This window comes from Primulina tabacum, chromosome 2 (genome assembly GCF_025594145.1).
Source record: "Primulina tabacum isolate GXHZ01 chromosome 2, ASM2559414v2, whole genome shotgun sequence".
Lineage (NCBI taxonomy): Eukaryota > Viridiplantae > Streptophyta > Magnoliopsida > Lamiales > Gesneriaceae > Primulina > Primulina tabacum.
The window spans coordinates 11,579,737-11,723,915 of record NC_134551.1 but is presented as its reverse complement, the minus strand read 5'-3'; the positions used below and the strand labels follow the sequence as shown (position 1 = coordinate 11,723,915).

The following is a 144,179-nucleotide window of genomic DNA, read 5'->3' as shown; positions in this document are numbered from 1 at the left end:
TCAAATAAGGCCTGAATTTGTCGAAAGAAAACACTACTGCAAGCATTTCTTTCTCAGTTGTAGTGTAATTTTGTTGTGCAGCATCCATTGTGCGGCTTGCGTAGTAAATTGCCCTAAACATCTTTTCCCTTCTTTGGCCTAAAACAGTGCCCACTGCATAATCACTTGCATCACACATTAGCTCAAAGGGCTGCTTCCAGTCTGGCACTATCATAATAGGTGCAGTCACCAATGCCATTTTGATCTTCTCAAATGCCTGCAAACAATCATCATCAAATATAAAAGTCGACTCTTTTTCAAGTAAATTACATAGGGGTTTAGTGATCTTAGAAAAATCTTTAATAAATCTACGATAAAACCCCCCATGTCCTAAGAAGCTCCTTATTCCCTTGATGCTATTTGGTGGAGGAAGTTTTTCAATGGCAACCACCTTGGCTCTGTCTACCTCTAATCCCCGAGAAGACACTTAATTTCCAAGAACAATGCCCTCTTGGACTATAAAATGGCATTTCTCCCAGATAAGAACTAAGTTCTTTCTTGGCATCTCTGCAAAACAAGGGATAGGTTATGTAAACAATGATCAAATGAAGAGCCAAATACCGAGAAGTTGTCCATGAAGACTTCCATGATCTCCTCCACCATGTCTTTAAATATGGTCATGCACCTCTGGAAAGTGGCAGGTGCATTGCATAGCCCAAACGGCATTCTCCTAAAAGCAAACGTGCCATAGGGACACCTGAAAGTAGTCTTCTCCTGATCTTCTGGCGCTATAGCAATTTGGTTATAACCTGAATAACCATCTAAAAAGCAATAATGACAATAGCCAGCAAGTCTATCAAGCATTTGATCAATAAAAGGCAGTGGAAAATGATCCTTTCGTGTAGCATTGTTTAACTTTCTATAATCAATACATACTCGCCAACCATTTACAGTACGAGTAGATATCAGTTCATCATTTTCGTTTCTAACTACAGTTATTCCACCCTTTTTAGGCACAACTTGTACAAGAGATACCCAACTACTATTAGAAATGGCATAAATTACACCAGCATTTAACAATTTTAGCACCTCACATTTTACAACTTCTTTCATTGCTAGGTTCAACCTCCTCTGGTGATCCACAGAAGGAGTATATGACTCCTCCAATCAAATTTTATGCATGCATATAGTGGGGCTAATTCCCCTAATATCAGAAATCGACCATCCTAAAGCAGTTTTAAATTTCCTCAATACTCTCAATAATTTATCTTTTTCAGTACAAGTAAGAGAGGAAGAGATGATTACCGGATACGTCGACTTTTCACCTAAAAATGCATAGCAAAGGTGACTCGGCAGCTCCTTCAAATCAGGAGAAGGAGGTATTACCTTTGTTTGCTCATGTACCTCCAATTCCTCAAGCGGTGCATCCGTTTTTCTTTCTTTCTATGATGCTTCAAGAGCCAACAACCGCTCTTTCACTTCCCAATTGTCTTCATCAACAGTTCCTGCAGCGCTTATCAAACAGCTCTCCAAAGGATCCCTAGTTCCTGCACTTTCAAGAGACATACATGAGTCTATAATATCAATGCTTTTACAAGTGCTTACCTCATTTGATCCCTTCATGACGTGATAGATAATAAAAATGACTGCTTCTCCGCCAACTCTCAGGGTTCGTTCACCCTTGTGCACATCTATCAATGCCCTTCCAGTCGCCAGGAACGGTCTCCGAAAGATTAATGGAGCATCCTGATCCTCTTCCATATCTAAAATCACAAAGTCAGCAGGAAAAATAAATTTATCCACTTTTACCAGTACATCTTCGACGATCCCACGTGGATACGTGAGACTTCTGTCCGCAAGCTGTAAGGTGATAGTGGTAGGTTTGACTTCTCCAAGCTCCAGATCCCTGTAAATAGAAAATGACATCAAATTAATACTTGCTCCTAAATCACATAAAGCTTTACTACATTTAGAACCACCAATAAAGCAATAAATAGTAAAACTCCCTAGATATTTTAATTTCTGTGGTAGTTTCTTTTGTAGGATGGCGCTACATTCTTCAGTCAGTTTCACAGTCTCAAAATCCTGCAACTTTCTCTTCTTAGACATCACATCTTTAATAAATTTTTCATAATTCGGCATTTGCTCCAAAGCATCAGCAAATGGTATGTTGATGTGTATCTTCTTAAAGATCTCCAAAAATTTTGCAAACTGATCATCCAATTTCTTCTTTTTGAACATCTGTGGATATGGAAGAGTCGGCTGAAATACAGGAGGTTGTTCGACTTCAACTTTGGCATTGGGCTTTTGATTTTTGTCTTCTTTTTCATCCTCAAACTCACCCTCTTCAACTGTCTTCTCCTTGTCCATTCCTTCCTTGGAACTTTGCACCTCTAACTCTTTTCCACTCCTCAAAGTGACTGCCATTGCACTGTTCTTTTGGGTTAACCTCTGTGTTACTAGGAAATTGACCCCTGTTCTGATCTCTCAAAGCGTTGGCCAACTGCTCCGATTTGTGTCTCCAGAGATTTCATTGTGGCCCCCATATTTCCCATGTGAGTCTCCATGTTGTCCAGACGAGACTCAGTTCTTGCCATCCTTTTGCCAGACTCAGCAACAAATGTTCCTACCAAATCCTCAAACGAAGGCTTTCCTTCCCCCTTTGATGTATTGAACCCTGGTGGAGGATTCAACACATTTTTATTATTTGCATAAGAAAAATTTTCATGATTTCTTAATCCTGGATGATAAGTATTAGGGGGAGGGTTACCTCGATATCCTCCGAATCCTCCAAAATTTCTGTTGTTGACGTACTGAGCTTCTTCTTCAGAAATAGATTGTTCTTCAGCAATAGTCAATGGACTCTCAGTTTCTGATGTGCTCACTTTGTTCATAGCTGCGAGTTGTGTGGTCAGTGCGGATACCTGTGCAATGAGTGATGTAATAGGGTCCACAGCATACACTCCGGCTGTCCTTTTTACTCATGCCATTTCAGATGGCCACTGGTAGCTATTTATCGTTATCTATTCAAGCAAGTCATAAGCTTGCTCGGGAGATTTAGCAAAGATCATGCCACCAGCTGCAGCATCCACTGTTCCTCTTGTTTGCCCATTTAGACCGTTGTAGAATAATTCAATTTGCACCCAGTCTTCGAAGCCATGGTTCGGGCACCTTCTTAACAGCTCCTTGTATCTTTCCCATGCCTCATATAATTGCTCAAAATCATTCTGCCTGAACGTGCTAATCTCAATCTTCAACTGTGCAGACTTTGCAGGGGGAATGTATTTTGCCAGAAATTTCGTCGCCAGCTCCTGCCATGTCGTGATACTTCCCAAGGGAAGTGATTGGAGCCATCCTCTAGCTTGATCCCTGAGAGAAAATGGAAACAAACGCAGTCTAATAATATCATCAGGAGCATTATTAATCTTTACCGTATCCGTTATCTCCAAGTAGGTCCTCAAGTGAACGTGAGGATCAGAAGTGGCAGTCCCAGCAAACTGGTTTTGCTGAACCATATTGATTAGAGCAGGCTTCAGCTCGAAATTATTTGCGTTGATGGTCCGTCGGGCAATACCAGAGTAATGATTGTTGATCACTGGTCGGAAGTGATCTCTGATAGGTATAGCCTCTGGCGGGATGTGTCTGTCATTTTCTCTGTGTTCAGCCATTGCTTGGATCTCTTCTCTTCTTGCTTATCTTAATTTTCTCGCAGTTCTTTCGATCTCCGGGTAAAAAATCAGCAAGTCTGAGTTTTGCGATCTTAGCATACACTGTCAAACAGGAAAAAATGAAAAACTCAATCAATATAAAATAAAATAAAAAATAAAAGCTCTAAATTAAAATCTAGACTAATTGGTAACAATACTGATATAAATTCAAATTTGACACTCCTCGGAAACGGCGCCAAAAACTTGTTGCGTGTTTTCTTAATTGCTCGCAAGCGCACGACGTCAAGTTATAGTAAAATGTATTTTTGAGTGCAAGTGTCGATTCCACGAGGAGTGTAAACTAAAATATATATCAATGCTTGTAATTATAATAGTCTCGACTTTATCTAGAAAATTCAGAAAGAATGTTTGGTTTATGTAAATGACTTGATTGCAAGAAAGTAATTAAACTAATCACCGAATGGATAAATATCAATGAGAGAAAATATCCAGATGAATGATTTCACTAAGTTTCTACAATAATTCTTCCTGGTTGTATTTAAATTCCTGAATTCCTATTACTTACTGGCCAAGAACACTTACGTATTTTATTCCCCCTTTCCCAAGTGACGAATAAATTATACCAATCAAACTTCGATTCAATTATTCCTAATAAAATCTACGTTTAATTGGTAAAGGCTAACAATGTTCTTACCTAAGCCTCGCTAAAGTTATACGCCTTCCGAACGATATAAACATTCAACGATGCGTCTCTAATGATCTATAATCCTAGTCCCTCTCCCGAGTTGTAGAATTAATCAGACTACATACAATTTATGGCCAGTAAATTGCACTGAAATAATACATAGAGAACACAATTAAACAAAACGGAATTCAATCATAAAAATATCCACGTCAAATCATCATATAGACAAAGCTACGTCAACCTCTAGAATGGAAATTTAGTTCATCATGAAATCCAACAGAACACAAGACATATTCATAGTTCTAGACATCACTACATTATAAAATAAAGAAGCGAAGGAAAAGATAACAAATCCGAAGTGTCGTCTCCGTCCCCAGATCCGTCGTTCTTCGTATTTGTGATTGTTCTTCGCGCTCCGAATCTTCGTCTCGTGTTTGCTTGTGCGTTTCCTCGTGCTTTTCTCCAATGACGGCTGCTCCCCACTTTTGACCTAAGCTTCACGCTTTTATACATTTCTGTAATGCGGTGCGCGCGGCTGCGCGTGATCGCGCGCGGTTGCGCGTGCGCTGCTGCTCATCTGCTTGTGTGTGCGCGCGCGAGGTCGCGCAAGTTGTGGTGCTGCCGTGCGCGCCTCTCGGGACTTCATGTTCGTCTGCGTGCGCGCGGTCGCGCATGATGTCGCGCGGTGGGGCGCGAGCTACTGGTTCTCACATGTATTGGTGTGCGCGCGCCTGCGCGTGATGTGGCACGGCCGCGCGCAAGTCTCTGGCCGATTCTGTCATGTAAGTGCGCGCGGCTGCGCGTGATCTCGCGCAGCTGCACGCGAGGTTCTGTCCAACAGTGTGTTGGTTGTGCACTTGTTTTCTTGGCTCACTTGGCTTCGTGTCCGCTTTTTCTCCATTCCTGAAAAGACAATCAAAACAAATCAAATACGCATAATTCTGTTCGACAAAAGCATAATTCCAAATGGAATTTAATATAAATCAAGTGCAAATCTTGCACTTATCAAAAAGAGTGGTCAATTAAAAAGTATTCAAGAAATTATTTGTCATATATGTGATACACATGATCATTCTACAAAATATTGTCCAATATCACCTTCGTTTAAAGAATGTCTCCATGAACAAGAAAATTATGTTAACAATTATACAAACCAATATTAGATTCCTTTTTCATAATCATATAATCTTGGATGAAAAAATCATCCTAATTTTAGTTGGGGGAATGATAATAATACACAACCTTCACAACAATATTTTCAAAATAACCTAAATCATCAAGGTTATATTCCTTATGTTACACCTCCAAGAAAAAACTTTGAAGATGTAATTCATGCATTTATCCAAAAGCAGAGTCAATCAATATTCAAAACAGTCAATCTATGAATTTTGGATAATTGTTTTGTTTTGGTTTTGGAAAAAAAACATTTTATGTTCCAAGTTTTTTCTATAAACTTAATTTCAATTTCAAGTATTGTACTGTTTGCTTACTCATTTCAGTTTTTGGATAAATCTATGAATTTATTTTATAAATCAAATATTTTTGGGAATAACACAATGATTGACGGTTTTTCTTCAATTTCTTTTGAAAAATTATAGCTATACCATTATACTTGTTCAAGAGGGTATTAAAAGATGTGTTATAAACAAGGATTCTCCTATATTGTGGTACTGAAGATTGTGACATATCTTCATAGAGAAGATTAAGAGATTAGTAAATGATGGAGTATTTTGTACTTTAGATTTTACTAATGTTGAGATTTGTGTGTAATGCAATAAGAGAAAACATGACAAAAAATCCAAATTGGGTGCCAAGAAGAGTACCAAATTGTTAGAGAACATTTATTCAGATATATGTTGTCCAGACATGGACATGCAATGTCCGAAATATTTCATCTCTTTAATTGATGATTACCCATGATATATATATATATATATATTTATATTTATATTTGCTTCATAATAAACACAAAACACTGGATTTCTTTATGGTTTTTAAGGCTGGAGTGGAAGAACATTGTAAAAAACAAATTAAGATTGTGAGGACTGTTGAAAGAAAAAACCAAACTTTAATGGATGTAGTTAGGAGTATGAGGAACAACTCCAAACTTCTCAAGTCCTTGTGGACTGAATCTCTTAAAACAACGGTGTATATATTAAATTGAGTTCCAACATATTAAATTGAGTTCCTACCATGACTGCCCCAAATATGTCATTTGAATTATGGGATTTGACCATGACTGCCCCAAATACGTCATTTGTCTCATACGTCATATCGAGTATGGGACAAGTTTCTTGATGGGGTTCAAAGAGCATTGGATTTAAATGGTTTTTCAAAACAAAGAAAGACTCATATTGAAACATTGAAAGATGTAAAAAAAGACTTGTTGCTAAGGGATTCACTCAAAGAGAAGAAATCGACTATAAGGAGAGATCTTTTCTCATAATTATCGCATTAGTTGAACATTTTAACCTTGAGTTGCAACAAATAGATATGAAACATTGTTTCTCAATTGTGATCTAGATGAAAATGTTTAAATGAAACAACCAAAATAATTTTTCTTTAGTGATGGTGAGCACTTTGTGTACAAGCTTAAAAAATCTATATAAGGATTGAAATAAGCCCCATGTCAATGATATTTAAAATTTCGTGATATCATCTCTTCATTTGGTTTCATAGAAAACATCATGTATCAATGTAAATATCAGAAGGTCAGTGAAAGTAATATTTTCTTGCTTATTCTACACGTAGAGGATATATTACTTGCAATAAATGATGTTTTGGTATATGAGGTGAAAAAATTTCTATATAAAAACTTTGATATGAAAGATATGGGTGATACATGTTATATCATTGGCATCAGGATACAAAGAGACACAACTCGATGGATCTTAGGATTATCCCAAGAGACCTATATCAAAAAAGTATTAGATAGGTTTTGGATGAATGATTGTTTACCAAGTATGTCTCCCGTTGTGAAGTGTGACAAATTCAATTTGAATCAACTCTAGAAAAACGACAAGGAAAAATGAAAAACATTCATCATGTTTATGTTGTTGGAAGCTTGATGTATGCCCAGGTTTTCACTAAACCCGATATAGCATATATAGTTGGAAGGTCGTGGAGATATCAAAGTAATTCTGGTATGGACCACTGGAAAGCTGCAAAGAAAGTGATGAGGAACCTTCAAGGCACCAAAGACTACATACTTATATTCAAACGAACTAAGAATTTGGAAGTGATTGGCTTCTTTGATTCAGAATACGATGGGTGAACTGATTCAAGAAAATCCACTTCATGATATGTTTTCTTGCTAGCCAACGGAGTTGTATCTTGGAGAAGTGCAAAGCAATCTAGAATGCTACTTCCACTATGGAGGATGAGTTCATATCTTGTTTTGAGGTCACCTCACATTGTGTTTAACGAAAAGTTTCATTTCGGAGCTTAGAATCATGGATTATATTTGTAGGTCATTAATGATGTTTTGTGACAATTCAATTGCATTTTTATGACTAAAAATAACAATAGTAGAAATCGAAGCAAGCACATCGACATTAAGTATTTAGCCATAAGAGAACATGTTAAATATAATATAGTAGTTATCGAACATATTAGCACTGAATTGATGATTGCTGATTTTTTTACTAAAGGAATGCCGCCACAAAAGTTTAAGGATCATGTAGTATGAGACTTGTTTCCTCTCTATATTTTTTGTTGTAATAACAAATTAAGTTATTAATGAAACTTTGTTATGATATTTTTCTTATATTATTTATTTGTGTACACATTCATTGATTTGATAAATATTGCTAAAGTTGAACCTTGAATAAACATAAGATTTATTCATTAAGTTATATCAGTTCGAGAAGCATGATACACTGTGATACATAAAAGATTATACCCACCTTTAGGAGACTTTCGTCGTGATTCATGTATTTTTTTTACTCATTTGGTGATGATGAGATTGATATGGACCTAATGAAAGAATGTTAAAAATATTTATTTAGATATTAAATATTATTCTATCAAGTGGTCCATTTTTAAAAAATTTAACGATGCACAACATTTATATTATCTAGTGGTCATAGATTTGTAAAGATTTAGATGAGCAAAATTCTATCTTGATAATTTTTTCATCTTTTTTAAATATAAAAGATCTCATTACGATAAGTTACTATCAATTCAAACTTACTCGATGATGATACGAGTTGCCTAAAAATAGTGGCATTTGATATCCCTAAGAACACATGCATAAATATATGCAACACCATCTACATTGAGCTTTGGAGTTCTTGGAAGTCTCTCAAACATTCAAAATATATTCAATGAGGTATTCAAAGAGTTCTTCAAATGAATGAGTGGAGCTTCCACATTCACTGTTCATGTAATTAAATTGTATACATTATATTAAATTCTTGTAATACTTACGCTGTGAAACCAACAATTGTATTCCCAAGCATCCATATACCCTCTTAAGTCATAATCACCATCGACATATAAAACTAAAAACATCCAAATCAAGTATTCATGTTCACATCATCAGTTGGTGCCCAATATAACATCCATTTACCAAGATCAAAATAACATCAAATAGAACTAGATACATCATCTACTGGTCGACAAACAACTGATGGTCAACAAGATACATCTTCCACCGGGTAACCAAATCGTATCACGTGGCATCACATATCAAGACAGATAATGAAACATTGAAAGATGGGACAAATACATAAATGTTCAAGTTATCAAAAACACAAGTTTAAAATTAGTATAAATTTTTTTCAAGTGTATCACTATAGTTCAAGCCCAAAGTTTGTGAATATCCTTTTGGCACAAGTTGTTCTTTGTGGCGAGCAATAGATCCATCAAGATTAGTATTGAGTTTAAAACCAATGATAAGAGTATCGGCTTGAGCCTCGACTAAGGATCAAGTTTGATTACACAGTAGAGCTTGGTATTCACAGTGCATAGCTTGACATCACTCCTTAAAAAGCACGTCATTCTTGAAATGTCCAAGTTTCCCGAGGTCTTGAGAAATCTGTCAACAAAGCTTTAGGCGCTGAATTTCATTGCTGGATCGAGAGATCATCGGGTGATGATTCAAAGAGAGAGGGACATAATTTGTACTATCCAAAAGTGAAGAAGAAGGGGGGTGTCATGCCCTGCACCCGTAGCCAATGATAGTTGCATTAAAGCCTCCATATTACATGAATATTAAACTAGTCTTTTCATTCCATGAAACGAAAAATATATAGTTTTTACAACACAAAATCATAGGTGTAAAATAATTATTTGTTTATAATAGAAATAGAATATGCAGCAGTGGAATTAAGCTTAAATTATTGAACAGAAACTTAATCTAAAGAATTGAAATATCATCCGATTTGGTTGTGGCGATTTCACCAAAAACTCGATTTTATCTCTCTTCAATATATATAACAATAATCTTTGACATAAAATAAAATAATTTTTATAGTAGTAATCAGAAAATTCGGTAATCAATAATAACAAAATTATATCTCGCAAGTGCATTGAAATAATTAAGTTTCTCTTGACAAAACTGATCAGTCTCATTTACGCTACTCCTTTAAAGGTGGTAAGACTGAGAATAAGAAGTAAACCATAGTTAGCAGTGTTCTCAATATGCGTTCATATCATTTGGTCCATAATCATCCAATGCAAAAAAATCAATATTCAATAATTTTTTTTTCAAAAAAAGAAACTTTTAAAGTATACATGTAAAAATATTTTGATTTTAACATAAGAGATGCATTTTAAAACAAAAACTCACTTGCCGATTGTAGCACAAACGGAAATCATCGGGATATTGGAATGATAAAGCACTTAGTCAAGTCTTGTATAGAGGAGAAAGATATAAAAGTAGGTCTCCTGTTAGACGGTCTCACGAATATTTATCTGTGAGACAGGTCAACCCTACCGATATTCACGATAAAAAGTAATACTCTTAGCATAAAAAGTAATACTTTTTCATGAATTACTCAAATAAAATATCCGTCTCAAAAAATATGACACATGAGACCGTCTCACACAAGTTTTTGTCAAGATATAATATTGTATAGAATTTGGTGTGGATTTGGGTTGTCTCTAGGAAACTATTTATAAACGTAAAGAGTTGGACTTTTAATTAAATAATAATAATCACATATTAAGGTTCATTGTTTTGAAAATTATGGCTGCATAATGGTGTTTTAAGGTTGTAATGAAAGTGATATCTCGTAAATGGCCATTAAGATTAGGCCCAAATCAGATTTCAGACCCCTGACCCATCTTTAGTCAAGATAGAATGCCCATGATAGGCCCATGTATCTTCCTATAAATACCAGGTTTGAGCGTCCAATTCATTCATTCAATATTTCAGCAGCGACCCTAGCTGCTCTCTCATTTTATTTTCAGTACCTGACTTGAGCGTCAGAGCGGCTACACCGGGACACCCTCTCGGCCCCTTTCTAATGGTCTTTCGTGATTTCAGGCCTAGAGTGAATTCGAGGCCAGTATTTGGGGTAGCATCACCTGCTAGAACCGAACCCTAAATTTTCAGTGAGTATCACTTGGCGCCGTCTGTGCGAAATTTGAGCTGAGATGTAGATATGGTAGGCCGGAGAGGAAGTAGAAGAACTAACTCAGTATCGTCAAGTCCTCGAGACCCAAACAATGTTGGCCTGAGACGAGACATGAACAACCTCGTCCTGAGATGAGAGCTGAACAACCTCGTATTGAGGCGACAGCCGAGCAACCTCATCTCAACGAGAATGTGGGGAACCTGACCCTGGAACAATTAGGCCAATTCATTAACAAGACAATAGACGAGGTCATGAAGAGGAATCAAGAGTCCATGTTTGCCGAAAAACATGCCACTCGCCAGGAACGAGACGAAAATGCTGATGGCCATCAGAGAAGGGTCGAAGAGACGCGAGCTCTCCCAACTGGGGAGAATCCGGAGATGGAGGAGATGTGGAGAGAGATAAGAACGTTGAGGCAACAATTTGGAAACAGAGCTCCAGCGCCCAAGAAAGAGAGTCATTTTTTCCCCACCATTTTGGAGGAAAGACTTCCCCCAATTTTTCTACAATCAAGTGTGGGAGAGTATGATGGGCGTACTGACCCAGAAGAACACTTGGAAATATTTGAGAATGCGGCTTTGTTACATCAGTACTCAGATGGTGTTAAGTGCAGGGCGTTCCTGGGCACATTGGTGAGATAAGCCCAGCAGTGGTTTAATACGTTGCATCTCAACTCTATATGGTTTTTCTAGGATTTTTCCATGGCTTTCTTGCACTGATTTGCTAGCAGCAAGATGTGTTAGAAAAATTACTTAAGCATGTTCGTGATGAAGCAACATGAAACGGAAAATTTGTGAGAATTCATCCAGCGTTTCAACAATGCAGTGCTGGAAATACCAGCGGCTACCCCTGACATTATGATCATTGTATTTACCCAAGGACTGAGAGGAGGTGAGTTCTTCAAATCACTAGTCAAGAAACCTCTGTTAAGATAGATGATCTTTTAGCTCAGGCAAAAAAGTACGTGAATCTGGAGATTGCACAACGGCACAAGAGGATGGAGTAGCGACGTAGGAGAAGTAGGGTCGAGGGAGCGGAGGGAGGAGGTAGGAAGAGAGGTGCGGGTGAGAGAGAAGAGGATAAAGCTAGAGGTAAAGGACAATTCTCATCCCACGTTCCTTTGAATAGGAATCGAGATAAGGTAATAGAGGTGAGGGAGACAGAAGGGAGGTGGGAAAAATCGCAGAGGGTTGAAGATGATGTTAGATTGCCTCTGCCCGATAGACAAGAGGGATCCTCATCCGAGAATCGTCCAAGGTCTCGCCCATCCCCTAGGCGAGGTCATATCCCTCCTTGGATAAACCATAGCGTAATAGAGCCGAGAAAGGAGTGGCCGGGTCAAGATATCCCTCGAGAGCTTGCCGATCCAAGGAGGAGAATGAACGAGGATAACTCTCCTACGGGAGGAATTATTCATATGATCTCAAGAAGTGCTGCCGATGGAGAATCCGAGCGATCTCAGAAAGCACACAGAAGAAGGTTAGGGAACTTTGAGATATCCAGGGATGCAGAACTTACCACAAGATGCCATCATCAGCTTTAGACCGGAAGACCTCCGAGGCATTGTGGCTCCACATAATGATGCCTTGGTGGTGATGGCCATCCTTTGTCAATTACAACGTGGCAAAGATCTTTATTAATAATGGAAGCTTCGTGAATATTTTATTCAAAAGAACATTGGATCATATGAAAGTGGAAGGGTTTGAGTTTGAGTCGGTATTTATCCCTCTATATGGGTTCGCAGGACAAGCCATTCATGTCAAATTGTTCTTCCCTTATCCGTGGGGAGTGATCCTCGGCGGGTAATCAAGATGATAACCTTCACGGTGGTAGACACTTCATCATCATATAATGGAATATTGGGACGGCCAACCCTAAAGGATTTTAGATCCGTAGCTTCCACCTATCATCAAAAGTTTAAGTTTCCCTTGAGAAAAGGAGTTGGAGTCTTGTGTGGGGACCAAAAAGTCGCGTGTCGGTGTTATGAAGGGGTAGTGAAGGAGGAGGGAAAAAGAGCGCGTGTGGAGATTAACATGATTATGAAGGAAATAAGTGGGTGACTTGGTCCTAAGGAAGGTACAAGAAGAGTAGAGAGGAAAATTTAACCCAAAGTGGGAGGATCTTTTCAGAAAGATCGAGAAGATTAATTCTGGAGCTTATTGTTAGGATCGGTTTGAAGGATCTAAGTGTTAAGAAGGGATTTGAATAAACACTTTGAGATTTTGACTCTTTTTCGAAATAATGAATCAGTTTTGTGACAAACTGATTTCAAGAATCTTGCTGTCATTATCAGTCAGTTAACTAGTTTAAGTGAAGTTAACTGAAATAATGAACACAATGATTTTATAGATGTTTAGAGACTTCAAATGTTCCTACGTCACCCCTTCTATCACATGGATGAGATTTCACTAAAAGACTTTGATTGATTACAGAAACTCTAATAACCCACTTCAGTTTGGACTTAAACATAGCCAAACTGAAACTCTTAGTTTCTTACAGCTTATCAGTATACAAACTGATTATTTTTTGTAGCACAACTGATCTTAAAAGACCGAATACAACAATGTAATGTGCTAGTATTTTTAGCTCAAATGATAGCCTGAAAGCTATGAAATATCTTTGAAGTGTGAGTTTCTGTATAAATATCGTAACTGATCATGTATAACTGAATTTCTCAGATGTTTCAAAATCGTGGAATCTCTCTCAACTACTTCACACTGAGTTCGTCAACTATTTATAGTCTTTGCTTCCAACGGTCACATTGAATGCATTAAATGACTCATATCCGTTGATTTGTCCTTTCTGAATGTGTCAACATTCTTCTTACAATAGTACAATGTTGTAGTCTGATATTTTGTGCACATACTGTTAGTTACAGTCTGTTGTGTACGATTTTTCGGTTGTTGAGATAGCTGATGACGTGTCAAACTGATCAGGAGTTCGATTAGTTAGACTTACTATATGGCTGATCAGTTGGACTGACTTAATGCTTCATGTTCAGTTCTAACTGATAGATCAGTTGATTTTACCGATTCAGTTTTCTTTGTTCAGTTCGATTTCATCCGATCATTTAATTTATTAATCTTTAGTTCGGACGACTTCAGTTTGAGTTACTTCAGTTATATGACCTCAGTTTAGTTGGCTTCAGTTCAGCTAATCAGTTCTGCAAATTTGTCGAACTCCGAAACCTTTAATTCTAACAATTTCACCTTTTTTGACGTTTGACAAAACATAAAATCCAAGAACTGATAGAATTCATTGTAGATAAAGTAAAAGAACTCTTTGTAGATAAAATAGTCTTCAAATGTACAGATTCGTACACAATAAGAATGTATGGATTCGTACAAAATAAAATAAGATCTAACTGAAATGACTGCTCTTCACTTCTTAGCTCTTTTGTCAGCAGGTCCTTGATCAGTTGACTGACTAGTTCTTTTCTTTGACTTATCTAATTCCTCTTCTTCCCCCTTTTTGTCAACACCAGCGAGGTTAGAAAGAAGGCGGAATTCAGAGCTAACTTTGGATATAGCATTCAACATCTATTTCTGCATCAAATCCATCCGCTTTGACAAACTTGTGAGCAAGAAGTCAATTCGGTTGACGAGCATGTCCTGAGTTTGGAAAAGTGCCAGAACTGTCACTCTGTCTTTCTTCAGCTGAGCAACAAGGAGAAATAATGCAGTGATATCCTTTGTAACCTGCTTGAGGTTATTCATACTATTTTCCTTGAGGGATTCAAATCTGAGCGTATGCATCAGCTGAGTCGATTTGATTTCATGGACTGTTGCTATCAAATTTTGTAGACTGGACTGAATACCTTCGATCATAATATCACTATCAATGGGTACTTCAGGAGATAAGGCTTTAGAAATTTCAGGAGCCTTGCCTTCTTCCTTCTCACTGAAAGTCACCATGGTTAGGGCTTGGGATGCAGTCTCATCCTGTTGTTCCAATTAAGTAATGAAGTCTTCAACTGCTTTTTGATGAACGTCTGGAACTAAAGTGTTGAGCTGAGGAGAAGTTGAACTGGATGGAACATCAGTTGGCTTTTGCATATCAGCTATTTGTTCAGAATGCAACTGGGACATGTCAATTTGTTGTTCAGTCATGACAACTGACTGAACTTCATCCTCAATATATTTCAACATAGCCTCTAAGGCTATTTGTGAAGAGCTTTGCTCTTCCTCTTACTCAGCTAGTTTTGTTGATTCAAAGTTCCGCTGTATATCTGAGGCAACTGATTTGATTGCCTCATCAACGCTGGCCAAAGCTAATTCAGCGTCTGTATATAGAGATTGTCCAGCTGGAGAAGATCTCATAGAAGCAAATGAAGTTGAGGGTTGGGTATCCTGAGGAACATGATCTATCACTGGCTTAGAGCTTTGTTCAGCAACTTTCTCTTTGACTTGTTCTGACTGAGCTTTAGTTATCTGAGCCTGCTCTACTGATTTTGAACTTTGGGAGTCAATTGGTATGTACAGTATTTGATCCATCTCCCATAGCAGTTATATTAGATCTGATTCCAGCCGCTGAAATACTGTACTGTCATCATAAGCAGTCTGACTGGTTGGATTGTAATTCAATTTCAGTTCTTCAATCACTTCAGCTAGCCTTTTCATCCTCATTAAATCAAAAAATATTATCTTCATTCCAAAACTTGAGTGATTGTGATTGCTTTGATTGTCTTCAAGAACATTGTCTCCAGAGTGATAAATTCCTTCAAAATTGACTTCTTCTTTAGTCATCTGGCAAAGACTACAGTTTGAAATTTTACCCATTCATCAAAGTCCTCCAGCTTGGACTTAGCAAACTCATTTATTTCACTCCATATGAGGTCGATGTGAGTCTGAATTAGGTTGGTTTGCCTGCGCTCTTCAATCACCTTGCCCTTGTCTTTTGGATCAGTCAGGGCATGAGAGATTCTCAGCAGAACAGTTGGTCGAATGACGGTGGTAGGAGGTGTGTGGAAACCAATAGGCTTCAACACTTCACCAGATTCAGTGATGATCTTTGGTGGGTGGTCAGTTGGTTTCTTCAGTTGGAAATTTTCAGTTGATGGTGCAGATGGAACTGATTGAATTGGTTTGGCAGCTATAGGTGTTTCAACTCAAGTTGACATAAAACGATCAACTGGTATGGCTTCATAAATAACTAGCTAGGTCTTCTGCGACCTTGGTTTCTTCAAAATATTTGGAGTTGGTGCTTTCTCCGAATCACTTTCACTGGCAATCATTTTCCTATTTATTGTCAGTTTCTGAGCCACCTCCTTTGCTTTGGCTACCTTAACAGATTTGAGAGCAGCTATCATCCCAATATCCTACTTGATTTTCACAAACATTTCTGGGGAGATGTCCAGCTTTGTTCTGACTGGTTGAACAGTCTTGGCATTGAATACCTTGAACTTTGACATCTTCTTTGCTGATTTGCTGATAAGACCAGAGATTTTCAGCAAATAGCTGAGCTGCAGTGCGAAACCATTCGACTACTTGGTTGATTGAAAAATGTTCTTCAGGATGTTGAACAGAATTGTTGACCACTTCAAGCTTGTGACCTTCATTATTGCAGTCATGGTTTGAAACTTTTCCAGTGTAAGGGCAGTGAATGAGCCTGTTTTGGCGAGAGTTCCTTTTGCAACGATGTCAGCCAGCAACTGGATCTCTCGCTTCAGTTCCTTCTTGGGGTCAAACACCTTAATTTTCTTCCCATCAGTAGATAACAGAGTCTGCATCTCTTCAATGTCAGTTATCGTGACCTCGAAGAAATGAGATAGGCCTTAAGTTGGAAGTTGGAAGAGGGTGCTGAAGAGTTCTTCATCCACAATCAGCATCTGGTTGTTTACGGTCATGAGAATCTTGCCATCATCAAAAATAGTGATGTTGGCATAAAATTCTTGAATCTCATTCGGGTAAATGACTTGGGTTGTCATTCCCAAAAATTTCTTCAGACCAGCAGCTTTGATTTTCAAGAATACGTTACAAACAGATTCGTCATTGAGAATGGATTCGAAATCATGGCCATAGCATTGAGAATGAAAAAAGGAGTTTGGCTTGCCATTTGGGTAGATTCTGCAAAAAAAAAAATTGCTCAGAGTGTTTGAATGCTTGAGTTTAGAACTGAATTTAAGTGGCACAAATATATATGTTTGTGACTGTTCAAATTTGGACACGTGACAGTCCGAGATTAATTTGAATAAATAGCATTCACTTCATATGTAAATATCAAAAGTAAGTTGATTGAACTACTTGTAACCGAATTTTCAATAATATTCAATAAATAATATAATTAATGAAGTAATCTTGCAAGTCCCAAATTTTTTGTGGAAACTTAACTGAATCGATAATCAGTTAACATATATGATAAGATCAATTGGGTCGAGAACTGAATGATCAGTTGAAAATGAAATCAGTTCAGTTCAAGATTAACTGATAATTATCTTATCAGTTAATTAACTATAATTCAACGTTCCCACTAAATTAAGCATTAAGATAAATCAATAAGCCCTAAAATGTTTCTAAAATAAGAAAATTTAGTCTCGAGTAATGGGTTTGTGAAGATATCTGCTGCTTGTTGTTCAGTTGAAATGTATTCCAGTCTAATCTCCTTTTTGAGAGCATGATCTCTGATGAAGTGATGTCTGACATCAATATGTTTCGTCCTAGAGTGAAGAACTGGATTATATGTAATTGCAATTGTGCTAGTGTTGTCACAATAGATTGGTGAATCCTCTGCGATGACACCATAATCTCTCAATTGTTGCTGAATCCAGAGCAGTTGGGCGCAGCATCTTCCAGCAGCTAGATTTCAATTGTGGAAGATGCTATGGATGTTTGCTTCTTGCTGAACCAGGAAATCAGTATGTCTCCCAAAAAATGACATGATCCACTAGTGTTTTTCTATCAAGTTTACATCATGCATAATCTGCATCTGAATAGCCAACTAGATTGAAACATGAGTCCTTAGCATACCATAAGACGAAATTTGTGTGCCTTTAAGATATTTCAATACACGTTTGGCAGCTGAAAAATGCGATTGTTTAGGATCTTCTTGAAATCTAGCATACATATAGACAGCAAACACAATATCAGGACGATTAATAGTTAGGTAAAGTAATGGACATATTAAACCTTTGTGGAATGCCATCTCGTCTGATATTCTCCCTTCATCTTTATCAAATTTAATTGATGAGCTCATGGAAGTATTTGCAGCTGAACATGTTTCCATGCCAAACTTCTTAAGCATTTCCTTCGTATATTTAGTTTGACTGATAAATGTACCAGTTTCCAATTGTTTCACTTTCAGACCATGAAAGAATGTCAGTTTACCCATCATACTCATATCGAATTTATCCTGCATCAACTTAGCAAATTTCTCGCATAATTTGGGGTTAGTTGATTCAAAAATAATGTCATCAACATAAATTTGTACAAGTAAATTATGATCATTCTTTTAAAATTTGAACAGTGTTTTTTCAATTGTTCGAACAGTAAAATCATGATCGGTTAAGAATTTTGATAATGTCTCATATTCATACCAATCTCGGGGAGCTTGTTTGAGGGCATACAATGCTTTGTTGAGATAATAAACATGATCAAGAAATGAGTGATTTACAATAAACTTCTTCATGTAGCTGACCATTTAGGGATGCACTTTTGACATCCATCTAGTAAACTTTAAAGTTATTGAAAGAGGCTTAGGCTAGAAATATTCTTATTGCTTCCAGTCGAGCAACTGGTGCATAAGTTTCATCATAATCAATTCATTCCTCTTGTTTGTATCCTTGTGAAACCAACCTAACTTTTTTGCGCACAACTGAACTATCTTCGTTCAGTTTGTTTCTGTAAACTCATTTTGTACCTATAATTGATTTTGAAAGAGGTCTTGGAACTAAAGTCCAGACATTGTTATGGTTAAACTGATTCAGCTCCTCTTGCATAGCATTTATCCAGTTTGGATCAGTTAGATTTTCATCAGTTTTCTTTAGTTCAAATTGAGAAACAAATGCATAGTGTAATAAATTAAACATTTGATTTCTAGTTCTTACCGGATCAGATGGATTACCTATCACCAAATCTTGTGGATGTGATTTACTCTATCTGTAGTTGGAACTGGTTGGATCAGTTTGTGTCACTATTTCAGTTTGTGACTGAACATTTCTTTCAGTTTCAGTTGAGTCAATTTTAGTTGATATTTGAATATCATCGCATTGTTCCACCAACAGATTGTTAGGAATAGCTTTTATTTAACTGTTTGATCCACTACTTCAGGTTCTGATGTTTGAAAGATATTTCGATTGATGTGAACTTCTTCTTCACTATCATCCTCCAAGCTAATTTTTGTTAAGCGGTCAGTTAGCTCGACTGGATCGGTTGGTTTATCAGTTAATGAATATTCATCAAATACAACATAATTGATTCTTATACATTTAAAGTACGCTTATTAAACACTCTGTAAGCCTTCCTAACTGAAGAGTAACCAAGAAATATTCTTTCATCATATTTAGCATAAAATGTTTTCATGTAATTTTTGTCATTATTGTGAATAAAGCATTTGCAACAAAATATTTTGAAGTAGGACACCACGCTTTTCTGTCCATGCTCAATCTTATACGGTGTTTTCAAATGATTTTTGTTAATCATTGATCTGTTCTAAGTATAACACACAGTGTTTACCACTTCTGCCCCAAATTTCTGAGATATACCGGAATCAACAAGCATTGTTCTAGTTGCTTCTTTAAGAGTTCAATTTCTTCTTTCAGCTACACAATTTTGCTGAGGTGTTCTAGCTGCTGAGAACTCATGCTTAATTCCAGTATTTTCTAAAAATTGAGAAAGATTTTGATTGACAAATTATTTTCCTCGATCAGACCTTATTCTATCAATTCCAACTGATTTTTCATTTAAAAGTCTTTTGAAAAACTTAATCAGTTGTGCAGCAGTTTGATGTTTTGATTTGAGAAAAATGACCCAAGTAAATCTTGAAAAATCATCAACAAATATCAAGGTGTATTTCATTCTCCCTAAACTCATGACTGGTATAGGACCAAACAGATCTATATGCATCAGTTCTAAGCATTTGGAGGAAGATTTACTCCTTTTGTTTTTAAAAGAAGATCTTACTTGTTTACCAAATTGACATGCTTAACAAATTTTATCTTTTAAAAAATCGATTTTTTGCAGACCAGTTACAAGATCATGATTACTCATGTAAGGTCCAGGAATTTTGTAACGTCCGAAAAACCGACCTACGTAAACCGCATGCATGCAAAATTGTTTTAATTGCTTAATTGTTTTACCTAATTGATTTTAAATTCTAGCATGATATTTATTATATGATTGAATGTATGATTGCATGATTAAATGATAATATGACATGATTACATGACATTTAAGGATTTTACCCGAATATTCGATAATAGGCAGGGGAAAGGAGACCGAGGACGAGCAAGACAAGAGTATGTATTTTTCTTTAAATATATGCAAGGCTTCCTAATATGATTAAAAATGATTTAATTTTCCTAAAAATGTTCGACTTCGAATTTATTTTACGAGTCGAGCTCGATTTTTCCCGGAAAGCCGGTTTTGAGCAAATAAGGAGTTTTAAAAGATCAAAAATATTATTTTTGGAAACTAATTTTATAAACTTTTATTATTTAACTAAATAAGAGTTATTGGACCTAATTTAATTATATTAAGTAGGCCCAATTACCCTTAACCTTGCAAGCCCAAAACTCAAGCCCATTAACATGTGATTAAATCTATAAAAAAGTTACCAAGGACTTTTAAACACCAAAAAACACCTTGATTCACCCGAAAAACACACCCACCAGCACTCACAATTTTTGAGAATTTGGGGAAGAAGAAAAGCTTCTGTTCTTCGTCGTCCGGTCGTCCAACTTTGCACCATCGCCGACGATTGAGTATTCGAGTACTTTAAATGCAAAGGCACGTTTTCAACCATTATTTTTGCACCATTCAAATAATAATATGTGTGGCTTCTGTTTTTAAAAGAACAAAATTTTATGGAATGATTTATTTATTGTTTGAACGTTTATTCTAATGTTTCGACGTTTTACGGTCCGTTACGGCAAGCTACGATTCCTAGGGACATCGATGCCATAGGGAGACGTTTAAGGGGTAAGAAAAGAGTCGTTTAACTACGAGTCGATGGATAGATTGAGGTTTAGGGAGTATTCAAGATTAGGAAAGAAAACAAGAAGATGTTCTTTGAGGAACCATGGCCATGAAGGGGTGATGCGTGCGTTGTGTTTGAGGCTAGGGTGCTGAGTGCATGATCTGGGTTTGAACCAGAGGGATCGTGACGGTCTGAGAGGGGGCGAACAGTGAGGGTCTGAGTGGCTAAGGTCTGGTGGTCCGCTGGCCCGAGGGAGAAAGGCACCAAGCATCTCGCGGTGATAAGGGTGATCTGCGCGTAGCTTGGTTTGGTAGAGGGGAAGGCTGGGCATTGCGGGCTGGTCCAGATGGGTTCATACAGTCCTAGGAAGGTAGTCAAGAGGCCAGGAAGGTGTCCAGGGGTGGAAGCCGTAGGTCTTGCTAGGGGCTGCGTGAGAGGTGCAGCCATGGGGTGAGAAGATGCGCCGGTTGCTGGGGCTTCATGCGCAGGGCTCTAGGCTAGGTAATATGGCTCGAGATGGTCCAGTAGCGTTCCTAGGAGGTCTGGTCAGGGTCTGGTCTAGGCTTGGCTGTGGCTGGTTCGAGTTAGACAAAGTACAGATCATGGTTGAGGTGATCTCTTAGGTGGCCGAGAAGTGTTTTGGGGCATATGGGTTTCTGAATTTTGAATGGGTTCACATGGGTTTAGTTTAGGAATTATATGGGTTAGATACGTTTTGGTAAGTCATAGTTCAAATTTGGGAAGATTACGTTAAGTTTTAAATTATTTGAGGATTAAAACGCCTTATGATTTAGCAAGTAAGTTAATAAATAGATAGACTCGGGTTTACGTATAAGAAAAATATTAGAAATCAAATTTAAGCTTATATGATGTTATGGGATAGGCTCGAGTCAATAGAAGTAAGAAAAAAATAAAATCGAGAATTTTTACATATAAGGGCAAAACGATAATTTTACACTTAAGAAAATACGAAATAGCTTGGCAGCGTCCCGAAGGATCATAATGCATGTTAAATGATATTTTATGATTTAAAATGATGATTTTGTTGAAAATATGATATTTTATAATTTATGGTAAAGCTGTGCAATTTTTACTATCTAAAATGCTATTTTTGGAAAGCTGTGTTAATTTTATGATTTAAAAAAAAAGGAAAATATTTTGAGGGTTGTGAATTGACTGTGACAAATGTTATATGATTTTTGGGGATGTCGTGAGGGGAAAAGGCCCCAGAGGGAGCCTATTTACGGGAGAAGGCTCCAGAGGTAGCCCATTTATGATAAAAGGCCCTAGAGGGAGCCTGTTTATGGGAGAGGGCCCCCGAAAGAGCCCTGACGATCGTATTTTCATGGTGGAGCCTAGTTCCCACACCAATGGGCCATGTGGAGCTGAAGACTGATCAGTCGACCGGAGGATAAAAGCTAGTCACTTTCAAGGATCAAACTTCACCCAAAACGATATATGATTGAAAGCTTGTGATTAAAATGATTTTATGATATATGATTTATGCTTAAAGCTTTTTAAATGATTTATTTATGCTTAAATGATTTTAAATGGTTTATTATTGTTCAAAAGCTATTTTAAATAAAAGTATGATTTTTAAATGCATGTGATTGTATATGTATTATTTGCTACCCATGTTTAGAACGTGCTGAGTCATTAGACTCACTAGGTTTGTATGATGCAGAATTTGATGGGAGGCGCTGACGATTTAGTGGATCGAGTGCAGTAGTACACTCCCGAGGGACCTTTATGTTTCCGCACTAGGTTGTTAGATATAAAATTTAAAAGATTATGCTATTAATTTTATTAGAGATATTTATATGCTTTATTTTATTGTTAGTTGATCTTTTTAAAGGTCGATTTAGGACGTTTTGTTAGTTGATGATTTAGGGATTTTATTTTATGCACTTGAGATTTTAGTTGTTAATTTATTATGATTGTTAGAAATGCTGAGTTATTTATTTTAGAATTTTTGAGTTATGATTTATGATTAGGTAAAAAAATCGAGGTCGTTTCAAATTTAATTCACGTAACCTGAATACATGCAATCTAGGATTTTACTTAATTATGTGTTTAATTATTTTTATGCATTTTATGAATAATTATTGCATGATAGAATTTATTTAACTAAATTTTAAAAGTTCATGCACTAGGGTTTCTAGATGCATTTCACGCTCGAATGAGGAATGGAGACCGGGGAAATATCATAAAAATTATTTTTATTACATGATTGATTTTTATTAATTAATATAAGATGTTTTAAATGTATTTTTTTAGAAATGGGCTTTGTTAGGTATTTTTACCTGCCGGAGCATATTTTTAACCTGTATTCGAATTTTATCGAAACGAAGGACTTTTTGAGAGTTCGGATAATATTTTCAAAAACTTACCAAAACAAAATATTTTTCAGGAGTGTGTTTGGGCGTGATGGGCCTATTTTCAAGCTTGATGGGCTCAAGACTCTTTTTAAACTTTTTAAAAGATAATTTAGGGCCCATTATCTTGTAATTAACTATTTAATTATTTCCTAAGCTCCCCTAAACCTAAACTTTAGTCCATCAGCCAACATCCCTCCTTCCTCAGCATCTTTTCATGTGAAGGACAGCAGCCCCCATCGGCCAAGCATTTTTATTGCCAAAAAATTCCTCCGACGTTTCCCCGATGCTTGTCTCTCCGACGTTTTTGTGTAAAATACATCAAGGCACACTTGTATTCTCATTTTTCTCATCACATACGCCATTATTATGATGTAATGTATATATTTGAATGAAAATGTTTCGATCTAACGCTTACTTGCATTTTCAAATAATTTTAACATGAAAAACCTTGCATGGTTTGCTTCCACTCACGTTTTTTCAGTGTTTGTGCAAGGGGCTGCTAATTTCTTGCTGCAAGGGGCTGTACATGTCGTGTGTAAGGGTGACTAAGAAGTGGAGTCTCGGTTTTTTCCAAGCTCGAAGGGGAATTGCTCGGGTTTAGTAGCTATTGTGCGTTTGAGGGAAAGATAAGGAGTTTTGGGTTGACAGCCATGCATGGCTCATTTCTAGCCTTGAAGCCGAACCCCTTGGATTCGTGGAAGGGCTGGAGGGGGCTGGGAACGGCTGGTCACGGTCTAGAATTTGATTGAAGGAGCTTAGGTGGAGTGTGGTCTCGGCCGCGGTTAGGGTTAGGCGTTGTAGGGTGCTCGGGTGTTGTGGCATTTGAGGGCTGAAAGTTTTGATTGGTTGGGGTCCAGTAGGGTCCTAGGTGGTCTAGGTGAGGTCGAGTCATGGCTGGTCCTTGATGGTTCGGTCTAGGAAGGTGAAAACACGAGTTCGGTGCACTAGAGTCCGGTTGGTGAGTTGCTGGATTTTTCCAGCAGCCATTCAGAGATTTGTTTGAGTGTCTAAGGGTCTGGTTTTGAGGTTTTTAGGATCTTTTAGATGTTTATAAGGTGTGGTAAAAAGTTGGGAGAAATTTGGTTAAGTATCGATTAAATTTTGAAACATGCTTGAGTTTACATCTAAGAAATACTTTTAATATGTTTTGGGATGTTTTAAGGAGTTTGGTAAGCTTCGGGTCAAATTTTAGAGGTCCATGGGATAAAACGGTCATTTTGGATTTCCAGGGGCAAAATGGTCATTTTGCATTTGCACCCGATGTGAGATTTTATTCCTGGCAGCGCCCTGAGCACATATTTATCATGTTTTTAAATGTATATGCATCATGTATATGATTTTGATGTAATTATGGAAAATACGGTACATGCTTGGTTTTAAGGGAAAAATTTACGTATATGCATGTTTTTATTGAATGATGATAATGATGACGTTTTTGAAGGATGAGAGATGGTTTTGACTGACGATGTATATGTATACGATGACATGAGATATTATGAGCTGAGGCCAAGGCTTAGTCGACGGATAATGCTGCCGCTGATGTTTCCGCCCCCGAGTACCAGATTTTATAGATGAATCCATCGAATAGAGCTGATACGAATGTCACAACTAATGAACTGAATTCAATTAAAAAAAATGTATACGTATATGATGATATGTTGAGACATGCTTTGACACGTTTGAGTCCATGTTTTTAAGTTCACGAAATATATGTTGAATATCGTATTTTTCACTGATGTGTGCCATGTATATGTACTTGTTATTTTTGGTACAGGTGTGTTGAGTCTTTAGACTCATTAGGCGTGTGTGATGCAGGTGAGCTTGAAGTTGAGAGGACTGGAGGTGCCGAACTCTGAGTAGGCAGACCTGGTGGGGTGACACGACCCGAGGACCGCATGTTTTCTGCATTATGATTTATGAAATTTGAAAGGATCTGAAAATTTTTATGCGTTGATGATTTTAGGATTTTATTTTGTTTATGTTTACATATAATTTTGGATGAGTTTGGTAATTTTAAACTGTACTATTTTTACTGTCAAATATTTAAGATCATTTTTTAATGTTAAATTTTTTCTGTAGAGCGCATGCATGCGAAACTTTTAGATGTTATTTTGAAAATGGGAGCTTTTAAAAAATATTTATTTCCGCACTTTTAAATTAGTAGACATTTCAACTCAGATGAGCGATGGATTTGAAATTCAAGTGGTTCAACCTTTTATACTATAACCAGTTCTTGGATGAATTGGAAGCTACAAAACAAACTGGTTCATTTGGTTGAATAGTTCAACTTACTTTGTAAGTAATACCACATCGATTTCCTATCATGATGATATTGTTGATTGAGTTCTTGACTGTGCATGTATGCTTGTTGAACTGAACTGAAAAATTATTATCACATAACCGACTAATGTTAATCGAGTTGTATTTTAAATTATCAACTAGGAGAATATCATCAATAATAATGTTACCATGTATAAGCTTACTCTTACCCACGGTTCTACCTTTTGAGTTGTGTCCAAACTGATTTTTGGACCAGAATAATTAATCAGTTGTGATAGCAAATCAGCATCTCTTGTCACGTGTCTTGAGCATCCACTGTCCAGATACCAAATTCAATCTTTTGTTGATGTACCTGTCACCTACAATCACACACAATGAATAACTTTGGTACCCACATCTATTTAGGTCCTAAACTGATTAGTCCTTTAGGAACCCAGACTTGGATCAGTCTAACTGACTTTCCAGTTTTTGTGTTCCAGATAGTTTTTCCGGACTTGTGTGTGCTTGATGTGTTGTGTGCAGATGAAACAATATGAGTTTTAACCTTGTGTAACTGGTTGTTCATCCGATATCTTTTCTAAACAGGCTTACTGTTATAATAATTGAAATATCCACTCTTAGAGTTCGGGATTTTATAGCTGAACCATTTAGATTACCAGCTTCACGAATCATTTGAAATCGTAGTGCTGTATCTGATTCCATACTTCTTAGCCTTGTTCTTATTTTCAATCGGTGGCTCAACTGGTTTACTTGGTTCTGAATGCTCTTGTACCGTAGCTGATTTTACAAAGTGAATATACTTCCCTTTGCACATATTCAGCGTTGGTTTAATATCACTGGTAGAAGATTCATCTTGGCTGTTAAATCCTAAACCAGTTTTATCAGTAACTGATTTCTGTAAATCTTGCATTTCAGTCAATGCGACTTATGACTTATTCCAAGCTTGAATCATATCAGTTTGTCTTGAATTTTCAAGTTTTAACTGTTGAATCACATATTGTTTCTCATTCATTTCAGCTTTCAGCCCAACAATCTCCCTTTTAAGACTCAAAAGTTCAATTGTTCATCAGTTTCAGTTTTATTATCTTGGGGATAAGTTTTCTTTGCTTTGGCCTTTTCAAATGAGAGAGCAAGATTGTGATACTCATTGACCATGTCATGTAATGTGGAAATAAGTTATTCCTTTATGAAGTCAGTAAAAACTGAAATCAAATACATGCTCACTATTTGATTCCAGTTCTGTATCATCAGTCATCGAACATTTTACTTCTTCTTCATCACTAGAGCTGCTCGAGCTCTCAGGTTCTGATTCATCACTATCTGTTTCCGCCGACTTGGACTTTCTATCTTCAGCTAATAAAACTTCATGCTTCTTTTTGGATGATCTCTTATCTTCCTTAGTTCTTCTTCTCTACTCATATGACTTCTTTCCTTTCTCTGCTGAACGTCGACTATTCTTCTTTGGTTTAAAACAATCAACAATGAAGTGTCCAGTTCTGCCACAGTTGTAACAGGCATTTGGTTCTTCCTTGGAAATATTCTTGTGAGAATATCTTTGGAATGAGCCATGATTCTTTCTCATGAATCTCCCAAACTTCTTGATAAACAATGAAATGACATCATTGCTCAGCCACTCTACATATTTCTCAGCTGGACCAGTTGATTCAAGTTTCACGGCACTTATAGCCGTTGTAACTGGTGGAGTTGATGGTTCTCCTTTTCTCGTCTACAGTTCAAACTCGTAAGCTTTTAGATCAGCAAATATATCGTGTAGTTCCACCTTATTCAGGTCTTTGGATTCTCTCAATGCCATTGTCTTAACATCCAATTCTTTGGGAAGATCAGGAACAACTTTCAATACAATTTCTTTATTTGAATACACTTTCCCAAACGCATTCAGGTCGTTGATGATACTGTTGACTTGTTCATCATATTCTTTCATGGATTCTCCAATCTTCAACTTGATATTATCAAATTTTTGTACAACGACTAAGAGTTTGTTCTCCTTTGTTTAACTCGTTGCCTTCGCATAATTGAATCAGTTTTTCCGAAATTTCTTTGGTTGTTCCGCACACTTGATTTTGCTGAAGGTGATTTTATCCAGTGTTTTGTATAGAATATCTTTTGCCACATTATCTAGGTTTTCTTTTCTCTTGTCTTCAGCTGTCTATTTCTCATGTGGTTTCTCAAGGCGGTGAGGTGCTCCCTCTGTTATAGCAATAGTTGTATTAGCTTTCGTTATCTTCATGGGTCCGTCAGTTATAACGTACCACATATCGCCATCTTGTGCAGCTAAAGAAGTCTACATTCTTATTTTCCAATCATCAAATTCCTCTCTTGAGAACATAGGGATTTTGTTTAAAAAAGACATGGTGATCAGGCGTATGAATAGAAAGTATTCAGAAACAAGATTGAAACTGCTCTGATACCACTTGTTAGGATCGGTTTGAAGGGTCTAAGTATTTAGAAGAGGGTTGAATAAACAATTTGATATTTTGACTCTTTTTCAAAATAATGAATCAGTTTTGTGACAAACTTATTTCAAGAATCTTGCTTCAATATCAGTCAGTTAACTAGTTTAAGTGCGCAAATAAACTAACTGACAGATAGAATACTTAAAGAATAACTGAAATAATGAACACAAGGATTTTATGGATGTTCAGAGACTTCAAATGCTCCTACGTCACCCCTTCTATCACACGGATAATATTTCACTAAAAGACTTTGATTGATTATAGAAATAGTAATAACCCACTTTAGTTTGAACTTAAACACTGCCAAACTGAAACTCTTAGTTTCTTACAACTTATCAGTATACAAACTGATTATTTTTCTTAGCACAAATGATTTTAAAAGATCGAATACAACAATATAATGTGATAGCATTTTTAGCTCAAATGATAGCCTGAAAGCTATGATCTTTGAAGTGTGAGCTTCTGTATGAATATCGCAACTGATCATGTATAACTGAATTTTTCATATCTTTTCAAAATCGTGGAATCTTTCTCAACTTCTTCACACTGAGTTCGTCAACTATTTATAGACTTTGCTTCCAACGATCACATTGAATGCATTAAATGACTCATATCCATTTATTTGTCCTTTCTGAATGTGTCAACATTCTTCTAACAATAGTACAATGTTGCAGTCTGATATGTGGTGCTCCTACTGTTATTTACAGTCTATTGTGTACGATTTTTTGGTTGTTGAGATAGCTGATGACTTGTCAAACTGATCAGGAGTTAGATTAGTTAAACTGATTATATGACATATCAGTTGGACTCACTTAATGCTTCTTGTTCAGTTCTAACTTATAGATCAGCTGACTTTACTAATTCAGTTATCTTATTCAGTTCGATTTCATCCGATCATTTAATATATTAATCTACCGTTCGAATGACTTCATTTTGAGTTACTTCAGTTATATTACCTCAGTTTAGTTGGCTTCAGTTCAACTAATCAATTATGCAAATTTTTCAAACTCCGAAACCTTTAATTCTAACACTTATTACTTGGAGAATGCTCGAGGAAAGGCTTTTAAAACTCCCAGCAATGCTCACCACCTTAGAGACTATTACTCTTGACTTTATTGTTGATGTATGTTTCTTACATAATCGGTTGAAATTTAAATTATGGTATCAAGTTCATGAATGTCGTTGTATTATGATGATGGCATGAATTAAATTTTACCTACTTGGCTGAGCCTAGTAGAGGAGCAAAGGTGATGAGATTGAAATTAAATTTTACCTACTTGGGCTGAGCCAAGTAGAGGAGCAAAGGTGAGGAGATTGAAATTAAATTTTACCTACTTATGCTAAGCCTAGTAGAAGAGAAGAGGTGAGGAGATAGAAAATTAAATTTTACCTACTTGGGCTGAGCCTAGTAGAGGAGCAGAGGTGAGAAGATTGAAATTAAATTTTACCTATTTAGGCTATGCCTAGTAGAGGAGAAGAGGTGAGGAGATTGAAAATTAAATTTTACCTACTTGGGCTATGCCTAATAGAGGAGAAGAGTTGTAGAGATCGAAATTATTATTTTCCTGCTAATCTATCGCCTAGCAGAGGAGTAATGGGGTTAGGAGGTGGAACTTTTATTATCTAGGCTATGCCTAGTAGAAGAGAAGAGTTGGGAGATCGAAATTTATTATTTTCCTGCTAAGGCATCGCCTAGCAAAGGGTGATGATGTGAAACTTTTATTTTCCTGCTAAAGCATTGCCTAGAAAAGGAGTCATATCAGGTCTATGCCTAGAAGAAGAGTTAGGTCGAGGGTGAGGTCGTAAGGGGTCTTTAATATTTCCTGCTAATGCTATATCAAGCAGAGGAGTTATGTGGGGAGACAATGTGATAAAGATATTTCATTTTTCCTTCTAAGCTCCGGCTTAGCAGAGGAGTTACAAGATGAGGAGGTGAGAGTTTTATTTTCTTACTAAAGCTAAAGCCTAGTTGAGGAGCTTGAGGGGGTGATGATGAAGGTTGGATCCTAGTATATGAGCTTGAGGTGGTGAGAGTGAAGAGCTTGAAATATGGAGGGTGATGATTCATAATTTTCCTACTAAGGTTGGAGTCTAGTAAAGAAGTTTGAGATGGTGAGGGTTAAGGTTAGAGTCTAGTTGATGAGCTTGAGGTGGTGAGAGGGGGATGAACTTGATGTAAGGAGGGTGAGAAGTCTGAAGTGTGGAGAGTGGGGATTCACATTTTTCCTACTATGACTAAATTCTACTATATGATCTTGAAGATGAGGGTAAAAAACTTAAAGTATGGAGGGTGATGGTTGTTGCGTATTTTCACTACCGCAAGTATACGGTGTCAAGTTTTAGTACTGGTATGAGTACGGATATTGATCCCACGAGGAGTAATTATTTAAAATTGTATATTAAGTACCATAATTGACATAGTTCAACTTTGTTTAGAAAAATCAATGAGATAGTTTATAATCAATTCAAAGAAAATAACGATTCATGTAAATCTTAGCGCGTCGTTGAAATTCAGTGATTAAATCAATCTAGAGATATGATTTCGTCTGGTCTCCCCTATGCTAAATTAAAATTGACTAACATACCATTAAATCTTGCCATGTTTATTAACCAGGAACTCGTAATTTTTCTATTCCATTTTTCAATTGATAAATAGAACTGTATTATCTAGTACTGATTTTAATATATCTATTCAAAATAAAGTAACAAATAATATACGCTGACAAGGTGCTTTTTATGGATTCACCGGATTTATACGTCTTTTGCACGTTATAAACATCTGACGATGTGATATCCCCCAATCCTAATTTCAATCCCCTCTCTCGAGTGTTAGATCTTAATTATGTAATCAATCAAATTATGGTCTGTAATCCAAAAGCATTGAAGGCAAGAAATCACAAATAAACACGATAGATTAATTCAAGGAAAATTCACAAATCCAATAACATAGGGTCGACCAAGACTACGTCAATCTCTAGAAAATAAAATTAGTTCATACTCGAATCTAGATCACAACAAAATCTGTTTGTAATCATTAAAAACGTAAAAGTAAAGAACCAAATTGGAAACGTGTTGAAGAGAGATGAAAGTGTGTCTCCGTGTCCGGATTAAGTGTCTTCTGTCTCTGTTCTTCGCGTTCCGTCCTCCGTTTTCTCTGACTTTTTTTCTCTATTTTAATCCTGCTGTGTCGGCCCTTTTTTTTCAATTCTCTCCTCCTTTTAAAGTCCACGACGAAACCTAATTAAATCTGAGATTTGCGCCACGCGCATATGCGCAATACTCTCTGTTTTGTGTGTGGGGAAATTTGTCTTGTGCGCGCACTAGCTCCGCCCATATGCGTGGGGCCCTCTACTTTCCTTCGTGCTTCACTGTGTCTCCCGCACATATGTGCGGGTCTCTCTGGCTGCCAAGCTCACCATTTTCTTCCAAGCGCCATTTTCATTCCTTTTTACGCCCATGTAATACGCCTTATCCAGATTCCTGAATTCTCACCAAAAACAACAAAAACGCATAATTTCGCCCGAGAAAACTGAAAACTAACAATATATACGAATTATAAGGATAATTTAAGTGCACAAATTGCACTTATCAAATCCTCTCAAACTTGAACTTTTGCTAGTCTCGAGCAAAATAAAAGTAGAAGTAGAAATTTAATCAACAAGTAACGAAAATGACTAACAGTCATGGATAGGCAGCCATTGATCATGAGCTCTGGCTAATCCATTTTTTATGTAATCATAATTACTCAAGAGTCACATGCGTATGTGATATGTCAATGTTCATTTACCCAATCAAATTCTCAAATAAATTTACAACACCCACTAGCCTTATAAACTCAAGAGATCTTCAGTTCTGTTCAACCCACACTTCATTACTATACAAATTCCTTTACACAGATCCCAAAGGACTTCATTGGTAATTTTTTGGTTCAATGGGTATTCAACATAAGTTTATCAAACGATGATGTTACACGATGAGATGCTTACATGCAAACGATTAAATTTCATACTTGCTAACCATGTTTCTCAGGTATCCATAGGCTGGACTTGAACAAATTTTCTCCACTAGTATATTGGATAAATGTGACAAGGTTAATCTGTCTTGTAGGCTTGTAACGTTAAGCTATAGCTCATGGCTACAATAAAATGTATGAAAATCAAAATTTGAGAGAAATAATTGAATTTTCATCATTTTCACTCTCATTTTCTTTCACCATCACTTTATTGTTTTATTCCCAATCATATCCTCCATGTCCCATATTGTTCTTTTCCACCACTTTTTTTTATTCATTTCTTTGATCATTTTTCTTCTTTTTGTCTCTTTTGAACTTCTTTTCGCACATTCAATTTTTCTTTTTCTTTTCAAGGAGTATTTGAATCATTACAACACTAATGAACTTATTTCTCTCAAAATTTAGGTAGGACAATAAGTGTATAAGCTTCATTAGGTAGTTGTTGTGCAGTGTAGAATAGATACAAGTGGGGGCTAATTGTATGTCATTGACACACACCACTTGATTTTTAGTAGGCTCAAAATGGGACACTAGAGATATTTCATGTTGATTTGGTAGGCTCAAAGGCTTAAACGATTCCAAAGATTGCCTAATCATTCATATGTCACAAATTATCCGTATTTCGCCTCGAAAAGTGTTCAAACAAGTTCTAGATTTCCGTCAATCCATTAGTCAACTCATACAAACCAATCACATGCATTTTTCAATCAAAATGATATATGAGAAAGATGCACAAAGGAAAGTCAAGCATCTCAATCCACTCGAGGCTCAATGGGCTCACAATGGACAATAAACAATGAAAACAGGCCCAAAGATATTGAGAAAAATTGCCTAGATCATCTCTGTGTTTGCAAAAGTGTCGGTTAATGCCGTGTGAGAATTATTAAAAATCAGATCTCCATTGTCTAATTAGCATCACAGGTGTGCACATTGTATCTAGGCATCGATAGTATCAACAACATGACAGTGCAAAAAAATTGTGACTCTCAAGTTATCATAAACACATGTTATCAGAACCATAACTTCATCCTCATCATCGGCCACACAATGATTTATCCATGACTTTTTTTAACGCCTCTAACATGCAATAAATATTTTTTTCACTATAACGCATCAAAATGTCAAATCACCCCCCAAACTTAAAGTATGCATTGTCCTCAATGTATAAACAGGAAAGAACGGAACAATCATATCTCCCACAACGAGCGTCAGTACTCGCCATCACCATCGTCGCCATCCTCATCCATGTGCTGGTTTGGTGCCTGTTAAGAAGTTCCCGGGTACTGGGGTGGCCATACAGGCGGCTGGGGAAATATCGGATCATCTGGACCTATAGGCGCAATTCCCTGAGCGAGTACGGAAGTGAAATCCATCATATAGCCCATGAAATGGTCAGTGCGGAACTGAAGCAAATCCATCACCTGGCGCTGCTCAACCAGTAACCTCCTCTGGTCCTGCATCTCGGTCTCTAGTCGCCGAAATCTGTCCCCCCTGCTCGATGTGGCTGCTACAGGTGGTGGTGGTGGCGGAAGCTGTGGCTGTGCCCCCTCCTCGTCGCCCGGATACTCATGGGGTATATAAGAGGCGGCTCCAAAGAAGGCAACAATGGGGGCCTTCGGTTTTAGCACTAGTTCATCAGGTGCCCATGACACGCCGGCCTGTCGACATAGCTCGGTAACATTATGAGGACATGGAAGAGCAACCGTGGCTAACCCTACGCCGGCTCTCATAATTGATCCATAAATGATTTTCCCCAAATCAACAGATTTTCACATCAGAATATCAAAGACAAGTGCAGCTTTGTCTTTGGTCACATCATAATAGTGCGAGGACGGTAGAATCCGGGCCAATACGAAGGACGTCAACGCACTTGCATTAGGTCCCATGTTGGATTTCTTCAAAGAGATAGGACCACTCGAGCTCATTTTCCAAGAACCGCCTGCTTGACACACAGTCTAATGACTTCTGTATTATCAACCCCCTCTTCGAGAAATACACTGTACTCGTCACGGTCGAAGCTGAAATATGATAAATCATATTAATCGTGTGAGAGTCAAACGACACCAATTTACCTCTCATCAAAACTTTAGACTCCTCATGACGTATCCGGAGGTTTGCGTAGAATTCTCTCACAACCAAGATAACGGCATCCAAAGGGTGTTGAGCAAACTCAACCCATCCTCGGCATTTCAGTTCCTCCACAATAACACCACGTGGAATTGACAAGTTAAATCCCCGTTCCGGGATGATGGATCTTGTCATAGAACTCTCGTATACTTGTTGAGCCTCCTCATTCCAAAACCTATGAGAATCAAAAATTGAGGAGGAAGAAGCACCCTTTTTGTATTTCTTTTTCGGAGCCATGTAGTTCAGTAATTCAAAGCTCACACCCATACACCAAATTCAAACAATCAAGGAGCCAAAGTCACTGATAATCGCACCCCAACGAGCGTCAGAGCAAATATAATCTCACCACACCAACTAATACAGTTATCAATGTCACGTACAAACCCAGTCACAAAATGCTTTAGTGCAGTGAGAAGCACCCAATTCACAACATCCAAAATTCCCCATATATAGATCGAACACAAATTCTAACTAATCCCAATATTTGAACAAAATCGTGATAAATTCCTTACTTGCACCAGAAAGTGACCGGAAATCGGAGTGTGATCAGAAGTCAGGGCTGTGGTCGAAGCTTCGGCGTTCAGCTCTCAGCGAGGCGCAGCGGCGGTTGGTTTTGGGTTTTCTAAGGAGGGAGGCGGCTATCTGATTTTCTAAAGCAGGGTTCGCGTTTTTTTATATATATCACGTCGCGCGCATATGCGTGACATAAACCAGCGCATATGCGTCGAATTTACTGTCACGAAATTTCTGCCTTGTCATATAGCGCATATGCACGCCTCTATCCGGCGCATATGCGCGAAGTCCTCTATCTGGCGCATGTGTGCAAAAATAAATCGTGCATATGCGCGATGCAATCTGTCTTTTTTTTTTAATAGCTGCAAAAATACAATAATTCAAATCAATACTCGAATGAGGATAATTAAAATTAACAAATAAATGATTAAAATAACATAATCTAAACAAAACGATTGCTAAAGATAATTGTGGGTTGCCTCCCGCACAGCGCTTGGTTTATAGTCATCAGCCTGACTTTCTTTTTTCTACTTCGGTTTTCCAAGGGGAGGTTGTCCATGTGTCGCACTTCACTTCGAAATTAATGCTTGACCCACTGACCATTTACTTTGAATGTCTCACCGTTGTTGCACTTCAGCTCAATTGCCCCATGTGGATACACTGTTTCCACTGTGAATGGTCCAGACCATCGTGATTTTAACTTACCAGGAAACATCCTCAGTCGAGAATTGAACAATAACACTTGTTGTCCTGGTTCGAAATCTCGTTGAAGAATCTGTCTGTCATCCCAATGCTTGGTCTTTTCTTTGTATATCTTTGCATTCTTGTATGCATCATTCCTGAATTCCTCCATCTCGTTCAACTGCAGCAGTCGTTGCTTGCCAGATGCCCCCATATCAAAATTCAATTTTTTCACAGCCCAAAAGGCTCTGTGCTCCAGTTCAAGAGGTAGATGGCAAGCTTTCCCAAAGACCAACCTATAAGGCGACATCCCGATAGATGTCTTGTATGCAGTCCTGTACGCCCATAAGGCATCATCTAGCTTAATCGCCTAATCCTTCCAGTTTGTCTTCACTGTTTTTTATAATATCTGCTTGATCTCCTGGTTGGATATTTCTGCTTGCCCATTAGCTTGCGGGTGGTATGCCAGTGTCACCCTGTGCTTCACATCATACTTAGCCAATAGTGAGTTAAAAACTTTGTTACAGAAATGTGTATCTTCATCACTGATTATGACTCTAGGAGTTCCAAATATCGTAAAGATGTTCCTGTGGACAAACTTAACAACAACCCGAGCATCATTAGTACTTGTGGCAATTGCTTCCACCCATTTGGATACATATTCAACAGCAAGTAAAATATAAGATTGACCAAAAGAGGATGGGAATGGACCCATGAAATCAATACCCCAAACATTAAAAAATTCCACCTCCAAAATATTTTTTAGTGGTAACTCGTGGCGTCTAGAAATATTTCCAACTCTTTGGCATTTATCACACGACTTTACTAAAGTATAATTGTCCTTAAAAAGATTAGGCCAATAGAAACCCGACTGTAATACCTTAGCTGCTGTTTTAGATGCTCCAAAGTGTCAACCATAGGGTGAGGAATTACACTGCTCGAGGATTGTACCTGCTTCTTCCTCTGCTACACACTGTCTAATTATCTGATTAGCGCATCTCTTGAACACGAAGGGATCGTCCCACAGATAAAACTTGGCATCATGAAGAAATTTCTTCTTTTGGTGATGAGTTAAATCTGGTGGTAATTCACCTGCATTAAGAAAATTAGCTATATCTGCAAACCACGGATGCGTAACATTTACCTTGAAGAGTTGTTCGTCTGGGAACGACTCATTGATAGCTCTGCCTTCAATTCTTTCTTCCAGCTCTAGGCATGACAAGTGATCTGCCGCCTGGTTCTCGTAGCTTTTATTTTCTTTGAATTCAAAGTCAAATTCTTGAAGTAGGAATATCCATCGTATCAACCTGGGCCTTGCATCCTTTTGGGCAAACAAGTAACGAAGAGCTGCATGGTCAGTGAAAATAGTTATCTTGGTGCCAATGAGATATGTTCTGAACTTGTCGAATGCAAAAACCACTGCTAGCATTTCTTTCTCAGTGGTTGTGTAATTCTGTTGGGCTGCATTAACTATGCAACTTGCATAATAGATAGCCTTGAACATCTTATCTCGCCTTTGTCCCAAAACTGCTCCCACAGTATAGTCGCTAGCATCGCACATGAGCTCAAAGGGCTCCTTCCAGTCAGACACTATCATGATGGGTGCAGAAATAAGCGTTGTCTTGATCCTATTAAATTCCTGCAAACAATCATCGTCAAAAATAAATGTAGAATCTTTCTCTCGCAAATTGCACAAAGGTCTAGTAATTTTAGAGAAATCTTTAATATAGCGACGATAAAACCCGGCATGTCCCAAGAAACTTCTGATCGATTTCACATTCTTTGGCGGTGGGAGATTTTCAATTGCCACGACTTTGGCTCTGTCCACTTCAATTCCTCTAGCCGAAATCTTGTGCCCAAGCACAATACCTTCTTGAACCATGAAGTCACATTTCTCACAATTCAAAACTAGATTCTTCGCTTGAAATCTCTGCAAAACAAGTGTCGGATTCTGCAAAGAATGATCAAATGATGAACCAAAGACAGATATATAATCCATGAAAACTTCCATGATTTCTTCCACCATGTCAGAAAATATGGCCATCATACACCTCTGAAACGTACCAGGTGCATTGAAAATTCTGAATTGCATTCTCCTGAAAGAAAATGTACCGTAGGGGCAAGTGAAGGTAGTCTTCTCTTGATCCTTTGGTGCTATGACAATTTGATTGTAACCTGAATAACCATCCAGAAAACAATAATAACGATAACCACCTACTCTATCAAGCATCTGGTCAATAAAGAGGAGGGAAAAGTGATCTTTCCTTGTGGCATCATTCAATTTCCTGTAATCTATACACACTCGCCAACCAGTCACTGGACGAGTTGAAATCAATTCATTCCTCTCATTCCTCACCACAGTCATACCCCCCCTTCTTAGGCACTACTTTAACTGGTGAAACCCAAGAACTATCAGATATAGCATAAATAACACCAACATTTAACAATTTTAATATCTCAGCTCTCACCACTTCTTTCATGGCTGGATTAAGCCTCCTTTGATGATCAACATAGGGGGAATAGGATTCCTGCATCAAGATTTTGTGCATACAAACAGTAGGGCTAATCCCCTTAATATAAGAAATTTTCCATCCCAAAGCAGATTTAAACTCTCGCAACACTCTCAACAACCTATCTTTCTCATCAATAGTAAGAGCAGAAGATATAATTATCGGATAGGACGAACTCTCATCTAAGAATGCATGACACAAGTGACTCGGCAATTCCTTCAATTCAGGAGATGCCTTTGGTACCTCTTTACTCGCATCCTCAAGTAACTCTTTGTGTTGAGCATAAACCTTTTCTTTAGGCAGCATATTGAGAGCAAGCAACTCCACTCTCATGTCCCAATCCTCTTCATCCACTGTAGATGCTGATTTAAATAAGCATATCTCTAAGGAGTCTTTTGTCAACCTACCTGCAGCCACTTGAGATACACATGAATCAATGATATCAATACTATTACAAGTACTTACCTCATTTGGTCCTCTGATGGTGTTGTAGATATTGAACACAACTTCATCTCCACCTACTCTCAGTGTGAGCTCACCCTTGTGCACATCAATCAAGGCTTTTCCAGTGGCCAAGAATTGCCTTCCAAATATAAGCGGCATCTCCTGGTCTTCTTTCATATCTAAAATGACAAAATCAGCAGGAAATATGAATTTGTCTACCTCTACCAGCACATCCTCGACTATCCCTCGTGGATATGTAAGTGATCTGTCCGCCAGCTGCAAAGTAATAGAGCTAGGCTTCACCTCATCAAGCTCCAAGGTCCTATAAATAGAAAAAGGCATTAAATTAATATTGGCACCTAAATCACATAAAGCCCTATTTACTCTAGAACCACCAATAACACAAGGAATATTAAAACTCCCCGGATCTTTGAGTTTTTGTGGGAGTTTCCTTTGGAGTATGGCACTGCACTCTTCGGTTAGCTTCACGGTCTTAAATTCTTGAAGTTTCCTCTTCTTAGACATCACATCGTTGATAAACTTAGCGTAATTGGGCATTAGCTCCAATGCATCGGCAAATGGGATGTTAATGTGTATTTTCTTGAAGATTTCCAGGAACTTCGCAAACTGATCATCTAACCCTTTCTTCTTGAACCTCTGTGGATATGGAAGCTTCACTTTCGGTAAAGGCTATTGTTCAAGCATTTTTTGGGTTCCTCTACTTTCTCTTTACCAACACTAACACCCTTTCCATCATCTTCCTCAATAAGAATTTCTACATTCTCTTCAGCAGGCTCTGGGATTTCAATCTCCTTGCCACTCCTCAGTATGACAGCTTTGCATTGCTCCATAGGATTCACCTCCGTATTGCTTGGTAACTGTCCTCTATTATGATCTTTAAAAGCATTGGCTAATTGCCCAATCTGTGTTTCCAAAGATTTCATCGTGTCACCCATATTCCCCATTTGTGTCTCCATGCTATCAAGACGAGACTCAGTTCTAGCCATTCTTTTCCCAGACTCAGCCACAAACGTCTCAACTAGATCCTCAAAAGATGGCTTTCCTTTACTCTTCTGTGTATTGAACCCCGGTGGAGGATTCAACACGTTCTTGTTGTTTGCATAAGAGAAATTCTCGCGATTCCTTAAACCTGGATGATAAGTATTAGGTGGAGGGTTACCTCGATATCCTCCATAGCCATGATTTTTGTTGAGGTACTGAGCTTCCTCCACAACGGGCTCCTCTTCGGCAGTCACCAGTGCAACATCAGATGTAGATTGGCCTGCCTTGTTCATTGCTGCAATCTGTGTGGTCAACGTCGAGACTTGTGCAGTAAGTGATGTGATCGGGTCTACGGCATACACTCTAGCAGGTTTCCTTGATCCAAATCTCTGACTAGGCCACTGGTAACTGTTAACGGTCATCTGTTCAAGCAATTCATAAGCCTCATCAGGTGTTTTGGAGAAAATAGTACCTCCGGCGGCTGCATCCACATTCCCTCTAGTTGGCCCATCCAAACCATTGTAAAATAACTTAATCTAGACCCACTCTGCATATCCATGATTCGGACACTTCCTGAGTACTTCTTTGTATCTCTCCCAAGCCTCATATAACACCTCGAATTTCCTCTGCCTGAAATTGGTGATATCTATTTTCAGCTGAGCAGACTTGACGGGAGGAAAATACTTTGACAGAAACTTCGTAACCAAATCTACCCATGTAGTAATACTCTCCAGAGGTAGAGATTGGAGCCAACTCCTTGCTTGATCCCTGAGAGAAAACAGAAACAGGCGCAATCGAATAATTTCGTCAGAAACACCGTTAATTTTTACCTTGTCCATGTTCTCTAGAAAAGTTCTTAGGTGAAGATGGGGATCTGCAGTGGCTGCTCCGCCAAATTGGTTCTGTTGAACCATGTTGATGAGTGCGGGCTTAAACTCGAATTTATTAGCAGCAATGGTTCCGCGAGCTATTCCAGAGTAGTGAATGTTGATGACTGGGCGGAAGTGTTCTCGGATTGGCACCTCTCTAGGGAGCTCATTTTGATTATCTCTGTTTTCAGTCATTGCTTTAATTTCCTCTCTTCTTGCTTTCCTTAATCTCCTGGCAGTTCTTTCGATTTTCGGATCAAAAATCAGCAAGTCGAGATTTTGATATCATCGCATGTAATGTAAAAAGAAAAGATTCTAAATTAACAAAATAAATAAATAAAACAAAGTCTAAATTAAAGTCAAGACTACTTAGTAACGATATTAATATGCAATTAAATAATTTACTCCCCGGCAACGGCGCCAAAAACTTGTTGCGTATTTTAACTACCGCAAGTGTACGGTGTCAAGTTTTAGAACTTGTATGAGTACAGATATCGATCCCACGAGGAGTGATTATTTAAAATTGCATATTAAGTACCATAATTGACATAGTTTAACTTTATTTAGAAAAATCAATGAGATAGTTTATAATCAATTCAAAGAAAATAACGATTCATGTAAATCTTAGCGCGCATTTGAAATTCAGTTATTAAATCTAGAGATATGATTTCGTCTGGTCTCTCCTATGCTAAATTAAAATTGACTAACACACCATTAAATCTCGTCATATTTATTAACCAAGAACTCGCAATTTTTCTATTCCCTTTTTCAAGTGATAAATAGAACTGTATTATATAGTACTGATTTTAATATATCTATTCAAATCAAGTAACAAATAATATACGCAGACAAGGTGCTTTTTATGGATTCACCAGAGTTATACGTCTTTTGCACGTTATAAACATCTGACGATGTGATTTCCCCCATCCTAATTTCAGTCCCCTCTATCGAGTGTTAGCTCTTAATTATTTAATCAATCAAATTATGGTCATTAATCCAAAAGCATTAAAGGCAAGAAATCACAAATAAACACGATAGATTAATTCAAGGAAAATTCACAAATCCAATAACATAGGGTCGACCAAAACTATGTCAATCTCTAGAAAATAAAATTAGCTCATACTCGAATCTAGATCACAACAAAATCTGTTTGTAATCATTAAAAACGTAAAAATTAAAAACCGAATTGGAAACGTGTTGAAGAGAGATGAAAGTGTGTCTCCGTGTCCGGATTAAGTGTCTTATGTCTCTGTTCTTCGCGTTCCGTCCTCCTTTTTCTCTGACTTTTTTTTCTCCCTTTTAATCCTGCTGTGTCGGGTCTTTTTTTTCAATTCTCTCATCCTTTTAAAGTCCACGACAAAACCTAATTAAATCTGAGATCTGCGCCGCGCGCATATGCGCGCCAAAGACTCGCGCATATGCACGATACTCTCTGTTTTGTGTGTGGAGAAATTTGTCTTGCGCGCATATGAGCGCATATGCACGGGGCCCTCTGCTTTCCTTCGTGCTTCGCTGTGTCTCGCGCACCTCTGACTCGCGCATATGCGCGGGTCTCTCTGCCTGCCAAGCTCACCATTTTTTCCAAGCGCCATTTTCATTCCTTTTTACGCCCATGTAATACGCCTTACCCAGATTCCTGAATCACACAAAAAACAAAAAAAACGCATAATTTTGCCCGAGAAAACTAACAATCTATACGAATTATAAGGATAATTTAAGTGCACAAATTGCACTTATCAATGGTTCATAGGGTTCATAATTTTCCTACTAAGGCTGAAACCTAGTAGAAGAGCTTGAGGTGGTGAGTACGAAGTTTGGACCCTAGGTAGAGGATCTTGAAGTGGGTGCTTGAAGTATGGAGGGTGAGTGAAGTACTCGTTTCCTACCTAAAGCCTAGTAGAGGACCTTGAAGATGGGGGCGAGGAGGGCGAGATGTGACAATTGGCTATGGCGAAGGGGCGACGAGAAAATGGCGGTGATGCACAGGGAGGGTTGAGACTAGAGTGGCGAGGGCTGTGGGGAGACGGAGGGGAAAGGCGAAGGAGCTATGGAGGCGGGGCAAAGGCAAGAGGCGTGGTCGAGACGACTAGGGCGAGGAGGCTGTCGTCAGGGAGAAGGGTTACGGGCAAGGAGGCTGCGAGTAAGGCTATAGGCGAGGAATAGAGAGGAGGCTGGTTGTTAGGAGAAGAGCAGGAGGGCGAGTGGCGAGGGAGAAGAAAAGGGCGAGGGTGAGATTTCGGGCTAGGGCGACTGGCGAGGCGAAGGGGTAAGCGCGGCGTGGAGAGGAGGGGTTGACGGGCGAGGCTAGGCAGGGCAAGCACGCGGGAGGAAGATTTTGGTGAGGGGAGATGTGGGGCAAGAGGAGATGTTGGTGAGGGGCGAGGGGATGCAGTGGAGGTTATGCAGGGCGAGCACGCGAGAGAAAGGTTGGACGAGGGGCGAGAAAGCAAGGCTGCGGGAAGAAGTGAGCGGGAGTGGGCTAGGAGAGGTGATGGCGAGAGGAGGCTGTTGGCAAGGGAGAGTGGCGAGTAAGCGGAAGAAGCGCAGACAAGGGGCGAAGCGCGGGGCATGAAGTATGGACATGGGCGTAGGCGTGGGTGTAGGTGAGCCCAACGCAGATCTGGCCCTTCCAAATGGGCAAGTGATTCAATTTGTTTCCAAATTGATGAAGACTAATGAGCAGCAGAGGAAGAACACACAACTCACATGTTGTAAACTGAGGACAACGCAATTAATCGAACTTCAAACCTACGATTAAGGTTGACTTGGGAGGGGAAGACTGGTTATATTCCATGAATGGACCCATTAAGATTAGGCTCAAACAAAATTTCGGACCCCTGGCCCATCCCTAGACAAGGTAAAAGGCCCATGACAGGCCCATATATCCTCCTATAACTACCAAGTTTCAGAGTCCAATTCATGTATTCAATATATTGATTCTCAGCAGCGACCCTAGCTGCTCTCTCATTTTATTCTCATTACCTGACTTGAGCGTCGGAGGGGCTACGCCGGGATACTCTCCCAGCCCTCTTCTAAGGTCTCCTTCGTGATTTCAGGCCTAGAGTGAATTCGAGGTCTGCATTTGGGCTAGCGTCACCTGCTGGAACCGAACCCTAAATTTTAGTGAGTATCAGAAAGTTATTTTAAATTTTTGAGGGAGTAAGGGTGGTAGATAGGCTTGGATGTTACATCCACAATTCGAATTAATATCTCTTCATATTTGAGATTTTCATTCAATTTTTCTTGGGTCACAAACAACTTTCTTCTATCACATGACTTATATTAACAATGTATCTTCGCAATTGTGATATATGTAATACATTATGAATCTTTGTCAGGTTTGAGGGCAAAGCCTATCGATTAGCTATGTACCCACTTTCTCTAAGATTTCAAATGGTCCCACATAACTTGGACTTAGTTTGCATGGATTGTCAAATCGCATGACACCTTTCATTGATTACACTTTCACATAAACCTTTTCACCAACATCAAATTCGATTGGGCTTATTTTTCATATCCGCCCAATTATTTTGACGATCTTAAGCCACTTATACTTGTTATTCAATAATAGAAACTTTGTCAATAGTGTTTTGAATGAGTATGGGTCCACTGACTATCTTCTCTCCCACTTCATCGCAATATAAGGGCGATTGACACCTTCTTCCACACTGAGGATGACAGCGGGGTAAGTCTAGGATAGGTTTGGCCAAACCAAAGACCTGCCATGCTAAGAAGAAACTGGACTGGGACCTGTCCTGCCCTGCCTCAAAACCCGATGGGTCCAATCCAGGTTGAACGCACCAACCCTCTAATCAACGTAAATTTGTTTTCCTCTTTGCACTTTGATTTGTGGTTGGTTCCACAGTTGGCTTTTGTGTTTAGGATGGATGATATACAAATAATACATCCTCTTAAATTCAAAGTGGAGCAAAAACGAAGACTGAAAAATCAAATTCCAGCTAAAAGTGGAGTGTTCATGTGATGACCCCTTACTTAAAATAATAATACTTTAATATTTGCGGAAGAGTAAAATTGTTATTATTATAATTTAATATAAACATATCTCTTAAAATAAAATAATTGTCACCACACATTTTAAAAAAATTAATAATAAGCTCCAACATTTGAATACCCTTATCATCAAAATCCAAAGTTAATAACTACTAATTTAATATGGAAAAGTCTAACATAACATAATAAGTTTCAACATACTTATCACCAATACTAATGAATAAAATCAGAGTAAATAGTTTTAGAACGTGCATAATTAAAATATCATGATCTGCAAGGTTCTCGGGTTTGCACTGTCACTGGTCCGAGTCTTCTCACTCGTCACCACCTCATGTCTCCTCATCTAAATCATCTGCATCGATCAAGTCTAGTGAGTCCAATGACTCAGCATGCATAAACCGATAAATGAAAGTAATATGTATTAAAAAAAATTCATGCAATTTAAACATAGCTTGTGCATAACATAATATGAGCATAAATATGTATAACACGACTTTCGTGCATAAACATTTTCATAAAATTATATTTTCATGCTCGTTATATGTAATCATAATCGTAAATCATTTTGCGTAGAGTTCTGTTCAATGCAAGTGGCTCATAGCATAAATCGTTTGATCAAACTAACCATAGTAAGGGGTCGGCAAAGATCACCACAGCCCTTGTACTGGATGCTCACTCCCTAACATATAATATAATTCCCCCGAAGAGGTTGGAGAAATCCCCGGACACGTTTCTGGCTTCCAAACCCATAAACATAATTGGCCACAAAACAAATCACATACCTCAAAAATAATTATTTTACACGTCATACATACTTACGAACATCATGGACCTCCTTGGATCGTCCTCGGACATGCTGCCACAACATCCTCAATTAATAACCAAAGCAGCCCCTAAAGATGCATTCAGGCGCGTACGACTCTCGAATTAAATAAAACTACTTAGGACGTACCAATTGACTCGGGACTCGACCCACACATGAACCACATCCTAACCTACTGTCCAAGGCCCTAAACCAGTCTCGAACCATGACCTAACCTCTTAAACCATGTAAATCAATTTATCAAACAAAACCTGCCCAAGAATAATCGATTCCAACTTGAACCAAGCTAATCAATCCCTAGACTCGACCCTTAGACACCACTTAAGACCCTGGTCTGCTCTTTTCTTGTTCAAGACTAACTTTCAAGCACAAAAAGCCCTAACCGTGAGCAGCCCCTGCACGATCCTCCCATGCGCGCTACACCGATTCATTTTTCAGCTACCTTGCTGTCCATCCAGGCCCTAAGCGACCACGACCAGGCTTCCCCTAGAACCCTAAGACCCAGTCTAGACCCTAGCCACAAGCGCTAGTCCAGCCCTTGCACTTAACCAAACGGTCGAAGCCATGACTGCCCCATACGCAGCACTCATGCAGCTCAAGCTTCCCAAGGCTTCTTGCTGTACCAGCAGCCTACCAACCCACCACGTACCACCTAATAACATCTAAAAACACCCCATAACACAACCATACATAGCAGCATGCCATCGGATCGATCCAGCGAAGTTTGCGATCAAGAACTCAAGAAAACATGGAAGTTCATTCATGTTTTGTATAAAAAATGATATCGGCAACTATCTACAATTCATAATATTAAACCAATAAATTTTCATGCATATTTCATAAAAAAAATACTTTATATAACGTAATTGATGCACCAAAGAAGGGTTTAGAACATGCCTTTGTATTTTAAACGCACGAATTATCGAGTACCGACGCGGGGAATACGGGGGCTGATTGGTGAACGATTTGGGCGTTTATCTTGCTTCAAAAGGGACAAAATTATTCAGGAGAGATTAGGGTAAGGTTTCGATGATGGTGGCTGCTAGGAGTGAAGGACAAAACCCTCTTCTACAAGTTTATAAAACCGATGGTTCTTTTGTGTGTTCGGGTGTCTGAGGCGTGAGTTATGTAGTTAATTAGGGTTTTATTCTCCACTTTAATATTTAAAAAAATTAACTAGTTATTTTAAATTAAATCCCAACTTTTATTAACAATTTAAATACTTAACATTTTTTATCACTCGATAGGTTAAACTTAACCATGAAATGCTAAAATTTCATAAACCATTTAAAATAAATAATTTATTGGCGTAAAATAAAAATATAACATTTAATTTTAGCACCTCAATCTTCTTTGATCTTCTTTCTCGGTCTGGCATCGACTATTTGACAGAAAAGCTAAAACTCGAGAAAATATTATAAATTGCATAAAAATAAACATATAGATATTTAAAATAATTTAAACATACATCATGCATCGTGTTGGAACATTTCATGTTCGCAATCTTGATTTTGATGTTAACAAAACTTGTTATTTTGTTTCTAATGAATTTACCTAAGTGCGCAGAAAGCTACCGAGCCAAAACTGAAGCTATCAAGACGTAAACTGAAAGTACCAACTGATTGTCCGAACTGGACCAGTCCGACTAAAATATCAAAGATCAGTTCCACTTATTGTTCAGTTGATAGATGCTTCAGCAGAAGACCTTTAGAAGCTCGTCTAGCTGATGAAGAGTTCAACTGATGAAGAGCCCAACTGACCAGTTCAACTGAATCAGTGAAATCAGTTCAGTTGACGAGCCAACTTATTTCACCACACCATATCAAGACCAGTTCAGAGCATCAGTTAGGAGCCAATCAGTTTGCAGAACACGACAAGCTTATCTGAGTGGAATCCAGTTGTACACAAGGATATAAAAGCAATTGTACGATCAAAGTACAATAGTGAACGTTGCAGCAAAGCTTAAAGCCAAGAACGAATTCAAATTGCAATGAACACATTTATGAGTCTTGGTGTACAGTCACATTGCCTCTATAAATACAAGATCTAGACCATTAACAAAAAAGTGTGTGAAGAGCAGAAAAGAAAAGAAAAATAGGGCATGCCAACTGTTTAGTCTAGAAGAAAAATTCTCATTGTGTGAGAACACTTTCGTGTTGTATTCATAGATCAGTTCTCACACACTCACACACACAATCACTCACACATATAGAAAATTGAGCGTATTGATAAGCCGAGTGAGTCTTGCACAAAGACGTTAAACTCGTGTATGTAGTCTTTAACACACAGACGTTAAACATGTAAGGTCCAGGAATTTAAATCACGTAACTTGAATGCATGCAATCTAGGATTTTATTTTAAAATATGTGTTTAATCATTTTTATGCATTTAATGCATTATTCATTCATGATAGGATTTAATTCATGAAATTTGATAAGTTCATGCATTAGGGTTTCTAGGTGCATTTCACGCTCGAAGGAGGAACGGAGACCGGAGAATTTTCAGGAAAATTATTTTATTAAATGATTAATTTTTACTAACTAATATAAGGTGTTTTTAAGGATATTTTTCAAAAATGAGATTTTATTGGACATTTTTACCCGCATGATTTTATTTTTAACGGTACGTAAATTTTTTCGAATCGGGAGACTTTTTGATAGTTCGGCTAATATTTTCACAAAATTTCCAACACGAAATATTTTTCGGGAGTGTGTTTGGATTTATTGGGCCTAATTTTAAGCTTATTGGTCTTAATTATCTTTTTAAATTTCAATTATCAAATAAAGGCCCTTTAATCTAACTGTAAACTATTTATTTAACACCTACTTACCCCTAAACCTAAATATTACTCCCCACAGCCGACACCCCCCTCCCTTCAGATTTTCTCCTCGGTTTTCCAGCCTCCCACAGCTAGAAGGCTTCGGCCACACCACTTCTTTCAAGAAAAAGATTCTCTCTGCACGCGTTCTTCGATCTCCTCGCTTCTATATCATCTAAAGCACGCATTGTATCATTTTTTTTCACATCACACTCGTTTTATATGCTGATGAATGAGTTTGTGCATGAAAATTTTCGATCCATTTTCATGCATAAGAGATTTCGGGTTTTGTGTGTGTTTTGGCAATCCATGGTTTGTTACTCACGTTTTTTTCACGATTTTTCGCAAGGGACTGCTGTTTTTTCGTTGTTAGGGGACCGAGATATGTCATGAGTTAGGGGAATTGCTGCTGGAGTCGAGACTTACGGAGTTTTGGTTGTAGATCGTGAGTTGTGAACCAGGAGGGGCTCGGTTTGTGCAGATCGGGAGAAAGGAGTGTAGCCGACGATTTGAGGGTCGATCCAAGGCCTGAACCAGACCATATGGGGTCTGAGCTGTGGCTGAGGAAAGGCCTGAGTGCTGCTGCTACCACCCCTGGGGTAGATCGATCGTGTGAAGGAGTAAGGGCTGCGGGTGGGCGCTCTTGGCGTGTCAGCGCGGGAGCGAAATTTCCAGCGTGCGTGGGACTCAATCCTTGGGTTGGTTTAGTCCAATAGGTTCCTAGGGTGATCTAGGAGAGGTGGGTTAAGAGTTGGTTCGCCTGGTTTTAGACTAGGGCCGAAAACGTGGGTAAGCGATGCACAGAGGGTTCGAATAGGTGGGTTAGAAATTTTCCAGCAGCTTGTAAGTGTTGTCCCGGGGGTTTAGGGGCTTAGTATTTGTGGTTTTAGGGTCTTTTAGATGTTTATAAGATGTGGTAAAGAGTTTGAAAAAAATTGGGTAAGTTTTGAGTCGATTCGGGTTAAAACCGGGACCCCGATCCATGTTTTAAAACGAATCGGTTAACTTGTAAAATGGGCTCGATTTTACATCTAGGAATGCTTATAAAAAATTTTTGGGACACTTTAAGGAGTTTGGTAAGCTTCGGGTCAATTTTAGAGGTACAGGGTTAAAACGATAATTTTTGGGTGTCCAGGGGCAAAATGGTCATTTTACACCCGGGGTGAGATTTTGGTTCTGGCATTGCCCTGAGCACAAATTTATCATGTTTTAAAAGTTCATGTATCATGTTCATGACTTTTATTGAATTACGATAAATATGTTGCATGCTTGATTTAAAGGAAAAATTATGTATATGCATGCTTTTATTTAAGTGGTGAATATGATGACACGTTTTGAATGATGGAATTTTGTTGTGACTAACACGATGACACGATGACATGATGACATGTAAGGCCGGGACTCCGTGGGCGGGTAATGCTGTTGCTGATGTCATTGCCGTCGGGTATGCCGGTTACACGTAGATGGATCCATCGAATGACATGATAATACAAAAGTCACAACCGACGAACGGAATTCAAATTAACAAAATGAACATGTATATGTTGATACGATGATACATGCTATGATTATTAACATGTTTTGACATGTCACAATTATGCATATGATTTTACCACAGACATGAAGTGAATGTTGATTACGATATTATTCACTGCTCCTTGTTATGTATATGTATTTTTTATCACGGTACAAGTGTGTTGAGTCTCTAGACTCACTAGGCGTGTGTGATGCAGGTGAGCCCGATGATGAGGATACTGGAGGTGCCGAACTCTGAGTAGACAGAACTAGTGCGGTGACACGACCCAAGTACCGCACATTTTCCGCATTTTGACTTACGAGTTTTGAGAGGAGATGAACATTTTATTACATTGATGAGTTTTATGATTTTTACACATTTATGTTTACGGTTGAGTTTGGATGATTTTGGTTATTTTAAACTGCGCTATTTTGATGGTCAAACAATACGATTATTTTAAATGTCATTTTGAAAAAGTGAGTGTAAAAAAAATATATTTCCGCACTTTTAAAACGAGTAGACGTTTCAAAACAAGTGTTGGCTGGAAGGTTCTGCCTTCAGTCTAGGCTAGGAGTTCAGTTAGGCAGTAGTGTAAGTCCTAAGCTGAGTGCTTTTGTACAAGGTGTTATATAAATCAAAGTCTTCTAGTGGATCCTACCCGAGCTGGTAGAAGGGGTTACATAGGAGCAGTTGAAGTCTCCAAACATCAATAAACATATCTTATGTATATAACTTTTAAATATTGTTTTGAAACTGATTTGATTCGTTCAGATGATGTCAGTTCAGTTCTCATCATAACTGAACTGATACAAGCCCAAAAAGAAACCCCTTACTTCAGTTAATCAGTTGACACAAGCTAAAGGCTTTAAACTGATCAGCTTTCTTAACGAAGGATTATTGAGTATTTTCCGCTTGGATTAAAACCAAACTCGATATAATCCATCGATGTTTACATTCTTAGAACACGAACTATTGCAGTTCATTGAGAATATTATGTTTGATGCACCCTCGCAGGTGTTATAACCGATCCTTCAATTAGTATCAGAGCTAGTTGTTCTAAGAATGACATTTGAAAGCTGATATTTTAAATTTGTTTCAAAATGTTATTTAAAATGGTTCTAAATCCTCTTAAAAAATTTATATGAGTTTACCTTTATCTCGACTCCGTAACTTTGTTGTTTTAGCAGCTTGCAGGGTTTTGAGTCCAAACTGACAGCAGAACGGCTAAACTGCTCAGTGGACAAGATTTAAGTTGCTAGCCTACCAGTTCAGCTGATCAACAGACGAAACCCAACCACCAGCTGAAATGTTGGATGATTAGGAGCTTAATCATAAGTAGTATACCGCCTCTTTATTGCCATATCAGATCAAAATATATTATCAATGCGGTTCTACATCAGTTGAGCCCAGTTTGCATCAATTATGCCAGTTAGCCAGCACAGAGATAAGTCCAAGGCAATTAGCTGCTCTTCTAGTAAATATAACTCAAGATCGATGCAGCATTTCAAAGCATTCAAGGCAACCTGTTATTGGTAAATCCAGTTATATTATTTGTAAACTGGCTGATATTTGATGTTGTTTAAAATTTAATATTTTAGTAGCAATTTCCCTTACACATGTTGGTGTGCTTAAATGTACGATACAAGAGACGCTTATTTGATTAAACAAACATCATGTTTATCCAGTTAGTTTCTATGTAACTGAACTGCTATCTCCAGATTTGTTGCCTAAACTGATTGAATGTTAAATGTTGCTAAAACTTCTTTTTAAATCGCGTAAATGATTATATTTTTAAGGAGGAATTTTGAATTCAGTTCTTGAAGAGGAGCTTTTCTTTATAAAAAAAACTATTTTTAAATATGTTATACCTGTAATCGAAAAATGTTTTAAATTTTTAGATCAGTTCTTGAGAGGGAGTTTTTAACTGTTTTTAAATATGCTATCCCTCGAACTGAAAATTTCTTTTATTCGCTTAAATGTTTTTTATTCTCACAAAGGGGAAGAATTATTAAATTTTTAAATGTTTTATTTTTAAAATCGCTTTAATTGATCAAGTTTTGTGATAATCAAACAAAGGGAGATTGTTGGAACATTTCATGTTTGCAATCTTGATTTTGATATTAATAAAATTTGTTATTTTGTTTCTAATTAATTTACGTAAGTGCGCAGAAAGGTACCGAGCCAAAACTGAAGCTATCAAAACACAAACTGAAAGTACCAATTGATTGTGTGAACTTAACCAGTCCAACTGAAATATCAAAGTCCAGTTCCACTGATTGTTCAGTTAATAGGTGCTTCAGCAAAATACCTTTCAGAAGCCCGGCCAGCTGATAAAGAGTTCAATTGATGAAGAGCACAACTGACCAGTTCAACTGACCAGTTCAGAGCATCAGTTAGGAGCCGATAAGTTTTGTTGGAAACTAAATTCCGGCGTTTGACAAAATATGAACCAACTGATACGCGCAATTATATTCAACAACTGGACTTAACAACTGAAATCAGCTGATCTAATAAAGAAAACTGATCAGTTGGAAACCGATCAGTTGATACATTCAGCCGTATGCTTTTAAGCTAAGCATCCTTCAACTGAACATGTCTCGGGAAAGAACATTCAACCGACAAAGAGACATAGAAGACTGCAACTGAATATGAAACGTCACACCTCAATCAAAACAGCTTAGAACAACGCATTTCGGCTAAAGCAGTTAAGACGCCGCATTACAATAAATGAAGCAAACAATGCCCAAGAAATAATAAAGTGGCAATCAATGGATACAAAGATTCAAATATATCTCAAGTTACCGTTGGAAGGGAAGCTTATAAATATGACAGAAGAACAGCTGAATGAAAAAAGAAGATCACTCTATTAAAAGCTTGCTGTTACTCTGCCAAAATCTTAGCTCACTCTTACTTGGTTTATTCGTAGCAGTCAAGGCTACAATTTGAGCTCACTAGCACTTTGTAATAATCGTTAAATTCGATAGTGCTAAGATCAGTTACGCACTGAGAACATTTTGTAATACTAAGAGTTTCAGCTTTTGGCAGTGATAAGTCCAAACTGAAGTGGGTCAGTACAAATCTTGTATTCGATAAAAGTCTTTTAGTGGAAATCATATCCTTGAGATAGAATGGGTGACGTAGGAGTAATTGAAATCTCCGAACATCCAGAAACAATCCTTGTGTATTTTATTTCAGTTTTGTATTCTATCTTTCAGTCAGTTACTTTCCGCAACTACTTTAGTTTAACTGATTGTCATTGACCAGCAAGATTCCGAGAATCAGTTTGTCACCAAACTGAACTCAAAATTCGAAAAGATCAGTTTTAATTGTGAGTGTTTATTCAACCCCCCTTCTAAACACTCTTGATACGTTAATCGATCCTATCAAGTGGTATCAGAGCGGTTGAATCTTGTTCTTGAATACTTTTGATCTATAAACTTGCTAGCATGACTTCATTCAACAAAATTCCTATGTTCTCCAGAGAAGAATTTGATGATTGGAAAATCAGAATGCCGGCTCATTTAGCTGCACAAGATGATGACATGTGGTATGTCATAACTGATGGACCCATGAAGATTCTAAAAACAAATACAGCAGTTGCCATAACAGAAGGGGCACCACAAAGAATAGAAAAGCCCAGAGATGAATGAACAACTGAAGATAAAAGAAAAGCAAATCTTGATAATGTGGCTAAAGACATTTTGTACAAAACGCTGGACAACGTAACCTTCAGCAAAATAAAGATGTGTAAGACAGCCAAAGAAATTTGGGAAAAGCTGATCCTGCTGTGTGAAGGAAATGATCAAACCAAAGAAAATAAAATTTCTGTTGTTGTTCAAAAGTTTGATAACATCAAAATGAAAGCAGGAGAATCAATGCACGAGTATGATGAAATAGTAAGCAGTATCATCAATGAGTTAAATGCACTTGGAAAAGTGTATACTAACAAAGAGATTGCACTGAAGGTAATGAGAGGTCTTCCCAAGGAATGGGATGTCAAGACCATGGCAATGAGGGAGTCCAAAGATCTGAACCAGATTGAACTTCATGATCTGTTTGCTGATTTAAAGGCTTATGAATTTGAGCTGCAGACCAGAGAAGGAGAACCATCTACCCCTACAGCCACAACTGCTCTAGCTGCTATAAGAACAGAACCAATCAATTCAGTCGAGAAATCTGCTGATCAGTTGAGCAGTGATGCTATGTCATTGTTCATCAAAAAATTTGGAAGGTCCATGAGAAAGAATCAAGGAAACTTCCAGAAGCCATACCAAAAGAACAGCTCCAAAGATGAATCAAATGCTTGTTGCAACTGTGGCAAATCAGGTCACTTTATTGCTGATTGTCCTAAACCCAAGAAGGACAGTCAAGGCTCAACTGATAGAAGAAAGAAATCATATGAACACAAAAGAAGACCCAAGGAAGATAAGAAGTCCTTCAGAAAGAAACATGAGGTACTCTTAGCTGAAGAAAACAAATCTAAATGGGCAGAAACTGACAGTGAGGAGTCAGAACCAGAAAGCTCATGCAGCTCTAGTGATGATGAGGAAGTCAAGTGCTTGATGGCTAATGATGCAGAAGAAGAATCATCTAGCCAACAGGTATTTGATTTCAGCTCAACTGATTTCACACGAGAAGAACTCATTCTAACACTACATGACATGGTAAATGAGTATCAAAAACTTGCATCATCATTTGAAAAAATCAAAGCAAAGCAAACTGATCCCACAGGCAATAAAACCAAAACTGATGAATCAGTTGATGGGTTGAGTCTAAAAAGGGAAATTGCTGAGTTAAAAGCAGAGAGAAACAAAAATCAGTCATTAATCCAGAAGTTGATTCTTGAAAACTCAAAACAGACTGAGCTCATTCAGTCTTGGAACAAGTCATCTACTGCACTGAATGAGATGCAGAATTCACAAAAATCAGTTTCTGATAAAACTGGTTTAGGGTTCAACACTCAAGGAGAAATGTATCCAAATGATACTCAACCAAAGCTAAAAACAGACAAAGGGAAATACATTCACTTTGACAAAACAACAGTGGTACAAGAACAAATTGAGCCCAGTAAACTGATTGAGAAACCTACTGAGAATATTAACAAGGCTAGAAGATATGGGATTGGTTATAGTCAAAAATTCTCAACTGATTCACAAAGTCAGTTATCAAAGAGGTTCCACAAGAACTATTCGAATAGCTATTTCAATTACTATAACTGCAAGCCAGTTCAGAAGAGATATAGACTGAACAATCAGTTGAATAAAGCTAAAACACATATTGTATCATCTGTACACTACACACCAAGCACACAAAAGTCGAGAAAAACCATTTGGAATACAGCTACTGGAAAGTCTGTTAGACTAATCCAAGTGTGGGTTCCTAAGGGACTAATCAGTTCAGGACCCAAATAGATATGGGTACCAAGTTATATTATGTGTGTGATTGCAGGTAACAGGTACAAACAAGAACTCAATATGGTATTTGGACAGGGGATGTTCGCGACATATGACAGGAGATGCAAGTGCGTTATCTCAACTGATCAAATACAGTGGTCCAAACATCAGTTTTGGGGACAATTCCAAAGGTAGAATTGTGGGTAAGGGTAAGCTTATCCATGGTAACTTTACTTTTAAAGATGTTCTATTAGTAGAAAACCTGAAGTATAACTTGATTAGCATCAGTCATTTATGCGACAGTGGATTCTCAGTACAATTTGACAAAAACTCATGTTCAGTCAAAACTTCAACTAATGAATTCATACTAACTGGAAAACGTTGTGGAAACACATATAAAGTCATTTCGAATGATCAAACTTATGCACCAGTTTGTTTTATTGCTTCCAAATCGTCTAAAAACTGGTTGTGGCATAAGAGACTAAATCATTTAAACTTTAAAACTATTGCCTATCTGAGTAAACATGAACTTGTAACTGGTTTGCCCAAAATAGAATTTTCAAAAGAAAAACTTTGCTCAGCATGTCAGTATGGTAAACAAGTACGATCCTCTTTTAAAAACAAGGGCTGTAAATCTTCATCTCGATGCTTAGAACTGTTGCACATGAATCTCTTTGGTCCTATATCAGTCATGAGCTTAGGAGGAATGAAATACACCTTGGTAGTCGTAGATGATTTTTCAAGATTTACTTGGGTTATTTTTCTCAAATCTAAAGACCATACTGCTTCGCAACTAATAAAGCTCTTCAAAAGACTTTTAAATGAAAAATCAGTTGGAATTGATCGAATCAGATCTGATCGAGGAACTGAATTCATCAATCAAACTCTTTCAAATTTCCTAGAAAATGCTGGAATTAAGCATGAGCTCTCAGCAGCCAGAACTCCTCAGCAAAATGGTGTAGCTGAGAGAAGAAATCGGACTCTTAAAGAAGCTGCTAGAACAATGCTTGCTGATTCTGGTATTTCTCAAAGATTTTGGGTAGAGGCAGTAAACACTGCGTGTTACACTCAGAACAGATCAATGATTAATAAGAATCATATGAAAACACCATATGAGATTTAGCATAGAAGAAAAAGTATAATTACTTATTTCAAAAAATTCGGCTGCAGATGTTTTATTCTTGATAATGGTAAAAATTATTTAAAAGTGTTTGATGCTAAATATGCAGAAGGAATATTTCTTGGATACTCATCAGTTAGTATAGCTTATAGAGTCTTCAACAAGAAAACCCTAAATGTTGAAGAATCTGTTCATGTTGATTTCGATGAAACTGAACTAACTGATAAGCTAACTGATCAAGTTGAGCTAGTTGATCGATTTACAGATATCAGTTTGGAAGATGATGACAAAAATGAAAGTCATGGCAATCAAAACATACTTCAAACACCTGAACCAGAAGTACTGGACCAATAAGATGTGCAGGAGTCGTTGCTGATGATCAGTTGATAGAGCATAATGATAACATTCAAATACCAGTTGACGAAGCACCAACTGAGACTGAAAACTGTGTTCAGTTACCAACTGAAGAAATTGCTGATACAACAAATACTGAGTACAGATGGAGAAAATCACATCCACCTGAACTGGTAATAGGAAATCCATCTGATCCAGTAAGAACTCGCAATCAAATGCTAAATTTATTTATCTATTCAGCTTTTGTTTCACAACTAAAACCGAAGAAAACTGATGAAGCTCTTGCTGATCCTAACTGGGTAAATGCAATGCAAGAAGAGCTAAATCAGTTCACTTATAACAATGTCTGGAACTTAGTTCCAAGACCAATTTCAAAAACTATTATAGGTACAAAATGGATATACAGAAATAAACTGAACGAGGATGGTTCAGTTGGACGCAACAAAGCAAGATTAGTGGCACAAGGATATAGGTAAGAAGAAGGAATTGACTATGATGAGACGTATGCTCCAGTTGCAAGACTGGAAGCAATCAGGATTTTTCTTGCTTATGCATCACACAAGAACTTCAAGGTCTATCAGATGGATGTAAAGAGTGCATTCCTGAACGGTCAACTACAAGAAGAAGTATATGTTGAACAACCCCCAGGTTTTGTAAATCACAACTTTCCTGATCATGTATATCATTTGAACAAAGCCTTATATGGTCTTAAACAAGCTCCCAGAGCTTGGTACGAAACTCTTTCAAAATTTCTAACTGATCATGATTTTTCTGTTGGGTCAGTTGATAAGACCTTGTTCAAATTTGCTAAGAATGATCACATTTTATTAGTTCAAATTTATGTTGATGATATATATTTGGGTCAACTAATCCCAAATTATGCTAAAAGTTTGCTAAGCTAATGCAGGATAAGTTTGAAATGAGCATGATGGGTGAACTGACATTCTTTCTTGGACTACAAGTGAAGCAACTGGAGACTGGTATATTCATCAGTCAAACTAAATATACAAAGGAGCTGCTGAAGAAATTTGGCATGGAATCATGTTCAGCTGCAAATACTCTCATGAGCTCATCAGTAAAATTGGACACTGATCAAGGGAGAATATCAGTTGAGGCGACATTATATCAAGGTTTAATAGGTTCATTGTTGTACTTAACTGCCAGTCGTCCTGATATTGTATTTGTTGTCTGTATGTGTGCTATATTTCAAGCAAATCCTAAGCAATCACATTTCTCAGCTGCTAAAAGAATTTTGAAATATCTTAAGGGTACACAAAATGTTGGGTTATGATATTCTAAAGACTCTACTTTCAATTTAGTTGGATATTCAGATGCAGATTATGCAGGATGTAAGCTTGATCGTAAAAGTACAAGTGGGTCTTGTCAGTTTCTAGGAGACAGACTGATCTCTTGGTTCAGCAAAAAGAAGACATTCATAGCTACCTCAACAACTGAAGCAGAATACCTTGCTGCTGGTAGTTGTTGTGCACAACTGATCTGGATCCAGCAACAACTGAGAGATTATGGAGTAATTACGAATGAATCGCCCATATTTTGTGACAATACGAGCACAATTGCCATCACCTATAATTCAGTTCTTCACTCAAGGACCAAGCATATAGATGTCAGGCACCACTTCATTAGAGATCATGCTTTGAAGAAGAACATTAGACTGGAGTATATTTCAACTGAGCAACAAGCAGCTGACATCTTCACCAAACCATTACCCGAGACTAAGTTTTCTTACTTTCGCAATATTCTTGGTTTAATTGACTTGGATTAAAATTATTATTGATGTTGTTTTACTAATAAAATTCTTTGCAGAAAATAAGAACACAACAACAAATTGAAAATGATACTTTATTAAGAATAAAATCGACTCCATCTTACAGAAGATAACTTAGGACCAACTGAATCTTGCCATTCTGTAATCCAATTATTCAACTCATAAATTCGGATTCTAGAAAATGATTCAGTTGAAGAAATCTTCTCAATCACATGCCATTCCTTCCATAGCATTGCTTGTAACAGAACATTGTCATCAACCAGGTCTGTAACATGCCTGACTTCAAAACGATCAATGTATTTTCTTGCTGTTGCTGCTTGAGCACGAGAAGGATCAGCACCACTACTACTTATCATCTGCAAATCATGAATTTTGAACCATGTTGACATCACTTTCGTCAAGACATATTCCTCCATCGTTTTCTTCAACTCTTCTAAATAAGGACTTAATTGTTCAGTAACTTGAATATGCGTACTGCTGCATGCATCAGAATTACTTGAATCCGACATATTGAACTGTTATTGTCTCACATTTTATCTCTCTCGTCTTATTTATAGACAGATGACATTAAATGTTGAAGAAACCAAAGAGTCTCAAGTCAACCAAAGCGTTTTTCTCATTTACCCAGGCTTCTTATTTATCAGTTGTTCATTATCAACTGATATCAGTTTGTCATTTATTACTTAATGCTTAACTGATTTCAGTTCACAGTCAACTTATATAAGTTAGTCTTTCATCAGTTCATCTGTTTAAGTTCATAATTCATATATAACAACTGATGAAATTTATCATTTGCAGGAAAGAGAAAAACAAAATTAAGCTCATATAAATAATTCATTCAACCATAAACGTTTGCACGGATTACATCATCATATTCAACCAAGTGGATAAAGGTGCGGTAGATATCTTCACAAAGCTCTTAGAAACAGCTATGCGCTTAAGGATTTTCAGTTCCTTTCGAAGCATTATGTAACGTCTCGAAAATTTGAAGGTACACGTGAATCACATGCATGCAATTTATTAAATTTCTTTGGTATTTTATTAAATTCTTTTAAAGCATAAAATGCATGATTATTTTATTAAATTGTATTTAATTATTTTTATGCATTTTATGCATTATTATTGCATGATAGGATTTATTTTATGAAATTTTAAAGGTTCATATATTAAAGATTTTTAAATTTGCACTTCACGCTAGAACGAAGAACGGAGATGGAGAAATTTTAAAGAAAATTATTTTTATTACACGATTAGTTTTTATTAATTAATATAAGATGTTTTAAAGTTATTTTTCAAAAATTGGGACTTATTGGATATTTTTACCCGGAAGATTTTAATTTTTAACGGTGCGTAAATTTTATCGAATCGGGGGACTTTTTGAGGGTTCGGCTAATATTTTCAAAAACTTTCCAACATGAAATATTTTTCGGGAGTGTGTTTGGATTTAATGAGACAACTTTTAAGCTCGTTGGACTTAAAACTCTTTTAATCTTTTAATTAAACCATTTAGGGTCATTAGTTATTTGATTAATAATTAATTAAAGATTATAATTGCTACCCTACAACCATTATCACCCACCACCACCTGCCGACACCCCATTTATATATCAGTACTCTCGGTTTCAAAGAAATACACCAGCTGAAGGCCACGGTTGTTGGCTTGTTCTTGCATCCAAGGCTATCCGGCGTCTCCTCCGTCTCGTTTTCGTTCATCAACTATCTAAGGCACGCCATGTACTTTTATTGCTGCATCACACATGTTATATATTGCTGTTAAGTGTGCATATCGTGTAGGAAACTCCCGATCCATCAGGGAGTAGGAAAGGATTTTCGGTTTTGTTTCTTTACCATGCATTCTTTGATTTTTGGAATTCACGTTTTCTGTTTATGTGTGCAAGGGGCTGCTGTATTATGATGGTAAGGGGATGTTTAGATCGTGGTTGGTAAGGTTTAAGTGCTGGAGTTCGCAGCTGGTTGGGTTTTGTTGGAATAGGCGAGTGTCGATCGAGTGTGTGGCTTGTGGAGGGTTCGATCCATTGTTCCTGCTACACCAGCTGAGCGAGGGCCTCCTCCAGCCCTGTACCAGACCCTGGTGGGTCTGAGTCATGGTCTGGAATGGCTCGAACCATGCTGGAAACAACAGAACGAGCAATCGAGATAGGTAGAAACGATTTGGCCTCGGTAGTGTCTTGTTGTAAACGATTCTCGGTTCCTAGCTGTTAGTAAAGTGCATGAGGCCGTTGGCTTGGTTCTAATAGGTGCCTTAGGGTCTGGTCTAGGTCCATGTTAGGCTGGTTCAGGACGGGTGCCGTCGGGGTAGGCTAGGAAGTAAATTTTTGGGAAGATGAGGGTGCTAGAGTGCAAATAAGGAAGGGGCCAAACTTTAGGTGAGTTTCTGGAATTTTCAGCCAAGGGATTGGGGGCCTGAAGTTAATGTTTTAGGATAATTACAGTGTTTTCAAGGTATGGTAAAAAGTTGGGAAAGTTTGGGTTACGTTTCGGGTTGATATGGGTTGAAACCGAGACCCCGGTCCAAGTTTTAAAACAATTCGATTAAGTTATGAAATGAGCTCGAGTTTACGTCTAGGAATGATTATAAATAAGTTTTGGGATATTTTAAGGAGTTTGTTAAGTTTCGGATCAAAATAAAGAGTTTTGGATTTATCCGGGATTTAGTCGTCGCACGAAACGTTAATTAAAGAATTAATTGAAACGCCTAGATTTATGCTTAATAAAATTATGAAAAATTATATTTAAGCTCAAATAATTATTAGAAGTCTAAGTTTTTAATTTGGGAATTTTATGCTAAGGTTTGATTTAATTCGGGATTAAAACGCATTCTGATGTTATATTTAAGGACTAATTTAAAAGTTATCGATTTAAGCCAAATAAAAATATGTGAAAATTCTTATAGGCTTAAATAATTATTTGGGACATGTTATAGTCAATAGAATTAAGAAAAGGTCAGAAACGTGAAATTTTACGCTTAGGGGTGAAACGATAATTTTTGGGTTTCCAGGGGCAAAATGGTCATTTTGCATCTGGGGTGAGATGTTGGTCCTGGCAGCGCCCTGAGCACAAATTTATGATATTTTAAATGTTTATGCATCATGTTTAAAAGTTTTACGCAATTATGATAAATACGGTGCATGCTTGGTTTAAAAGAAAAATTACGTATATGCATGCTTTTATTAAGTGATGAATATGATGACACGTTTTGAAGGAAGTGATTTAGTTGTGACTAACACGATGACACGATGATATGATTGGAGATATCATGAGGGAAAAGGCCCCAGAGGGAGCCCGTTTACGGGAGAAGGCCCCAGAGGGAGCCCGTTTACTGGGAGGAGGCCCCAGAGGGAGCCCGACGATCGTATTTCTATTGACATGATATGATAGGCCCGGGCTCAGTGGGCGGGTAATGCCGTCGCTGATGACCCTCGCCGCCGGGTACCGCGGTTACACGTAGATGGATCCATCGACTGACATGATGACATGATGATACGAAAGTCACAGCTAATGAACGAAATTCAAATTAAGATTTTAACACGTATATGTTGATACGATGATACATGCTATGATTATTATCATGTTTTGAAAGGATACGACACGTTGACGTATATGATAACATGAGATGACATGTTTTGACACGTATATGATGATATGAGATGACATGATTTGACACGACATGATTTTATACGAAATGTTTATGTTCATGTTTTAAAGTTCATGAAAGGTATGTTGGCATTATGATTTTACACAACACGTTTACGTTATGCTTTTAAGTTCATGAAAGATATGTTGAGTATGATATTTTTCACTGCTGCGTGCTATGTATATGTACTTGTTATTCCTGGTACAAGCGTGTTGAGTCTTTAGACTCACTAGGTGTGTGATGCAGGTGATCTAAATGGTGAGGAGATTGGAGGTGCCGAACTCTGAGTAGGCAGACTTGGTGGCGTGACACGACCCGAGGACCACATGTTTTCCGCATTACGATTTATGAGATTGAGAGGAGATGAATATTTTCATATGTTAACGATTTTAAGAATTTTATACGTTTATGTTTACGTATGATCTAGGCAAAAAAATATATATATATTTCCGCGATTTTTCGCAGACGTTTCACATTAGCTGATAGATATGACCATCCTTAAAAATGTCCACCCACACAGCTATGTTCAAGTGCTCCCGCACTCTTTTCAACTCTGCCACCAGTTCGGGAGTGGTAGCCTCTCCAGTATTATACAGAAACTCAAGCTTTTGTAACTTTTCCCAGTAGTGAAGACTCTTATAGAAGACTTCATCTTCTATAACAGCCTTCCTGGTCTCCAGAGCAAACGGCGAAGCACTCGAGCTACTCGTATCTGCCATTCTTTTTGTCTTGAATATTTTCACCAATATGACTGAAACTAACCGTGTTACTTCTATTTATAGTCGAAAATCATGGAAGCTGAAGGGCCGTCAACGTTTCAGCAAACGATAATCTTTCTGACCTTTAAATTTATTTTTATATCGTCACTTTAATTATTCTATGCACCGATTAAGGGAGAATATCAGTTTTTAAGAGGTTAACTGAGAAGACAAATGTTAGTAAACTCTCGACTGAAAGGACACAGTCTTACAACTGATCGTTCAGTTGGGTATTTCACTAATCTTCTCACATAAGTTAACTAATTAATCATATTATATTCCAAATCAAGTGACGTGACTGTCTGCTATCTAATGATGAATCTTATTTTAAAAAACGTGGAAGCATTTGAACCGTTTAAATTGTACACACGCTTACAGCAGACGTTTTTATTCAAAATTTTGATGGACTGACACGTGTCCAAAATTTAAACAGTCACATACATATAAATAATTCCCCGCTTCAATTCAGTTTCTTTCTTACGCGTACATCATCTCTCAGAGCAAATCATACACTCAGAGCTTGAATTTCGCAAAATCTCAGGATTCCTTACTCTCAGCAATGGCAAATCAGATCTCTGCTCATATATTAAATGTTATGGCTATCAACTTTGAATCAGCTTTATCAGTCGAAGAAGTCGATGTGAAAAATGTATTTCTGAAGCTTGAATCAGCTGGGCTGAGGATATTCTTGGGGCAATACTCGCAGGAGATTTACCCAAAAGAACTCCAGGACCTCTACTCAAATGGATATATCAACTCTGATGGAAGCATCATTTCCACTATTAATGGTCAGTTGGTGACCATTTCTGAAGATTCTTTCGGAGAAATCTTTTCATTAACTTCTGATGGACTGGTACACCTTGCTGATGTTAAAGCATCAGATATTGAAGAAATGCAAACTGCACTCTCTGCTGATGGACGAAAAATCAAAGTTTCCGATCCTAAGAAGGAGCTGAAGCATGAGGTTCAGTTGCTGGCTGATATCGTAGCCAAAGGGCTATTGCCTAAGGCAGGATCGTATGCCGCCCTGACTTTGGAAAAGTTTCAAGCTATTACGGTTATTATGGCTGGAAGAAAATTCAACTGGAAGCAACTTATTTTCAGTATCTTGAAGAATATGTTTTCCTCCACCAAGCAATCCAAAGGATTTGTAGTGCTGCTGAGCTATTTGATGAAAGTCAAAGGGTTGGTGGCTGATGATTCGGAGCGATTATCTAAATTCAAAATTTTCAATGGGAAGAATGTTCTGCCACCCAAGACTAAATTAGATATCTCTCCTGATCAGTCCGTGAAGATCAAAAAGGAGATTGGAACACAACAGGCTGCTCCAAAACCAGTTAAACAGACCAAGACATTGGCTCAACTGAAGACAGTTAAAAGAAAACTGATTATCAGTGAATCCGATTCCGAGAAGACGCCCTCTCCAAAAGTTGCCAAGAAACCAAGAAAACAAAGGACAAAATTACCAACCACAGTAGAATCTATTCCTACTGACAGGCTGAAATCTTCGGATGCCCAACAGCCTATCAAAGCAGTTCCTCTGAAGATCATCCCACCAGAAATCTCAGCTGGTGCAACAAAGGAAACAGTTAGGATCAAAGCTCCTCTAATCCATATCAATCATCCTGCTGTTCTAGCACCTGCCAGACCCAAAGGTATAAAGATTATAGAACTGGTGGATACTACTCGTACTGGATTGGAAATTCCACACATCCTCAGTACTGAAAAAGGCAAGGGCAAATTGATTGAAGAGCCCAGGCCATCCAATCCCATTCAAACTCGAACAGGTTAATAATTTTGCAGCATCAAAACTTCAATCCTATGATGCCTGGACCGCTTACAGAACTCAGATTTTTGTTAAGCAGCTGAAAAAGAAATCCCAGCTGAACAAGTTTATCAAACTGGAAGCTATTGTCCTCAAGATGGTCAAAGCTGCCACAATTGTTCAGGCTTTGGAGAGGAAAACCTATTTTTTTGACCAAATTCGAGCTAAGAAACTAGCTCAACTGTTTGAGAAATTGAAGGCAAACTACATTCCCACCAATCCAACTGCTTATAATGATCGAGCTGTGATCACTCAGCTAGATACAGATCTTACTAGCTTGCAAGCTCAGATAAAAGTGTGGGAAATGGATCAGGAGTTAGTTCTTCCTGAGGAAGCCTCTGAAGAAGAAAAAGAAGAACCCTCCTCTCAGCAGAAAGAGCCACCCTCAGAACAAACTATTGTTACAACTGAAGAAACAGTTCAGGATGTGCCACAATCATCTGCTGTGGAACATCAGCTGTACTCTGAAGCCGAGTTGAATTTTGCAAATATTGATGAAATTATTCAAGCAGTGGTGACAGAATCTGTTATTAATGAACCTTTATCAATTGATCACTCCGCTGATCAAGCAGCTGAAGAGAATACCATCTTAACTGAAGAGCCAGTTAAGGCCGCCATTTCTGAACCAAATGATCCAAGAATGATGTCTGCTCAATCACCAGATCACCAAATTGCTGAGAATATGGAGGCTCTATTGCCTACTTCTGACAATCCTCCAACTAAAGAGTCAGCTCGAATCTCAGATGACTATCAAGCATAAGCATCAGTTCATGACTCACTAGCTGAAGATCCTGCAAACTCTCACATTCAGCAGGAAAGCTCAAATGCTGAACAACATCAGTCTTCACCTCATCTGGTCCAAGTGGCAGTAACTGAAACAGATGTTCCAGAACCGAATATTGCTGAAACAATGATATCTGAAAGAACCATGGTGGTTTTTGATCAAATCTCACATGAAGCTGGAGCGTCGGATCAGCCAAATCTTAACTCCGCCAAAGATCTTGATTTTGTTCTTGCAGAAATTCAGGAAATTCAGCATGATATACATAGAGTGATTAATGATCTGTACAAGATTCAGCATACTCAATTAGAACATTCTCTGAAGCTAGAACATTCTGAGGCATTCAACTCAGAGAAACTGAAAGCAATTCAAGAAGCCTTAAAATCTCTGTTTCAATCAATGGAAGCAATTAAGAAGAACAAATGTTTGGCTGAGAGTCTCTCCATCACTCAAGACGTTATCAGCAAACGAGTTGAAAATCTAGAGACGCTTGTAACAAGAAAAATATACTCGTTGAAAAACACAATGCTCTCTATTGTCTCTAGCATATCCACTACTGTCAATGTTTTATCAACAGATGTTCGGAAATTCTCATTGAAGATGTAGTTGTTTGACAAAAAAGGGGAAGAGATCAAAGAGATTCTAGAACAACAAAAGAAATCTTCTCGTTGAAGAAAAATCTCTACAGATTCGTGTAGTCCATTATTTAGTTGATCAATCTCTTATTTTAGATCAAAGAGATTCTAGAACAACAAAAGAAATCTTCTTGTTGAAGAAAAATCTCTACAGATTCGTGTAGTCCATTATTCAGTTGATCAATCTCTTATTTTATCTACAATGAGTTCAGACGTTCAATTATTATTTACTTAGTTTTGTCAAACACCATAAAGGGGGAAATTGTTGGAAACTAAATTCCGGCGTTTGACAAAATATGAACCAACTGATACGCACAATTATATTCAGCAACGGGACTTAACAACTGAAATCAGCTGATCTAATAAAGAAAACTGATCAGTTGGAAATCGATCAGTTGATACATTCAGCCGTATGCTTTTAAGCTAAGCATCCTTCAACTGAACATGTCTCGGAAAAGAACATTCAACCGACAAAGAGACATAGAAGACTGCAACTGAATATGAAACGCCGCACTTCAATCAATACAGCTTAGAACAACGCATTTCGGCTAAAGCAGTTAAGACGCCGCATTACAATAAATGAAGCAAACAATGCCCAAGAAATAATGAAGTGGCAATCAACGGATACAAAGATTCAAATATATCTCAAGTTACCGTTGGAAGGGAAGCTTATAAATATGACAGAAGAACAGCTGAATGAAAAAAGAAGATCACTCTATTAAAAGCTTGCTGTTACTCTGCCAAAATCTTAGCTCACTCTTACTTGGTTTATTCGTAGCAGTCAAGGCTACAATTTGAGCTCACTAGCACTTTGTAATAATCGTTAAATTCGATAGTGCTAAGATCAGTTACGCACAGAGAACATTTTGTAATACTAAGAGTTTCAACTTTTGGCAGTGATAAGTCCAAACTGAAGTGGGTCAGTACAAATCTTGTATTCGATCAAAGTCTTTTAGTGGAAATCCTATCCTTGAGATAGAAGGGGTGACGTAGGAGTAATTGAAATCTCCGAACATCCAGAAACAATCCTTGTGTATTTTATTTCAGTTTTGTATTCTATCTTTCAGTCAGTTACTTTCCGCAACTACTTTATTTTAACTGATTGTCATTGACCAGCAAGATTCCGTGAATCAGTTTGTCACCAAACTGAACTCAAAATTCGAAAAGATCAGTTTTAATTGTGAGTGTTTATTCAACCCCCCTTCTAAACACTCTTGATACGTTAATCGATCCTATCAAGTTTGCAGAACACGACAATCTTATCTAAGTGGAATCCAACTGTGCACAAGGATATAAAAGCAATTGTACGATCAAAGTACAATAGTGAATGTTGCAACAGAGCTTATAGCCAAGAACGAATTCAAATTGCAACGAACATTTTTGATAATTATTAGTGTACGGTCACATTGCCTCTATAAATACAAGATCAAGACCATCAACAAACAAGTGTGTGAAGATCAGAAAAGAAGAGAAAAATAGGGCATGCCAACTGTTTAGTCTAGAAGCAAAATTCGCAATGCGTGAGAACACTTTCGTGTTGTATTCATAGATCAGTTCTCACACACAATCACTCACACATATAGAAAATTGAGCGTATTGATAAGCTGAGTGAGTCTTGCACAAAGACGTTAAACTTGTGTATGTAGTCTTTACCACATAGACGATAAACAAGTGTTGGCTGGAAGGTGCTGTCTTCAGTCTAGGCTAGGAGTTAAGTTAGGTAGTAATGTAAGTCCTAAGCTGCGTGATTTTGTACAAGGTGTTGTATAAATAAAAGTTTTCTAGTGGATCCTACCCGAGGTGGTAGAAGGGGTGACATAGGAGTAGTTGAAGTCTCCAAACATCCATAAACATATCTTGTGTACTTAATTGTTTAACTATTGTTTTAAAACTGATTTGATCAGTTCAGCTGATATCAGTTCAGTTCTCACCATAACTGAACTGATACAAGCCCGAACTGATCCTCCTTACTTCAGTAATCAGTTGACACAAGCTAAAATCTTTAAACTGATCATCTTTCTTAACGAAGGATTATTTCGAGTATTTTTCGCTTGGTTTAAAATCAAACTCGATCTAATCCATCGGTGTTTAAATTCTTAGAACATAAGCTATTGCAGTTCATTAAGAATATTGTGTTTGAAGCACCCTCGCAGGTGTTAGAACCTATCCTTCACATCGCCTAACTCCTTAATTAATTAAATTAACACTTATAATCATGCATGGGGTTTAAGTGTACTGGTTTTTGGACAATAAAGTTCCTCTAGTTTCTTACTGGTTGATTGCTTGTGGATGGCAATTTCTAAGTTTTTCAGCTTTGGCTCTGTTTGGGGATTTATTTTTCAGCATTAATGATAATCACTCAATAATACACTATCAATATATGTATATAGAATATAAGTGGGTTGGCATGGCTGTGAATTCACACCATTGGGAGAGAAAATCATTACCATAAACAATAATTATTATTATGTATATAAGGTGGGTTTATTAAAACGCATTACCCTCCATCCATTATGTTGTTGCTATTAAATACCGTGATTTTTAGTTTTGGATCTTTCAAATAATTCTCGCGCTTCTAGCCCTGTTGACCGGGTTTAGACCCACCCGTAACCTGTTTTACCTGGTTTAAACTTGTCCTAAATAGGGTGGGCTTGATGCGGGGTCAAGTTTAAACCCGATCGATTGTCATCTCTATTTAATAAAGAGCTTCATGTGATGCCATTCATATGCGGTTATGGTACCAATTATTATTGTAGGCGAACTAAATCATACGTAAGAGTTCACTCCAAATCGTGTCACATGCTCAGAGCATATCCTCGAGAGGCTGGATGGTCCTCTCTATATGTCCATCCATTTTTGGATGGTATATCATGTGGAGTGTGACCTTATGCTCATAGGTTGTTGAAGCTCTTCCAAAATATAGATACAAATCTTGGATCCATATATGAAACTGAAAGAATGTTTACTAGTACCTCCATGTAGCCGCACAATGTTGTCCGTATACAAAGTTTTCAATTTTTCAAGGATACAATTAATGTGAATAGGTAAGAAATATGTGGATTTAGTAAGTCTATCCATGATTACCCATTTTTCATCATAACTTTGACGTGTCCTAGGGAGTTCTACCATGAAATCTATGAAAATATGATCTCATTTTCACTTCTGAATTTCCAATGGTTTTACAAGTCCTACAGGCCTTTGATGTTCGACATCCACTAGTTGGCACACTAAACATTTCGAAATGAAGTCAGCCACATTTATATTTGTTTCGTTCCACCAAAGTTTCTGTTCAAGTCTTAATACAATTTGGTGTTTTGGGGATGTACTGAGAATTTGAACTTTTGTGCTTCTGAAAATACTTCCCGCCAGAGGTTTTCAATATCAGGCCCACATAATCGTTCTTTCATCCAAAGTATACTATCATCGTCCACCTAAAATTCAGAAATGTTCCCTTCCTCGACTTGATCTTAAGATTTTCCAAGTTTGGATGATTTATATTGATGATCTCTTGTAGAGAAGGTTGAGTCTTAAGAGTTGCTAACATCCTTTTTTTCATGCTCTTTCGACTCAAGGCATCCGCAACTTTATCATCTTTCCCTTGGTGTTAATTGATTGTGAAATCATAATCTTTCTAGAGCTTTATGCATTGTATTTACCTCGTATTTAATTTCTTCAGCCTAAACAAACACTTGAGGCTATGGTGATTTGTAAGGATTTCACATTTAACTTCGTACAGATAGTACCTCTATATATTTAAGGCAAAAACTACCATGACGAGTTTGAGATTATGAGTATGATAATTTTTCTCACAAGGTCAAAGTTGCTTTGACGCGTATGCAATAACCCAACTTTCTTGCATAAGAACACTATTGAGACCCCCTTTTGACATCATTGTATGTGCTAAAACATTTACCTTCAGTGGGTAATATCAACATTGGGGTGTTGCTAGTTTTTGTTTCAATGTCTAGAAACTTTGTTCCCATTCTGCTCCATTCAAACTTGGAGTTATTTTGTGTGACTTTCGTCAATGGTATAACAATCGAATAAAATCCATCAATAACTTTTTGTAATAGTCTGTCAATCTTAAAAAACTTCGAATGTCAGTTACAGTTTCAACCTTGGCCACCGGCCTTCTAAAAATCGTGCCCAACTAAAAACCTTGCAGAAAAAAAATCCTAATTAAGACTGAAAACCTAAACTCCCATTGTGATATTAGGTTGCGAGGGTTTCAAATCGGGGTTGGGAAATGGGTTTAGAATTAGGGATTTGAGTCTTAATTAGGTTTTCTTCTAAAAGATTTTTAAATGGACACTCTTTTTGGAGGGTCCGTTATAAATGTCCCAATTAACGGTGAGTACCTAAATGGGCAACGTTAAATAAAAAGAAGGAACTAAATTGGCAAGTTGAAAAAATTACGGACTGAATCGAGAAAGAGCTGAAACTATAAGGATGCCATTGATTATATATTGAAGAACGTTAGAGTTGGCTGGACTCTTTTAGCATATTCAGGCGCAAGGTTTACCTTCAATAAAAAGATTCAAATAATTCCTTCAAAAATAAAATAAAATCATATAAACATTTTTACATGAAAAGGAAAAATAAATAATGAATGATTTATACATTTTTGTACAAGTTCTCCATCATCCAATGAAGTGTCCCTAAAAACCCTCCTTGATCAAGATTCCTATAACTTTCCAAATCAATCGCCTGAAACAAGTTAAATGAAGAGAAATCATGCAAAACAAATCTGTAACCTCAAATCAAACATGGGACAAAAAGGAAAATCAAGAAACTGTTCTCAGAAAAACAAAAATCCTAATTGAAAATTAACTCTGGATTCCTCGGCGGGGGCAACGCAAAAGCAGCTAAAGTTGCATTGATGCTGGATATATCGAGTTGGTACCCCCCAGCAAAGATTTAAAACAATTCGAGTGTCATTTTGAGCTTATTCTGTTTCCATTTAGGCAACTTGTAGAAAGCATCCTTAGTCATCTCGAATTTCTCCTTGAATTCTTGTGAGGACAAATATTTCTGTAAAACATGATTTCCAAAGGTGAGGCAAACATTAACCGACATAGGATTGTCAAGTCAATAACTTCATATGCACTTACCTCACGCTTGGTAACGTCAATATCTTCCACAGGATCAGTTGATGTAGTAGTGAGACGCTCATACGGGTATACTGGAAGTTCTTCATCCTCTTCAGCTTCACCCTCCTTCATGTCTTCTAGGATTGTCTCTGGCTTCGCTTTTGGCGAGTCCTTAGAGTTTTCATTGGCATTGATCTCAGATTTTGATTTGGGTAACTCGGGGCTCACTTTAACACAAAACGAAATATTTTGATTAACATATCAAAACATCTGTCTTATCACATATTTTGAAGGCCCTTACATTACTTACTTTTGGATTTAAAAGTGTTTATTCAAATGGAAAGAAAAAACATTCCAGGTTTTTACAAATTTAACAGTGTTTAAAAATTCAAATTAAGAAGCTCAAAAATGTGAATTTATGCCTTCAACTTTACCTTCCCTTAGGAAAATATGAAGAGCATTTTTTAACACTATCCAAACATAAATTTCCTAAACTTTTCTAAAACATTTTACAAAGACAATATTAATAAAGTCTTCTTTAAGCTAGTTGCTTCTATATCCCACCCAACCGAGTAATTGTACCTTTGACAGAGCGTGGAAGGGTGAAGTCTCGAGCAGTTGCTGGTTGTTCAAAACCTGCAGTTATCAAAGCTATAGCTGCTGATCTTGAAGTCGGTTTTGCTGAATCCAGGTTACCGGATTTCGGAAAAAGTCTTGCCACCATTGGAGGAGGAGTTGACATATTTCTTGCATTTGTATTTTCAAAGTTAGCGGCTAGAGCATTAAACGCAGGAGACCTGCCTCTTACACGAACTCTATCAGGGCTAAATGATGACACACTTCTAGAACGCTGAGATTTTTCGGGTGCAGCGAATCTCCCACCATAGGAGATGGCTGTTCTCCGTTTAGACTTCTGTAGCGCGAAACCACAAAAAGTAAAAGAAGGAAACTTAAAAAATATATGAAGCAGTAGTGAAAATAATCCAATGCATAACAAGATTCTGCTCCATGTCTCTTTCTCATCGTGTAAAACATTACATTAACATTTCATACAGATAATATATTGGTCCCTAAAATTTATCTCTAAAACATATATGATCCGCCATTTTAAACGTGAAACAATTTTGGTCGCTGATATTGTGAAAATGGGACACGCTACGTGACATTACACGAAGTTCAGTTCTCAGCGGCAACACTGGCATATGATCATTATGATGCATGAATGAATGTTGTTGGCCTAAAATTGGGGGTTTATATGCTAAAATAAATGAAATTCCCCATGTTTTACAAATAACCAAGCACCCCCTCATCTTAGTTTTGAGAGATATCACTTAAATTAAGTGGAATTGAGGGAAAAAGCTGACCAAGAAATTGATATATAACTATATAAGAAATCAGGGTAAAACCACATATCAAGAGCTCAAAGTCAGGCTAAAGATTATTTTGACACCGTGTTTAGGTCGGGACACTAACTGTTTTCTTTTGACAATAGAATGGATAAATATACATATTCTACGACCAAATTCGTTTAATTGAAAACATTACAGTTTCAAACAGTAAAAAACTTAGGATAAAAAATATAGCCAGAAGTTTAAAATATCTCGAATGGCCTGAGGACTTGAAACATGGTGTATAAATCGACAAAACTGTAAAAACGTTTTCATATATAAAGCAAAACCATTTGCAGCAATGGCTCGTGAAAAAGAAAATTCAAAACAAAAAATAATAAGAAAGCATAACGAACGTAAATAACTTGCACATTAAGAAGAAAAGGAAACTTACAACTGAAATTGCTGAAATGCCATGCAAAAGAACTGAAAGTTTTCTTTGGAAAGAGTCTCCATGCATCTGTAAAAATCACAAGTTACTAAGTTTTCTTCTAAACCTTTCAAATTTCAATAAGTGAACTCACCATGGATTTTGTAGAGTCCCACGAGAAAAAACGAGTAAAAAATGTTGGCTCAGACCCTTCTGTTACTATATATATTGGAGTATGCAGAGATAATTTCTCGAGAAGAAAATCCCGCTCCAAAAATTTCTGTTGAGAAAAATAGCTGTTAATGTTAAATTGTTTTAAAGATAAAGGACCAAGATCCAGACTTGATAAAATAAGTCTGTACCAAATAAAAGAATCATACCTCCCCAATATTTAAGGCATTCATCTTTTTCGTGGACCGCACCTGTTGCCCGACCCAGACATAAATGTCCGAGTGGCAGTGAAGAATGAATATATCCTCAGTCATCAGATCGTCTTGGTTGAAATTGTATACCTCTGTCACCTGAAATAGAGATTATGATTCAAAGTCGTACAGGATTTTCAACTTGTGGAGAATGGAAGGAAACATTGTCAAGGCAAATGACAATTTTGGTGTATACTCTTCATGAAAACATCGATGTCAGATGAGCCGAAAATTACATTATCTTGCCACACATATATATTGTTGGGTACCCAACTATAATGGAGAGTAGATGGATGGTAATAAGGTTCTAATCACATTTTTCTAAAAGATGATAAAGAGATACGAGAGATACACACCTCGAGATCTTCTGAAAATCAGGCGCAAATTCGGCAGAGTAATACAATGAACAAATAAACATGTTAGTTTAATTAATTTGCATTAATAAACAACTTCGAAAACATAAAGTTCAGTAACAGATAGATGCAACACCATTTAATAAAGTACATGAGAACAGATGAGGGTCTGTTTCAGCTTCTCTTGCAATTTTTTGGCTCGAATACTCCAATTTTCCACCTAACAAATCCCAAAACTGCTCGGATTCTGTACCTTCTTTTTGCAGCTTAGGCTGCATATTTGGCTGCAGGTACAAAATGTGACGAATAAAGGACATACAATACAAATTCAACATCGAATTTCAGGGAATGAATGCATGAGCACAGTTACTATCACTGACCTAATATGTGTTGAGATATAGCGTAGAACAGATGTTCAGTTTAACTGCTAACCGACCAGTAGTTAGGTTCTATTATTTTGGCAACTTGTTTTTAATTTGTTTAAAAACCGGTGAGTTTAGTATGGGTGCAGCTATCTTTCTTCAAATCCAAAGCAACCGAATGAAACTTATGGGGAAAAATTTGTTTCCACACATTCGATTCGAAAAGTCGGTTATTGTGGTTATTCTCTATTCTGGTTCTATTAGTTTGGTTTTTTATGAAAGTTGGACTTGTATAGAAGTACAATTCGCTTAGTTTAGTTTCAATAAAAAATTTGGTTGGTTCGATTAATTCGAAAATCAGAGGTTTATTATCAGTCTGCTTAGCTCAAAGAATTAGCTAGGTTTATTTGGTTATTAGAATTTGGTTTGGTCACCCTTCGAATGATACAGAAATTCTACAAACCATCAATAATATTGCTTTTATATCCTCCCAAAAAAGGATGACAGGACTACAAATTAAATCTCATTACTGCAGAAGTTCGATTAAATTTGTGTGCGACACTTAAAATAAAAGATCAATAACTGGTTTTGCCCAGTGTATTTTGTACATACTTTTGGTTTATGAAATTTTTTACTTTATTGATCATTGATTAAAGAAAAAAAGATCAACACAGCTATCAAACCTTTATGAGATCCAACAGCCTCTCGACGAGTTCCTGGTCTTCAGGAGACGTAATACTTCCAGACCAGGTAAAGACCAAGGACCCACTGAGTAGTATGTAACAGTACGACGAGTTCAATGATGATGCCACCTGGATCAAATGAATAACGAATTAATACTCTCTGTTGTATGAATATGTAAAATAAGCAGGTTATAAAAGATTATGGAAAATAAATTCCAGGATATATTTTTTGCATAAATGGGCAGCATACTGGTTCAACTTGAATCGCTTGCATATTATCAGGCCCGCTACCCTGAACTCGAAATAATGCTAGTCCATCCTCTACAAATGTATTATCAGGAAGTTCATTCTTGGCCATGTGATTCTTGAATCCTTCACTAAGACCACCCTGTGACATGACGACAAATTATTTCATTTTCTATGATATAAAACAAAGCAAGAGAAATTTCGTATCTTTTTCATATTTTTATCCTCTCAAACCTTGAAGACAATGAAACTCTGAAAAATGGCGAAGAACTGGATCGGTTCATTTCCTTCATAGATGCAAGCCTAGAAATAAAGAGTAAATATCTGTCAATATAATAATAACCAAGATGTAATTTTGCAATAGAAAAAACTAGAAATGGAGTGATCAAGGAAACCAATGTACCTGAGTGGGTAAAAACTTCAAAGACTCCACCATCTTGCTCGCCTGTAAAGTCGCACCTTCTCTATCTACCTATGTATAGTGAGTAATATTATCAGTAACTCATGAATAATATCAAATGATTTTTTCAAATAGACAACGCATGCCTTCAAAAAAATTACTAAAGATGATAGCTTTGGAAAATCTATTGTGTTATTCTTATCACGGAAGGAAACTACTTTTCAACGTGGAAAATGTAAATGCTGTTGGCTTTTTTAACAGGTAACTTGGGCAACAAATTTTCCAGAATTCCTTGAAAAGCATAAGCTTACAATTTGCAATGAGATTTTCCTTTATTTCTTGTTTTTCTCCACTTCAGGGAGTATATGAGAATTCTCAAGGAAAATAATAGACGAGACTGCATTTTCTTAAGCAAGTTTAGGCTAACTTTCTATATCTCCTCCGAGTTGACTATAAAACTCGCAGAAGAATGACTTTTCCTATATTTTGAATGTACACCTACAGTCGGCTAAATAAACTCTCTCTTTATATTCAAACATCAAGAAAGAAATTAAGACGTCACCTCTACACTTTGCTTCCCAAACCATGTCCCAATGAGATGGTCCTCCTTTCCTTCTCCAGGATAAGAATAGTGATAGATATAGCAATCTCCGCTGTAAAATTTTGACTGATCGGAAGCTGGAAGAAAACTCTTATTTTCACCATTCACACGCCAAACCTAATGTAGGGAATGAGGAAAAAAACCTAATGTTATTCAGTAGTACTTTAAGAGAGAAGACTATCAAACAACAAACAAAATGTATATTTTTCATTCTGCACTAATAATCAAACTTCAATAAATTCAAACACTGCTAAATTGTAGTTTCTGTGATCAATAGTTAGTCCTAAATTATCACGTTTTTAACAAAAAATTAAGGACGCCTGTTTTCTAACCATCTTTCCATTAACAATATTCATTTGCAATTTCACCTAGTATAAGAATATTAAAGTGCACAAAACTAAAAGAGATGCTAATTTTTTACAAACTATATACAGCAACAGATATGCAGCTGTTAGATTATCACCTGTAAATCGCCTGTGCAGTCTATATATAGCCTATTGTCTTCCTTTGGAGATTCTGATTTCAGAAGACCCTTTACATTTACCCCTTGGCGCTTTAAAAGTGCTAAAAACATCAACATAAAGACAATGATTAGACCTTGAAGACAATGCAAAATCAAAATCAGGGTAATTCCAAGGATTTATATATGTGTGTTTGTGTAGTAAATTTAGATTCAAAAGTTAGCACAACAATGCCACGTGCAATACTGACCTGCGACCTTCCCTCTACCTTCCTCAGACACAGATACATTGTTTGAACGGGGCCACGAATCAAATTTCGAGCGGAATAACACTGTCTCAAAGCCCTCAATAACACTGATTATGTGACATTTGGATCTATCAAGACCGCGCAGTACTACTTCCTATAGTAAGTGTTAAGCAACTAATAAGAAGGACAAGTACAATTGGACTAGGATGTTATTTTTACCATTTTATATTTCAAAAACAATGAGAAATGGATTGGTTGGCTTTTCACTTTAAGAAAATACTTATAAAAGCCATCACAAAGTTAAATATAGCATCTAATTACTTCTGCTCAAATTCTCTTTAAAGAATTTTTTTAAAAAAAAAATACTTGCAATTTTTATTTTTAGTTTTTGAATGGAGATACTTACAATTTTGGTTCCTATTGTTCGGACAAAAAATATTTTGGGTCCTTCTTTATGATGTCATGGAAATGACCCCCTATTATATGAAATTTAAACACTTACAGTCACCCCACTAAATGCGCGTGAAAGCTATACTGAAAATTACATCGAGCATCTGTCAGTAGAGATTGTAAGTATTTAGATTTCAAAAGTTAAGAGTACCATTTATGACCCAATTTCATAATTCCTGCTAGGTTTGAAGGTTCTAACAGACGGTGACAATAAGTGATAAAATTTCATTGTTTGAGGATCATTTCTGCCACATCACAAAGAAGGTTGGGCCCAAACAATTGAAATCCAAATTGTGATCATTCCACAACCTTATTTTAATTACTATATTCAAGCACAAAATAATTCCTATATTTTAAAAAGCAAAAGGGTTTTACTTATAATGGGCAGGACTTACATCAACAGCTTTGCTTGCAGCTTTCCTCGCTGCAAGAGACGTATTTCGACCAATCCAAACAAAGGCTTCCGTCCCGCAGTCAACCAAATAGCATTTATATGAGTCCAGTAACTCCCTTGTCAAAGAATCAGCCTCCACATGTACTGCTTCTCCATTCTCAATGCTTGGAATAATAAAGACTAATCAATTGTTTTCATGGGTTTATATATCATAAATATCCATAGCAGTATATAACAAAATTTAATTTATGTTGTCTATGAAATGTGGCGAAATTATACAAATTTGAGAAAATAAATGTTCCTGAATCCTTCTAGTTTAAATTGGACTTTCCGGTTCCAGAAATCCTTAAAATTATTCACTAAATGTTCAACATGTCATACTAATCCGTACATCGAACACGAGATTAAATAGAATACGTGCTGGGTGGAAGATACTACGTACCAGAAAAGCTTAGGAGAAGTCAAATCGGTATTTTTGCACTCATTGGTAGTTGTTTTCCTTGGAAGTGGAGCAAAGCCGCCAAAGAATCCCCAAAATTCTCCACTATCAGCATCTGCCATTAATTTTCCATCTTCTGTGGGTAAAAGAAAAGGCAGCAAAAATTAACAATCATTTGGCCATCAACTTCGCAACACCTAATCAGTAGTAAAAATTACCAATAGCTGCTATTTCACATTTTCCATCGTGACAAGTATCTTTAACATATTGAACAACCTCCAGCGCTTTCGCCCTCTCTTGAATGGATGAGTTGGAACCATTAAATTGAAAAATTTTAGACTCCGTATCAAGAATAAAGATATTGTCATGATTGAGAGAGGCTCGGGCAAAAGGGACCTGTCCAACCATATAAAAAGCTAATAATAAAAATTTCTCTATTAGGATTGTGTATGAGAAGTTTATGAGAAAGAAGAACAAACGTGCCTCTTTTACATGAACGACGTGCTTTCCTTTGCATTCAAACAAACGAGTTTGGTGCGCTTCGGCCACAACATGATTAAAACCTGAGGCAACTCCACCTTCTTGAGGTATTATACATGGCTTAAAAAAAGAAAGGAACTTCTCAGTTTCATGGCCTTGTACTTCACGATATTGAACAGCACGTCCTCCAAGGGCTGCATCTAACTCAACAGTTTTAATAGCTGCAGTACCGGCTTCGTCCTACATAAGGAAAAAATTTAGACAATCAGATAATAAAATCCAAAATCACCATTACTTTAAAAAAGTTGTAGCATGGAGACATACCTGACTGGTATCTTTACCTAGCCAATAATGAATATCATGACGCAGAGCACCATTTTTTGTGGTAGTGGTCTAAAGAAAATAGTTTCAAAGGTTAAAATGCAACAAATACTTCAACATTTTACAGAAAATAATACGATCAATACATCAGCGATATTGGAATGGAATGATACACGGGCATTTGAATATGCAAATTGAACTTTGACGGATACTGCCTGTGTGAACATACTTGGGCAAGGAATCAATAGAATCATAACTAAGTTATGGGTTCTGTCAAACAGAAGTGTGGCAAATGACTCGTAGTGAATACAATAAAATATGTTAATTCCCTTTATTGTACATTACAGGTTTTAAGCAAGTAAAACTCTTGTTTTCTGGAGCATGGCGAGCGCAACACAAATATAAACAGCAGAACAGAGAAGGAGCAATTGAATAACTATAGTTCGGCAACTGCGCAATATTCGCCAAAATATATCAAATGATTGGTCTTTGGTATTCTAGTTCATTAAAAGTTACCGGTTTGTGACCGGTCTCACTGGATTAAACCGATTCCGATTTGTTTTATTGAATCGAAATGGAAATGATAGATGTATTGAGCTTAACAGCTGATTGGTTCAGCCCACCCCATTAAGTATCTTGTATAGCATACTTGTTCCACGATTATCTATAAGCAACTGTCTGAAGAATATCAAGAAGATAGCTACTCGAGACACCTGAAGTTCTAAAGGATATTGATGGAAAAAGTAAATTGAACATGAATGATAAAACAGAAAGTCCATGGATCACAGATAGCAGCTACTATATAACGTGCAGCCAAACACAACCGTATAAAGTACTCCAGAACCCACAATATGCAACCTAGCTTAAAATTCCCAACAAAAAGGCAACAATTAAAAAATGAAACATGTAATATAAGAAGAGCGGATGAAAATAGAAATGCTCCACATTTCCTCTAAAGTTGGCTTATTGTCCTCTACCGCTGAATCAACATAGGTACAGAATGCAACTGTTATAATAGAAAACTCAGAAATTACCTTTAAAATCACATATGAATCTCCAGTGAAAAACTTTCCGTGTGAAGATTTTTGAATTGCAACAGGATTAAAATTTTCAATTCGCCATATCTCGATGCCACTAGAGTAAGTCAAGAAAGCAAACATGTAAAGAATCTTGATAAACAATGAGAAATTGCACATGTAGCATTAATATTACAGCTAAGATTATCTATGTTAGGAATCTAAACCTCTATCGTGTAACATCCTCTACTTAAATCATAATGAAAAGTGAGTTTTTTCAAAAACAATGATGGGACACAATAACAAGTGGACAAGTTTGATATAGTAACATTAGGATACGCCTTCTGTCCTGCCCCTTGGAAAGCTGGATCCAAATCTTTTATTGATACGGACATAATGTTCTCTCCGCTTTTCTCAAACTATCCAAAAAATTGATCTGAAACAAGACAAGGAATATGTTCAGTAGTTATTAACTGAGTACTCACAACCAAAAAGAAAAGACAAAATGGTAAAATAAGCAGAAACATACAGGTTTTGACATATAATACAGGGCATGAGACGGTGTGAATGAAATGTGTGGCGCCATATATATAGGACTTATTGAAGTAAACGTGCGACATAAAATTAGAAGATCGATATACATCCAAAAGAAATCAAGAGCAATAGTCTAGGTCCATATAACCCAATGCAATAATCTGTTCCAAGTTACTAGGATATTCTCTGTTGTTCTCACAGAAATCACCTAGCAACCAAGCAAACTGTTCCGTTGGGACAGATCACAAATTACACAACCTAAAAGGAACTGTTAAAACGAGAAGAGTTTCTAGCCTATGAAAATGGCTGCCCCAAGCAAGGGCTGAAATTCACAGGTAGAAGAAAATCTATTTCGGTCGGGATTTGGTTGTAGATGACCGTAATAATATTGAATGTGCCATATGTATGTCCAATGCAGCAGCATATAAGCCCATTCCATATGTAGGAAGAAGACTAAACTACCCATTAGACCACTTCACGCTCTGTGCAGACTGAAAAACTATTACTCCCAATTACAAGTTTGTGCAAACAAAATGTTCCACGTGTATCTACGTAACTCCTGCAACCTTCAATTTTATGTCTTAACAGCTAAATAAAACTCTACAAGACCCAGAAAGTGCAGCCATTTCACATTTTATTTGGGTAAAGGTCAAACTTTCCCAGCTACCAATGATAGACAAACTCATAATGTGATTGTTACAGTGTCCCAACTGTGCGATAAACGGTTTTGATCAAACACCTAAAATGACAATTCCTTAAATTCATGTAGTGACCACAATCGCCTGAAATCCATATTGATCAAGAAGACAGTCAGAGAGACTACATCGACTTTGCACCTATAACTACCTCCTCGCCTACTGGAATGGAGAAAAATCAATAAATTACATGAAATAAAAACTGTGTCCATTTCGTTTCTATTTTGACATCTGATTGTGTAGGCTTTTCGAATCTATCGGAACCAGGCCATTAATCATGAAAACAGAATCTCATCACTTGTACAGATAAAAACAAACAAACTTTTATTGCAATTGCAGGATCCACCAATAAAGGCCATTGCATTTCCACATGCATACACAACAAAACTCAAAAATGTAAGTCCGCAATACATGACCACATTTCCAAAATGAAAAACGGTTTCTTCCCTCGATCAAGATTCAATTTTTTACATATAAAAAGCATCAACACTGACGCAAACACATAACACGGCAAACCATGCGACGCATAAATCAAATTATATATACAGCCAAACACGCATAACAAAGTACAAGCATGGGAATGTCATTGAAACAGTCACCTCTCTATCCTTGAAAGACACCAGTCCTCGAGCCCACTTGAGAATAAATCAAACGGATCCAGTATAATCACACAAAACAAAACACCACCATAAATTTCAAGGAAAAAGAAAAAGTGGATTCCGAAGATATTATGAACAATCGGAAGAATATTAAAAGACGTAAATTCTACGATGTGAGAAAGAGAACGACATACATAGAACCATAATCATGTGTGTTCGTGTTTGTATAACAGAGATGTTGAGCTCCTAGACATGCGTGCCCCTATCACTACCCAGCTAAAAAAGGAATACCTCTACTATTTAAGATTGGACCAAAATTCATTTGTGGAGATTATTAAGATATTATTAAAATTACTTATTTATAATCTCCTCAAAAAATTATTTGATGTGATTCGGGTAAATTGGGTGAGGTGAGTGAGTAATTTGGCACGTAACGTGGTATTCTTTCCCAGTCAGCCCGAGCTGATGATTTGTACACCTGGAAAAATAAAAAAAAACGTTAGTGAGATGCCGGAAAGGTTTTCGCCGTGACCACTCCGACGCTCAAATCAGCCAAGTATTCTCGCAGAGAAAAAGAAAATGTCATATTGTGTGTATATAGTGTATGCTTGTGAAAATGTTCAGTAAATATCCCCTAATGATCGAGTGAACCTGGGTATTTGTAGGAGAAGAGTTAATGATGAAATTGTTTTCGGTGTCCGATCAATTCTCATTATCAGACGTCTGGTCATGCCCTGTCTCCTGACATTGTCACAACAGACAACAAATATTGCCCCTAGCTTTGTCACATCGACCCCAGACCGCATATGCAGATTGACATGCTAAAAATTTCGAGGCACGGTGACCCATATTTCTGAGCCCAGAATCAGTGCTATCCCGAGATGCTCGGGTACTGGCCACGATGTGAGAACATATAGGAGATCTGACCCATGGACAGGGTCTCTGATCGATACTCTTGGTTTTCTTATGTTGCTCGGACTAGGCTAGGAGCCCAAATATGTAGTAGTCTGATTGACGGCCCGAGTGGATGCATGTCCGGAGATGGTTTAAGCAATGTATTCTTTCTTTATCTGAACTGGATTTCACCCGTCTTCTCTTTGCTCCGTGGGAACATCTCTAGGCTCCCGGTCTCTCTCACCCTGCCCGAGTCTAAGGATGACCCGAGCTTTTTCTGAGGTATCATTATTGATTTAGAATTAAATTTGAAGTTGATACATAAATTATTGATGATTATCAGATCAAAGCATAAGTTACTGATAAGTTTATATTTATTATGTACGTAAAGATTTCAGATCCGTGATTTTTTTATTCATTAACTTGTTTTCATAGACAAAATTCTAAGTTAATATCAATAAACAATATATCAAGTGAATCAAGTTTAATGATAACATGGTGGATTTAAATATATTCAAGACGTGTGTTATTAGAAATACATTCTAAATAACATTCATTCGTCTAAATCAATTACATATATCTAAACTCAACCTAAACTAATTGATGATAGGATTTAAACTTGTTAAATTTAATACTTTACATAACATGAATGAAAAATTTTGCATTTGTATTTTACCTACTCAAATTTAAATTTATAAACGCTATTTAGTTTCAATTGTAACTATACATCTATTGAATCAATTTGATAGGTCCAACACCACTTTGCTCAACACAAATCAATAATTTGCATGACCAAGTAAGAACTCATGTATAAAATCATCAATAAAAAACAATAAATATAATCAATTACACTTAATTTCACATTATATTTAATTTTCCGGATTGAACGCATTTGGCTATAAATTAGTGTGAATTTTTTAAAATTATTACATGGTTTTTTGTCTTTATTATTTATGATCGAACTCAAATCTCTTTCAAATGAGAGAGCTTTATATAATTGTATGTGGATTTTGTTCAGGAATTACTATTAATTAAGAGTTTTGGTGATCGATAAAACCAAAACAGCACTTATTTGTTTCAGGAAACAGATGCAATCTCCTGTGTATAACAGTAACCAGTTCAACCGTCTAAACTTACAACCGCCTAGTCTTCAACCGCTTGAATTTCATACCGCCTACCATTCAACCGTTTGAAGCAGAAGAAGTTCAAACTTTTAAAGAAATTCCCAACCTGCTGTTCAAAGACTTTAAATCGAGTCATTAAAGAGCTATTTATTTATCACTTAATGAAAGATATTCTCTGACCGGTTCAGGACATTCAATGGTTTTGCATTGCTACAAGTCAACCATGTCCTACACCAGTCCCGATATTAATCTGCATTTATGTCACTATCCCAGAAAAGAAATATTACTAATATCCTACAAGTTCGGATGGTAAAAACATTTGTCATAAAAAGATACTCAGCAGCAACACTTCAAGGAACGGGATTCAAAGCTATGCTAGCAAAGAAAACATTAAATGCTTTGCTGAAAAACATTTAATGTATTTGCAGCTGATAGCGACACATCATTCCAAGGTTACAAGTTAAAGTTACTCATCTCTTTCCGACTATTGGAATGATATCTTATATAAGAAGAGCTGGAAGTATGCAAGAAACACACACTTAATCGTCAAGCTTTCAACAGTGCAATTACTACAAGCCTGCATACTTAAAGAATCTGAGCACAATCAAAGATCATATACATCATCGCTCATCAAGCACGCACTCAACAGGAAGATATCTGATCATTCACAGATAATATTTGTGCTACTAAAACAGATTGTTTTACTTACATCAATAATTGTTGGTTATTTGATTAATAGCGGTGTCTGGTGAACCGAGAGTTCTTAAAATCCACAAGTGTAAAGTGATTACTAAGAGTTCCAAAAATGACGTAGGAGTCTTCTCTCCGAACATCCATAAAAATTTTGTTTCTTTACTTTTCACAAGCTTTTACATTTTAAACCATATCTTGTTGATTAGACTGCCAACCGGTTGAAACTATCATTAGAAATATTGAACTATTTTCCGCACTTTTCAAGTGGTTCATATTTCTAACTATTTGAGAAAAACTTTCAGCGCCTAAAAACGGTTGAAAACAAATTTTAAAAGCAAATATTTTCAAAGAGTTTATTCAGTCCCCCTTCTAAACTCTTTCTCAATCCAAACAAGTGGAATCAGAGTAGGGTTCTCTCAAACATTGATATCTACAATTTATACATGGCATCTTTCAACAAAATTCCTATGTTTCTAAAGAAGACTATGATCACTGAAGATTCGTATACATGCACATTTAGCAGCCCAAGACAATGACATATGGTATGTCATCACTGACGGACCTATGAAGATTTTGAAACTCAATCCAGCTATGGTTACAACTGAAGGTGCTCCCCAAATGGTGAAAAGCATCAATCCGAATGGACAGCTGAGGACAAGAAGAAGGCGAATCTTGACAACGTTGCAAAAGACATTCTTTATAAAACCCTCGATAAGAACATATTTGTCAAGATTAAAACTAGCTCCACAGCAAAGAAGATATGGGAAAAACTCACACAACTGTGTGAAGGCAACGACCAGACCAAAGAAAACAAATTGACGGTCGCTATCCAGAAATTTGACAATGCAATGATGAAGCCAGGAGAAACTCTCACAGAATTTGATGAACGGTTTAGTGCTATTATTATTGAACTTAATTCACTAGAAAAAGAATACTCTAATCGTGAAATTGCCTTGAAGGTAATGAGAGCTCTTCCCAAAGAATGGGACGTGAAGACAATAGCGATGCAAGAATCTAAAGATTTGAACAAGCTGAAGCTCCATGATCTCTTTGCCGATCTTAAAACGTGCGAGTTCGAGCTTGGAATACGAAGTGAAGAAGAACCATCCATTTCTCAAAAAAAGGTCCTGGCAGCTATCATAGTGATTCTTCCTGTCGAAGAGTCCACAAGTAAGAAATCGGCTGAGCAACTGAGCAATGAAGCCATGTCCCTATTTGTCAAGAAATTTAGTAAATTTATGCGTAAAAATCAATCTCAGATGACTAAATCTTATTTCAAAAAGGATCATACAGATGATGGTCAAACTTGCTTTAATTGTGGAAAGAATAGATATTTTATTACAGAGTGCAATAGGTCGAAGAAAGATGAAAAGAGACCGGTTGATAGGAAACGGTCCAAATATGAAAAAAAGTTCACCAAAAAGAAAAACCAACGAGTTTTTATTGCAGAGGAAGATAAAAGCAAGCGGGTCGACTCAAATTCAGAAAATTCCATCTCCGATATATCTATGAATGAAAGCGACGATGAGACAGTAAAATGTTTCATTGCTGATGAAGACTCAGAATCCACGGATGAAATAGTATTTGACTTCGGCTCTATTGACATGAGAAGACCTTGTCACAGCACTACACGACATGGTGAATGAGTTTAAGAGACTATCGCAGCAATTCGATGAAGCTAAAGCATAAAAACAGGACTTAAAAAACAAGTTAACACTCTCAAGCTGCTCGCAGCAAAAGGAGGTTGACGGTTTGAAAGTGAAGATAAGTATGCTAGCGGCTAAGAATGATGACCTGCGTAGATTGTTTCATGTCACGTTAAAAGAAAATAAATGGTTGATGAACATAATCAACACATGGAACAAGTCTTATGCTTCTCTTGAAAGGATGCATGAGATGCAAAAACTGACTGGAGACAGAATCGGGCTAAGTTATAGAATCAATGAGTGCAACACCTTTGAAGCACAAACTCAACCTGTAACGTTCGAAAAACCAACATACGTAAACCGCATGCATGCAAAATTGTTTTAATTGCTTAATTGTTTTATCTAATAGATTTTAAATGCTAGCATGATATTTATTATATGATTAAATGTATGATTGCATGATTAAATGATAATATGGCATGATTACATGAAATTTAAGTATTTTACCCGAATATTCGATAATAGGCAGGGGAAAGGAGACCGGGACGACCAAGACAAGAATATGTATTTTTCTTTAAATATGTGCAAGGCTCCCTAATATGATTGAAAATTATTTAATTTTCCTAAAAATGTTGGAGTCCGAATTATTTAGTAGTCGAGCTCGATTTTTCCCGAGAAGCCGGTTTTGGGAAAACAAGGAGTTTTAAAATATCAAAAATATTATTTTGGGAAACTAATTTTACAAACTTTTAAGTTTTAATTAAGTAAATATTATTGAGCCCAATTTAATTATTTAAAGTAGGTCCAATTGCTCTTAAGCTTGCAAGCCCAAAACTAAAGCCCATTAGCTTGTTAATAAAATTATAAATATGCAACCTATGTCTTTTAAACACCACAATTCACACCATCATCAGCCGAAATACACCTTCACACACACCTACAATTTTCTAGAATTTGGGAGAAGAGAAAATCTTGTGTTCTTCGTCGTTCGGTCGTCCAAACGTCGCACCCTCGCCAACAATAGTATATTCGAGCGTTATAAACACAAAGGCACGTTCTCTAAACTTTTAAAAAAATCATACAAATCGTAATATGTGTGTTTAATCGATTCTGCATGAAAAAATATAGGTGTTCGATTACTTTACGGTATGATATGTATTTTCAACATTTTTACGATTTTACGCTCGTTGATGAAACGTTATGATTCCTGAGGGTTAAGTTGCCAATATATGATTAAATATGAAGGAAATATGAGAATTTAAAAAGAAAACAAAAGCTGGAAACCGTAGGAATCAATCAAGAAAAGAACTGTGGGTTTGTATGGGTTGTGCAAAATTCAAGGGACTCGCTTGCTATGCATGGTCACTTGGGGCTCGTCCAGGTCTTGAGTAGGGTGCGTATGGGACGTGGGTCAACGTCAGGAAGAGTCCTATCATGGCTAGGACTCCTTGGTCGCAGCTTTGGAGGAGTCCCGTGGAGCATGGACTCCTCGCGCGAGCTTGTGGTGTTGGCAGCAGCCAAGGGGGCTTGCGGCTAGGGAAGAGAGGCTCACGGTGGGTCCTCTAGAGTCTAAGGAAGGTGGTCCAGGGTTGGGGTGGGGGTTGGAGCGGCTGGGTTGGCTGCTGGCTCGAGAAAACGTGAGAAGCACCTTGGGCATGCGCGCAGGCTGTTGTTCACTTGCAGGTGGCTCGTGTGTGGGTTCAAAGGTCTGGGCTGGGCTTAGTTGGGTCTGGGCATGGTCCAGGGTTGGTTAGGGTCAGGTGGACTTGGTGGTGGCTCGGCTGGAAGAGTCCTAGTGTGGCTAGGAGTCCTTGGGCGAGAAAGCTTCAAGAGTGTAGTTCGGGTTCAGGTTCCAGGAGTGTTTGAGCGAGCTAGGGTCTAGTTCTATGGGCTAAGCTTTGTCGGTAGGGTTCCTAGTTGGGTTGGCTCGGGTTTGGCTCGACCATGGCTCGACTAAATTGGAAGGTGGCTCGGTGTGTTCCTTGAAGGGTCAAATTCGAGATTTATAAGAATAAAATTGGAAAAATGGGTCCATGGGTGTGGTTTATGGCTCACAAGGATAGATTAGGTATTAAAAATGTTATGTTTAAAATTTGGAATCAAATTATGAAGTTTTGAATTTATCCGGGATTTAATCACCTCTCGTAACGTTAATTAAAGAATTAATTGAAAAGCTTAGAATCAAGCCGAATAAAATTATGAAAAATTATATTTAAACTTAAATAATTATTTGGAATAAACCATTGTCATTAAAAGCAAGAAAAAGATAAAATCGAGAATTTTTATGTCTAGGGGCAAAACGGTAATTTTACACTTGAAAAATAAGTAAAAGCTTGACAGCGTCCCGAAGGATCATAACGTATGTTAAATGATATTTTATGATTTAAAATGATGATTTTTATGAAAATATAATATTTTATGATTTATGGTAAAGCTATGCAGTTTATACTGTTTAAAAAGCTATTTTTGGAAAGCTATGATATTTTATGATTTTAAAAGAAAAGGAAAAATGTTTTGAGAGATTTGAATTGACTGTGACAAATGATATATGATTTTGTGGGGATGTAGTGATGGGAAAAGGCCCCAGAGGGAGCCCATTTACGGGAGAAGGCTCAAGAGGGAGCCCATTTATGGGAAAAGGCCCAGAGGGAGCCCGTCTATATGAGAAGGTCCCCGAGGGAGCCTCAACGATCGTATTTCCATGATGGAGCCTAGTGCCCCACCCCCATGGACCATGTGGAGCTGAAGACTGATCAGTCGACCAAAGGATAAATGCTAGTCATTTTCAAAGATCAAACTTCATCCAAAATTATAAAGAATTAAAAGCTTTACGAATGATTTATGTGGGGACCCGGACGCTAATCATGTTCTTAATCATCATTGGGACAATTTAATCAATTATAATAAAGAGGTTCTAATTTAAATATTTTTGTTTAAATACATTATTAAATGCAGAACGTAATGGAATACATTCTAAATATACATGTCAGTATTAAAGTACAAGTCTTATACTATATACAATCATTTAAACTAAGGTTTAACAACTAAATATCAAGTGTCCAAACCCTATCTCAAATCAAAGTCTGTAGTCTCCACTCTAATCACGATCTCTCTCTTCATCTCTCGACCCCGATCCTGTCCCACCTGTTGTCATGCACACATACAAACACGACAACAGCCGGATAACTCCGGTGAGAAATACATCCCAGTATAAATCAACGAAACTTGCAATAAACAATGTAAAAGCATGTATCAAATATCAGTAACATGTATCAAAATCTGAAACATAGCCCATATAAAATCGTCACTCAGACTCGTAATTCCACGTCTATGACTAGACTCAATCCTAGTCTAGGGATCCCGGTTTCCAGACGTTGGTATTCCTATATCGAACATCAGTAATAGAAGAAACTCCAATTATATCCACTTCGATATAACCAAACATCCGACGTCTTGACCTATCCGTCACAGACTTTGGCACTTTCGCCAAATCACTATCCTGTGACAATGTGCAATGTGCCAGTGACGATTCCATCACCGTAAAAATCATGAACAATGTGCAATGTGCCAGTGTGCAATGTGCAATGTGCAATGTGCCAGTGACGATTCCATCACCGTAAAAATCATGAACAATGTGCAATGTGCAATGTGCCAGTGACGATTCCATCCCTTTGTTTATTTCGATAATCATCAAATCATGAACATCACACATATCCAAGGAATCCTAATCTAAAATCCTTACCGTAAAATTTCCGTTAATTAATCATATCTATCTAAATCTTTCAATCTTCTGGAAAAATCACGGTAACTTTGTACTTGGTTAACATATTAGTACCGATAATGTAATCACAATCAGATAACCCAAGTACTATATATCATCTAACTCAATCTCATATTTGTCATACTGCAGCATACAAAATCTAATAGATATCACTGATACAAAACCTCTCCCAAACAGAAAAGAGATCAATACTACAACATATAATAGCTTAATACTCAAAGCATATATCAATGCAATTCATTTAAAATTAATCATATGGAATGCATTAGTATCTATCAATACATATGCAAATTAACCATACAGTAAATCAGTACCTGCCACTACCTTGTCAGGTGTGTCCTGGCCTTGGTTGTGATTGAGGAGTCGTCGGTGGTTGGAAAAAGTGAACAACCGGTGATTGTCTATCAGGCGGTGCCACTGGTGCAGATGGTTCTGCTCCCTGAGATCGTCGGGAAGCTCTCAGTGGACATACTCTAGCAAAATGTCCTGGCTGATGACAGACATTGCTACTACCAAATACTCCTCGGCATTGCTCTGTAGAATGTCTTCCTCCACAAGTTCTGCAATAAACTCCTGTATAACTCGGGCTAAAACTACTGGAGCTCGACGAACCACTCCCTAACTTCTTAAACTGTTTCTTGTAAGCTTTCAGGAAATCTTTCTTTCCCCCACTACTACTACCCCTATCAAATCTAGACGGTGATTGCAAGAATTGAGCTGAAGATTGTTGTTTCTGGGGGTGAGCAACATACGACATTCCTCGTTGTTGTATCAAACTTGCCCTCAGCTCTCTTTGCCCTGTTCAAGGCTTCAGCAAAATAATGGGGTCGTTCCACATTCATCAATGCAGATATTTCAGGATTCAATCTGCTGATGAACTGATCAACTCTTTATCATTCCCAGCCACCTGAGGAGCAAAACGTAGTAAAGTAGAAAATTTTGCCACATATTCTTCAATATTCATCTGGCCCTGTGTCAAGTTGGCAAACTCTGTACTCTTATCTTGTCGGTACGATACTGGGAGAAATATTTTATGAAACTCAGCTTTAAAGATTTTCCATGTAATCACGGTACCATGTTGTTCTAATGCTTCTTTGGTTGCGATCCACCAACTCTTTGCGACTTCATATAACTGGTGCTCAATCAATCTAACTCGACGTTCATCTGAGTAATCAAGTGAATCAAACAGCACTTCAATATCATTCAGCCAACTCTCACAATCATCAGACGTCTCAGTACCCCTCAGAATCGGCGGTTGAAATGACTGAAACCTCTTCAACATTGTTTCCATCGGAGTTTCTGACACATCCATCTGATAAACAGAAGTACCACCTGATTCTGGAATTCTTCGAGGAGGTATATCTGATTACCAAAAGAATTAGTAACCAAATACAACAAACCTGTTTCGGTCCTCCTCTGATCATCTTACTGTTGATCAAGAATCGGTTCTGTTTCATTCTCAATAATACACATTACCATATCAAAATCAGATAAAGCAGGTAGACATGTATTAAAGCAGTAAATCATGCTAGCAGTCAAAAGCAAGGAAAGAAAACTCAATCTAGCCCGCTCACTAGCTCCTATCTCATTCTAAAGGATCTATCGCTCTGATACCACCTGTTGTGGTGACCCGGACGCTAATCATGTTCTTAATCATCATTGGGACAATTTAATCAATTATAATAAAGAGGGTCTAATTTAAATTTTTTTAATACAGTATTAAATGTGGAACGTAATGGAATACATTCTAAATATACATGTCAGTATTAAAGTACAAGTCTTGTACTATATACAATCATTTAAACTAAGGTTTAACAACTAAATATCAAGTGTCCAAACCCTATCTCAAATCAAAGTCCGTAGTCTCCACTCTAATCACGATCTCTCTCTTCATCTCCTCGACCCCGATCCTGTCCCACCTGTTGTCATGCACACATACAAACACGACAACAGCCGGATAACTCCGGTGAGAAATACATCCTAGTATAAATCAATGAAACATGCAATCATATAAACAATGTAAAAGCATGTATTAGATATCAGTAACATGTATCAAAATCTGAAACATAACCCATATAAAATCGTCACTCAGACTCATAATTCCACGTCTATGACTAGACTCAATCCTAGTCTAGGGATCTCGGTTTCCAGACGTTGGTATTCCTATATCGAACATCAGTAATAGAAGAAACTCCAATTCTATCCACTTCGATATAACCAAACATCCGATGTCTTGACCTATCCGTCACAGACTTTGGAGATTTCGCCAAATCACTATCCTGTGACAATGTGCAATGTGCCAGTGACGATTCCATCACTACCCGGCACTTATGTCACAAGATTACTCGTCTAATACTCATCTAATACCTGCTTTCTATAAATCCATAGAACCAGCATATCAAATCAAATCAATGTAAATAATAACAATAAGTATGTGATTTAGGGAAACTCAAGTATATCGTACTCGAGTCGTTCTCCCGGTACCACATTGACTTATACCTTTCTCTTCTCGGTCTGACGAAGTCGAAGTCAAATATGTCCATATCAAATCTGAAATGACAATATCGAATAGACTATGTCAATGTACAACTCAATTCAAGACTTGTTCTGATCAATACTCAAATCAAGACATAATCTGATCAATGTCAACGATATAATGATACAATCTCAATCAATAACGAATCTGATTAATATCAATCTACTGATGTTTCGACGGCATAACACTACAATCTCAATAACCCCGTCAATTTCAACATCACAGATATAATAACACGGTTCATAATCGATATCAGTACAACCCATAATCTTAACAATAACAGATCATAATCTCAAATCTGTACCATCTCGCAATACCGGCAATACAATATCAGTATATACGAATCAACAACTCATCTGATCTAAATCTGAATAATATCAATATACCCATCAATACAGTATCAATCAGATATCAATCCCAACATCTCATAATTAGTGACAACACAATTCTAATATCAACTCGGTCTAATCACAATCAAATCAACTTTGAAAATTCATAATAATTTCATACGGTATCTGTTCTTCGATCCGGTTTCGATTATACAATGTCTGATATCGCAAGAACAACATATATGGATCATATCTGATTCTGGGAGTATCATAATTTCAAATCATATCAAAACTTAGTAAAACTTACGTCCAGTTGTAGCCTGCGTAGATAGAAACTCAGTACTGCAGTCAGATTCAAAATCTAACGGACGGATTTCTCGCAACTTGAATTTTTGTATTAAGAATTAAAGCTTTCCCCTGACCTTTGTTTTTCTTTTTGTTCTGAGGAAATGAAGCAATTACATATATATATATATATATATATATATATATATCATCTTGCATGTGATAGCAACGTGTCACGTTCTTCTTCAATTTTGATTGGCGCTCGGACGGTCATGAATTTCCGCACGGGCGCGACGTGCTCGGCCCTCTCATTTTAAACAAAGGCGCTCGGGCGGATAAAAACTTCCGCCCGGGCGCGAGATGTTCGGGTTTCTGGCCTTATTCATTGGCGCTCGGGCGAACAAAACTTCCGCCCGGGCGCAGCACCTTCGATCCAAACTTGTATAATTCCATATGCTTTGCCCAAATCTGATCTCGGAATGGCCCGGCTATAATCACATCAATTCATAATCAATAAACTCATATTAACAGAATCAAAATCTCGGGCATTACAATTTATGTTATATGATTTATGCTTAAAAGCTTTTTAAATAATTTATTTATGCATAAATGATTTTTAAATTATTTTAAATAGTTTATTTATGCTCAAACTATTTTAAATAAAAGCATGATTTTTAAATGTTTGTGATTGTATATGTATTATTTGCTACTCATGTTTAGAACGTGCTGAATCATTAGACTCACTAGGTTTGTGTGATGCAGGATTTGATGATATATGGGAGGCGTTGACGATTGAGTGGATCGAGTGCTGCAGTACACTCCCGAGTGACCTTTATGTTTCCGCACTAGATTGTTAAATATAAGATTTTAAAGGTTTATGCTAATGATTTTATGAGAGATATTTTTATGCTTTAATTTTAAGTTAGTTGATCTTTTTAAAGGTCGACGTAGGATTTATGGTTAATCGATGATTTAGGGAAATTTTGATACACTTGAGGTTTAAATGTTAAATTATTATGATTTATGAAAATGTTAAGTTATTTTAATTATTATTTTCGATTCTATGATTTTTAAAAAAAATTGAGGTCGTTTCACAACCGTTGCTAGAAAAATAAATTTTAAATAAATTAAATTTGTCAGATATAGTACGTTACATGAACATAACGAGCCTGAAGTTCAAAGCAATTAAAACGTAAGACTTGAGAACAATGAAGGCGATATGGTATATGATATGTCAAATTTGAGAATGCTAAATCCAACCGATCGTGGCTTAGATGCATGACAAATCCAACCGTCCATAATGGTTCAGTTTGGTTCCGCAAAAAGCCAAGTTCAACCGGAAATCATTCTGAAATAAGGCCTAACCGATACTACAACAGCCGACCGGTTCAAAAAGATACAGATTGACTAACAATGACAGATGATCAAGACAACATACTGTAAAAGAAAGAACATTGCACACACCACTAGATTATGCAGTTAACTGCATCCATCTTGGGACACACCAAAGAAAATCCCTCAAGATAATCCAGGTGTGGGTCCCTAATGGTCTAATCAGTTCAGGACCCAAATAGGAAAGGGTACTGATAAGTGCAAGATTTGCACATAATTAATATTAGAATCCATTTTGAAATTATGCTTGTTTCGAACAGAATTATGCGTTTTTGGTTAGTTTTTGTTGTCATTTCAGGAATGGAGAAAATAGTGGGCACAAAACCAAGTGGACTAAGAAAACAGAGTAGTGCGCTGTCGAGAGCACACCCACGGACAGAGGTGCGTGCGCGGCCGTGCCACTTCACGCGCAGCCGCATGCACATACACGCAAGTCATCGACCCGAGAGGCGCGCGCAGCAGCGCCACTTCTCGCGCAACCGCGCGCGCAGGAGCATAGGCGAGAAACCAGCAGCTTGCGCGCCACTGCGCCACTTCTCGCGCGATCGCGTGCACAGATACAACATGAAGACCCGAGAGGTGCGCGCCATCGCGCCACTTCACGCGCAGCCGCGCGCTCGCAGCATCAAGCCACACGGCAGAATGGCACGCGCATTCGCGCGAGATCATGCGCAACAGCGGGCGCCGTGCGTCCAGAATATTGTAAATTGCGTGAGTTAGGTCAGAAAGAGAGGAAGCCGCCTTGGGAAAGAAACGCACGAGAGAAACGCCGTTTTGGAGAGAAAAACACACGGGAGAGAGGCGCAGACATGAGACGAAGATCCAGGGTGCGAAGAACGATCACGAATACGAAGAACGACGAATCTGGGACGGAGACGACACTTCGGATTTGTTATCTATTCTCTCGCGTTTATATTTTCTTGTATTTCGATGTCTAAACCTTCGAATATGTGTTGTTTTTATGTAGAATTCATTATGAACTAATTTTCTAGTCTAGAAAATGACGTAACTTTGTGGATACGATGATTTGACGCAGTGGTTTATTTGATTGAATTCCACTCTTGTTTAATTGTGTTCTCTGCGTTTATTTCGCTGCAATTTACTGGCCATAAATTGTTTGTTGTTTGATTAATTCTATAACTCAGGAGAGGGACTAGGATTAAAGATCATTAGAGACACATCATTGAATGTTTATAGCGTTCGAAAGGCGTATAACTTTAGCGAGGCTTAAGTAAGAACATTGTTTGCATTTATCAATTAAACTTAGATTTTATTAGGAATAATTGAATCGAAATTTGATTGATACAATTTATCGTCACTTGGGAAAGGGGAATAAAATAATTAAGTGTTCTTGGTCATTAAATAATTGGAATTCTTGAATATAAATTTAACTGGGAATAATTATCGTGGAAACTTGGTGAAATCATTTCTCTAGATATTTTCTCTCATTGTTATTCCTCAACTTGGTGATTAGATTAATTCTTTGTTTTCAATTAATTCGATTAAGTAAACCAAATCTCTTTTGATTCTTCTAAATAAAGTTGAGACTATTTTAATTACAAGCATTGATATAATTTTAGTTTACACTCCTCGTAGGATCGACACTCGTGCTCAAAATTTTATTTTACTATAACTTGACATCGTGCGCTTGCGAGCAATCAAGAAAACACGCAACAGGTACCAAGTTCCTAATTTAATTATTTTAGGTACTGAAGAAGAAGAACTTGTAAGAATCCATTTGGTTTCTGGACAGCGGTTGCTCCAGACATATGACATGTAACATAAACCTTCTATCAGAAGTTGTCAACTACAAAAGACCAAGAATCACCTTTGGTGATAATTGTGAAGGTAAAACTGTGTGTAAAGGTAAGATTATTCATTGCAAAATTATCATTAAAGATGTGATTTTAGTCAAAAATATGTGTTATAACCTGATTAGCATAAGCCAATTAAGTGACAACAGTATACCGTTGAGTTTCACAAGCACACATGCACTGTTAAATCTGTTGTAGACAATTCTGTGTTGATTGGACTTAAGAGAGCAGAATACATATAAGGTAAAATGGAATGATGATAGTTTAAATGCACATACTTGTTTAATCGCATTAAATGGTAATAAGAATTGCCTTTACCACAAACGACTCAATCATCTTACTTTCAAATCCATTGCCACTCTTAGCAAGCTTAAGTTGATATCTAGTTTACCTAACATCGACTTTGCAAAAGATATAATCTGCAATGCCTGTCAACTAGGTAAACAAGTTCGCTCAACCTTCAAGAATAAAGGAAGAAACTCATCAGCTAGATGCATGGAACTACTCCACATGGATATGTTTGGACCCATATCGGTAATGAGTTTAGGGGGAAAGAAATACACCACTGTGGTAATTGATGACTTCTCCCGGTTCACATGGGTAATATTCCTAAGTTCCACAAACCAAACCCCTGCTCAGCTCATCAAACTTCTTAAGAGACTCCAAAATGAGAAAACTATAGCAGTGGACAGGATCAGGATTGATAGAGGAACTGAATTTCTAAACCAATCCATGTAATACTATCTTGAAGATCACGCCATCAAGCATGAGCTCTCAGCTGCCATATCACCGCAACAGAATGGAGTCGTAGAAAGAAGAAACTGCACTCTCAAGGAAGCAGATAGGACTATGCTAGCAGAATCCAGAATCTCTCAGTGATTTTGGGCGAAGGCTGTCAATACTACTTGTTATAATCAGAACCGGTCCATGATCAATAAGAATAATGAAAAACTCCATATGAGATCTGGACCGGCAAGCAGCCAGAAATTGGATAATTCCTCATATTCAGTTGTAAGTGTTTTATTCATAATAATGGAAAAACACACTCAACTGCAGTTGATGTGAAAACTGATAATGGTGTCTTCCTAGGATATTCAGCAGTGAGCAAAGCATACAAAGTTTACAATCAAAGAACTCTCACTGTTGAAGAATCTGTACACATTGTATTTAATGAATCATCCAACTATCACGACAATAGATTTGAGAAGAACAGGCGAACATATCTCGGAACAAAGTCCAATTGCTCAAGAACAAACTCATCAGATAAATGAACCTGTGAACAGTCATCAACCGGAGATCATTCAAATAGAGGAGGAGACAATGGAACAAGAGGAAACACCCGCGCAAACAACAGAGCCAAATTCATGTGGATCTTGCCTTCGGTGGAAAAAAGATCATCCACTCGATCTGGTCATCGGTAACCCAACCGCTCCTCTTAGAACCAGAAAAAAATGATTAATGAATTTATGCATGTTGCTTTCGTTTCTCAATTAGAACCTAAGAAAATAAGTGATGCATTGAATGATACCAACTGGATAGAGCTATGCAAGAGGAACTTAATCAATTCGAAAGAATCAAAGTTTGGCACTTAGTTCCTCGACCTACTAATCTGAATGTAATTGGCACTAGGTGTGTATTTAGAAACAAGATGGATGAAAATATTTCAATTATTAGAAACAAATCCAGATTAGTGGCACAATGTTATAGACAAGATGAAGGTATTGACTTTGATGAATCATTTGCCCTCGATACTAGACTAGAAGCAATTAGCATATTTCTTGCATTTCAGCATTCAAAGATTTTAAGGTGTATCAAATGGATGTTAAGTCTGGATTCTTAAATGGTTTGCTCAATGAGGAAGTATACGTAGAACAACCACATGGTTTCGTCAGTCATATTCATCCTGATCATGTTTACAAATTAGATAAAGCATTATATGGCCTAAAACATGCATCAAGGGCATGATATTGATACTTTAACCAAATTTTTACTTGATCATGACTTCTTGATTGGAATGGTTGACAAAACATTGTTCAAATTTTCAAAAGATGATCATTATTTATTTTTCAAATTTATGTTGATGATATTATATTTGGATCAACTAATCCTAATATGTGTGAGAGATTCTCCAAGCTAATGCAAGAACAGTTTGGGGAGAATTAAACTACTTTCTAGGACTGCAAGTCAAGTAGTCAGAAAATGACATCTTCATTAACCAAGCTAAATATACAAGAGCCATGCTAAAGAAGTTTGGAAGGAAGAATTGCTCCAAAGCTGCTACCCCAACGAGCTCATCTATCAAATTGGACAAAGATGAAGGGGGAATCTAAGTAGATACAAAAATTTACATAGGATTGATTGGTTCACTACTATATCTGACCGCAGCCGGCCAAACATCATGTTTGCGGTTTGTTTGTGCGCATGGTTTCAAGCTAACCCTATGAAATCTCATTTTAATGGTACAAAACATATCCTTAAATATCTTAAAGGTACTACTAATATGGGTCTTTGGTATCCCAAATATTCAAGTTTTAATCTTGTAGGTTATTCACACGCATATTACGCTGGTTGAAAAATTGACCGGAAAATCACCAGCGCATCATGCCTGTTCTTGGGCGATAGACTAATATCTTGGTTCAGCAAGAAAAAAACGTCTATCGCCACATCAACCGCTGAAGCAAAGTACCTTGCAGCTGGAAGTTGTTATGCTCAAATGCTATTGATACAACAACAACTCAAAGATTATGGAGTTTAAACTGCTGAATCTCCCATCTTCTATGACAAAATTAGTGCAATAGCCATTACGTACAACCCTGTATTGCACTCTCGGACAAAGCATATCGACATTAGACATCATTTTATCCGAGAACATGTCATGAAGAAATAAATTCGTCTTGAATATGTCTCAACAGATCAACAAGCAGCAGACATATTCACCAAATCACTACCAGACGCTAAGTTCTCTTGTTTTCGAAATATTCTCAGTTTAATCGATTTATCTTAGTCATTTATTCAGGTTCATAATAAAGCAATAAAGAGAAAATAGCTGTATAAATAAAAAATTTTGATGAATTCGAGCTTTTACAACGGAAATTTCATCATCAACCGCCCCCCTCCAGAAGGCCAACCAAGTGGTTAACCCTCTGGTGGAGGTCCTCAGAAATTCCTCTGAGAAGGCAATTCTTCTCAGAACCTTCCGCTCCTTGAAGAGCATCAGCAGATAAACACATTCATCTGTGAATATGTGAGCAGTATGAGCGATGCGGAGATGCCGCTGATATTTATTTTTTATTGCCACTCGTTTCCTCACGGCAACAAGTCCTTCCTCATGGAAGGACTGCAGATCCTAGATCTTGTTCCAGGTAGATAGTGTCTTCTCCAAGACGTTATCCTCTATCTTGAGCTTTCTAGCAGCCACTATGGACCGCATGAACTCCTCCACCAAATCTGGTTGCTGAGAACTGCTCGTCTTATCCATATGCTTCTGCTTTGATATTGAAATTTTTAAGTGATTTTGTGACTAACTAGTTTGCTATTATTTATAGATTCGAACCATACGAAGAGTCGCAATCATTATTACTGACAGAAGGATCTGAAGAGATTTATTTCCACCATTCATGGTTCATCTTCCGAGGATAAGCCCATTTAAAGCATATATTTAGGGGGAACTAGCGGTTCAGTCGATAAATTAATGGGTTCAAAGAAACATGTTTTCAACCGCTGAGGTTGACAAATGAAAAATCCATGTTTATTGAGTGACTCAACCGCTTACCCTCTAATCACATTAAAGCAACATGTTAGGATCGGTTGATTGGTTGAAAGGTGTTTAGAAGGGGGGAATGATTGATTAAACACTCACGATTTTTATAACCTTTTCGAATGAAGTGTCAGTTTTGTGATAAACTGAAACTTAGGAATCTTGTCAGTCGATAACAATCAGTTTAACTAATTACAGTTGCGGAAATAAACTGACTGAAAATAGAATAAATGACTGAAGTAATAACACGAAATTTATGGATGTTTGGAGATTGAATAACTCCTACGTCACCCCTTCTATCACAAGGATAAGATAAGCACTAAAAGACTTTGATCAATACAAAACTTGTACAGACCCACTTCAGTTTGGACTTAACACTGCCAAAACTGAAGCTCTTAGCTTACTAAATTTCTCACAGTTCTCGACTGGACTTAGCACAACTGATCTAGCTTAGATCAAATAAATAATACAATGGTTTGTGCTAGTAAGCTCGAAAATTAGCCTCAAATGCTACGAATAATTCTGATAAGTGTGAGCTTTTTGAATCTCAAATTAGAGTAATAAATTCAGCAGGGTAACATCAAGCTTTAAAGAATAGATGAATCATGTTAATGAGTATGTTTCTCAACTGCTCTTCTCTCCTATTTATAGGCTTCTCTTCAATGGTAACATTAAATAATATTTGAATCTTTACATCTGTTGATTTCCACGTCAATATACTTCTTACATTCGTACACTGCAAGTTCTGAAATACGGCGTTCCAATACGAGTTGCAGTCTGATTTATATTGTTGTCGGTTAAATGTCCTTTTCAACTGATGACGTGTTCAGATGAGTGATCAGCTGATATGTAGATGCTGGTAAGCTCACAACTGAATATCTCAACTGATCAGTTTTCAACTGATCAGTCAGTTGACTTTGTAGATTCAGTTCGACTGGTTTCAGTTGCCTTTCATAACCTGCGCATTAATCTTCAGTTAGGCAACTGTTAGTTCGTGATCAGTTAGTTCAATAGACTTAATCTCTTAGTTTTTCAAACCACCAAAATTAAGTTTCCAACCATTTCCCCCTTTTTGGTGTCTGACAAAACTTGTAAGATATGAACTGATCAACTGAACTTAAGATAAATTTCGATTTCATTGTTGATAAAATAATTCTCTGATGTACAGATTTATACAAAGAATAAAGAATCAGGAACTAATCTAAGTACAGATTCGTACAAAGAATAAAGAATCTTCAGATCTTCACCCATTAACTGAAGTCAGTCAGTTGATCTTCATATCTTCTTTTTCCCTTTGTCTTCTTCTGTCTCTCGAATAATTTCCCTCTTTTTGTCAAGCACATCCACTTTCTTTGTTAATATACGGACATCTGCAGCAATATCTGATACGACATTCATCACAATATTCTACAGCATATCAATTCTTTTAGTGACTGTACACTCCAGAAAGTCAAAACGTTTGCCGACTAAGGCTTGAGTTTGGAAGTGGGATTCAGTCGACAGTCTGTCTTTCTTTATTTTTTCCATCCGGAGGTATAGAGAAGTCACACTCTGATTGAGTAGATTCAGTCTGTCCGTAGTAAACTCATTGGTCGAGTTCAGCTTCAAAGTGTGTGCGAGTTAAGTAGACTGTATTGTAGAAATAGCATTCATCATACTGACTAGGTTCGATTGAACGGTTTGAAGTTCTTCAAATAGGGCATCAGTGTCTGAAATTCTAGGAGACATGGCTCCGGAAGTTTCTGGAATCTGTTCCCTTTCTTGTTGAGTAAATACAACCATCACACCGTCAGTTGGTTCTGTTACATGCGCAACTATTTCTGAAGTATCTTCAGTTGTAGGGTCCTGGGGAGGAGACGAGACAGTTAGAAGAGCAGAAGTATTAGAAGGTTCCTCGGTTGGCTCAATAACTGATTCTTCAGTTGGTTGTAGAACTGGCTTTTCAGCTGACATTTTTTCAGTTGAGACTGAATGCAGCTGAGCCTCTTCAGTTGGTTGAGAGATTGCCTGTTCAGTTTGTTCCAAAACTGCTTGTTCAGTCACAGCTGGTGACTGAACTGGTTCTCTAGTTTGTTAAAAAATAGACTCCTCGGCCGGTTCTACAAAATTGACAGCTTGAACAGCTGGTTCTTCAGTCATAACCACATCTTCGACTGATCTAGAATTGTCCAGTTATCTGAGGTTACTGATTGGACGACCTCATCGAGATTGGCCAGAGATAATTCAGCTTCACAATATGGCGTTGGATCAGCAGTTGATGATTGAGGTGCTGAAGATGAAAATGGTTGAGCAACTGATGTGAAAGGTTCAGTTGCCTGTTGAGTAGCTTCAGCAGCTGAGCCTTTGGGTGGCTCTTGAACTAACTGTTCAGCTAGCTCTTATGTACTTGATAAATCTTGTGAAGCCGCTGGAATGATCAGTCCTTGATCCATTTTCCAGTTTTTGATTTGCATCTGCAAACAGAGAAGATCCGAGTCCAGTGGATTAGGAACAGCTGTATCGTTGAATGCTGTTGGACTTGTAGGATCAAAATTCTGTCGCAACTCAGCAACTGTCTTTTGAAGCTTCTTGGCTCTCAACTGATCGAAGAAATAACTCTTGCATTCCAGAGCCTGAACAATTGTAGAAGCTTTGACTCATCTGAGAACAACAGCCTCCAAATTGATAAATTTCTTCAGTTTAGATTTCTTCTGAAGCTGTTTGGCAAAAACTTCTGTTCTCAACTTCACCCATTCATTGTAGGCTTTGAGATTGTCCTCGGCAAATGCATTGATCTCTTGCCATATAAGATCAATGTGAGTTTGAATGGCATTAGTTGGCCTGGGTTCCTCGTGCATTTTGCCTTTGCCCTTTGAGTCAGTCAGGGCATGAGGAAGGCTCAATCCTGAAGTAATTGCATCAATCTTTTCTCTGATCAGTATGTCCTTAGGTCTGGCAGTAGGTAAGGGAGTGTAGTCAGTAATAGTGATCAAAGGAGCCTTGCTTCCATCAAGCTTCTTCTTGTCACTAGATTCAGTGACTTTCTTCCTTGGTAGAATGGTAGATAGAGGTAACTGATCCTCAGTTGAATGTTCAGTTGGAACAGCTTTCAGTGGTATAGCCTTGATAGGTTGTTAAGCTCCTGACTGCAACAATCTTTCAGTTGGGATGGTCCCAACTGCAGCAACTGGCTTGGTATTCAAGGTCCTTGGCTTTTTGACGACCTTGGGAGATGGAGTCCTCTCAGAATCAGTTTTACTGACAATCACTTTGCACTTGATTGTCTTCTTCTGAGTCTCCTTCCGTGCTTTCTTGACTGACTTGGGAGCTCCTTCCATCCCAATCTCCTTCTTTACTTCAATAAACTTCTCAGGAGTCATGTCCAGTTTTTACTTGGGAGGCTGGACATTGTTGGCATTGAAGATCTTTAGTTTTGATGATCTGGTTTGTTTCTTTATGCATGGCACGTTTCTCTACGTCATTACGTAAAAATCACTCAACTCTGTGACTGCTCTATAAGACGTGACGGTTATCTTCCTAAAATTTGAAATAAACCATTATACTGCCGTCTGAAGTTTTTTAAAATTTTAAAATCCTTCCACTGACAGTCCTCCACGTGGACTGATCTGTGGCTCTCCGAACCAGACATACACACATGAACCTTGCATTATCACTTTTATTCTAATACATAAATTTACTATCTTCATACCTGGTTCTTCTGAGACATTTTTCTTGTCAAAGATCGTCCTACAGATTTTATCATCTTATTCACCGCGCAAATGGTTGCATCCATTGCGCACAACACCATCGCTATCAACTTTGCATCTGTGCTCGCCATGACCAATAAGCCAATGCAAGCTACGTTCCGAATACTCGAATCTTCTGGCCTTCGTTCTTTTTTGGGATGCAGTGAGCAATACTCCAAAATCCTATTGAAGGAATTCTTTGATACTGCCTATATGGAAAACGGCGAAATCATCTGTGCTGTTCAAGGAAAGAATCCATATCACCCAGAAGATGTGCGCTGATTTGTTTAAACTACCAGCTGTTGGAATCACCGACTTTACTACTCTTCCAGAGGGCAACATTAAGCTTTGGAGAAGTGACTTCTCTCTCTGACTCCTCTATTTCTTCTCCAGCGTGCCAAAAACGGGATCTGAAGATTGAATTCAGATAGATGGCTGATATAGTGGCGAATGGGATTCTCACCAAGGCCGGTGCATATGACAAGATAACTTTGGAAAAATTTCTTTTCATGGCCACCATCGCATCCAATCTTAAAATCAACTGGTCTGATGTCATGTTCAAGACATTCATTGACATGATAAAGAAAGAGAATCAGTCTTAAGGTTGTTCAAATTTTCATTTGCTAATTCATGAAGGAGTCCAACCGGTGGGTATGGTTGAAGTTGTAAACACCAAGTTATTTAACTGGACAACAGTTGAAAAGTTCATAAAGAAAAATCGTCCAACCGACGAGGAGATAGTTTCTATCAAAATAGAAACTCGAGTTTAATTTGTTAAGCAAAAAAAGACGTATGTGGCTCCCAAAGGCACTAAGATAAATCTGGTTTTGAAATCCAGCTCCGATGACGAATCAAAGGATGATGTACTTGTTTCCCATGTTTTTAAGAAGAAATGGTCAGAAAATCAAAAATCTGCAAAAATCAAGATGATCAAAGCATCTTTCTGCACCGTTGGTTCCTCCTCTGATTCCCGCATTCAAAACAATGAAACTCAAAGAGATCAAGATTGCTGAACCAGAAATCACATCCTCCTTCTCAGGCATTCCTCTCCTTCACCCGACAGAAAAGGGGAAGAAAATTCTGCTCGAGAAGCCACCGCAAAATAATCTCATTCATACTGCCATTGTCCTAACCAGTGAACGAGTCAATGAGATCGTTCGGAAAAAAAATGGAAATGTTTGAAAAATGGGTTGAATTTCGAACGGTCACAACTTTTGATTAACTTCTTCAAACCGGAAAGATCAAAGTAGCTGACAAACTTGAACTTTCCACATTGGAATGGACAAAAACTTTTGATATTTAAACCTCTATGCTTCGTCGAGATTTCGTGGAAATACAGATGAAGAAAAGTGCTCTCCGAGCACTGATTCAATTGAAAAGGAACAATTTTGTTCATAAATGTCTAACCGCAAAAGATGATTCGTCTGTCATTTCTCAACTTGAGATGGACACCCTCTCATTCTCAATGATCGTCGCTCAGAAGCGGCATGAACTTAAAATGTCTGAGGTTGAAGAAAAGGGCAAACTAGACTCAGATCTAAATTTTGATGAAGTGTTGGGTTCTGAGACCTTCAAAGATCCTTACACAACTCAGGATCAACCATCTTCATCCTCTGCTATGCCCACTAATTCTCCACCTTCATAGGTACCGGTTGAAACTGCTATGACTAGTACTGCGGTCAACACCCTGCCACCTGATGAAATCATTATGCCAAATGATGTTCCCACTACTGAGAAATTTTTCCACCAAGATGAACCGGGCTTCTCGCCAGCTTCTCACAAGATTAATGAGGAAGATGCATCTGCTCAACAGACTAAATCCATTGTGCTTCCTCTCTCGGTACATATCGGTCTTTCTAAAGTCCAACCCATTTCTGTCGAAGAAGTTGTGCAATCTCTGTCTGATTTTTATCAGGGCACAATTCACAAGGAAAACTCTTCTTCTCCAAAGTATACTTCGGTTGATAATGCTGCTTACGGCATTATCCGAGAACAGTTACTATCTTCACCTGCTGAGCCAAAGAAAGACGATGTAACTATTGCTTCTCTGCCTCCAGTCTCCCCTGCATCTGAAGCTCCATCAAACGCTCCGGGAGCACAAGAAGCCACAGAAAAAGCAATCCTGTCTCAACTGAAGAATCACAATGATTGATAATTTAGCCTCTGAACTTGATGACCCTCAGCATTCAAAGTCAACTGAAAAAGCATCATCTTCTCAATTGGTCTCATTCAAGGCTAGATTAATTTCTTCATCCGATCTAGTTGAACCCGGAGAAGAAAAATTGATGGAGGAAAACTGCCAGAAGGAGATTTTGGACAGACTTACGACTATGGATCAATCGAGTCTTGCTCTTAACTGGAAGCATTTTGACCTGAAGTAAGCCTTTCAATCGATGAAATCTGACATCTCCAAGGAATTTTCTGCCATGAATACAAGTATTATCCTCTGACAAGACAGTCATAACTCTTCACATCTCAATATGTGCACTGAGCTTTCAGGTCAACTATCTCGTCTTAAAACACATGTTGATCAAGGAACACAACTCACTGAAATAATGCAATTCCTTGTCCATGGTGATGTCAAAAAGGGGAAAAGAGAGCAGCAAAAGGAACTTTTGACAGCAGAAGAATCAGTTAGAAAAAGGGTTACAGAATGTGCCAAAGCAGATGAAGCTAAACAGATTAAATAACAAAAAAAAAGGTCAAGGTTAATGTACTGTATTTTTTAGATGCTTTGATTTCTGCTTTTTATCAACTGGAGTTTGTAATTTCATTCACTCAATGAAAGACAATTTTTCCTTTATTATGATTTTATAATTATCTGTAAACTGTTGTATAGTTTTGCAACTGAGTTTTGTCATCACCAAAAAGAGAGAAATTGTTAAGAAATTACTATTACCTAAGAGTTTTGGTTATCGACAAAATCAAAACAGCACTTAATTGTTTCAGGAAACAGCTGCAATCTTCTGTGTATAATAGAAACCAGTTCAACCTTTTAAACTTACAACCGCCTAGTCTTCAACCGCTTGAATTTCAGACCTCAATCGTTTGAAGTAGAAGAACAAACTTTTAAAGAACTTCCCAACTGGCTGTTCGAAGACTTTAAATCGAATCATTAAAGAGCTATTTATTTCTCACTTAATGAAAGAAATTCTTTGATCGGTTCAGGATATTCAATAGTTTTGCACCGATAAAAGTCAATCATGTCATGCACCAGTCCCGATATTGATCTGCATTTATGTCACTATCCCAGAAAATAAAGATCACTTATATCCTACAAGTTCTGATGGTAAAAACAGTTGCCATAAAAGAATACTTAGCAGCAACACTTCAAGGAACGGGATTCAAAGCTATGCTAGCAAAGAAACATTAAATGCTTTGCTGAAAAACATTTAATGTATTTGCAGCTGATAGCGACACATCATTACAAGGTTACAAGTTAACGTTACTCATCTCTTTCCGACCATTGGAATGTCAACTTAAATAAGAAGAGCTGGAAGTATGCAAGAAACACACACCTAATCGTCAAGCTTTCAACAGTGCATTTATTACAAGCCTGCATACTTAAAGAATCTGAGCACAATCAAAGATCATATACCTCATCGCTCATCAAGCACGCACTCAACAGAAAGATATCTGATCATTCAAAGATCATATTTGTGCTACTAAAACAGATTTTTTTACTTACATCAGTAACCGTTGGTTATTTGATTAATAGTAGTGTCTGGTGAACCGAGAGTTCTTACAAACCAGTGTAAAGTAATCGCTAAGAGTTCCAAAACAGGCAGGAGTGGGCTGTTGCAAAGAGTTTTGTAAAGTCAAAGTCTTTTAGTGGAATCCTTCCTACAGAGGAAGAAGAGGTGATGTTGAAGTTTTATCTCCGAACATCCATAAAAATATTATGTCTTTACTTTTCACAAACTTTTACAATTCAAACCACATCTTATTGATTAGACAGCCAACCGGTTGAAACTATATTTAGAAATATTGAACCATTTTTCGCACTTTTCAAGTAGTTCATATTTCTAATTATTTGAGAAAAACTTTCAACCGCCTAAAAACAGTTGAAAATAAATTTTAAAAGAAAATATTTTCAAAGAGTTTATTCACCCTCCCCCTCTAAACTCTTTACCAATCTTAATAGATTTTTTACTTCCTAACATTTGAGCTTGTCTACGAAGTATGTTAGGATCGATTAGTTGGTAAATCGTTGAGCTACAATAGATCGGTTCTTGAAATTAGAACACCGATGAATTAAATCGAGTTTGGTATTCAAACCAAGCGGAAAACACTCGAAATAATCCTTCGTGGAAGCCGATTAAATATTTTGTAAAGTATTTAAAAATTATGCAAATTGAATGAGTAAAAAAAATATTTTGGTGGAAGCATTTTATCAAACACTTGATATGAATTATTTTGGTATTTGAAGAACACATAAAATGCTTCAACAATACTTATTTAAAAACAATGGAAATGATAAGTAAATGCAATAAATAAATAGACACGAATTTGTTTATGGATGTTCGGAGACTTCAACTGCTCCTACGTCACCCCTTCTTCCCCTTGGGAAGGATTCACTAGAAAACTTTGATTTATACAACACCTTGTACAAACCCATTCAGCTAGGACTTACCCACTGCCTAAACTGAACTCCTAGCACTCAAGATTGTAGGCAGCACCTCACAATCAGCATATTGTTTAATGTCTCATATGCAAAGACTACAAACACATTGTTTTACATCTTTGTGTGAAGACTCACTCAACTAATATTTGAAGTTCAACTCTCTTGTATATGTGTGAGTGATTGTGTGTGAGGAATTTATCCTTTATAGTGTGCATCTCAAATGTATCCTCACACAAGGGCTTGTGCTCTCAACTAGCTGATTTCTTCATGCTAACTGCCCATGCTTTGAATCCTCTTCAAAAGCTCTTGTTTAATTTTCAAGATGTTGTATTTATAAGCCCCAACAATGATATATACATTAGACACAAGAATATGACCGTTTGAATAGTTTTTGTACTATTTCTAAAAAACATTTTGAAAGGGGATCGGTTTTAGGTGTTCTAATGCGCAACGGAAGTTTCAAAATTTTTTTTTCAAGATGAAAAATTCGAACACCTCATACTAGATGTGTAGCAAATACAAAAATACCAAAATATGACATTCATAGTGTGTTTAGAAAATATTTACCTATCAATCTTAAAAGATTGATGATGGCTCCAACTAAGGTGTAAACACCTCTTAGCTCTTGAATGGCAAGACAATCTTCAAGCTTCCCTTTGAGCCCACCTTGCTCAAATATTAAGCCCACCACCAACAAGCTAGAACCACTCTAATTTTGCACTAGAAAAATTAGAGCATTTTTCTTTGAGAAGTGTTTTCTTTCCTCAACTATTAAAGAAGAAAAATGAGAGAAAAACTTGGAGAATCCTCTATGCAAGTTTCAGCCATGCCCCTTCAAAAATAGGAGGAGAGAAGACTAGTCTTGGTTGTGGGAAAAAAAGTGTGAATTCCAAAGGCATGCCATGCCTTGGATGTTGCAAAAGTTGTCTCACAACTTTTCACCTCCCATGCATGCAAATCTTATTTGATTTTTAACAATTAAAAATCCATGGACTTATTTTAATTATCTCAAACATATTTGAGACTAATTAAATATTACTTGAATCCACTCAAGTCACTAGTTGAATAATTATTTCTAATTGGGCTCTACAAGGCCCAATATTGTTTAACTAATCCAACACTTGAATTAATTTAATTATTTGGACTCTACTAGGTCCACTAGTGTTTAATTAATTCAACACTTGAATTAATTTAATTTAGTCCATAATAATGTTTATGAAAATCACAATTTTCAAATACATTATTTATTTGGCCAACTTTTAATCTAGGAACACTTCCACAAATTAAAAGTCACATTTCTCTCATAGAAGTCATACTTCTATTTTATTTATGCTTATAAACTCATTTACAAGCCGTTCAACACATTGAACAATTTTACTTCTCAATGGGATCTAGAAAGCTAGTACTTGTGTGGCCCTCAATGGTTCATTGATACAACTAGCCGTGGGTTCACATCTCCATGTGATTCGGACTAAACATGTCCTTATATGAGCATACCCCAATTGCTCCATTCTTAATTATCAACTCTTTGATAATAAGAACGTCAGAACTCAAGTCTGATAGTACCCAACGAATCATGTTAAACGCCTAGCAGCATCGCTTACATGATTCCCTAAGTATCAAATGATAGTGCCTGCAAGAACCATTCAAATATGATTAGCGTACAGTACGGTCCCTTCAACTCATATATCCCGACCGATTCGACAACCATTGGTTTATCGAGAGTTGTCAATGAATCGATACTATGTGTAAATGATGTAATCTATGAAACACCTTTCATAATTACCACCATACTCTGATCAGAGATTTCAACCTACATACACATGAGAACACATAGGATATCCATACCCGAAGGTAAGCGATGAATCCCCGACTACAATGCATCGACTCCTATATGTTTCGACAGAACACCCAACCTTGCCACCTGATGACCCCATGAGAGTCGGTAAACAAGTCAAAGTGTAATTCTAGCACATAGAGTCTCAATGTTGTCCCGGGTCATAAGGACTAATGGTGTACAACCATAAACTAGGACGTTTCCACTCGATAAGTGAGAACCACTTGGAAAGTCCTTCATGGAGGGTTGTTCAGTGCATTCTACCAGGAGCACCTATCTGCATGCTCGGACATCACAATGTCCCCTACCAATGAAACATGGTACTCACATCGCAGATACTAGTCTCTAACTCGAGCGGCCTATATCCTTCTTAGCTGCGGCTGAATCGACTAGGAACTGTTTAGAATATACAGTATTCCAAATATGAGTTTCATGATACTCATCATATGAGCATCTCATATTCTTTCTACTATTTGTATATCCAATGACTTTATCTATGCAACTAGCATGGGTATACAGATAAAGATGTGCCAAAATAATAGTTTCAAATATTATTAAAATAAAGATTGTTTATACATAGAGTTTCATTGTGAACACTCGGCCAACACTTGGCTCGACGGGCACCTACTCTAACAATTGCAACAGTCAAATTCGTCTTGCTGGGCATTTTCCCGACTGGTCAATTCTGGTCAACTCAACTGGTCGTTCAGTTCAACTGGTCAGCAGCTGGTTCGGTTCAGTTCAGTTGGTCAGCTGCTGGTTTGGTTCAGTTCAGCTGGTTCAGTTTGTCTGGTTACGTTCAACTGGTTCGATTCAGTTCAGTTGGTCTAGTTCAGCTGGTCTGGTTCAGTTCAACTGATCTGGTTCAACTGGTCTTCAGTTGGTTCAGTTAATTCAGTTTCAGCTGGTGTGCTGAAATCAGCTTAGCTGATTTCAGTTTGTGCAAAACCAGTAGCTTCATCGTCATTTATCAGCATCGTAAACTTCGATTAAGACTTTGGCTTCTGAAGATGATTTGTAGATCTTTGTCTTATATTTCCAACGCATACTGAATCACTTCATTTCGATAACTGAGCTGAGAGATATGACCAAAATACCGCAACTGCTCAAACCCAACTGATTGCTGTTTTCGTGTGATCAGTTCGATAATTCAGCGATCATTTAGACCATGATAACATCCGATTTTTCCCAACTGACGTGAAATACAACTTGTTCCAAATTGAGTTTTCTGATCGGTCAAGTTGGCGGATTGTCATTTGGATCATCCAGCTGGGATATATCATCAAAACACCGAAGCTCGCCATAAATTCAGTTTGTGCAGAATTCGGTTTCAGTTTTCTTCTTGTGTTAACAACTTCACACTTGAGTAAATATATTAGAAACACAATAACAAGTTTTGTTAACATAAAAATCAAGATTGCGAACTCAAAAAGTTCCAACAAAGTATATTTTGATATTAAAATTTTTGACATAGGGAAAGGAAAGTGTAGGCTTAATTAGAGAAATGGAATTGGCTGGAATTCCATGATTAAGGCGTTATGTTTTGAAGAATGCTTCTATCTTGTGGGGAGTGAGTGAGATATATGGATAAGCGGCCATTATTCATGCATCAAACGATCAAACTCAAAGTGGCTCTCATTACTTGATCATTAGTAAATCCAAAGATGCAATTTTAAAATCGTGGGGCTCCCATTAACTTATATAGAGGGTCGAACCGAGGCGAATATCAAAAAGAAAATTAGATTTGAACTTGATCAAATTCGAAAAATTTGAGCACATACGGGAGTTATTTGAACTATAATTTGATAAGTAAGACTTAAAATTATGGATGTAAACGAGCCGAACCGTTCGCGAGCTATTCGAAACTCTGCTTGATAAAAATTTTGTTTGAGTTCGTTTGTTAATCATATCAAGTGAAACTCAAGCTCGATTTCGACCTCGACAATTTAATCAAACCAAGCACAAGCCTAAGGATATTCGGCTCGTGAGCGAACAAACATGTTCATTAATAGGCTCGTGAGTTCGAGCTCGGCTTGTTTAGGTGGATCGTAAGCTCGAACTCGGCTCGTTTATATATTTTTAGTTGTTATGTTTGTCGTTTTGATTATTTGTGAATGAATTTAAACTTTTATGTCTAATTTAAAATTAGTTCATAGATATATTTAATTTTTAACAAACTCAAACTCGAGCTCAATAGTATGCTTTACAAGCTCAAAAACGAGCCGAACTCAAGCTTCAAGCTCAAGTCAAGCTTGTTAAACAGATAAACGAGTTATTAATGAACCAAGCACGAATTCGACATGATTAACATGATAAACGAGCTTTTAACGAGCCGAGCTCGAGCTTTTCGCGAGCTTAGTAATTTCAAGACAAATCGAGCTCGAGCTTTTATCAATCTTAAACGAGCCAAGCTCAAGTCTGATACTGTTTGGCTTGGTTTGGATCGTTTATTTCTCTACTTAAAATATATATTATTTAATATATTATTATATTAAAGCTCATGAATGATTCGTCAATTATCATATATATTGAGGATTTGAATTCAGCTCCAAAAAAAATTCCAACATTTTAGGTTTGACTGAAATTTTAATATTCGAGTATGAATCAAGTATTTTTATTTTAATGGTCTTGCATTCTCCCTCTTCAATTTTATTTTTTTAATTTTTAAAAAGAAAAGGGGTTATTTGTTTGGTCGTTGTAGGAATGTGAGATAAGACTTCAATTAGACTAGCGATATTTTGCCCACGTTGCATGCATGTGTGTTATAATTTTAATTTTAACTTAATGATTTCTTATAATAATTTTTATACTAGGAATGATATAGACAATTCCAAATTTAAAAGTTGGTACAATGAAAGAAAATATTTTAGTAGTTTTACAAATTTTTGATAGTGGATATGACAAGTGATAAGAAAATAAACTAAAATATTTTTTTATAATATTTTTAATTAAATTAAAATATATTACTTTATAATTTAAAATGATATTATTGGTATATCCCGTAGTAAGTACAGTATAAATATAAATGTAGTACAATATGTATTTTTAATTATTATTTTTAATGTTCTATTTAAAATTTTATGTAGTTTGATATTTGAATGTTATATTACTTAGGCAGGAAAAAAAAATCCCAAAATCTTGATCACTCCTGTCTCAAATTTTTTCGGACCTGATTTTCTGATCAATGTCAAAAGAAGGATGAGGAAAAAATCTATACCCGATGGGATTTCAATTTCAACCTGAAATAATATTATTAATATAATTATTAACACATGGGCTTTGGCCCACTTGACTAACACAGTGGGCTCTCAATTTTTTCTTTTCTCACTCCAAATTTCTTAAACCTAGAAGAGTTGAGTTTGTGGTCCAGAAAGAAAATTATGTCGATTATTTTAATATTTTTTTAAAAAATATTATAATATTATTAACCTGTCGATTTAGAAAATTTTAATTTTAAATAAAATTATATTGGGTCAAAGCTTATATAGATATTGACTAACACATTTAAAATAGGTTAGCCCATAGATGACGATTTTAGAATTTAAACTAAACGCAAAAACTTTTATGGAACGCTCTCACGAATCAATTTGTATATCTTATTTGGGTCATCAATGAAAAATATTATTTTTTATGCTAAAAATATTACTTATTATTGCAAATATGAACAGGGTTGACTCATCTCAATGATAAAGATATGTGATAGCGTCTCACAAAAGACCTACTATAAATTAAATAGTTAACTAATTCGTCTAGATAAAAAATTCAGATAAATAAATACTATAATAAAAATAAAATTATACAAAATAAAATAGAGTTCATCAAATTTCCCCTTTCACCCTAAACTTAGAAGAGTGAAAGGAAAACATTTTTACTTTTACTCTTATATTTATCGAAATATTCTCTCCCAGTCAGATGAGGTTTTGAATTTTCGGGATATCCTCTCCATATCCGACGGGACCTCGAGCTTTCGAGATCTCGAATATTCCGGTCTCGATGTTGTCGGGTACGTGATTGAGATAAAAAAAAAATTCACAACATTGTCGGGGAAGGAATTGGGTAGGAGGATTATGAGACGGGTTCCGACCCGATCCCACTCCTAGCATACGTAGAATCTTTTGACGTATAAATCATTATTTAAAAATATTTAGCTTAAAAAATATTATACAATAATTTCTATTAGGATCGAGTTAGAGTTTAAAGGGGTGAAAACTTTTTAAAAATTCTTTAAACTTTAAATTGTTCTTAATATTATTTTAAAATGTTAAGAATTATTCTTGAATGACAAGCTTTACTGGATCACTTTAAAATAGAGTAAGCGTGGAAACAATCTAGTTTGGCTAGAGATAAATAAACTATTGGCAGTTTAACAAGAAAAGGTCAGAAAACTTGAAGATCTGAATTAATCTGGTAAGCGTGTGCTTTGATTGAGCATTCTGAAATGTAAGTTGTTAAGTATGCTCAAGCGAATGAAGATATGTAGAATGTAGAATTTGTTAATTCAGCGGCCGAAAGACTTGATTGTTCACAGTTTCTGGTGTTCTTCACTTTGAATGTTCTGCATATTTATAATTGAAAAGCTCCAACTATCAAATTTACAACGATCATATGTATTGATTCTTGATAATATGGACAAATCATTTTCAATCGTCATTTGTATCATTAAATGCCCTTTAATGTTCTTGCTTTTTCCACTTTAAGTCTGTGCTATTTGAAAAGCTGACAGACCATAGACAAAATAAGTAACTTTTTGTCACTTTGAGTATTGGAGGGATATTGTGTGATATTTCTATTTACAACATTTGTCTGAACGACTTGACTTGCAATATACTCCTTGAAATGCTAAAAATTTCCGTTTATAATGCGGTCGGAATAAGACGATTTGAATCTGTGTACTACATTATATTTTTAGACCGGTCAGATTTTTCGGATGATTTTTTTGCAGTTGGAACTCAATAAATACAGTTGTTTGGCTTCTTGACATAATGCCTCGAACTCCTAAACAGCTTGAAATGGCTGGATTTATCAAGTAGTCTGAAAAATATGTTTTACATATATGAGAGTAGTTGGATCCTAAAACAAATCGATATTTTATTTTGTCAATCACCAAAACTTAAGGATAATAGAAATATTCTAACAATTTTTCTATTTTTGGTGATGACAAAATCAAGTTGCAAAACTGTACAAATATTTACAAAAAATATATCATAAATGAGATTTAAGGAAAAAACTAGTTGTATTTTATTAGATAATGAAATGAAAATTTTACAAGTGAGTAAAAATTTAAAAGCCTATTATTCCTACAAGTTCAAAATAAAATCATCTTCTAATGTTCGAATCGTCATTGCCTCCACCCCTTCTCCTCATATTTTCTTCATACCGCCTCTTGCTTTCTTCAAATTTAGCCATTTCAACACGTCTTTTCTGCTCTTCTAACTTTCTTTAATCCATTACTTTCCCCTTTTTTGGCATCACCATGTTGTATATGATAAAGAATTTCTTACAACTATCTGTCAATGGTAGTTTGCAAATGATCGAACCAGGCCTCCATGAGCTGTTGGGATCAAGTTATTTGACTTTATAGAGTTATACCCAAATTTTCAGTATGAAGCTTGGTTTTGGCTAGATCAGTGGTGAGAAGCATGAAGTTCTTGTTCAAATAACATAGATCAGATAGAACATTTCTCCGAAAATTGTCAAAGGCGACATTATGAGAAAATTGCTTGACCTCAACATTGTTGATGGTTGTTAGGAGATTCTTGATTTGCATGTGAACTTGATCTAGTAGCACCTTGGAGTAATTATCATCGAACTTAGAATTAAATTTATATTGTTATCAGACGGATAATCTTCTTCAAGAATAGGATAGCCTAATTGGAGTTGTAGATGATGGAGAAGAGGAATAAAAGAAGCTTTCTTCCTGCGGATCAGAAGTTGAGACAAGGGCTGGAATTTTTGGATCTTCGAGCTGTTGTTCAGCCACCATCTACTTCTATGCCTGGTATGCACTATAAACAACCATTTGGGATCCAGTAAACTTCTCAAGAGAAAGAGTTTGATCTTCTTAAATTTTTGTGCCGGCCGGGAAGTTAGAATTTATTCAATGGTAAGCTCTGGTTCTTTATGAACTCCTTCCATCCCAATGGTTTGCTCTTCAAGAATGGGGGAGGAGGGATCCATTTTGGATTGATCAAGGTCAAATTGTGACAATATCTAACAATTTCATCCATAGAGGCTAGGGGAACCTATGGGAGATCTTGTGAATTTGGATTTGGGGATGAGAACATTGAGATGGATTTGTGACAATTTTTTCCTAATGTTCTAATCAGCAATCAAAATATGCTATTTTATTACAATATCTTCTTCAGCCTGAGCCTCTGAGCCTCCGGATAGAGTTTCTTTGTCAGTCATTTCCACATCATCCTGAGCAACATATTCTCCAGTTGGAACTTCTTCAGCGGTTTGTTTATTACTATTATGTCCTTCTCCGAGTTCAGAAACTGTAGAAATTCTTTCTTCCTCTTCATCTTTAGACGACTCATATTCCCATCGCTTCAAATTTACTTTCATGGATCAACACAATGCATTAATATCAAGTAGGCTTATTATGGTTGCATCATCTTTGGCAGTTGGGTCGAACTGCTGCTAAATCCATGGACAGACAAGAGATAACCTGGCGAACTGAAACAAATAAATTCGCATTTCTTTGTTGAATGTAGAAGTGCAAAAGACTTTCTTTCAGCTCCATCTCGATGAAATCTACATGTTTAAGAGCTTCAGAGATAACTCGAGTCTTTGCCCATTTGAGCATCTTTTGTTCAAGGGAAGCAGCTTACTTAAGCATTTTTACTTCCGGATTACAACAAAATGTACAATGGTACAGAAGTCTACCCAATGGTCAAAACCTATCATTTTCTCTTTGGCATTTTTATTGACATGATCCATAGTTAGGTTGATGCCAATTTGCACATTGAAAAATTTTTGAGATGGCATAAGAAGGATTTCCTTTCATTTTGACTTGGGATCGATCAGAGGTAGCTTAGAAAGAGTAGAAGAGGTATCACTCTCAGAAATTTTGATACCCTTTAACATAGATGAAATAGGAATGCATGGTATTGAGGCAGGATCAAAGGAGTGTTGATATGCATAATTGAATTTATTGTCTTGATTTTGGGCACTATTCGTCCATTTTTTTTATCAGATAAAGCTTGATTAAGAGGAATATTCTCTCTATCATCCTTAGAATCTGAAGAGAGGATCAATTTTTTTTTTATTTCCTTAGCCGTTGTCCTAGCTGGCTTGGAGACTTTCTCTTCTTCTTGTCCTTGCCTATCTCAATCTTGTCTGCCAACAGCACAGTACCTGTTGGCGTATTTTTTACTCGGTACGACTCTATAGAATTCAAGTCCAAAAAATTCACTTTGTGAAGTTTCACAACATCCACCACTTTTACCTTTAATTGTTTCAATACATAGTAGATAGGAACATCAAATCCCAGTGATTGACCGTCATTCTTCACCATAACTGTGATATTCTTGAAAAGGATGCCAGACCAGTTGACAGCCAACTTGGAAATAACGGCGTCCATGTAAATTAATTTCTCTGTTATAACCTTATCAAAAGCTAATGATTTGGCCAACAACGGATTGACCACAATATCTGCCAGCAGCCTATACTCTACCTTCAGATCTTTTTTTTGGCTAATGGGAACAATGAGAGGAGAGCTGGATAGTGATAACTCCTACATCCAATGAGCGGAGTTACCTTCCAAAAGAGTTGATAAAATTGTAATCTCAACTATTGGCAGATCAAACATTTCCGTGAACAAATTCTGGGTAATATAGAGTGAAGTTTCTTGAACTAAGCAGATGATAGATCCATGTTCCATTGTGACTGTAGAGAAAAGTTCATTCAGCATTTTCTCTGAAAATTGTTCATTGCATCCCAGAAACTTTTTTGAGGTCTGAAACCTTGACCATCTTGAACATGGTGACCGTGGGCTCATTCTTCATGGACAATATTGCAACAAAGTTTACTTCTATAGTGTTTTTCAGAAGTTTTCCATTTGATAGATTGAAGGAAAGCGGCTTTAAGTTTTTATGAATGAGTGATTAGAAAACTAGAATGCAACAATGCCAAGAGTTTGATTATGCGAGTGATCGGAAAGAGATAAATTTGCTAAACTTGAATCATATATACAGTCTGATATGATAGACATGACAATCCACGTGTATGAATGTCATTAGGGGATTTTAAGATTTTGAAAAGCCAAAAATTAACTTTTAGGCTGTTCATATATCTGACTAAAAATAAATCATTTTAAAAATTGGATAATAACAGTCAAACATTTAAATACGCAAAATAAAATAATTAAAAAAAATTAACTTTTTTGAAAGCGAAAAATAGGCCATTCAAAAAAGAAATGATTGATATATATTACGAGGAAACAATAAGAACATATGATAATATTAAGTTTCCACAAATTTTAGCCAGAGTAGTTGGAGTTGTGTACTTACTTAAGGCACTGTTATATCAGTTCAACTTTTGTTCCCCCTAAATTCATTCATTAATTTAAATAAAATAAGCCAAGAGTAATACGAAAGTAAGAAAACTTAGAGCCTGGTAACTGCTTAGTAAATATATCAGTGACTTGATTGTCTGTTGAGATGTACTCTAGCCGGATATCCTTATTCATAACAAATAAAATGATGTCTGATGTCAATATGTTTGGTCAGATAATGAAGAAGAGAATTGTAAATGATTGTTATGGCACTTGTGTTATCAAAAAAGATTGGGGATTCAGCAGCTTGAATTCCATAATCTCTAAGTTATTGCTGAATCTAGAGTAATTGTCACAAAAACTCCCTATGGCTAGATATTATGCTTCAGTCGTTGATGTGACAATGAAAGTTTGCTTCTTGTTGAAACAAGATATCAATCTGTCTCCAAAGAATTAACATGAACCGATTGTGGTCTTCTGCTCACTTTGCAACCTGCAGAATCTGCATCTAAATTACAACAAGGTTAAACTTGAGTCTTTGAGATACCAAAGATCCACACAATGAGTGCCTTTAAGATATTTAAGTATGCGTTTGGCTGCAGTGTAATGATATTTCTTAGGATTAGCTTGAAAGCGAGCACACAAACAAACCGCATGTTGGCACAATTTGCAGATTTGACAATGCAAATATGCTTTTGAAACGCAACAAAGTACCCATTATTCTATAACTGACTTACGCTAATCAAATTGTAAAAAAATATTTTCAACTAATAACATGTCCTTAATGATTATCTTGCCATGAATAATTATATTCTTACCAATGGCCTACCCTTGGAATAATTATCAAATATGATTCTAGGTCCTTTGTAATCAATCACTCCTGATAATAGCTTTATTTCATCAGTCATTTGACTCAAACACCCAGTGTACAAGAATAAGATATATTATTTAAGAATCTTCTCCATTTGTATCTTCAACAAGATACCCGGACTACTTAAGGCTTGAACAGATTAACCCTTTCGAGACAAATGAATTATTTGAACAAATTTTTCATTGTGTGTTCCAAGTAGGGTGTGATTGTGTGAATAAGCAGGTGATATGTATCGTGTTATTTCTCTTACTAAATGTTGTTTGGGACATTCACTATTTCCTTCCAATCCGTATCTCTTTTGAACCAGTCAAAAATTGTGGTAACAATTTGATTTTCCCTTCACGATATAATGTCTAATTGTACTTGACTTTTTGCAAGACCATTTCAAGCTGTTGTGTCTAGCTTGATTTTGTCTGCACTTTAGTCATGATTGGTTGGACATAGAATTATTAGGTTCAATGTAACCTAAGCCACAATGCCTGTCTTTGTTCTCAAGATTTATATTCCGATTGATTTGAACTTCAGGCTGATCATGTTTATATATCGTGTTGGATCTTAAAAAATTAATCATTTTTACTTACCCTTATCTAGACATAATTGATTACTTTCCTAATAAATATTGCACTCATTATTGTCAAACCCTAGCCTAGTTCTATCATCGGCTTGTTTTTGTAACTCATGCATCTTCTCTGTGGAAGTAGAAGACTTGTTACAAGAGTTGACTAGAAGTGTCGACCGTTTGTTTTCATTTAAAGTTGATTGGAACACTATCCACATATCATCATTCTCAACCGCTAATAGATTAACTTTTGCTTCAAACAGTCAACCCCATTTAAATGCAAACAACTAGAATTGATTGACTTATCTTTCAATTTTTTCTTTATGTCTTGGCTTCATGGAATAATTGTGAGAGCCTTTTGTTCTCATCTACCATGTCATCCACTGTCATGGCAAGATCTTCATGTGTGAATTAAATTGATTCAAAATTAAATACCATATCATCTGCAGTTTCCAGCTCAACTTCATAAATATCCAGCTCAACATCTGACTGAGACATTGAACCTTCTCATTATCATTTTCATTTGATGAGGTTTTTAAACAAGATTGTTCAGAATCTGAATTGGACCATTTGCTTTTGCTCTCCTCGGCAACAATCACTCTTTGATCTTTCTTCTTCTTAAAAGATATTTTTTTTTCTTTGGACTGTTGTTGCGTATTTTCACTACCGCAAGTGTACGGTGTCAAGTTTTAGTACTGGTTTGAGTACAGATATCGATCCCACGAGAAATAAATATTTAAAACTGTATATCAAGTACCATAAGTAACATAGTTCAACTTTATTTAGAAAAATCAAAGAGATAGTTTATAGTCAATTCACTACAATTAATGAAATCCTAGTAATTCTTAGCACGCAGTTGAGATTCAATGAGTAGATCAATCTAGAGATACGATTCGTCTGGTCTCCCCTATACTAAATTAAAATTGACTAACATATTATTAAATTGCATCATGTTTATTAACCAAGAACTCGCAATTTTTCTATTCCCTTTTTAAAGTGATAAATTGAACTGTACTATCTATTACTGATTTTAATATGTCTATTTAAAATCACGTAACATATAATATATGAAACAAGGTTTTTTTTATGGATTCATCAGAGTTATACGTTTTTTGCACGTTATAAACTTCTGACGATGTAATTTCCCATGTCCTAATTTCAATCCCCTCTCTCGAGTGTTAGATCTTAATTATTTGATCAATCGAATTATGACCAGTAATCCAAAAACATTAACGACAAGAAATCACAAATAAACACGATGAATTAATTCAATGAAAATTCAAAACGTCATTAACTTATGTTCGACCACGACTACGTCAATCTCTAGAAAATAAAATTAGTTCATACTCGAATATAGATCACAACAAAACATGTTTTTAATCATTAAAAACGTAAAGGTAAAGAACCGAATTGGAAACGTGTTGAAGAGAGATGAAAGTGCGTCTCCGTGTCTGGACTAAGCGTCTTCTATCTCCGTTCTTCGTGTTCCGTCCTCCGTTGGCTCTGACTTTTTCGCTCTTTTATGTCTGCTATGTCGGATTTTTTCTTAATTCTAATTTTTCTTCTTTTTAAAGCCCAAGACGAAACCTAAAGAATCTGGAAATCGCGTCGTGCGCATATGCGCTCGCTTCTCTGGTTTGTGCATCTGGACTCTTTCTTGCACACATATGCGCGACCTAGATCTGCGCATATGCGCGGGCCTTTATGTTTTTCTTTGTCTTCGGTAATCTCATGCACATGTGCATGCCTCTGACTCGTGCATATGTGACCGACGATTTCGGTTAGGAATAAATCTAGCAAGCGGACTAGGTCAAGTAATAGTATTTGGAGATGAGTCCAGGTATCGTACCCACAGAGATCGATGTTTAATTACTAGAATATGAATTATTTTTCCTAATTTAGGCTAATAAAGTTCAAATTATGGGAGATAGATTAATCAAAACTAAATTAAACAATTTAAATAAATTAACTAAAGAAAAAAAATCCAAATTATTAAATTAGAAGAAAATTCAAATTATTTAAAAACGACTAAGGCGCACAACGGTACCGAGACAACTTATAATCTACGTGTCAAATTCATATTCATTAAATTAATTATTTAATTCATGACGGAATTCCCAAAATTATTTATTAAACGATTCCTCGAATTAATAAACCTAATTAAATCTAACAGTCCAATTATTCCTAACTGAATTTAATTAGATTCAACCGCATTAGATTGCTGTGAAATTTCAGTTTTTTCAACCTAAAGTCGCACACTGAAATCGAATACTATTTCTAGTCAATTTAACCTGTGTTAATTGATGTGTGAAGTAAATATTAATATATCGCCTTTCGGTTTTAGATTAACCAACAAATATTTTATTTAATTGGCCAGATTAAAAGAACACGTGATAAACGACATCAATCAATGAATAAAATAAATAATCTAATTGAATAAAACTCAAAACATCAAAAATAATCTGTCTCGGCCCTATCGTGGCCTTAGTCTATAAAAATCTACTCCATAAACTTAAAATAAAAGTCAAAATCAGTGTTTAAAGTCAATGGAGAAAACATAGTTAAGAAGGAAAGAAAGAGATTCTCTGTAATTTGTAGCATGTGTGAGGAATTCCTCCTGCTTCTGCTCTTCTTCCGCGTTGGTGCTACTTCACAGTAGCTTTTTGTTCTGATCTTCCTCTCCTTCCTTCCGTCTTCAGTGCTTCTGCTCTCCTTCTTTTTTTTCTGTACGTTACGGCGCAGCCCCTTGTACGCTTCTTTTATCCTCCTCCATGGGCCTCTTTCTCCAAATCTTTTTAAAGGCCCATCTCAAATAAAAAGAAGTGGAGATAAGATCTTTATCAATATTTACATAGATTTTTCAAGATTTCAATATCATCAAGGAATAAAAAATATTTTATTTCCTTTTTTTTTGATATTTTTTCTTTTTGAAATCTAGTAAATTTATATTATCTCTCAATTTAAACACTTTTCACTTTTTATTCAAATCTACAATTATTAATTAAATTAAGCACATAATTAGGGATAAAAAGTCTAGATAAGCACAAATAAAATCCCTAAATCTCTATAACATTTGGGCTTATCAATCCCCCCCACAGTTAGCCTTTGTTCGTCCTCGAGCAAATCAAAAGAATAAAAATATTATGAAGGAATATTCAATGATTCACCACACAAAATGACACAATCAACACTTTTCAACATACCAAATTCCGTCACACACAATCAAAAGATCACACTTTGAAAATCGTAAAATTCACTTTCGTTGCAACTTTAAAACTCAAGCATTCACTAGAAAAGATCAAGATAATGAGACGTGTGTAGTGTGGAAGTCAAAACTCATATTCCTCAAAGGTGTTTTAGTTCAAGGAGTGCTCATATTTTCTGAATTTTTTTTATTTTAAGAAACTCTCCATAAGCTTGTCTTTCATACCTTTCTCCACTAAATGTTGGAGGAATATGACCCGGTCAATAGGCCTTTTTAAGCTTATAACATTAGGCCACGGCTCACGGCTACAATAAAGGTAGGGATATTCAAAATGAGAGAAAATAAAAAATTTAATCATATAGCGCACTCTTTCATCTCTTATATTCTCCCCATTGATATTCATCATCCTCCATCAAATTTTTTCATCTTCCCCCATTATTTTTCTCTTTTGCTTCAGTTTTTTTTTTTTCAATCCTTAACGACATTCCCTTTTAGGTTTTTCAATCACCACATCAATATTCCTCCTTCCTTTCTTTTTCATTATGTATCTTTTCATCAATCCCTTTCTCATTCTTCATGAATTTTTTTTTTCAAACTCCTCCAATTTTTCTTATCAATCAGCACACGAGAGTTATTGAAAATTTTAAAGCGCTAAAGAGTTTATTTCTCTCAAAATTAAGGCAGAGGAATACTGGATGAGCTAAAATTGGGTAGTTGATGTGGGATTTTGAAGGAATACGAATGGTGGCTAATTGTATGTCTTTGACACACTCCATTCGATTTATTTGGCTCAAAAGGGGATACTAGGGATATAAATGATGCATTAGGTAGGCTCGAAAGGCTCAAACGGTCCAAGGATCGCCTAAATCATCCCTAAGTCATTCTCCTCCGTATTTTCGCCTCGAAAGATAATCAGACAAGTTCTAGATTATTTCTTTTATTTCTCTTTTTTTTCATGAGCTCACCTCTTGCTAATTCACAATTAATTCATATAAGTATGACTCAAAGTGCATAGATGATGTCTCAAAACATCATACAAAACTAGTTTGTGCTCAAATCCTTCGGCTACAACTACAGCTCATCTCAATCAATTCTACGTGTGATGTAATTTCTTGAGTGCTCAAAAATCTAGAAAGTCAATTAGTGTGTCATGTAATCACAAGTGCAGTTTCTCAAAGAATAACCAGAAAAAAAAATTTCATGCTCGAGGATTACACATTGAAGCACATGCTAAGTGTGGTGACGTGAAACAAACACAAATCAAATCATCCCCCCCCCCCCCCCCCCCCCACACACACACACACACACACTTTAGATTTACACTGTCCTCAGTGTCATGGCATTCAAAAAGGATATAGAATTTGGATGTAGAATAGTAAGAGAACACTTCCCTGGCAGTGTGCTTTAATATCCATGGAGTACAACATGGGGATGGTGGAATTCCTCAATGCTGGAAATCTTTTATTTCAACAGTTTAGCTTTTCCAGAATCTAAATCATATTCCTTTATTCCAATATTCCCTACACACACCAAAATCACAGAGAATTAACCTAATATAATGAAAAAGTAAAAAAATAAAAAAAATAATAAAATGAAACGAAATAAAATAAATCACTGGGTTGCCTCCCAGCAAGCGCTAAATTTTTTGTCTATAGCTTGATCACGGAGAAGCATCCATCAAATAGCGGCTTCCGCCCATAGTAAATATCATACAATATTACATATGGGTCTTGATTATATGTGCCCTCAGGCTTGGCATGATATTGACATTGCACGCTCGTCGCTCCAACAACACTCGGCAAAGACTGATTATTAGGGGAAGAACAATATAATCTATGATAAAGCTCGTAGAGGATGTAATATTCTTGAGTTTGCGTTGATAAAAATAAATAATCTGCTGGTGGAATATATGTTAAGACCATATATGAGTTCAAATCCTTCGACTTGTGTTCTTCTACATCCTCCAACTTCTCTTCTGCCTCATATTCACATAGGAATTCCTCGAAGAATTCTTCTTCCTTCAAAAATAAATATTTTAAATGAGGAGAAAGTGATTTGAGTTGGAGGAATTGGGGTTCTTCTATGGAAGGTTTAAGTGATTTTGGAATATGTCCAAGCTCCCCAATCTTCGAATTCAACGATCTTGGCAAAGGCTTTGATCCCTCCAAATAGTTCATACATTCCTCCACCTCTTCTCTGTCTGATTCCGTGGACTTTGGGTTCACCAAAAGCTTTTCCAATGGGTCTTCAATCAAAATATACTGCACACTACACTCAATAATATCATCAATAGCATCTATTCTATAACAATCAGAAGATCCAAAATATTTCATACTACGAAAAACATTAAAAGTTACCTTCTCATCATTCAACCTCAAAACTAACTCACCTTTTTGCACATCTATGAGAGCTCTTCCAGTAGCTAAGAAAGGACGACCTAAAATTAAAGGGATCTCACGATCCTCCTCCATGTCTAGTACAACAAAGTCAACTGGAAATATAAATTTATCAACCTTAACCAAAACATCCTCTATAACCCCTCTAGGATATTTAATAGATCTATCAGCAAGTTGAAGGGAAATAGTGGTTGGTTTAACTTCTCCAATCCCCAATTTCTCAAAGCAGGAATAAGGCATAAGATTTATGCTAGCACCAAGATCACACAATGCTTTGTTAAAATTAGAATTACCTATAGTGCAAGGAATGGAGAAACTACCTGGATCCTTAAGCTTTGGAGGTAATTTATTTTGCAAAATAGCTGAACATTCCTCAGAAAGCTTAACAGTTTCAAAATCAACAAGTTTCCTCTTTTTAGTCAAAATATCTTTCAAGAATTTAGCATAAGAAGGCATTTTAGCCAAAGCCTCTACAAAAGGAATATTTATGTGCAATTTCTTAAAAACTTCAAGAAATTTCGAAAATTGTTGATCCAATTGTAGTTTCCTTGCTCTTTGAGGAAAAGGAAGTGTATTAATATCAATATTATCATTAGAATCAAATTCCTTACCTTTCTTACCTGTCTTCCGTGTAGTCTGAGTGTTCTGTTCCTTAGCATCTTCCATTTTTGGTTTCATTACTCCATCATTATTTGCCTCTATATCTGTAGAATTCTGCCTCTTTGGTTCCTCTTCCCCGGCCTTGATCACTGTACTCACTGCATTCACTCCTTTCGGATTTTTCTCAGTATCACTTGGTAGTGTTCCAAGGGGTCGATTTGCTAATTGATTGGCTATTTGACCCATTTGAGCATCCAACCTTCGTAAGATAGCATCATGATTCTGCAGTCTCGTCTCCATTCCCACAACATGTTTCATCATAAAATCCTCATAAATTGGTCTTTGATCTTCTTGCTTGAATCCTGGAGGTGCTGCAGGTACCAATAATCCTTGTTGTCTCACTTGTTGAGGAATGGGCAGTGGAGGAATATGTGTTGAATTAAGGAAATTCTCCGTATTCTTTCAAGACAAATTAGGGTGATTCTTCCATTCTGGATTGTATGTGGAACTGTATGGATTGGATTGATGTCTCCATTGATTCCACACAAAATTCACTGCTTCTTCATCAAAGATGGGTTGTTCCTCGATGAATATTCCTTGGACCTGATTTGCTTGATTTGATTTCAGCTGAGAGAATTGATGGGCCAACCCATCAATCTTAGCAGTAAGTGCATTCAACACATCCATTTCAAGAACTCCAGCCTTCTTTTCTCGTTTAATATATGTCCAACCCGCACTATTTTCAGCCATATTTGAAATTATTTCAAGTGCAACTCGTGGAGTCTTCCTGTATAAGCTACCATTGGCTGCCGCATCTAGCATGGAACGCACAGAAGGATCTACTCCATTATAGAAAATCTGAACTTGTTCAGATGAAGAGAAACCATGTTGAGGACACCTCCTCAACATCTTTCTAAATCCTCCCCAAGCTGTATGTAATGTCTCCCCATCCTTTTGGCGAAAAGATGAAATATCCATACGCAGTTGTGCTAGCTTGGTGGGTGGAAAATATTGATTCATGAACATTTCCACCAAACCATTCCATGTAGTAATAGAGCCAGCTGGTAGATCTCTAAGCCATTCTGCTGCTTCACCATGCAAAGAGAAATGGAATAGTCTCAATCTTATGGCATCCGTGCTCACTCCATTGAATTTTATTGTGTCACAGATAGATAGAAATCCCTCCAGATGTGCATTAGGATCCTCGGTCTGCGATCCTCCAAATCTCACTTGATATTGTATCATTTGAATGATGGATGGTTTCAACTCAAAATTATTTGCTTCCACAGTAGGGCGAGTAATGCTAGAACCATAACCTCCAGTGGTTTGTCTAGTGATATCATAGACAGTGCGATCATCCTCCTCGTTCTCCATTGCTTCAATCTCCGCTGTTTCAACTTTCTCCTCTTGTTTTAATTGTTCTTCTACGTCAAAGTCTAAGGATTTCTCCCTTTGTGCTCTACGTCTCCGTCGAAAAGTATTCTCAATCTCTGGATCAAATGGCTCCAATTCTGTCCTTCCTTTAGCACGGCTCATGCACAGTAAGATAATCCCTGAAAATAAATAAACAAACTTTAAACGTACGAATATGCGTAAAATCAACAAAATTAAATAAAAACCTAATCTCAAGAAAATAATAAATCCTAATATTAAACAATTCAATCCCCGGCAACGGCGCCAAAAACTTGACCGACGATTTCGGTTAGGAATAAATCTAGCAAGCGGACTAGGTCAAGTAATAGTATTTGGAGATGAGTCCAGGTATCGTACCCACAGAGATCGATGTTTAATTACTAGAATATGAATTATTTTTCCTAATTTAGGCTAATAAAGTTCAAATTATGGGAGATAGATTAATCAAAACTAAATTAAACAATTTAAATAAATTAACTAAAGCAAAAAAATCCAAATTATTAAATTAGAAGAAAATTCAAATTATTTAAAAACGACTAAGGCGCACAACGGTACCGAGACAACTTATAATCTACGTGTCCAATTCATATTCATTAAATTAATTATTTAATTCACGACGGAATTCCCAAAATTATTTATTAAACGATTCCTCGAATTAATAAACCTAATTAAATCTAACAGTCCAATTATTCCTAACTGAATTTAATTAGATTCAACCGCATTAGATTGCTGTGAAATTCCAGTTTTTCAACCTAAAGTCGCACACTGAAATCGAATACTATTTCTAGTCAATTTAACCATGTGTTAATTGATGTGTGAAGTAAATATTAATCTATCGCCTTCCGGTTTTAGATTAACCAACAAATATTCTATTTAATTGGTTAGATTAAAAGAACACGTGATAAACGACATCAATCAATGAATAAAATAAATAATCTAATTTAATAAAACTCAAAACATCAAAAATAATCTGTCTCGGCCCTATCGTGGCCTTAGTCTATAAAAATCTACTCCATAAACTTAAAATAAAAGTCAAAATCAGTGTTTAAAGTCAATGGAGAAAACATAGTTAAGAAGGAATGAAAGAGATTCTCCGTAATTTGTAGCATGTGTGAGGAATTCCTCCTGCTTCTGCTCTTCTTCCGCGCTGGTGCTACTTCACAGTAGCTTTTTGTTCTGATCTTCCTCTCCTTCCTTCCGTCTTCAGTGCTTCTGCTCTCCTTCTTTTTTTCTGTACGTTACGGCGCAGCCCCTTGTACGCTTCTTTTATCCTCCTCCATGGGCCTCTTTCTCCAAATCTTTTTAAAGGCCCATCTCAAATAAAAAGAAGTGGAGATAAGATCTTTATCAATATTTACATAGATTTTTCAAGATTTCAATATCATCAAGGAATAAAACATATTTTATTTCCTTTTTTTTATATTTTTTCTTTTTGAAATCTAGTAAATTTATATTATCTCTCAATTTAAACACTTTTCACTTTTTATTCAAATCTACAATTATTAATTAAATTAAGCACATAATTAGGGATAAAAAGTCTAGATAAGCACAAATAAAATCCCTAAATCTCTATAACATTTGGGCTTATCAATATGCACGGGTCTTGATGTCTTCAAAGAAGGGCCATTTTCACCATTTTCTTCTAAGCGCCATTTTCGCTCCTTTTTACGCCCATGTAGTAGCTTCACCTAGATTCCTGCAAGCACATCAAAAATAACAAAAGACGCATAATTCCGCCCAAAAAACTAACAATCTATACGAATTATAAGGATAATTTAAGTGCACAAATTGCACTTATCAAATCCCCTCAAACTTGAACTTTTGCTAGTCCCGAGCAAAAATAACAATAAAACTAAGCTTCACGGAAGAATTAACGCTAACAACTAAAGTCATGGATATGCAAAAGTGATGTTGGCCTCCGACTCATCTATTTTTATGTAATTCATGATTACTCAAGAGTCACGTGCGTGTGTGCTATGTCGATGCTCATTTACCCAATCAACTGCTCAAATAGATTCACAACACTTACTAGCCTTATAAACTCAAGAGATTTTCAATTCAGTTTAACTCACCCTTAAATAACATACAGATTTACTTACACAGATCACAAAGGACTTTATTGGTGATTATTTGGTTCATAAGATATTCAACACAAGTATACCAAAGATGAAGTCACACAATGAGATGCTTGCATGCAAATGATTAAAGTCCATACTCGTAAACCATGTTTATCAGGTATCCATAAGCTTGACTTGAACAACTTTTCTCCACTAGTATATTGGATAAATGTGACAAGGTTAATAGGTCTTTGTAGGCTTGTAACGTTAGGCTACAGCTCATAGCTACAATAAATGTATGGAGATCAAAATTTGAGAGAAATATTTGAACTTCATCAATTTCACTCATTTTCATTCTCTTTTCATTCACCATCCACTTATTGTTTTCTTCTCATTCATATTCTTCATTTCCCATATATTTTCTTTTTCCCCACTTTTGACTCACACTTTTTTGTCTCTTTTTTGAACTCCTTTTTTTTTGCACATTCAATTTTCTTTTATTCTTTTCAAGGAGTATTTGAATCATTACAAAACCAATTAACTTATTTCTCTCAAAATTTAGATAGGACACTAAGTGTATAAGCTTCATTAGGTAGTTGTTGTAGGATGTAGAATAGATACAAGTGATGCCTAATTGTATGTCATCGACACACTCCACTTGATTTTTAGCAGGCTCAAAATAGGACACTAGGGATATTTCATGTTGATTTGGTAGGCTCAAAGGCTCAAACGGTTCCAAAGATTGCTTAAATCATTCCTATATCACATATTATCCGTATTTCGCCTCGAAAATTGTTCAAGAAAGTTCTAGATTTTCGTCAATCCATTAGTCAACTCGTGCAAACCAATCACATGCATGTTTCAATAAAACAGATATAAGATATAGGTGCACAAAGAAAAATCATGCATCTCAATCTACTCGAATTTCAATGGGTTAACAAACTATAATAACAATGAAAACAGGTCCAAAGATACTGAGAAAGATTGCCTATGTCATCTCTGTGTTTGCAAATGTGTCATGTAATGTCATGTGAGAAATACTAAAATTCAGATCTCTATTGTCTATTTAGCATCACAAGTATGTAAATTGTCTCTAAGCATTGATAATATCAACAAACATGACCGTGCAAAGATATTTGTGACTCCCAAGTTATCATGAATACATATATGCATTAAAACCACGATTTCATTTTCATCATTGGCCACACAACGACGTATCCATGACTTTTCCTAACAATTCTAGCATGCAATAAAAAAATAAAGCTAGCGTGCAGAAAATAACTAACAACAAATATAACTAACAATGAATTAAAAACTAAAACAATCAAGCAAATTGCCGTCACCATCGTCTTCATCCTCATCCATGTGCTGGGGTGGGGCCTGTGAAGAAGCTCCGGGGTACTGGGGTGGCCATACAGGTGGCTGGGGAAACATCGGGTCCTCTGGACCTATAGGTGGAAACCACTGAGAGAGCACGGAAGTGAAGTCCATCATATATCCCATAAAATGGTCGGTGCGGAACTGAATTGAATCCAGCACCTGGTGCTGCTCAACCAATAACCTCCTCTGGTCTTGCATCTCATTTTCTAGCCGCCGAAATCTGTCTCCCCTACTCTATCTAGCTGCTGCAAGTGGTGGTGGTGGCGGAAGCTGTGGGATCTCCTCTTCGGCCGGAAACTCATGGGGAACATAGGAGGCGGCTCCAAAGAAGGCAACAATGGGGGCCTTCGGCTTTAGCACTGGTTCATCAGGGGCCCATGATACGTCGGCCTGTCGGCATAGCTCGGTAACGATATGAGGACATGGAAGAGCAACTGTGGCTAACCCTGCGCCGGCTCTCATAATTGATCCATAGATGAATTGATCCATAGATGATTTTCTTCAAATCAACATATCTTCCCATCAGAATAGCATAGACCAGGGCAGCTTTGTCTTTGGTCACATCGTAATATTGCGAGGACGGGAGAATCTGGGCCAATACAAAGGATGTCCAAGCACTTGCGTTAGGGCCCATGTCGGATTTATTTAAAGAAATAGGCCCGCTCGAGCACATTTTCCAGGCAGCGTCGGCTTGACATATGGTCCGAATGACCTTTGTATAATCAACACCCGCTTCGAGAAATTCACTGTACTCATCATGGTCGAGGCTGGGCATCTGACATATCATATTGATCGTTCGAGAGTCGAACGACACCAATTTACCTCGCACCAAGACTTCAGACTCGTCATGACAAATCCGGAGATTTGCATAGAATTCTCATACAACCGAGATAACGGCATCCAAAGGGTGTTGTGCAAATTCAACCCATCCTCTGCGTTCCAGTTCCTCCACAATAACCCCACGTGGAATTGACAAATTAAATCCCCGTTCCGGGATGATGGACCTTGTCATAGAGCTCTCATATACTTGTTGGGCTTCCTCATTCCAAAATCTATGCGAATCAAAACTTGAGGAGGAAGAGGCACCCTTTTTCGATTTCTTTTTCGGCGCCATGGAATACAATAATGCAATACCCACACCCACACACTAAATTCAACCAACCGAAGAGCCAAAATCACAGATAATCGGACCCAAAACTTACGTTAGAGCAAATATAATTTCACCACACCAATTAATCCGGTTAGCAACGCAACGTACAAAACCACTCACAAAATACTTTAGTTTAGAACACCCAATTCATAATCTCACAAAGTCCCCAAAGAGATTGAACACCAATTCTAACCAAACTCGGAAGATTTGAACAAAAGCTGAAGAAAAAACCTTACTTGCACGAGAAAGTGACCAGAAATCGGAGTGTGATCGGAAGTTGTGGAAGTGATCGACGGCGGCGTTCTGCTTTCAGATGACGGAGTTGGCTGTCGGTGAGAAGGGAGGCGGCTGTGCTTTGTTCTGAGAGAGGGGAGGCTGCTGTGTTTTCTGAAGAGGGTTCTCGCTTTTTTGTTCTTAAATTAGGTCGCGCGCATAAGTGGCGCATATGCGCGAAGGTTACTGTCTAGCATTTGTCATCATATCGCGCATATGCACGAAGGTCTCTGCCATCCGAGTGTATGCGCCTTGTCTTATCGTGCATATGCGCGCCCTGAGTGGCACATATGCGCGGCATCCTCTGCCTTCCGAGTTGGGCTTCGCGCATGTGCGCGAAAATAAATCGCGCATATGCGCGAAGCACACTGTCCATCAATTTTTCAATTTTTTTTTAAACCTACATGCAAAAATAAAACACTTCAAATCAATACTTGAATAAAAAAAATTAAAATTAACAAATAACGTATTAAAATAAAATAAAAATAAAAAACGAATGCTAAAGATAATTATGGGTTGCCTCCCACACAGCACTTGGTTTATAGTCATCAGCCTGACTTTCTCCTTTCTAATTTGGTTCTCCAAGTGGAATGTTGTCTATGTGTCTCACTTCACTTCCAAAGTAATGCTTGACCCTTTGACCATTTACTTTAAATGTCTGACCGTTGTTGCATTTCAGCTCAATTGCCCCATATGGATGCACTGTTTCCACTGTGAATGGTCCAGACCATCGTGATTTTGACTTACCAGGAAACAACCTCACTCGAGAATTGAACAATAAGACTTGTTGTCCTGGCTCGAAGTCTCGTCGAAGAATCTGTTTGTCATGTCATCTCTTGGTCTTCTCTTTGTATATATTTTCATTCTCGTATGCATCATTCCTGGATTCTTCCATCTCGTTCAATTGCAACAGTCGTTGCTCGCCAGATGCCCCCATATCAAAATTCAGCTTTTTTACAGCCCAAAAGGCCCTGTGCTCCAGTTCCAAGGGTAGATAACAATCTTTCCCAAAGACCAACCTATAAGGCGACATCCTGATAGGTTTTTTTTATGCAGTCTTGTACGCCCATAAATCATCATCTAGGTTAATCGTCCAATCCTTCTTGTTTGTCTTCACTGTTTTTTCTAAGATCTGTTTGATCTCCTGGTTGGATATTTCTGCTTGCCCATTAGCTTGTGGGTGGTATGCCAGTGTTACCCTGTGCTTCACATCATACTTAGCCAACAGCGAGTTAAAAATTTTGTTACAGAAATGTGTACCTTCATCACTGATTATGGTTCTAGGCATTCCAAATCTTGTAAAGATGTTCATGTGGACAAACTTAACAACAACTCGAGCATCATTAGTACTGGTGGCAATTGCTTCCACCCATTTAGAAACATAGTCAACAGCAAGTAAAATATAAGATTGACCAAAAGAGGATGGGAATGGACCCATAAAATCAATACCCCAGACATCAAAAAGTTCCACTTCCAAAATATTTGTTATTGGTAACTCGTGGCGTCTAGAAATATTGCCAACTCTTTGGCATTTATCACATGACTTGACTAAAGTATAAATGTCTTTAAACAGATTAGGCCAATAGAAACCTGACTGTAATATCTTAGCTACTGTTCTACATGCTCCAAAGTGTCCACCGTAGGGTGAGGAATGACACTGCTCTAGGATCGTACCTGCTTCTTCCTCTGCTACACATCGTTTAATTATCTTTTCAACGCATCTCTTGAACACGAAGGGATCGTCCCACAGATAAAAACTTGGCATCATGAAGGAATTTCTTCTTTTGGTGATAAGTTAAATCTCGTGGTAATTCACCTGCAGCAAGAAAATTAGCTATATCTGCAAACCAAGGATGTGTAACATGTACCTTGAAGAGTTGTTCGTCTGGGAACGACTCATTGATAGCTCCGCCTTCAGTTCTCTCTTCCAGCTCTAGGCATGACAAGTGATCTGCCACCTGGTTCTCACAGCCTTTCTTGTCCTTGACTTTAAAGTCAAATTCTTGAAGGAGGAGTATCCATCGTATCAACCTAGGCTTTGCATCCCTTTTGGCAAACAAGAAACGAAGAGATGCATGGTCAGTGAAAACAGTTACATTAGTGCCAATGAGATATGTTCTGAACTTGTTGAATGCAAACACCACTGCTAGCATCTCTTTCTCAGTGGTTGTGTAATTCTGTTGGGCTGCATTAAGTGTGCGACTTGCATAGTAGATAGCTTTGAACATCTTATCTCGCCTTTGTCCCAATACTGCTCCCACAACATAGTCGCTAGCATCGCACATGAGCTCGAAGGGCTCCTTCCAGTCTGGCACTATCATGATGGGTGCAGAAATCAGCGCGGTCTTGATCCTGTTAAATTCCTACAAACAATCATCGTCAAAAATAAATGTAGAATCTTTCCCTAACAAATTACATAAAGGTCTAGTAATTTTAGAGAAATCTTTAATATAGCGACGATAAAACTCGGCATATCCAAAGAAACTTCTGATCACTTTCACATTATTCTGCGGTGGGAGATTTTCAATTGCCACGAATTTGGCTATGGCCACTTCCATTCCTCTAGCCGAAATCTTGTGCCCAAGCACAATACCTTCATGGACCATGAAGTGACATTTCTCCCAATTCAAAACCAGATTCTTTGCCTGACATCTATGCAAAACAAGGGTCAGATTCTGCAAACAGTGATCAAATGATGAACCAAATACAGATATATCATCCATGAAAACTTCCATGATTTCCTCCACCATATCAGAAAATATGGCCATCACACACCTCTGAAACGTAGTAGGTGCATTGCAAAGTCCAAATGGCATTCTCCTGAAAGCAAATGTACCGTAGGGGCAAGTGAAGGTAGTCTTCTCTTGATCCTCAGGTGCTATGAAAATTTGATTGTAACCTGAATAACCATCTAGAAAGCAATAATAATGATAACCACCTACCCTATCAAGCATCTGGTCAATAAAGGGGAGGGAAAGTGATCTTTCCTCGTTGCTTCATTCAATTTCCTGTAATCTATGCACACTCGCCAACCAGTCACTGGACGAGTTGAAATTAATTCATTCCTCTCATTCCTCACCACAGTCATACCCCCTTTCTTAGGCACTACTTGCACTGGTGAAACCCAAGAACTATTAGATATAGCATAAATAACACCAGCATTTAACAATTTTAATACCTCAGCTCTCACCACTTCTTTCATGGCTGGATTAAGCCTCCTCTGATGATCAACATAAGGAGAATATGATTCTTGCATCAAGATTTTATGCATACAAATAGTAGGGCTAATCCCCTTTATATCAGAAATTGTCCATCCCAAAGCAGATTTAAACTCACACAACACTCTCAACAGCCTATCTTTCTCATCAATAGTAAGAGCAGAAGATATAATTACCGGATAGGATGAACTCTCGTCTAAGAATGCATAGCACAAGTGACTCGGTAATTCCTTCAATTCAGGAGATGCTTTTGGTACCTCTTTACTCGTATCTTCAAGTAACTCTTCGTGCTGGGCATCAACCTTTACTTTAGGCAGCACATTGAGAGCAAGTAACTCTTATCGTATATCTCAGTCGTCTTCACCCACAGTAGAAGCTGATTGCAATAAGCATCTCTCCAAGGAGTCTTTCGTCATCCTACCTGCACTAACATGAGATACACATGAATCAATGATATCAATACTATTACAAGTACTTATCTCATTTGGTCCTCTGACTGTGTTGTAGATGTTGAACACCACTTCATCTCCACCTACTCTCAGTGTGAGATCACCTTTGTGCACAAAAATCAAGGCTTTTCCGGTGGCAAAGAACGGCCTTCCAAAGATAAGCGGAGTCTCCTGGTCCTCTTCCATATCTAGAATAACAAAATCAGCAGGAAATATGAATTTGTCTACCTTTACCAGCACATCCTCTACTATCCCTCGTGGATATGTAAGTGATCTGTCCGCTAGCTGCAAAGTAATAGTGCTAGGCTTCACCTCGCCAAGCTCCAAGGTCCTGTAAATAGAAAAAGGCATTAAATTAATATTGACACCTAAATCACATAAAGCTCTATTTACTCTAGAACCACCAATAACACAAGGAATAGTAAAACTCCCTGGATCTTTGAGTTTTTGTGGTAACTTCCTTTGAAGTATGGCACTGCACTCTTCGGTCAGCTTCACAGTCTCAAATTCCCGAAGTTTCCTCTTCTTGGACATCATATCCTTGATGAACTTAGCGTAATTGGGCATTTGTTAAAATACATCGGCAAATGGGATGTTAATGTGTATTTTCTTGAATATCGCTAGGAACTTTGCAAACTAATCATCTAACCCTTTCTTCTTGAACCTCTGTGGATATGGAAGATTTACCTTTGGTAAAGGCTGCTGTTCAAGCAATTTCTTGGGTTTCTCTACTTTCTCTTTCCCGACACTTACACCCTTTTCATCATCTTCTTCAACATGAATCTCTACATTCTCTTCAGTAGGGTCTGGGACTCCAATTTCCTTGCCACTCCTCAGTGTGACAGCTTTGCATTGCTCCCTAGGATTTACCTCTGTATTGCTTGGGAACTGTCCTCTATTCTGATCTTTCAAAGCATTCGCTAGTTGCCCAATCTGTGTTTCCAAAGATTTCATTGTGGCACCCATATTTCCCATGTGTGTCTCCATGCTATCAAGACGAGACTCAGTTCTAGTCATTATTTTCCCAGACTCAGCCACAAACGTCCCAACTAGATCCTCAAAAGACGGCTTCCCTTCACCCTTCTGTGTATTGAACCCCGGTGGAGGGTTCAAGACGTTCTTGTTGTTCGCATAAGAGAAATTCTCATGATTCCTCAAACCTGGATGATAAGTATTAAGGGGAGGGTTACCTCGATATCCTCCATAGCCACAATTGTTATTGATGTATTGAGCTTCCTCCACAACAGGCTCTTCTTCGGCAGTCACCAGTGCTACATCAGAGGTAGATTGGCCTGCCTTGTTCATCGCTGCAATATGTGTGGTCAATGCCGAGACCTGTGCAGTAAGTGATGTGATCGGGTCTACGGCATACACTCCAGCAGGTTTCCTTGATCCAGATCTCTTACTTGGCCACTCGTAATTGTTAATGGTCATCTATTCAAGCAATTCATAGGCCTCATCAGGTGTTTTGGAGAAAATAGTACCTCCGGCAGCTGCATCCACATTCACTCTAGTTGGCCCATCTAAACCATTGTAAAACAACTCAATCTGCACACAATCTGCATATCCATGATTCAGACACTTCCTGAGTAATTCTTTCTATCGCTCCCAAGCCTCATATAACACCTCGAGTTCCCTCTGCCTAAAATTGGTGATCTCTATTTTCGGCTGAGCAGATTTGGCAGGAGTAAAATACTTTGACAGAAACTTCGTAACCAAATCTGCCCATGTAGTAATACTTCCCAGACGTAGAGATTGGAGCACACTTCTTGCTTGATCCCTGAGAGAAAACAAAAACAGACGCCGTCTAATAATTTCGTCAGAAATACCGTTAATTTTTACCGTGTTCGTGATCTCCAGAAAAGTTCTGAGGTGAATATGGGGATCCGTAGTGGCTGCTCCTCCAAACTGGTTCTGTTGAACCATGTTGATGAGTGCGGACTTTAGCTCGAAGTTATTAGCAGCAATGGTTCCGCGAGCTATTCCAAAATAGTGAGCATTGATGACTAGGCGAAAATGTTCTCGGATTGGCACTTCTCTCGGGAGTTCGTTCTGATTATCTATGTTCTCAGCCATTGCTTTAATTTCCTCTCTTCTTGCTTTCCTTAATCTCCTGGCAGTTCTTTCGATTTCTGGATCAAAAATCAGCAAGTCGGGAGTTTGATATTTTCGCATGCACTGCAAAACAGAAAAGATTATAAATTAACAAATAAATAAATAAAATAAATTCTAAATTAAAGTCAAGACTACTTAGTAACGATATTAATATGAAATTAAATAATTTACTCCCCGGCAACGCCGTCAAAAATTTGTTGCGTATTTTTACTATCGCAAAGTTATGGTGTCATTAGTACTGGTTTGAGTACAGATATCGATCACACGAGAAATAAATATTTAAAACTGTATATCAAGTACCATAAGTGACATAGTTCAACTTTATTTAGAAAAATCAAAGAGATAGTTCATAGTCAATTCACTACAATTAACGAATCCTAGTAATTCTTAGCACACGCAGTTGAAATTCAATGAGCAGATCAATCTAGAAATATGATTTCGTCTGGTCTCCCCTATACTAAATTAAAATTGACTAACATATTATTAAATTGCATCATGTTTATTAACCAAGAACTCACAATTTTTTTATTTTCTTTTTCAAGTGATAAATAGAACTGTACTATCTATTACTGATTTTAATATGTCTATTTAAAATCACGTAACATATAATATATGCAAACAAGGTTCTTTTTATGGATTCATCAGAGTTATATGTCTGTTGCACGTTATAAACTCCTGACGATGTAATTTCCCATGTCCTAATTTCAATCCCCTCTCTCGAGTGTTAGATCTTAATTATTTGATCAATCGAATTATGGCCAGTAGTCCAAAAGCATTAACGACAAGAAATCACAAATAAACACGATGAATTAATTCAATGAAAATTCAAAACGTCAATAACATAGGTTCGACCACGACTACGTCAATCTCTGGAAAATAAAATTAGTTCATACTCGAATCTAGATTACACAAAACTTGTTTGTAATAATTAAAAACGTAAAGGTAAAGAATCGAATTGGAAACGTGTTGAAGAGAGATGAAAGTGCGTCTCCTTGTCCGGACTAAGCATCTTCTATCTCCGTTCTTCGCGTTCTGTCCTCCGTTGGCTCTGACTTTTTCACTCTTTTATGTCTGCTATGTCGGCTTTTTTTCTTAATTCTCCTTTTTCATCTTTTTAAAGCCCACGACGAAACCTAAAGAATCTGGAAAACGCGTCGCGCGCATATGCGTGCCCTTGCTCCGCGAATGCGCGGGTCAGTCTGTGTGTGCATCTGAAATTCCTTCGCGCCGCGCATATGCGCGCCCGTGACTGGCGCATATGCGCGCGCTTCTCTGGTTTGTGCATCTGGACTCTTTCTTGCACGCATATGCGCGACCTAGACCGACGCATATGCGCGGGCCTTTCTGTTTTGCTTTGTCTTTGGTAATCTCGCGCGCATATGCGCGCCTCTGACTCGCGCATATGAGCGGGTCTTGCTGTCTTCAGAGAAGGGCCATTTTCACCATTTTCTTCTAAGCGCCATTTTCACTCCGTTTTACGCCCATATAGTAGCTTCACCTAGATTCCAGGAAGCACATAAAAAATAACAAAAGACGCATAATTCCGCCCAAGAAACTAACAATCTATACGAATTATAAGGATAATTTAAGTGCACAAATTGCACTTATCAACTGTCGTCTCTCAAATGGTTTTTTTTTTCAACCTTATTTGGTCTATTGTCTATTGCAATATGCAATTAAATGACCTTGTTTCCCACGATTAAAGTAAGCTTAATTTTAATTAACTTAATCTTTTTAACGATAAGAATTGAATTTGGACCGAATCTTTTTCACGAATTTCCCAAATTTCGTAACAAATAAAGAAATAGTCTCATTGCTTTTATGGTCAGCAGTTTTTCTCCTGAAGGCTTCTTCATTAATTGTGGGAGTTGATGTTGTGGTGGTCAGAGCTTTTGAGGGTTGAGGAGTGGATGACTCTTTTTCTGTCCTAATTCCTATCTCAAATTTGTAATTTTAAGGTCAACAAACAAATCATGCAACTCTAGTTTGTTTAGGTCTTTGAATTTCATCATGAGCACTGTATTTGCATCACATTCTTTGGGAAGCGCTCTCATTACTTTCAAAAAAATTTCACGGCTAGAATATTTTTTACCTAAAGAATAAAGTTCAATAATGATAAAGCTAAACCATTCATCAAACTCATTTAGAGTTTTGTTGGACTTCATTTTGGCATTGTAGAACTTCTGGATGACAACAGTTAGCTTTTTCTCCTTGGTCTTGGTCATTGCCCTCACAGAGTTGGGTCAACTTCTCACAAATCTCTTTAGCTCTGGAAAATTTTTTAATTTTGTTAAACATATATTTATCTAAAGTTTTGTACAAGATATATTTGGCCAAATTGTCGAGGTTGGTTTTCTTCTTTTTCTCAGTTGTCTACTCAGACCGATGCTTCTCCACTATCTTTGGAACACCATCAGATACTGCAATGACTACAGTTGCTTTTAAAATATTCATTGGACCGTCTGTGATGATATACTACACGTCATCATCTTGGGTAGCTATATGAGTTAGCATTCGGATTTTTCAGTCGTCATATTCTTCCATCGAAAACATGACAATCTTGTTAAACATTTCATTTGAAAGTGCAGTTATCAGAGTTGAAGAAAAAACTCGCTATGATACCACTTGTTAAGATCAAGTAAGAATTTATATGGATGAGTCAATAAACTCTTTTAATTTTTTTAAAAAAATTTAAATTGTTCTTAACAGTTTTTTTAAGATGTTATGAACTATTCTTGAACGAATTGCTTTACCGAATCACTTTAAAATAGAATAGGTGCAAAAAAAGTCAAGTTTGGCTAGAGATAAAGAGATGGTTGGTATTTAAACAAGAAACAATAAAAAAAAAAACTTGAATCTGGATAAATGTGCATAAGTAAATGAACAATATTTTTATGAATGTTCGGAAATAAAACTCCTATATCATTCCTTCTTCTACTAAGGAAAGTTTTCACTAAAAGACTTTGATTTTAAAATATTTTGTAATAGCTTGCTTCAGTTAGGACTTATCAGACTATCTAAATTAAAACTCTTAGTGATCACTTTACAAAACCTGGATGTTTAAGAACTATTGGTTCACCAGACAACACAATAAGTAACAATGACCCAACTGTCAGCTTTGTTAATGGCTTGACTTGGTTGAAGTAGCACATGTTGAGCTTTGAAGATCTGAATTAATTTGGTAAGCTTGTGCTTTGGTTGAGGAGTCTGCAATTTAAGTTTTTAAGTATGCTCAAACGATTTGAAAATATACATACTGTAGATTTTGTTAATTTAGCGGCCGTTATACTTGAATGTTCAGAGTTTGGGGCGTTCTTCACTTTGAATGTTCTGCTTATTTATAGTTGAAAAGCTTCCACAGTAGGATTTGTTTTTCAACGGTCATCTGTACTACTTCCTGACAATATGGAAAAGATTTTTTCAATCAACGTACATATCATTAAATGCTCTTTAATGTTATTCTTGCTTTTTCCATTTTAAGTCCATGCTATTCCAAATAAGTTACTTTCTGTCACTTCGGGGCTTGGTGGGATACTGTGTGATTTTTTCATTTGCAGCATTTGTTTGAATGACTTGCAACATCCTCATTGAAATGTTCAAAACTTTCCGTTTGTAATATGGTTGGAGTAAGACGGTTTGAATCTTTGTACTACAATTGATTTTTGGACCGACAGTTTTGTTAGATGATCTATTGTAGCTAGAGTTCAATAAGTACGTCGGTTTGATTTTTTGACATAACCGCTTGAACTCCTAAATGGATTGAAATGCCTGAATATATCCAGCAATATAAAAATCTGGTTTACATCAAAGAGATCATATAGATCATGAAACAACTTGATGTTATTTATTTTTCCAATCACTAAAACTTAAAGGTAATAAACATATTCAAACAATTTTTTATTATTTCTAAAATAAAAGCTCTCACAATTGGAAGTAGAAGCCGAAGTGACCAGATTATCGGCACAAATCCTTCTGGTCTACCAAGGGCAGAGGGAGAGTTTGGGTCACCTGGGCTACAGCCCGGGTGGCCCAAAAAATTCAAATTATTTTAATATATAAAATTTGGTCCAAATGTAATTTAGCCCAGTGGCCCATTTAACAAAAATAATAAATATATTCTCACCCCATTAAGAAAATGGGCTTAAAATTTTTTGAAGAGCTTAGGTCTTGCACTCTTGTGGCTTTTTTGCTCTGCCGACTGCCAGTGAAGAGAACGGATTCAATTGTTGAGTGCGGTTGTTTATTTTCAGGTTGCGGTGCTGTTGACTTCAATTGGTGATTACGGCTGCATCGGGAATTCGAAACCTGAGAATTAAGAGGTAACGTTGCGGTTTCGTTGACGAAATAATTCTGAAAATAGCTTCTTCCTTTTTTTTTATGTATTGTTTAAGAACTTCATGAATCATGGGTTCCTAAAGCTACTCAAATTCAAGTTGAATTTGTCATTCTACTGATGAATGTATATTATGTATTGATTGTGCATTTGTAAATGGTGTACTGGTGTTTGCATTTGTAAATGGAATTTGTAAATGGAATAAAATGGTATTTGCTACTATTTACAACTTGAAAGATTTGAAAGTGGCTTCTGAAATGTGTTTGATTATGTTTTACAGATGTGAGCAGGAAATTTAAACCTTGATAATAGTGTGTATGTGAGTGTGTTTATTGGGACTGTGTAAATGAGAGAAGTATTTTTACAACACTAAGAAGCACACGAAAACACACTAAGAAGAAACACACACTCAAAACCACAAAACAAACACAGAATGATATCCCATTACCTAAAATAATGATAATGAATTTATTTGGAACTCAATCATAGTTGTTTAAAAAGTATAGTACGCTTCTTTCGATACATTTTATTATGAAAAAAGGTAAACATTATAGAAGAAAGAGATTTATTGATATTTTAGTGTGATTTATTTGATGCAATTTAAACATATGTGTATATTCATATAGAAGAAAAGAATTTGTTGATATTTATTTTGTACATTTCTATTGCTTCGAACTCTTAATTAATTTATTATATTCAATACCAAATTTTATCATACGTTTATTTTTAAGCCAATAAAATATGAAGTTTCATTATATATTAGTTTGTTTTGGTCTCTATTTTTCACATACAATTTTGGTTCTAATTTCAATTTAGTATTTTTGTTTATATTAGGTTATTTTAATGTCAATTCAAGAAAGAGTGAAGAGAAACAATATTATGTCATTCTTCAAGCCAATAGTCGATAATCTTTCATCACCCGAGAGGACTGAGACTCATGCATCCATTCTTATTGAGGAGCTCGAACCTCCTTCTAAATCTCAAAGAGTTGAATTTGATGAAACTTCCCTTGAACGAGATCCTGGATTGCGTATTTCGATGTGGCAACATCCTGTTAATCATCGTGATGAAATTAGACGATCTTATATCAAAATGGGACCATATCAACCTAAATTGTCGGAATACCCACGGTCTGAATCAGGGAAGCAGCATCGTCGATTTCAATATACATGATTTAAAAAGTTTCCATGGTTAGAGTACTCTCCTTCGAAGGATGCAGTATTTTGTTTTCCGTGCTACCTTTTTGAATTAAGTGAAGCACAACAATCTACATTTACAATTGAAGGGTTTAGAAGTTGGAAACGCGTTAATGATGGAGCCAAGTGTGCCTTTTTGTCTCACATGGGAAGTTCTAACTCGACACACAATAAATCTTCAAAATCTGTTATTGATTTGATGAATGTAACTAGGCATATAGATAAAGTTATGAATCGAGAAACTTTTGAACATATTCAAAAAATCGATTAAGGCTTGCAGCAACAATTGAGAGCGTCCGTTGGCTTAGTTTGCAAGCATGTGGATTGAGAGGTCATGATGAATCTTCATATTCCCAAAATCTTGGTAATTTCATTGAGATGTTAAAACTATTGGGGAAATGAAATGCTAGTATTGGTGATGTTATCTTAGGCAAAGCTCCGAGAAATGCAAGATATACCTCACCAGATGTTCAAAATTTTTTTTGCATATTATTGATAATAGAGTCAGAAATATAATTCGTGATGAAATTGGAGATTCTAAGTTTTGTATTTTGGTGGATGAAGCAAAAGATGTATCTAACAAAGAACAGATGGCTATAATTTTGAGATTTATTGATGCCTATGGTTTTTTGCGGGAGCGTTTTTTCCAAATTGTGCATGTTCATGACAC

The 144,179-nt window shown here is 37.0% G+C and overlaps 1 protein-coding gene and 1 long non-coding RNA gene across 3 annotated transcripts; one reads left to right on the top strand and one right to left on the bottom strand.

Moving 5' to 3' along the window:
• The first annotated feature begins 25,006 nt into the window (after positions 1-25,006).
• LOC142537392 (uncharacterized) lies at positions 25,007-125,363 on the top strand. Its single transcript, XR_012818541.1, has 3 exons — positions 25,007-25,079; positions 61,696-61,746; positions 125,352-125,363. It is a non-coding gene; the product is annotated as an uncharacterized LOC142537392 (long non-coding RNA).
• LOC142530379 (villin-4-like) lies at positions 70,350-81,618 on the bottom strand. Of its 2 annotated transcripts, none has more exons than XM_075636206.1 (23): positions 81,361-81,618; positions 79,872-79,968; positions 79,551-79,650; positions 78,520-78,588; positions 78,199-78,435; positions 77,934-78,111; positions 77,719-77,848; positions 77,278-77,440; positions 76,436-76,586; positions 76,188-76,288; positions 75,686-75,841; positions 75,127-75,195; positions 74,958-75,026; positions 74,728-74,865; positions 74,478-74,606; positions 73,569-73,716; positions 73,436-73,446; positions 73,038-73,178; positions 72,812-72,937; positions 72,682-72,747; positions 71,482-71,812; positions 70,921-71,126; positions 70,350-70,840 (listed from the first exon to the last, which is right to left on the bottom strand). In XM_075636206.1, exons 2-23 carry the CDS (start codon positions 79,925-79,927, stop codon positions 70,727-70,729), a joined length of 2,889 nt encoding a protein of 962 aa, XP_075492321.1. In that variant the 5' UTR covers positions 79,928-79,968; positions 81,361-81,618; the 3' UTR covers positions 70,350-70,726. The 2 variants fall into 2 exon arrangements, with proteins under 2 accessions (XP_075492321.1, XP_075492311.1); XM_075636196.1 differs by having other exon boundaries at positions 70,351-70,840; positions 77,719-77,851.
• Positions 125,364-144,179: the final 18,816 nt, after the last annotated feature.

Excerpts from the sequence above, each read along its gene's own strand:
- LOC142530379 (XM_075636196.1), bottom strand. The coding sequence starts at position 79,927 with ATGTCCGTATCAATAAAAGATTTGGATCCAGCTTTCCAAGGGGCAGGA. Across the intron at positions 78,589-79,550 it reads ATTCATATGTGATTTTAAAG|ACCACTACCACAAAAAATGG; the intron begins GTAATTTCTGAG and ends TATTTTCTTTAG. Across the intron at positions 76,289-76,435 it reads AGGTAGAGGGAAGGTCGCAG|CACTTTTAAAGCGCCAAGGG; the intron begins GTCAGTATTGCA and ends TGATGTTTTTAG.